Source organism: Bufo bufo, chromosome 1 (genome assembly GCF_905171765.1).
Source record: "Bufo bufo chromosome 1, aBufBuf1.1, whole genome shotgun sequence".
Taxonomy (NCBI): Eukaryota; Metazoa; Chordata; class Amphibia; order Anura; family Bufonidae; genus Bufo; species Bufo bufo.
The window spans coordinates 85,272,579-85,416,757 of record NC_053389.1 but is presented as its reverse complement, the minus strand read 5'-3'; positions in this window follow the sequence as shown (position 1 = coordinate 85,416,757).

The following is a 144,179-nucleotide window of genomic DNA, read 5'->3' as shown; positions in this document are numbered from 1 at the left end:
CCCCCCATATAAAATACCCCTTCTTTGTGGCCTCAGTAGATGCCCCCCACAGTACCACCCAATAGTGTGCCAGTAAGTGTCCCCATAGATGCCCCCCTAATCATGTGCCAGTATCAAGTGCGGAGTGCCTCTCTCCTCCCCCCCCATGTGCCGGTATCATAGTGCCATCTCCCCCCCAATGTGCCCGTATCATAGTGCCATCTCCCACCATAATGTGCCCGTATCATAGTGCCTCCCCCCAATGTGCCAGTAGTATCATAGTGCCTCCCCCCAATGTGCCAGTAGTATCATAGTGCCTCTCACCTCTCCCCCTGGCATTCACAGACCCCCTCACCCCATAACAGTGCCATCCACAGACCCCCCCACCCCATAACAGTGCCATCCACAGACCCCCCCACCCCATAACAGTGCCATCCACAGACCCCACCACCCCATAACAGTGCCATCCACAGACCCCCCCACCCCATAACAGTGCCATCCACAGACCCCCCCACCCCATAACAGTGCCATCCACAGACCCCCCCACCCCATAACAGTGCCATCCACAGACCCCCCCACCCCATAACAGTGCCATCCACAGACCCCCCCCACCCCATAACAGTGCCATCCACACCCCATAACAGTGCCATCCACACCCCATAACAGTGCCATCCACAGACCCCCCCACCCCATAACAGTGCCATCCACAGACCCCCCCCACCTCATAACAGTGCCATCCACAGACCCCCCCCACCCCATAACAGTGCCATCCACAGACCCCCCCCACCCCATAACAGTGCCATCCACAGACCCCCCCACCCCATAACAGTGCCATCCACAGACCCCCCCCCATCCTATAACAGTGCCATCCAAAGACTCCCCATCCTATAACAGTGCCATCCACAGACCCCCCACCCTATAACAGTGCCATCCACAGACCCACCCCCCATCCTATAACAGTGCCATCCACAGACCCCCCCATTGCCGCTCCAGTTGTTATATAATGTGTAATTGTGATTAATAATCATGCTGCCCCCTCTGTGTGTAGTATTACATTCAATAAATCTTACTTACAGCCGGCTACTGCTATTGTAACAGGCCGGCCGGGCAGACGAGCGGCAGCGTCACTGACTGACGTCACCTGCCTGAGCCGCCTGCTTTATGAATGAAGCGGCGCAAGCAGGTGACGTCAGTCAGTGACGCTGCCGCTCGTCTGCCCAGCCGTCCTGTTACGATAGCAGTAGCCGGCTGTAAGTAAGATTTATTGAATGTAATACTACACACAGAGGGGGCAGCATGATTATTAATCACAATTATACATTATATAACTACTGGAGCGGAGGGGCCGGAGCACAGTGAACGCACCGGCCCCCTGCTCCGCCTCCCAGTCCCTCCCACCGGATTTGTCGGATTCGTTTCAGGCAAATTACGTCTGGATTCGAGTCCACGAATCCCACGAATCCAGCAAGATTCGAGGGATTCGTGGATTCGACGATTCCCCCGTCCCATCTCTACGCAAAACACATACGGACATCTGAATGGAGCCTTACAGGGGGGTGATCAATGACAGGGGGGTGATCACCCCATATAGACTCCCTGATCACCCCCCTGTCATTGATCACCCCCCTGTAAGGCTCCATTCAGACGTCCGTATGTTTTTTACGGATCCACGGATACATGGATCGGATCCGCAAAACACATACGGACATCTGAATAGAGACTTACAGGGGGGTGATCAATGACAAGGGGGTGATAACCCCATATACACTCCCTGTTCACCCCCCTGTCATTGATCACCCCCCTGTAAGGCTCCATTCAGACATTTTTTTGGCCCAAGTTAGCGGAAATTATTATTATTTTTTTTTTCTTACAAAGTCTCATATTCCACTAACTTGTGTCAAAAAATAAAATCTCACATGTACTCACCATACCCCTCACGGAATCCAAATGCGTAAATTTTTTTTGACATTTATATTCCAGACTTCTTCTCACGCTTTAGGGCCCCTAAAATGCCAGGGCAGTATAAATACCCCACATGTGACCCTATTTCGGAAAGTAGACACCCCAAGGTATTCGCTGAGGGGCATATTGAGTCCATGAAAGATTTAAATTTTTGTCCCAAGTTAGCGGAAAGGGAGACTTTGTGAGAAAAAAATAAATAAAATTTCCGCTAACTTGTGGCAAAAAAAATTAATTTCTATGAAATCGCCATGCCCCTCATTGAATACCTTGTGGTGTCTTCCTTTCAAAATGGGGTCAAATGTGGGGTATTTATACTGCCCTGACATTTTAGGGGCCCTAAAGCGTGAGAAGAAGTCTGGGATCCAAATGTCTAAAAATGCCCTCCTAAAAGGAATGTGGGCCCCTTTGCGCATCTAGGCTGCAAAAAAGTGTCACACATCTGGTATCGCCGTACTCAGGAGAAGTTGCGGAATGTGTTTTGGGGTGTCATTTTACATATACCCATGCTGGGTGAGAGAAATATCTTGGCAAACGACAACTTTTCCCATTTTTTTTATACAAAGTTGGCAATTGACCAAGATATTTATCTCACCCAAAATGGGTATATGTAAAATGACACCCCAAAACAGATTGCTCAACTTCTCCTGAGTACGGCAATACCACATGTGTGACACTTTTTTGCAGCCTAGGTGGGCAAAGGGGCCCACATTCCAAAGAGCACCTTTAGGATTTCACAGGTCATTTTTTACACATTTTGATTTCAAACTACTTACCACACATTAGGGCCCCTAGAATGCCAGGGCAGTATAACTACCCCACAAGTGACCCCATTTTGGAAAGAAGAGACCCCAAGGTATTCCGTGAGGGGCATGGAGAGTTCCTAGAACTTTTTGTTTTTTGTCACAAGTTAGCGGAAAATGATGATTTTTTCATTTTTTTTTTTTCTTACAAAGTGTCATATTCCACTAACTTGTGACAAAAAAAAAAACTTCCATGAACTCACTATGCCCATCACGAAATACCTTGGGGTGTCTTCTTTCCAAAATGGTGTCACTTGTGGGGTAGTTATACTGACATGGCATTTTAGGGGCCCAAATGCGTGCGAAGTAGTTTGAAATCAAAATCTGTAAAAAATGGCCTGTGAAATCCGAATGGTGCTCTTTGGAATGTGGGCCCCTTTGCCCACCTAGGCTGCAAAAAAGTGTCACACATCTGGTATTGCCGTACTCAGGAGAAGTTGGGGAATGTGTTTTGGGGTGTCATTTTACATATACCCATGCTGGGTGAGAGAAATATCTTGGCAAAAGACTACTTTTCCCATTTTTTTATACAAAGATGGCAATTGACCAAGATATTTATCTCACCCAGCATGGGTATATGTAAAATGACACCCCAAAACACATTGCCTAACTTCTCCTGAGTATGGCAATACCACATGTGTGACACTTTTTTGCAGCCTAGATGGGCAAAGGGGCCCACATTCCAAAGAGCACCTTTCGGATTTCACCGGCCATTTTTTTTACAGATTTTGATTTCAAACTACTTCGCACGCATTTGGGCCCCTAAAATGCCAGGGCAGTATAACTACCCCACAAGTGACCCCATTTTGGAAAGAAGACACCCCAAGGTATTTCGTGATGGGCATAGTGAGTTCATGGAAGTTTTTATTTTTTGTCACAAGTTAGTGGAATATGAGACTTTGTAAGAAAAAATAAAAATAAAAATGAATCATCATTTTCCGCTAACTTGTGACAAAAAATAAAAAGTTCTATGAACTCACTATGCCCATCAGTGAATACCTTAGGGTGTCTACTTTCCGAAATGGGGCCATTTGTGGGGTGTTTGTACTGTCTGGGCATTGTAGAACCTCAGGAAACATGACAGGTGCTCAGAAAGTCAGAGCTGCTTCAAAAAGCGGAAATTCACATTTTTGTACCATAGTTTGTAAACGCTATAACTTTTACCCAAACCATTTTTTTTTTACCCAAACATTTTTTTTTATCAAAGACATGTAGAACAATAAATTCTGAGAAAAATTTATATATGGATGTCGTTTTTTTTGCAAAATTTTACAACTGAAAGTGAAAAATGTCATTTTTTTGCTAAAAAATCGTTAAATTTCGATTAATAACAAAAAATGTAAAAATGTCAGCAGCAATGAAATACCACCAAATGAAAGCTCTATTAGTGAGAAGAAAAGGAGGTAAAATTCATTTGGGTGGTAAGTTGCTTGACCGAGCAATAAACGGTGAAAGTAGTGTAGGTCAGAAGTGTAAAAAGTGGTCTGGTTATTAAGGGTGTTTAAGGTAGGGGGGCTGAAGTGGTTAAATGCCCCTGTGGGGTTGGCTATGTAGGTCAAACTATCCAAAAAATTAAGGAACGTATTTGCCAGCACAAGTCCAATATTTGTACCAAAAAGACTGACGCTCCACTAGTCGAACATTTCATTGGGCACAAACATGCCATCAGCCAATTACGATTTCAGGTAATTGACTGGATTCCTCCTCTGAGAAGAGGAGGTGATCACCAGGCGGTGCTGCGGGAGAGAGAGATGTCATGGATTCGCCAGCTGTGTACCTTACAACCTATTGGACTTAACCACTTCAGCCCCCCTAGCTTAAACACCCTTAATGACCAGACTACTTTTTACAGTTCTGCACTACACTACTTTCACGGTTTATTGCTCGGTCATGCAACTTACCACCCAAATGAATTTAACTCCTTTTCTTCTCACTAATAGAGCTTTCATTTGGTGGTATTTCATTGCTGCTGACATTTTTACTCTTTTTGTTATTAATCGAAATCTCCAAAAAATGACGACATTTTTCACTTTCAGTTGTAATTTTTTCTTAAAAAAACTACATTTCTAGATAAATTTTTCTCTAAATTTATGGTTCTACATGTCTTTGATAAAAAAAATGTTTGGGTAAAAAAAAAATGGTTTGGGTAAAAGTTATAGCGTTTACAAACCATGGTACAAAAATGTGACTTTCCGCATTTCGAAGCAACTCTGACTTTCTGAGCACCTGTCATTTTTCCTGAGGTTATACAATGGCCAGACAGTACAAACACCCCACAAATGACCCCATTTCGGAAAGTAGACACCCTAAGGTATTCTCTGATGGGCATAGTAAGTTCATAGAACTTTTTATTTTTTGTCACAAGTTAGTTAGTTTTGTCACAAGTTATTTTTTATTTTTTCCCTTACAAAGTCTCATATTCCAAAATAAAAACTTCCATGAACTCACTATTCCCATCACGAAATACCTTGGGGTGTCTTCTTTCCAAAATAGGGTCACTTGTGGGGTAGTTATACTGCCCTGGCATTTTAGGGGCCCTAATGCGTGAGAAGAAGTCTGGAATCCAAATGTGTAAAAAATGCCCTGTAAAATCCTAAAAGTACTCATTGGAATTTGGGCCCCTTTGCCCACCTAGGCTGCAAAAAAGTGTCACACATGTGGTATCGCCGTACTCAGGAGAAGTAGGGCAATGTGTTTTGGGGTGTATTTTTACACATACCCATGCTGGGTGAGAGAAATATCTCTCTAAAATTCAACTTTTCCCATTTTTTTATACAAAGTTGTCATTATAGAGAGATATTTCTCTCACCCAGCATGGGTATATGTAAAAAGACACCCCAAAACACATTGCCCAACTTCTCCTGAGTACAGCGATACCACAAGTGTGACACTTTTTTGCAGCCTAGGTGCGCAAAGGGGCCCAAATTCCAATGAGTATCTTTTAGGAGGGCATTTGGATTCCAGACTTCTTCTCACGCTTTAGGGCCCCTAAAATGCCAGGGCAGTATAAATACCCCACAAGTGACCCCATTTTGGAAAGAAGACACCCCAAGGTATTCTGTGAGGGGCATGGCGAGTTCATAGAAGTTTTTTTTTTTTGCCACAGGTTTAGCGGAAATAGATTTTTTTAGTTTTTTCTCACAAAGTCTCCCTTTCCGCTAACTTGTGACAAAAAATAAAATGTTATATGAACTCGCCATGCCCCTCACAAAATACCTTGAGGTGTCTTCTTTCCAAAATGGGGTCACATGTGGGGTATTTATCCACTTTCCGTCCGCCCATAGGATATAAACGTCCTATGGGTGGACCTCTATTTCTGAAAACACGTTTTAAAACGTCCGTTCAGAAACAGCAGCTGCACGCTAATTGTGCAGCTGCTGATCGGGTTGCCCGCTGTCAGTGACAGCAGGGCAACCCAGAGAGAAGGCAGGGACAGTGCCCAGGTGTCCCTGCCTTGTAGATCGCTGTATACACAGCGCTCACCGAGGGCTGTGTATGCAGAGCAGGAAGCGCTATGCGCTTCCTGTTCCGGCCCGGCAGTCATGTAACCGGAGAGTGCAGGGGCTGTGTGTGGTCTTTCAGAGACCTCGATCAGCCTTGCTCTGAGGCTGTACAGCGCAGAATTATGCTGTACAGCCTCTCTGGGGGGTGCATTTCTTCTGTAACTAGGGCTACTATGTCAGCCCCAGTTACAGGAGAAATCAACAGTGAAATAAAAAAGAAAAAGTAAAGCAAATGTCCCCCAGAGATCTTGTATGACCTTATGGGGGACGAAAAGTGTAAAATAAAATAAAAATAAATAAAGGGTTGAAAAAATAAAATAAAAAAAAGTTTCACATGTAAAAAAAAAAAGTCCCCAAGTAAGGAATAAAAAAAAAAAATTAAAAATAGAAAAAATAAAATTAAATAGACATATTTGGTATTGCCGCGTCCGTAAAAACCAGCTCTATAAAAATATCACATGACCTAACCCCTCGGCAATTTTTGTCACCTTGCATCACAAAAGGTGCAACACCAAGTGATCAAAAATGCATATGTCCCATAAAATGGTACCAATAAAACCGTCACCTCATCCCGCAAAAAATGAGCCCCTACATAAGAAAATCTCTCAAAAAATAAAAAAACTATAGCCCTTAGAATATGGAGACACTAAAACATAATTTCTTTGGTTTCAAAAATGCTAATATTGTGTTAAAGTGAAACAAATAAAAAAAAGTATACAATTATGTTTTGCCGCGTCCGTAAAAAGTCCCCAAGTAAGGAATAAAAAAAAAAAATTAAAAATAGAAAAAATAAAATTAAATAGACATATTTGGTATTGCCGCGTCCGTAAAAACCAGCTCTATAAAAATATCACATGACCTAACCCCTCGGCAATTTTTGTCACCTTGCATCACAAAAGGTGCAACACCAAGTGATCAAAAATGCATATGTCCCATAAAATGGTACCAATAAAACCGTCACCTCATCCCGCAAAAAATGAGCCCCTACATAAGAAAATCTCTCAAAAAATAAAAAAACTATAGCCCTTAGAATATGGAGACACTAAAACATAATTTCTTTGGTTTCAAAAATGCTAATATTGTGTTAAAGTGAAACAAATAAAAAAAAGTATACAATTATGTTTTGCCGCGTCCGTAAAAACCAGCTCTATAAAAATAGACATGAGCTAACCCCTCAGATGAACACCGTAAAAATAATTAAAAAAACTGTGTCAAAACAAGCAATTTTTGTCACCTTGCATCACAAAAGGTGCAACACCAAGTGATCAAAAATGCGTATGTCCCACAAAATGGTACCAATAAAACCGTCACCTCATCCCGCAAAAAATGAGCCCCTACATAAGAAAATCTCTCAAAAAATTAAAAAAACTATAGCTCTCAGAACATGGACACATTAAAACATAATTTTTTTGTTTCAAAAATGCTATTATTGTGTAAAACTTTAATAAATGAGAAAAAGTATACATATTAGGTATTGCCACGTCCGTAACAATCTGCTCTATAAAAATGTCACTTGACTGAACCCCTCAGGTGAACGCTGTAAAAAAATAAAAAATTTGCTAAAACAACACATTTTTTGGTCACCTTGCCCCATAAAATGTTATAATGAATGATCAAAAAATCATATGTACCCAAAAATAGTACTAATAAAACTGGCACCTTATCCCCTAGTTTCCAAAATGGGGTCACTTCTTGGGAATTTCTACTGTAAGGGTGCATCAGGGGGCTTCAAATGGGACATGGCATCTAAAAACCATGTGGAGTTCCTTTTCTTCTGCGCCCTGCCGTGTGCCCATACAGCAGTTTATGACCACATGTGGGGTGTTTCTGTAAACCGCAGAATCTGGGTAATAAATATTGAGTTTTGTTTGGCTGTTAACCATCAATGTGTGTTAAAGAAAAAATTGGATTAAAATGGAAAATCTGCCAAAAAAGTGAAATTTAAAAATTTGATCTCCATTTTCCTTTAATTCTTGTGGAACGCATAAAGGGTTAACAAAGTTTGTAAAACGGTTTTGAATGCCTTGAGGGGTGTAGTTTCTACAATGGGTCATTTATGGGGGTATCCACTATGTAGGCCCCACAAAGTGACTTCAGACCTGAACTGGTCCTTAAAAAGTGGGTTTTGGCAATTTTCTTAAAAATTTGAAGAATTGCTTCTAAACTTCTAAGCCTTCTAACGTCCTAAAAAAATAAAATGACATTTCCAAAATGATGCCAACATAAAGTAGACATATGGGGAATGTTAAGTAATAAATATTTTATGAGGTATCACTTTCTGTTTTAAAAGCAGAGAAATTGAAATTTAGAAAATTGCGAATTTTTCAAATTTGTGGGTAAATTTGGGATTTTTTCATAAATAAAGGTGAAATATTTTGACTCAAATTTATGACTATCATGAAGTACAATGTGTCACGAGAAAACAATCTCTGAATGACTTGGATAAATAAAGGCGTTCCAAAGTTATTACCACATAAAGTGAGATATGTCAGTTTTGCAAAATTAGGCCTGGTCAGGAAGGGGGCAAATGGCCCAGATGGCAAGTGGTTAAACTGCTCTGGCATTTTAGGGGCCCTAAAGCGTGAGAAGAAGTCTGGAATATAAATGTCAAAAATTTTTTACGCATTTGGATTCTGTGAGGGGTATGGTGAGTTCATGTGAGATTTTATTTTTTGTCACAAGTTAGTGGAATGTGAGACTTTGTAAGAAAAAACTAAAAAATTAATAAATAAAAAAATATCAATTTCCGCTAACTTGTGCCAAAAAAATGTCTGAATGGAGACTTACAGGGGGGTGATCAATGACAGGGGGGTGATCAGGGAGTCTATATGGGGTGATCACCACCCTGTCATTGATCACCCCCCTGTCATTGATCACCCCCCTGTAAGGCTCCATTCAGAGGTCCGTATGTGTTTTGCGGATCCACGGATCCATGGATCGGATCCCCAAAACACATACGGACGTCTGAATGGAGCCTTACAGGGGGTGATTAATGACAGGGGGGGGATCAGGGAGTCTATATGGGGTGATCACCCTCCTGTAAGGCTGCATTCAGAGGTCCGTATGTGTTTTGCGGATCCACGGATCCATGGATCGGATCTGCAAAACATATACGGACGTCTGAATGGAGCCTTACAGGGGGGTGATCAATGACAGGGGGGTGATCAATGACAGGGGGGTGATCAGGGAGTCTATATGGGGTGATCACCCCCCTGTCATTGATCACCCCCCTGTAAGGCTCCATTCAGACGTCCGTATGTGTTTTGCGGATCCGATCCATGGATCCGTGGATCCGCAAAACACATACGGACCTCTGAATGGAGCCAGCCTTACAAGGGGGTGATCCGATCCTTGGATCGGATCCGCAAAACACATACGGACGTCTGAATGGAGCCTTACAGGGGGATGATCAATGACAGGGGGTGATCAATGACAGGGGGGTGATCAGGTAGTCTAAAATGGGGTGATCAGGGGTTAATAAGGTGTTAATAAGTGTCAGGGGAGGGTGTAGTGTAGTGGTGTTTGGTGCTACTTATTACAGAGCTGCCTGTGTCCTCTGGTGGTCGATCCAAGCAAAAGGGACCACCAGAGGTCCAGGTAGCAGGTATATTAGACGCTGTTATCAAAAAAGCGTCTAATATACCTTTTATGGGTTAAAAAAATCGCATCTACAGCCTGCCAGCGAACGATCGCCGCTGGCAGGCTGCAGATCCACTCGCTTCCCTTCGGTTCCTGTGAACGCGCGCGCCTGTGTGCGCGCGTTCACAGGAAATCTCGGCACTGGCGCGTCCACCCAGAATAACAGGGCCGCCTCCAGGACGCAATCCTGCGTACGGCGGTCCTGAGCTGGTTAATAAGGATTATCTTTTGGATGATTAGTGTTAAGCATTGCTTTTCAATGTGTCCTGTGTGTTATTAACATTGGCCTTTCTCCTTTTTATTTTCCTTGCAGGACCAGAACTGTCCAGTAGCGGGTGGTGACATCCGCCAAGCACATTCTACGGTCCCAGCATCCTCCACGACTTTCCATTACTTTAAGTATCTCATGCGTCAATTTAAATTGACCTATTGCTTCTGAAAACAGTTTTTCACACAACGGTAGTGCGATGGTTTTGGCCCTATTTTTGTATGCAACAATGGCTCTCCGTTTCTCAACTGTGGTTGGCCCTGGAGTTATACATAATGAATTATGCTCCTATATTCTTAGAATTCCACGGCCACACTTATTTGAATGTTCCAATGGTTTCCTCCATTAAGGTTGGCCCTGGAGTTATATATTGCTATATATGGTTTCATAAGTATATAGTTCCACGGTCACATTTCCTTGTACATACTCTAATCACATGTTTTTGTACCTATTTATTGTGCTATATCTAGCAATATGATGAGTCTCCCCTGATGCCTGTATCTTGCCATCTTTTAAGATGGCTGCCAATGAACGCTTAGGGTTTAGCATATGCACCATGAAGGTGTGGCCCTCCTCTTCCTTGTTACCCCGTTTTTTCAATTTGAATTGATGGCGTTAGAATACTTATGTCGAGTGACATGTCCACTGATACACATTACATTGTTTTATTTAGTGGGATAATGCGACTCCGTGACAGACACGTCACTTATTCTATTTGTATCCTCATCCCCACTCACTAGTGGTTCCCCCCATCTGATTTGAATAGGCCGGACAGCGCGGTCACGTGACGGGTTAGTCACGTGACGCGCACGTCATTTCCGTCCTGCTCTGATCCCGTGATGTACGGGTCACATGACGCGCATTTCATATCGCCTCTGCGCCAGCCACCTTGCGTCCCTAGCCTCGTTTGGGTATGGTACCGCCCACCGAGGTTGTCTTATGCCGCTGAACCACCAATGAACATCCCCTAGTTGCTATTTAACATGGCGCTCCGCATTCTACGGTAGCGCCGGCCATATACTTCCAATAGTGGTGAGTTTCTGAGCCTGCAGCTCCTATATCTTGGCATCATTGGGGACTTATCTATGTTCTATTTAAATAGAGTATTGCTTCCACTGTTCTCCTGTCTTCTTGTTTTCTTCTCGGTTTTCTCCTATGCTTTTTAGCATTGCTCTATAAGCATGAGCTCTCACTCACAGGAGTTTTGTTCTCTGTTATCTATATTTACATAGATTTTCAGCCTGCCTTCAGTGATGTGGCTTGGTGCTTAGAGCAGGTCTGCGGTAGTTTTTGCCGCACGCCTGGTCTGACCTCCCTGCCACCTATTTTAATCAATTTATTATATTGATCATCCCATTGCCTGATCCTACGGCCTGTTCATATACTTTATGGCATTTTATTATGTTCAGGGCTCATGTACCCTCCCATTTCTTTGGACCCTGTCTCATCAATCATGTCCTAAATTTTGAACAGACGTCGTATAATAATGTCTTAAAGAATATACTGTACTATCAACTACCATTCTATTATCTGTTTATATACTCTATGGCATATCATTATTTTTGGGGCTCAACCTCCCCTTTTTTGAACCTTGACTCATCAATTATGCCCTATTTTTGAACAGATTTTTTGCAACACTGTATAATCATGTCTCATACATTTATTATAAATTACCATTCTATGAACTATTTTCTGTATATTATGTCTCATCGAGCCTGATGAAGGGCGTATGTTAGCCCGAAACGTTGCACGCAACTGATATACCACTGTCTCCGGCTGAAATATTATGAAATAAATCACTTTTTATCATCATCACGGAGTACTGTCTAAATATTTGTGTGACAAAGGGAGAGCTGGTGGATCTTTAAATTGAATACTTTGCCTCAATGAGCAGCTAAATTTCAGCTTCTTCATTTGATTTGCCCTTGTATATCCTTATGGCCTATATGGCAAATGATTTAATATATACATGTACATGCAGCATCTTACTATGTCCAGCTTAAATTTTTTGAACCTCAGATTTCTTGAGAAATATTTTGATTGGTCAGTTTGTCTGACCTTTTTACTTGCTGAGGCCTCCCAGCCAGATAGCCAGCTATGTCCATTTTTTGCCCTGAGCGCTTGTAGAGTAACCATACAACGCTCTATATTTAGGCCATATAAACTGATAGGGCTTTAATGTATTAGGGCAGTACTTTGCCCCAAACTGAAGTACCGCCCCCTTTTCTCTCCACCTATTATGCATAGGAGAGGCAGAGAAACATCTGTGTACCAGGGTGTTCTTGGCCATGCCCCCTCCCAGCTTCCCCAGAACGGTGCACGAATGACCGAGCTTACGTGGGAACGTACTCACGTTGGTGGACGCGGCGAGTGGCGGTGCGAACGCGGAAATTCCGGGGAGAATTTAAATCAATCGATCACCACGGCCACAGGTATGTGCCGTACATAGGGTATACCAGGCTGGGGCACTTAAACCATGTAGCGCTCCCATGTCGGGGAAAGGTTAGCGCTGTTACATAGACGCTGCCACCCTTAGTACACAGCAGGGATTCTGACCACATCCCTTCTGTAAGTCTTTTTTGAGGTTCTCGGTCACTTATACTCGGTCACTTATACTTTTTCTCTAAAAAAAAAAAGCTGATGAAACGTGTTGGTACACTTTATACTCCCTTGGGACATTGTATATTCCCTTGTGAGTTGATTTTACATATTTTTTTTTATTTTCTGGTGTGTATTTTTTTTTTTACACATTCTTTCTTTTTGCTTTATTACACTTTTTGGCACTATTTTCAATAAAAAGTTTTTGTATAGTGGTAGGGTTGTCTAGGGTCTCCAGAGAGGGAAAGGTTCTGGACAAGGCTGCTCTTTTCAGGGCGATAACTCCATATTAGGAGGTCATTAGGGTCAATAATAGCCTTGAAAGGGCGCATTAGGATCAGCATAGGATCTGCCTTCTTTATCTATATTTACCAGATGTGATGTCAGATGTTAACCGAAAATTAAGAATAGCAGTGAAAAGGATATGAGATCTATAACCTGTTCCTGAGCCAAGTCCGCATCTCAGAAATGGATGGACCAAAGCAATACTAGATGAACAAGAAGATTGAGGCATCAAAGGAACAGAGCTACTATACACCTATTCTGATCCAAGGCCTGTGGAATCATTGGACTGGTAAGAACTATTAATCTTTTTACCAATCTACCCTTTACACCCTAATTAGGGTCATTTGTTATATTTGGTGTATTGGAGGTCCGGTGGGACCTTTGGCTTAATAAGTGGGGGTTGGAGTTTTTAAATGGATCATGTATCTAGGTCCTAGCTTGATTTATCCTTTATTTATTAAAAGTTAAGTCTTATAAGTTACTACTGCCCCCTTTTTTATACTTCTTGATTTTCAAGTGCAGTAGATTGTGGGAGGCATAAATGTCATAAAAAAAAGTGCCCCCTCTAAACGGGCATACTTTATAATTGTTACCAAGTTCAATTTGCTAAATTGTCAGTCTCAGAATCACAAATGTCTTTTTTCTTCTGATCCCTATCATTTGAACATTAGAAGCCCCATTGGCATCACTGAGAAAATCTGAAAAGTCCTTTAAGACATTTGTTGGTTAAATGAATTTTTTTTGTGAGAGCTGTAAATTACAGTTTTGTACAGTATGAGTTGTTTGTCATTATTTCTAACAGCAGTAATCTTCATGATTCCTAAACACAGAAAAGCAAATTAATTTTCTTGGCCAATGTAAGTAGATAGTAACAAGTGATTGAAACACATTCAAGTGCATAAAGAACACTTTACAAATGATTGGCAGTACTTACTAAGCACCAATTTAAACAAACTGGAAAATTATTTTACTGCCAAGGACTTTTTAGAGCTATTAAATATCCTTTAAATTAACAATTCGTTAAACATTTGCCTAAAATTAGGTAATTTCCTCTGAAAATGACATTAAATGAAAGACAATCAAGTTGGAGTAGCTTGTAAAATTCTTATAGTACAATTTATTATGCCACATATCTACTTCTAGAAAGGGTTTTGGTTGTAAAGGCATTAATCAGCATATATATAATATATATATATACAGTGGATATAAAAAGTCTACACACCCCTGTTAAAATGTCAGGTTTCTGTAATGTAAAAAATTGAGTCAAAGATAAATAATTTCAGAACTTTTTCCACCTTTAGGGTCCATTTACACGTCCGCAATTAATTTCTATGGGGCCGCACAATGTGGTCCGCAATTCTGATCCCGAAAAAAATAGAACATGTCGTTTTCTTGTCCGCAACTGTGGACAAGAATAGGCATTTTCTATTAAGTGGCGGCGATGTGCGGTCCGCAAAATGCGTAACGCTCATTGCCGGTGTCCGTGTTTTGCAAAACCGCGGATCCCGCTAACACTTATGGACGTGTGAATGGACCCTTAATGTGACCTATAAACTGTACAACTCAATTGAAAAACAAACTGAAATCTTTTAGGTAGAGGGAAGAAAATATATAAAAATAAAATAATATGGTTGCATAAGTGTGCTCACCCTTAAACTAATACTTTGTTGAAGCACCTTTTGATTTTATTACAGCACTCAGTCTTTTTGGGTATGAGTCTATCAGCATGGCACATTTTGACTTGGCAAGATTTGCCCACTCTTCTTTGCAAAAACACTCCAAATCTGTCAGATTGCGAGGGCATCTCCTGTAAACAGCCCTCTTCAGATCATCCCACAGATTTTTAATCGGATTCAGGTCTGGGCTCTGGCTGGGCCATTCCAAAACTTTAATCTTCTTCTGGTGAAGCCATTCCTTTGTTGATTTGGATTTATACTTTGGGTTGTTGTCATGCCCGAAAGATGAAGTTCCTCTTCATGTTCAGCTTTCTAGCAGAAGCCTGAAGGTTTTGTGCCAATATTGACTGGTATTTGGAACTGTTCATAATTCCCTCTAGCTTAACTAAGGCCCCAGTTCCAGCTGAAGAAAAACAGCCCCAAAGCATGATGCTGCCACCACCATGCTTCACTGTGGGTATGGTGTTCTTTTGGTGATGTGCAGTGTTGTTTTTGCGCCAAACATATCTTTTGGAATCATGGCCAAAAAGTTCAACGTTGGTTTCATCAGACCATAACACCTTTTCCCACATGCTTTTGGGAGACTTCAGATGTGATTTTGCAAAATGTAGCCTGGCTTGGATGTTTTTCTTCGTAAGAAAAGGCTTTCGTCTTGCCACTCTACCACATAGCCCAGACATATGAAGAATACGGGAGATTGTTGTCACATGTACCACACAGTTATAAGAAAAGCTTCAAGCGGCTCACCCACCAGAGTAGCGATGAAATAGGTGCACACCCCTCTGGCTCACCCACAGCCTGTATATATATCAAAAATTAAAATAATGTGTGAGGGGGGCACTCAGTTATCAGGGCCACATGGACCATCAATCATAGATTACGTAGATAATGCTTGATAATTTTTTTTTATTATGGTAAATACTAAAGACTAAAAGATCAGCAGCAATAGTTATTTATATGTATATGAACCATAAAATCAAGAAATCTAGGTCAACAGCAAATATCAAGCAACAATAGAAAGAGTGCTATATATATTGGCAGCAATATATCAACAGCACCCAAACAATGTTATATACAAAGTACATAAGCAGCAATAAATCAGCAGCAATGGAAAAGTGCTATGTGCAGTAGCAGCAATATACATCAGCAGCAATATCAATGAATCAGCGGCAATCTCATGTGCATCAAGATAGGACACGGGTGTCAAACACAAGGCCCGCTGGCCGAATCCGGCCCGCCAGACCTCGTCATGTGGCCCGCGCAGCCAGGGCCGGCCTTTGGGGTGTGCGGGCTGTGCGCCGCACAGGGTGCCATAGCAACAGGGGCGCCGGGCGGCCGACAGCTCGCAGTGTAATATGCGGTAGGCGAGCGAGCTGGCAGCGGCGGCTGGGCACAGGGAGATGAGCGCTTCCATTGTGGAAGCGCTCATCTCCAGTCATCTCTATCGCCGTCCTCAGGACATCGATACAGATGCCTGCCTGTGCTGCTGTAGGGGAGGGAGAGGCGTGTCCCTTTCCCTTCCTCTGATAGGCTGCCAGTCTAGTGCCTGCAGCCTATCAGAGGCCCGCGCAGGCGGCGCGATGACGTCATCGCGCTGCCTGAGCCATACAGCGTGGGACACAGGCCAGAAGAGGCCTGCATCGCATCACTGACATGGAGGTAAGTATGTGTTTTTTTTTATTATTTTTATTATGTACAATACTTTTACTGGCGGGGGCTGTTATTACTGGCAAAGGGGGGGGGCTGTTTGTTATTACTGGCAAAGGGGGGGCTGTTATTACTGGCGGGGGCTGTTATTACTGGCGGGGGCTGTTATTACTGGCAAAGGGGGGGCTGTTATTACTGGCACAGAGGGGCTGTTATTACGGACACTGAGGGGCTGTTATTACTGGCACAGAGGGGCTGTTATTACTGGGGGCTGTTATTACTGGCACAGAGGGGCTCTTATTACTGGGGGCTGTTATTACTGGCACAGAGGGGCTCTTATTACTGGGGGCTGTTATTACTGACACAGAGGGGCTCTTATTACTGGGGGCTGTTATTACTGGCACAGAGGGGCTCTTATTACTGGGGGCTGTTATTACTGGCACAGAGGGGCTCTTATTACTGGGGGCTGTTATTACTGGGGGCTGCTATTACTGGCACAGGGGGGCTGCTATTACTGGCATAGGGGGCTATTATTACTGGCACAGGGGGGGGTTGTTAATACTGGCACATGATTGGGGGCACTATAGGGGCATCTACTGAGGCCACAAAGAAGGGGTATTTTATATGGGCTCTCTGTACAGTACAATTTTATACTGGGACACATGGTGGGTACTATGGGGAAGGGGGGAGAGGAGTACTATGGGGTCATCTACGGGGGACACTAAGAAGGGGTATTTTATACTTGCAAATTATGGGGGACACTGAGGGCATCTACTGGAGCATTTTATACTGGTACATTATGGGGGGCACTAGGAGGAAGGAGGGTGTGGAGCACTATGGGGTCATTTACTAGGGGCACTATATAGGGGTATTTTATACTGGCACATTATGGGGGCACTATGAGGACATTAGCTCAAATGGGGGAATTACAAGGGGGTATTTTTTGCACTGTCACATTATAAGGAGAATCATTACTACTGGGGGGGGCATTATGGTGGGTTTTATTACTCCCCCATGGTATGACCCCCTAGTAGCAGCACCAGCCTCTCCCTGCTCTGCTATCCCTCTGCCCCTTCTCCAAATACTTATTATGAAATCTTTCTCATTAGGATAAAACACCTCATCAGCTCCACCGAGCCCCCCGCCAAAGTGTGGAAGTGGCGTCCGAGATCCCCAAGGGCCAAGCCAAGTAACTGTAAGTTTTCATGTGAAATATGTTTGTTATACACATATAGCCTACACTGTGCCACACAATATATATATATATTTTTTTATTATTACAAAAAACAGTAATAATTGAATGCAGTGACAATAATTTATGATAATAAAGAGTGGACACATAGTCCTACAGATACAACCGGCCCTTTGAGGGTGACCAAACTGCTGATGCGGCCCCCGATGAATTTGAGTTTGACACCCCTGAGATAGGAGAACCAGCAGCACTAAAGTCCCAATATGAAAAATCGTAGAAAAAATCGTAATATATAAAGAATCATGATATAGACAAAATCGTAGAAAACTGTCCAGCAATGGCTAAGGTGCAATGTCCGTCTGTATTATAACCATGTAGTGAATCAATATATAAATAGCATTCTCAATTCTATATTCTCATCCAGAGTTATATTGCACAATTTGTATGTACTTTACCACTCCACGGCATAGGTAGTTTCTCCGATATCTTTCTAACTTTTCAGCCTGCTAGGACCTCCGCGGCGTCCCACGTGATCCAGCAGTCTTCTCGTGTCGCCACCCACGTGACGGCAGCAGGACGTGTTTTGAAGATCTTGAAAGCTTCTCCGCTCCACTATATCGGATCGATTGTTAAGCTTGGAATGATTGTTAATCGCTCCTGTATCTGAGCTGTATATCGTGGAGTGTAACTTCGATTGCTGTCCTTCTTTACCAAACGCGCTTCGGGGTCAACAGAATGCCCCTTCCTCAGTGGTGGACAGCAAATGCGATAATGTTCTTTTTATAGGGTCAGCAATATTTTCCTCACAGGTGATTTCGAGAATGGATGATCCACAAAATATGGATTTGCGATCCAACTGCTGGCATTATGTTCACAATATCACCCTCATTTCTTTATGTCTTTCACTAATATATCTTTCATATTGTTGCTTATTCATACAATATAATGATTATTTTGAAAATAGTGATTAAAATAAACAGTGGTTATATTAAAAAATTGTTATATTAAAAAACGCACCTGCGTTTTTGATGCGTTAGGAATTTTGTGTGACACTCTCTTTTCATCTTTCTAGTCTCAATCTCATTCTTATCATATCTAATTTCCTGTTCATATCGCTTACTCTCCATGTTCACATAGCTCTTAGATTCCCATATACTCGTATCAATTTTGTTGCTCTTTTAATATAGATTTCAATTAAAAATTTGATTAAAAAATTCGATATAGTATTTATCCAATCTCTAAAATTTGATATAGATAAAACTCCTTAAAACTGTTTAATTCTTTATTCCATTAAACCTCTAAAATCGCACATGCACTTTAGTATTTAAAAAAAAACTATAAAAAAAGCTATACAAACTATATTCTGTCTATTTTCTTTGTGTCTATGAATCTTTTGATGAGATGTAAATGTGGGGGGCAGTCCACCGGGAAGGAGAGATTGGGTGCTGATAAACAGCCAGGCACCCGATGTCTCGTCACCAGTGGACTGCCACCCCACCTACAGGAAACCAAATATCTCCATTTCTGCATTTAAACCTCTTGGTATCATACTGTCAAATTCAAAAATTCTCTTGGACTTGACTCTTGACATGTGTGCTATATGGTTTCCACCCCTTCAGGTTTTTTTTACCCTTTCTAAAGCCATGTATATAAGGCTGGAGGGGTCGCAGCTATGCTTCTCCTTATAGTGTTTTGAAAGGGAGTGTAATTCATAGCCTTTCTTTATATTCCTCATATGCTCGGCTATTCTTTTCTGCATTGGTCTTTTTGTCCTCCCTATATATTGTTTAGCACAAGGACATTGAATCAGGTATATCACATCAGTGTAGTCACATGTTAATACTTCCTTGATTTCTAAACTGAATGCATTTTGTGTGGATTGTGCTTTCATGGTTATCTTTGTAAAGGAACTACGTTTACAGCAATAACAGCATCCACATCTATGGAATCCCTTCGATATTAACCAGTTCTGTTTTGTTGTTGGTTTCTTATTTCTTATTGATGGGGCTACTTTCAATCCCAGATTTGGCACCCTAGTATATTTAATATGTGGTATATTAGTCAGTCGGGGTCCTATCACTATATCATTCAGCCGGTGGCACCAATGTTTTTTAATAATTTGTTCTACCTTTCTATATTGTGGATGATACGGCAAAATCATTCTGATTAAATCTTCTTGTTCTTTCCTATGTTTAGGAATAAAGAAATCTATTCTATCCATATTTTTGACTTAGTTCAGTGCATTTTCTAATATATACTGAGGATAGCCTTTCTCTATGAATTGTTGATTTAAATGTGCAGCTTCTTTTACAACTGTTCATTTTCAGTACAGTTTCTTTTGAGTCTCCTATATTGACTTGTTGGAATATTTGTAAGCCACCTTGGTAGGTGGCAACCTGAGTACCGAATGAAGCTATTCTTTAGCACTGGTTTCACTTAAGTGTTACATATAAGTCTTTGTCCCTCTACTTTTATATTTAGATCCAAAAATTGTATGTCCGATTCATGGCTGAAGTAAAGTATTGTGCTGAATTCACACATGTCGTTTTTGGTGCCGTTTTTAACAATGTTTTTGTGCGTAATTGCTTTTGTATTTACTCCTGGTTTTGTCTCAGAAATCAGCAAAAAAAATAAATAAAACCTTATCCAAATTTGGACATTAAAAGAATTGTTCTATGTGGGAGATACTGTATATGGCATATCGCTGAGCCAAGCATGTGGGTGGATGGGAATTTGGGCACTCTGCTTAACCCTCTGACCTCCTTTTACCTGCTCTACCACTGTAAAGCACCATGGATGCCATGACCTGGAGCCTTTAGCACAGCTTTGACATCAATATCCCTTTACTGGTTTGCTTGCATGTTTGCTGTTTGATTGGAGCAGGAGATGCTTGATCTGCTTGATTTATTGTGGAAATTTGGCTTGGTTATTTCTATGAAGTGTTGCAGACCTGATAAAGGAGTAAACAACTGCTGCGCCTCATTTATCTTTATAGAGTTGCTGTTCCCCTTCTCTCTGTCTAACTACTGTACCTGCATTTTGCCCGCAATATGTTTACTACCATACATTTTTAAAAGTAGTAGTTTTGGAATTTAAGGTTTATCTTTAAATCTGATTTTGAAATGAAACTTATTCAAAAAAAAAGGAATTAGATAGCACAAAATAGTATTGTTTTTTTCCCCTACTTAACTTTTTTTGCTGGTTTTCTGCTAACTGTATGTGAACTGTTGCTCTCCTGTGAAGTTAAGGCAGGTTTACATGGCCGAATTAACGTACAGATTATTGGGAACAAACGTTACAACAAACGCTGAATGCCAGTAATAGGCCTGTGTAAATGTGCTGTCGATCACCAGTAGTGTTGGGCGCGAATATTCGACTTGCGAATTTTAATCGCGACTATCGCCACTTCGAGAATTCGTGAAGATTTAGAATATAGTGCTATATATTCGTATTCGTGAATATTCTGAACAGATGATCCTTCCCTGCTTCTTGCTTGTGGGCCAATGAGAAGGCTGCAATGTCTTTGTCTGAGCTTAGCAACATCCCTAGCAACCAATAGGAAAGTTGCCTACCCCTTACTATATAAGAACCTCCCCAGCGGCCCTTTTCTGTAGTTTTATGGAGTTCTGAGAGAGAGACAGCAGTGTCATTGGTGTGCTCTGTGCTTTACTGTGTCATTACATTAGATAGTTAGTTAGTAATAGTTATTTAGCTCATATATATAATACAGACAGTTAGTGGGAGATCAGTGTAGGTTAGATAGTGATATAGTGTAGCTGACAGGTTCCAGTGCAGGGTGTTAGGTAGTGTGATAGGTTCTGGTGTCCATACATACATACATGCTGCACACATAGTGCTGTGATGTCACAACAACACTTAGTGCACCAATCAGTAATATGTAGTCAGACCTGCTAAAATGTGAAGTTGCACGTATCGTGCCAAAATATTGGCATCATTAATTGCCGATTTGCGCAATCGCAAATATATTGGAGCACTCTATCTGCATATAAAGCTATTGTAATGTTCTGCCATGCCAACCATTTTCTCCAATCTCAGGAAACTTATAGCAGCTTGAAAAATGTAGCAAAAGTGACATTGCCGATTTTCACAATCAAGAAAATAATTGTGAATTCTCGAATTTGTGATGAATATTTGCCCAAATATTCGTGAAATATCGCAAATTCGAATATTGCCCCTGCCGCTCATCACTAATCACCAGATGTATGAACAAAATGCTGTTCCCCTCCACTGCTTCGCTGCCCCCCCCTTCCCCACAGCTCTTTATATCCACTAACAGGCAGCACCCAAACAATGTTATATACAAAGTACATAAGCAGCAATAAATCAGCAGCAATGGAAAAGTGCTATGTGCAGTAGCAGCAATATACATCAGCAGCAATATCAATGAATCAGCGGCAATCTCATGTGCATCAAGATAGGACACGGGTGTCAAACACAAGGCCCGCTGGCCGAATCCGGCCCGCCAGACCTCGTCATGTGGCCCGCGCAGCCAGGGCCGGCCTTTGGGGTGTGCGGGCTGTGCGCCGCACAGGGTGCCATAGCAACAGGGGCGCCGGGCGGCCGACAGCTCGCAGTGTAATATGCGGTAGGCGAGCGAGCTGGCAGCGGCGGCTGGGCACAGGGAGATGAGCGCTTCCATTGTGGAAGCGCTCATCTCCAGTCATCTCTATCGCCGTCCTCAGGACATCGATACAGATGCCTGCCTGTGCTGCTGTAGGGGAGGGAGAGGCGTGTCCCTTTCCCTTCCTCTGATAGGCTGCCAGTCTAGTGCCTGCAGCCTATCAGAGGCCCGCGCAGGCGGCGCGATGACGTCATCGCGCTGCCTGAGCCATACAGCGTGGGACACAGGCCAGAAGAGGCCTGCATCGCATCACTGACATGGAGGTAAGTATGTGTTTTTTTTTATTATTTTTATTATGTACAATACTTTTACTGGCGGGGGCTGTTATTACTGGCAAAGGGGGGGGGCTGTTTGTTATTACTGGCAAAGGGGGGGCTGTTATTACTGGCGGGGGCTGTTATTACTGGTGGGGGCTGTTATTACTGGCAAAGGGGGGGCTGTTATTACTGGCACAGAGGGGCTGTTATTACGGACACTGAGGGGCTGTTATTACTGGCACAGAGGGGCTGTTATTACTGGGGGCTGTTATTACTGGCACAGAGGGGCTCTTATTACTGGGGGCTGTTATTACTGGCACAGAGGGGCTCTTATTACTGGGGGCTGTTATTACTGACACAGAGGGGCTCTTATTACTGGGGGCTGTTATTACTGGCACAGAGGGGCTCTTATTACTGGGGGCTGTTATTACTGGCACAGAGGGGCTCTTATTACTGGGGGCTGTTATTACTGGGGGCTGCTATTACTGGCACAGGGGGGCTGCTATTACTGGCATAGGGGGCTATTATTACTGGCACAGGGGGGGGTTGTTAATACTGGCACATGATTGGGGGCACTATAGGGGCATCTACTGAGGCCACAAAGAAGGGGTATTTTATATGGGCTCTCTGTACAGTACAATTTTATACTGGGACACATGGTGGGTACTATGGGGAAGGGGGGAGAGGAGTACTATGGGGTCATCTACGGGGGACACTAAGAAGGGGTATTTTATACTTGCAAATTATGGGGGACACTGAGGGCATCTACTGGAGCATTTTATACTGGTACATTATGGGGGGCACTAGGAGGAAGGAGGGTGTGGAGCACTATGGGGTCATTTACTAGGGGCACTATATAGGGGTATTTTATACTGGCACATTATGGGGGCACTATGAGGACATTAGCTCAAATGGGGGAATTACAAGGGGGTATTTTTTGCACTGTCACATTATAAGGAGAATCATTACTACTGGGGGGGGCATTATGGTGGGTTTTATTACTCCCCCATGGTATGACCCCCTAGTAGCAGCACCAGCCTCTCCCTGCTCTGCTATCCCTCTGCCCCTTCTCCAAATACTTATTATGAAATCTTTCTCATTAGGATAAAACACCTCATCAGCTCCACCGAGCCCCCCGCCAAAGTGTGGAAGTGGCGTCCGAGATCCCCAAGGGCCAAGCCAAGTAACTGTAAGTTTTCATGTGAAATATGTTTGTTATACACATATAGCCTACACTGTGCCACACAATATATATATATATTTTTTTATTATTACAAAAAACAGTAATAATTGAATGCAGTGACAATAATTTATGATAATAAAGAGTGGACACATAGTCCTACAGATACAACCGGCCCTTTGAGGGTGACCAAACTGCTGATGCGGCCCCCGATGAATTTGAGTTTGACACCCCTGAGATAGGAGAACCAGCAGCACTAAAGTCCCAATATGAAAAATCGTAGAAAAAATCGTAATATATAAAGAATCATGATATAGACAAAATCGTAGAAAACTGTCCAGCAATGGCTAAGGTGCAATGTCCGTCTGTATTATAACCATGTAGTGAATCAATATATAAATAGCATTCTCAATTCTATATTCTCATCCAGAGTTATATTGCACAATTTGTATGTACTTTACCACTCCACGGCATAGGTAGTTTCTCCGATATCTTTCTAACTTTTCAGCCTGCTAGGACCTCCGCGGCGTCCCACGTGATCCAGCAGTCTTCTCGTGTCGCCACCCACGTGACGGCAGCAGGACGTGTTTTGAAGATCTTGAAAGCTTCTCCGCTCCACTATATCGGATCGATTGTTAAGCTTGGAATGATTGTTAATCGCTCCTGTATCTGAGCTGTATATCGTGGAGTGTAACTTCGATTGCTGTCCTTCTTTACCAAACGCGCTTCGGGGTCAACAGAATGCCCCTTCCTCAGTGGTGGACAGCAAATGCGATAATGTTCTTTTTATAGGGTCAGCAATATTTTCCTCACAGGTGATTTCGAGAATGGATGATCCACAAAATATGGATTTGCGATCCAACTGCTGGCATTATGTTCACAATATCACCCTCATTTCTTTATGTCTTTCACTAATATATCTTTCATATTGTTGCTTATTCATACAATATAATGATTATTTTGAAAATAGTGATTAAAATAAACAGTGGTTATATTAAAAAATTGTTATATTAAAAAACGCACCTGCGTTTTTGATGCGTTAGGAATTTTGTGTGACACTCTCTTTTCATCTTTCTAGTCTCAATCTCATTCTTATCATATCTAATTTCCTGTTCATATCGCTTACTCTCCATGTTCACATAGCTCTTAGATTCCCATATACTCGTATCAATTTTGTTGCTCTTTTAATATAGATTTCAATTAAAAATTTGATTAAAAAATTCGATATAGTATTTATCCAATCTCTAAAATTTGATATAGATAAAACTCCTTAAAACTGTTTAATTCTTTATTCCATTAAACCTCTAAAATCGCACATGCACTTTAGTATTTAAAAAAAAACTATAAAAAAAGCTATACAAACTATATTCTGTCTATTTTCTTTGTGTCTATGAATCTTTTGATGAGATGTAAATGTGGGGGGCAGTCCACCGGGAAGGAGAGATTGGGTGCTGATAAACAGCCAGGCACCCGATGTCTCGTCACCAGTGGACTGCCACCCCACCTACAGGAAACCAAATATCTCCATTTCTGCATTTAAACCTCTTGGTATCATACTGTCAAATTCAAAAATTCTCTTGGACTTGACTCTTGACATGTGTGCTATATGGTTTCCACCCCTTCAGGTTTTTTTTACCCTTTCTAAAGCCATGTATATAAGGCTGGAGGGGTCGCAGCTATGCTTCTCCTTATAGTGTTTTGAAAGGGAGTGTAATTCATAGCCTTTCTTTATATTCCTCATATGCTCGGCTATTCTTTTCTGCATTGGTCTTTTTGTCCTCCCTATATATTGTTTAGCACAAGGACATTGAATCAGGTATATCACATCAGTGTAGTCACATGTTAATACTTCCTTGATTTCTAAACTGAATGCATTTTGTGTGGATTGTGCTTTCATGGTTATCTTTGTAAAGGAACTACGTTTACAGCAATAACAGCATCCACATCTATGGAATCCCTTCGATATTAACCAGTTCTGTTTTGTTGTTGGTTTCTTATTTCTTATTGATGGGGCTACTTTCAATCCCAGATTTGGCACCCTAGTATATTTAATATGTGGTATATTAGTCAGTCGGGGTCCTATCACTATATCATTCAGCCGGTGGCACCAATGTTTTTTAATAATTTGTTCTACCTTTCTATATTGTGGATGATACGGCAAAATCATTCTGATTAAATCTTCTTGTTCTTTCCTATGTTTAGGAATAAAGAAATCTATTCTATCCATATTTTTGACTTAGTTCAGTGCATTTTCTAATATATACTGAGGATAGCCTTTCTCTATGAATTGTTGATTTAAATGTGCAGCTTCTTTTACAACTGTTCATTTTCAGTACAGTTTCTTTTGAGTCTCCTATATTGACTTGTTGGAATATTTGTAAGCCACCTTGGTAGGTGGCAACCTGAGTACCGAATGAAGCTATTCTTTAGCACTGGTTTCACTTAAGTGTTACATATAAGTCTTTGTCCCTCTACTTTTATATTTAGATCCAAAAATTGTATGTCCGATTCATGGCTGAAGTAAAGTATTGTGCTGAATTCACACATGTCGTTTTTGGTGCCGTTTTTAACAATGTTTTTGTGCGTAATTGCTTTTGTATTTACTCCTGGTTTTGTCTCAGAAATCAGCAAAAAAAATAAATAAAACCTTATCCAAATTTGGACATTAAAAGAATTGTTCTATGTGGGAGATACTGTATATGGCATATCGCTGAGCCAAGCATGTGGGTGGATGGGAATTTGGGCACTCTGCTTAACCCTCTGACCTCCTTTTACCTGCTCTACCACTGTAAAGCACCATGGATGCCATGACCTGGAGCCTTTAGCACAGCTTTGACATCAATATCCCTTTACTGGTTTGCTTGCATGTTTGCTGTTTGATTGGAGCAGGAGATGCTTGATCTGCTTGATTTATTGTGGAAATTTGGCTTGGTTATTTCTATGAAGTGTTGCAGACCTGATAAAGGAGTAAACAACTGCTGCGCCTCATTTATCTTTATAGAGTTGCTGTTCCCCTTCTCTCTGTCTAACTACTGTACCTGCATTTTGCCCGCAATATGTTTACTACCATACATTTTTAAAAGTAGTAGTTTTGGAATTTAAGGTTTATCTTTAAATCTGATTTTGAAATGAAACTTATTCAAAAAAAAAGGAATTAGATAGCACAAAATAGTATTGTTTTTTTCCCCTACTTAACTTTTTTTGCTGGTTTTCTGCTAACTGTATGTGAACTGTTGCTCTCCTGTGAAGTTAAGGCAGGTTTACATGGCCGAATTAACGTACAGATTATTGGGAACAAACGTTACAACAAACGCTGAATGCCAGTAATAGGCCTGTGTAAATGTGCTGTCGATCACCAGTAGTGTTGGGCGCGAATATTCGACTTGCGAATTTTAATCGCGACTATCGCCACTTCGAGAATTCGTGAAGATTTAGAATATAGTGCTATATATTCGTATTCGTGAATATTCTGAACAGATGATCCTTCCCTGCTTCTTGCTTGTGGGCCAATGAGAAGGCTGCAATGTCTTTGTCTGAGCTTAGCAACATCCCTAGCAACCAATAGGAAAGTTGCCTACCCCTTACTATATAAGAACCTCCCCAGCGGCCCTTTTCTGTAGTTTTATGGAGTTCTGAGAGAGAGACAGCAGTGTCATTGGTGTGCTCTGTGCTTTACTGTGTCATTACATTAGATAGTTAGTTAGTAATAGTTATTTAGCTCATATATATAATACAGACAGTTAGTGGGAGATCAGTGTAGGTTAGATAGTGATATAGTGTAGCTGACAGGTTCCAGTGCAGGGTGTTAGGTAGTGTGATAGGTTCTGGTGTCCATACATACATACATGCTGCACACATAGTGCTGTGATGTCACAACAACACTTAGTGCACCAATCAGTAATATGTAGTCAGACCTGCTAAAATGTGAAGTTGCACGTATCGTGCCAAAATATTGGCATCATTAGTTGCCGATTTGCGCAATCGCAAATATATTGGAGCACTCTATCTGCATATAAAGCTATTGTAATGTTCTGCCATGCCAACCATTTTCTCCAATCTCAGGAAACTTATAGCAGCTTGAAAAATGTAGCAAAAGTGACATTGCCGATTTTCACAATCAAGAAAATAATTGTGAATTCTCGAATTTGTGATGAATATTTGCCCAAATATTCGTGAAATATCGCAAATTCGAATATTGCCCCTGCCGCTCATCACTAATCACCAGATGTATGAACAAAATGCTGTTCCCCTCCACTGCTTCGCTGCCCCCCCCCTTCCCCACAGCTCTTTATATCCACTAACAGGCAGGCAGTTATGCCTTCTTTCTCAATTATCGCTTGCCAGATTGAGCAGTGTAAATCCAGCATTAGTGGGAAGTGAAAGAGGATACTCCAAATTTTAATTTATCTAGAAAGTCTGACTGAGTGGACCAAGGGGAGAAAATTTTTCGGATTCAGAAGTATATGCAGTCTCCAGTAGCATGGGGAAGCAGGGGTTAAATCAGCAACAACATTATCACATAATAAACCATCTGATCTAAAAGGGTAAAGGGGAAAAACAAATAACTGAGCTAAATGATAAATCCACAGATGATCTAGCTCAAGAAGAGAGAAAGGCTCTTTGTTCTTCACAGAAGGATCTAATAGATCCTTCATCCCTTCTACCACCAATTCATCAGGATAGTACTGTGGCTAAGAGCTCAATATTAAGTTACATTTTGAGGACTATGAAACAAACAAATTAGGAATGAGTAAACTTCTTGAGATTTGCTTTATGTCCGATTCAGCAAATTTACAAAACGTCTGGTTCGGACCTGAATCAATTTGTCGCAGTATTATGGGAAGAAACAGTGGCTTGTTGGGACCAACAAGCCAGAAGAAAGAATATTCATTCTGCATCAGCATCCAAAAATGATGCCTTAACAAGAGTACAATGCCTTCCCATGTTTATACACGCACAGAAGAAATTGGAAGAAGAAAGAGTGGTTGTTCTTTACACACATCCAAAAATTATACCTTAATGGGGGCAGAATGCCTGCCTGTATTTATACAGACAAGTGTTAATTGTCAGAAGACAAATAATGGCTGTAGTAGCAGGACCAGACCAGACATTAGATATGTGCGGCTGTTTAGGGGTAATAGTAGTAGACGAGATGGTGTAGCGGCAATGGAAGTGGCAACAGGGGTAATGTAAGTGACAGTAGGGAATTAATAGCAGGGAATAGCAGATGCAGAGGTGGCAACAGCAGAAGTCATACATATTTGATAAGCGGCATATTCGAATTTGCGATATTTCACAAATATTTGGGCGAATATTCATCATATATTTGCAAATTCAAGATTCTTCTCATGATTACGGAAAATTAGCAATGTAATATTTGAGTAATGCGCGCGCAATACAGGCGTGGGTCGCAGTTGCTACATTTTCCAAGCTGCTAGAAGTTTCCTGAGATTGGAGAAAATGGTTGGCACGGCAGAACATAAAAAATGGCTTTATATGCAGATAGAGTTCTCCAATATATTTGTGATTGCGCTAATCGGCACTAATGATGGGAATATTTTGACATAATACATGAAACTTTTTAGCAGGTCTGCATTTATGTATGGACAGTAGAACCTATCACAGTACATAACACACTGCACTGCAACATCTACACTATATCAGGATATAACCTACACTGACTATCTCCCACTAACTATCTGTATTATATATATATATATATATATATATATATATAAGCTATCTAACTATCTATCTAATGTAGTGTGGAAAGCACAGAGCTCAGCAATGACACTGCTGTCTCTCTCAGAACTTTAAAAAAAACTGTAGAAAATGGCTGCTGGGGAGGTGCTTATATAGTAAGGGGTAGGCAACTTTCCTATTGGTTGCTAGGGATGTTGCTAAGCTCAGACAAAGACATTGCAGCCTTCTCATTGGCCCACAAGCAAGAAGGGAGGTTACTGGTGAAAGAAAATCTTGAATATTTGAAATTACAAATATACTGTATATCACTATATTCTAAATATTTGCGAATCCTCGAAGTGCCGATATTCGCGATTGATATTCGTGATTTGAATATTCGCGCCCAACACTAGTCATACGGTACATAACATGATAGTAGTAAGGCAAACAGCAGCAGTAGTATGATGGGGTAATGTCAGAAAGGCCAAATATATTCTGTGGAGAAAAATCGCCAAATGGAGATACCGTACACAGTGCTAATGGAAGCTGAGCTTGGCTTAGGCCTAGCTTGCTTTGTGCCTGTGTCCTCAGTATCAGCGGCATCACCAGTTCCCTAGCTGACCATAATAGAAGCAGATTTGTTCCTGGGAGTTTTTTGGGAGATTCGGACCGTACATTGTCTGTGCTGCGGCCATCACACTACTCCTCTGATGCTACCTACTCCTCAGAACACAGACCCGGCTCCCAGGTCCTGTCCAACACACAATTATCATCATACTTCTCAACCTCCCTGCCAGTTTTATCAGACTGTGATATGTCATCATCTTGCCTCCCTCCTAAATCCCTGCTCTGTATTTTCCCTGAGTGCCACCATCACTGCCCCTACTGCCATCGCTGTAGCTAAAGGTGCCACTATTACACCACCACCAACACAGCTATGCGTGGGGTCCCCTGAATCCCTCTGAACTACACTGTACCTCTTCATGGAAGTCCAAATGCTCACTGTTCTCACACAAGTCATCAACAGGGAGACTCTCTTCAGTATATTCCGTAGTGTGTGGTGCGATTTTGTTGCCTCTTCTTAGGAAAAAAGAAGGTGCCCTACTAGGAGGGGGCAGTGAAGACAAAGATGATGTATGTTAAAGGCTTTTCTGCGGTTGCAAGGAGGGGGAGCTGGCCTCCGCCTTATTTCAACCAGTGAAAGCACAAGAATTTACTATTAAGAAAAAGAAATGATGGGGTGGTGGTTGTGGGTAGGGGGATAAGGGTCGGGGTGGGTTGGTGGGGAGGGGAGGAGGGGAGGGGGGAGAAGGAATAAAGGGTTAAAGGTAAGATAAGCAATGTGATACTTATTGTAATGTATTGGATAGGTCAAGTATTCCCATGTAGAGGATATTTAAGTGGGAGGGGAATGGATGCCCTACCACCCCTATTTATGTACTTGTTTTAATTACTCTCAACCCTCTCTGGTTGATGCTTGATGTTTTTATTATGTAAGTGTAAAATGTATTGCTATTTTTTCTTTTTTGTAAATTACTAATTTAAAAAAATAATAATAAAAAAAAAAGAAAAGAAAAATAAATGATTTTTTGGAGCCGTGTGGCTCTAATAAATATTAGGCAAAATTTATGCAGAATTAAAAATAAAATCTCTGGTTAAATTCCCAGCAATAAAACATGTAAACTTTCGTCTTCACTATGATTCTGGGTCAATTATGGAGGTTTTTACAAGTTACTATGAAAAACTATATACATCTGGTGCCACTTCTAGTAGATAATTGCTCTTGTATTAATATTTTAACAAAATTGATCTTCCTACTCTTAATGAGTCAGAAATTGCTTATCTTGATGCCCCAATTATGGTGCAAGAACTTAAAGAAGCATTGATTCAATCACCAAGTGGAAAATCAACAGGGTTAGACAGCATCCCCATTAAACTATATAACAGGTATAAAGAAATTCTCCTGCAGTAATTAGTTGATGCTTTTTCTGACTCGTTAGAAAAAGGAAACCTCCTGTCATCCATGCAGGATGCAGAATAATTGTTATACTTAAATCAGGGAAAATCTTCACTAACAGACTCATATAGACCCATATTGCTCTTAGATTCAGATGTATTCATATTATCTAGGGTTCTGGCCAAATGATAGGCTATAGTAATTCCATCAATAGTAGCCTAGTATCAAAATAGGTTCATAGCAAATAAAACCACAGCCTATAATTTGTGTCTTCTGTTTGTTTTTATTTTTTTATATTCATATGGTCCCTAGAGTGGGAGGCCCCCACTCAACACTGTCAGTAGATGTAGTAAATGCAATTTGACAGTCTTGAGTGGGCATACCTTGGGGCTGTTATGAAGAAGAAGGGCTTTGCAGATGACTTCTTGGACTGGGTTAAACTTTTGTATAAGAACCCCAAAGCTTATATCTTGGTCAATGGTGTGTTATCTCATCCATTTGATTTAACTAGGACTGTAAGACAAGACTGCCTCCTGGAATAAATTACCATACCTCTGAATAGCAAGCAGAGGCTTATTGATTAAAAGACTGCTGCCACAAATATTGTACGTTAGTAATTCACCTATATGGCTAGGCGGAAACATTTTTAGACAAGCGGAAGGGGTTAAAGTTAGGATAAGCCAAAAAGCTATTCAATTAGGTTATAGGGATGAAGTCTTGGGAAGTGCAAATATTAAATGATACTATCTTGTCTCTCAATTAAAAAATTTGCCAGAAAGGCATAATATAATAAAACCGGTCAGGGGATTTCATGATACAGGAAGAGGTGGGACATGATCCAAATTTGAATTATTACAGGCAAAGAGTTTGGATACCAATTCCTCACCAATATCATTTATGCTTTGTAATGTAAGATCTTTGGATATTACTATGCTATGGGATAATTACAATATTCTGGAGATTATTTTTTGAGAGGTGTAGTTTTTGGATACAAAAAAGAATACACTACTTACCGTATTTTTCACCCTATAAGACGCACCGGCCCATAAGACGCACCTAGGTTTTTGGGGAGGAAAATAAGAAAAAAATTTTTTTTAACCAAAAGGTGTGCTTTTGGTGGGTTTGGAACTAATGGTGGTCTGTGGATGACGGACACCGTTATGGGGGGATCTGTGGATGACGGACACTGTTATGGGGGGATCTGTGGATGACAGACACTGTTATGGGGGGATCTGTGGATGACAGACACTGTTATGGGGGGATCTGTGGATGACAGACACTGTTATGGGGGGATCTGTGGATGACAGACACTGTTATGGGGGGATCTGTGGATGACGGACACTTATGGGGGGATCTGTGGATGATGGACACTTATAGGGGGGATCTGTGGATGACGGACACTTATGGGGGATCTGTGGATGACGGACACTTATGGGGGGATCTGTGGATGACGGACACTTATGGGGGGATTTGTGGATGACGGACACTGTTACAGGGGGGGGATCTGTGGCTGGCACTGTTATATATGTGCCATCCACAGACACCCCACCCCATAACAGTGCCATCCACAGAACCCCCCCAGCCCATAACAGTGCCATCCACAGACCCCCACCCCTTAACTGTGCCATCCACAGATTCTGTGTGTGTCCCCCCCCGCCCCCCCGGCCCCCCCCCCCCCCCCAGTATACAAATATAAAATGTATTATTGAATTAAAAGTTATTAAACATGCCCCCCTTACTCCTAATAGTACCGTATATCCTAATTGCTTCTGTATAATGCCGGCAGGCGGGCCGGGCGGCCGGCGCGTCACTCACTGACGTCACTTGCCTGCGCCGCCTGCTTCATTCATAAAGGAGGCGGCGTAGGCACGTGACATCAGGGAGTTACGCTGCCACCCGCCCGGCCTGCCGGCATTATACAGAAGCAATTAGGATATACAGTACTATTAGGAGTGAGGGGGGCATGTTTAATAACTTTTAATTCAATAATACATTTTATATTAGAAGCTATAGTACAGTGACCGCACCACCCCGCCGCTATTGCCGGCCCCCCAGCTCCTCCTCCCAGTCCCTCCCCCGGCCCCCGCTCCGTACATCGCATCCAGCGATGTTAAACTGTCAGCATTCGCCCCATAAGACGCAGGGGCATTTTCCTCCCATTTTTGGGGAGTAAAAAGTGCGTCTTATGGGGCAAAAAATACGGTACTCAAATGTTTAACCCCTTAAGGCCTAGACCCATTTTCATTTTTCCATTTCTTACTTTTCCTACCCACTTCCAAGAGCCATAACTTTTTAAATTTTCCATTCACATAGCCATATGACAGCTTATTTTTTGTGGAACAAGATGCCTTTTTAAATGGCACCATTTAATTTAACATGCCTTTTGTTGGAAAATGGGAAAAAATACATTGTGACTTTGTGTGAGTTAACATTTAAAAAAAAAAATCCACCACATTTTTTTGAGTTTTGATATATTACGACCTTCATCCTGGTCATTGTGGCCAGGGACCTGCAGTATTATACAGCCAGCACCTGCCATGTATGGAGTGGGATCAGGGCAGCAGGTCTGCTCCATACAAGCCCTGGTGCATAAAGCCATATATGTACAATCCCTGGTGCATAATGCCATACATGTATGGCATTATACATTAGGGGATAAAAAAAGGTAAATTAGATTTTATTAGAATTGGATTCCACAAGGGGATATATTCAGACATATTCAATTAAAATATGTTATAGCTAAAATAAAAATAATCAAAAGAAGTTCTGGGAGGATCAAGGGAATGGTGTAGCACTAATAGAAGGGGAGGTGACGGGCAGGGGTTCAACCTAAAAAATCTATGAGATTATTCAAACAGGGGAAAATAAATACTATAATCCAGTCACATATGCAGTGGGCTATAGATTTAGGAAAGGAATTACCGGTAGATGGGTTCATTATTGTTCATGGACTGATACATTTTGAATAATTTTGAGGATTAATGTAATTCACGTTTTATCATAGGTATAATGCCACTTTTTGTATAAAATAGGAGTGATGAGTACGCATGAATCACCTAATGTAACCACACTAGAGCAGTTTGGGTTTATTTGACGTGGAAATGTCCAAAGCTTTCGAGAATTCCATGCGGGTGCAATGCGTGGGGTGAACGCATTGCACCCGCACTGAATCCGGACCCATTCACTTCAATGGGGCTGTTCAGATGAGCGGTGATTTTCACGCATCACTTGTGCGTTGCGTGAAAATCGCAGCATGTTCTATATTCTACGTTTTTCATGCAACGCAGGCCCCATAGAAATGAATGGATCTGTGTGAAAATCGCAAACATCCACAAGTAAGTGCGGATGTGGTGCGATTTTCACGCATGGTTGCTATGAGATGATGTTAGTAAATTGATAAAAGTCAATTTACTGTATTATTTTCCCTTAATACAGAATGCTTACTAAAATGTGGCTTTAGGGGTTAAAAAAATAAATAAAATTAACTCACCATCCTGTTGTTCGCGCATCCGTCATCATCTTCTTTCTTCTTCTTTCAGGACCTGCCAAAGGACCTTTAATGACGTAAGATTTCTATCTTTATTCAGGAAGACCTGCGCTGACGTCACCGCGCTCACCACATGATCAAAGGTCCTTTGGCAGGTCCTGAAAGAAGAAGAAAGAAGAAGATGCCGGCTGCGCGAACAACAGGATGAGGTGAGTTTTTTTTTTGTTTTGTTTTTAACCCCTAAAGCCCTTTTTTTAGTAAGCATTCTGTATTAAGAATGCTATTATTTTCCCTTATAACCATGTTATAAGGGAAAATAATAAAATATACAGAACACCTAACCCAAACCCGAACTTCAGTGAAGAAGTCCAGGTTCGGATCTGGGTACCACAGTCAGTTTTTTACACGCGTGCAAAACGCATTGCACTCGCGTGATAAAAACTGAACATCGGAACGCAATCGCAGTCAAAACTGACTGAAATTGCGTACCTACTCGCACGATTTTCCCTGATCGCAGACGCAACGCATCCGGACCTATTCCGGACACACTTGTCTGCAAGGGGCCTTACTGCTACTGAGACAATGTTGTTTCTTTTGTCAACTATGTGTTTGGGGTAAATTGGAAAATATCAGTGCAGTTATATATTTTGGGTACACCTAGTGATACAAATACTTTCTGATGGAATTGTTTGTAGCAAAAAAACTTTTAGCAAAATTTTGCTTATCTCTAAGAAGGAAGGCTTGGGTATATTTTTTTCATTGAGGAAAATTATATTTCTGTTTCTTTGCTATGCTAACTTGTGACAAATTCATGAATGTAGCATATAAGTTTTTATAAATGTACACATTTGTAAATGTAATTTTATTTCAGTAAAAGTATGCCTGGGTGTTTTTCTTTTGCATCATTTTAAAAAGTCACACTTCATAAATGTGACTTAAAAGAGATCTACTGGAAAACCTGACCATCTTCTCATTCCACTTTTGAAAGAAGCGTGGGTAAGCACAGGTCATCGAACATACCAAAATATGCAAGATTTTGACACAGAATGCTGCACACAACATTGCTGGCAACATTTGTATGCCACAAAACTTCCATAATGTGTGAATCCAGCCATATCCAGAAGGGAGGGCTGTCCCATCTTGGTCATTTATGGCATATCACTAGTATATGCCATAAGTGTCATAGTGTCAGCACTGGGACCAGCGCCTACCTCCAGAATTCGGCACACACAGCACATACACTACTCATAAAAAGTTAGGCATATTTGACTTTTGGGTGAAATTTATGGAAAACGTAAAAAATCATGGTACAGTGATATTTTATCATGAAAGTAGGGCATTTAAGTAGAAGCATACAATGGAGATTTCCTTATCTCAAACAATTTATTGGAAAAAAGCCAACAACAGTGGTGGGTATACCCCCCAAAAAAAGTTCAGTTTCTCAATAACTTAATCAACATCAATTACAGCTTGACAATGACATTTCACACTGGTCACAAGTTGACTGATTGTCTTCTGAGGCATGCCATCTCACTCTTCTTGAAGAGCGTCCCTCAGGTCATTGAGGTTCTGGGGTACAGAGTTATGAGCCTCTACATGGCGACTCAGGTTTTCAATGGGATTCAGGTCTGGAGAAAGTGCAGGACACTTTATTTGAGGTACCTCAATCTCCAGCAGACATTCCCTAATGATGCGACCTCGATGAGCTGGCGCATTGTCGTCCATGAAGATCAAATTAGGCCTGTGATGTTCATGCATAAGCACAATGACTGGATTAATGATGTTATTCAAGTAATATTGGCTTGTCACTCTGCCATTTACAAAGTATAGGGCAGTTCTGTATTGACTAGACACACCTACCCACACTGTAACACCAACACCACCAAAGGCTTGTCTCATTACAACAGTGGCTGATGCATAGTGCTCTCCTTGATGTCTCCAACATTGTTGGTGGCCATAATTTCTGCTCAGCGTGAATCAACTTTCATCAGTGAACAGCACTGAGGACTGCTGGTCCCTCATCCAGTTTAGATGCTCCCTGGGCCATGCAAGACAATGACGCATATGGTCAGGTACCCTTGAAGGTCATTTAGCACGCAGACCACACTGATTTAAATGGTATAAAATGATCTGACATGATACTAGGGTGCCTCTCACCTCCCTTAAATGTGCCTGTGGTTGTGGGTTCATCATCTGGGTCCACATGGCATTTTTCACAATGAAGCGGTTATCAGTGTGGGATGTGGCCAAAGGACTCTTCCAGTCTCTCTGTATCTCTTTTGCAACCTGCTAATGACACTATGTGACACTCTAAGCTCAGTGGTCATTTCCGTCTGAGAGCATCCTACTTAAAGCCTTGCAATGGCGAGGTATTGTTGATCAATTGTTAGGTGTTGTCTTGGTCTCATGATGTCAAAATGTGAGCAGCATGATGAGGACCAGGAAATTTATTGGGCGATTTATGGATCATCTGTTGTGAATTTTTCTATTAAGCCCCTTGTTAGAGAACAGCAAGTTCTGCAAAAAGTACTGAAACACTGAACAGTTGGACATGTGCAGTCAAAAGTTTAGAGAAGGTCACATTAAGTTCCCCTATAAAGTTTAGAGTGCATTTTAGGTTTATCCTGACATTTCTCCCACAAGCCAAATATCCCTAACTTTTTGTAAGTAGTGTATATGACATCCTTTCTATTCACCACTATGACTTCGCAAAGTTATTATCATATTCTAGCAATACACCATTAATGACCCAAGTGGGAATACTGCTTTAAAGGGTTTTTTATTTATTTTTATTTATTTTTTTCAAGATAGATATTTATGACTAGAGTTGAGCAAACCTGAACTGCAAAGTTTGGGTTCATACCGAACTTTGCCAGTTCAGGTACCTGGACCCGAACCTGGACTTTTTCACTGACTTTTTTCAAGTTTTTATTATTTTCCGTTATAACATGTTTATAACGTAAAATAATAGCATTCTTAAAACAGAAGGCTAAATAAAATGTCTATTGAGGGGTTAAAAATAAAAAAAAACTCACCTCATTGAGATCTCGTAGCCGGTATCTTCTTTTCTTCAGGACCTGCAAAAGGACCTGCGGTGACGTCACCGCAGGTCCTGCTGAATGAAGATAGAAGAACCTTGTATCTTCATTTAGCAGGACCTGCGGTGACGTCACCGCAGGTCCTTTTGCAGGTCCTGAAGAAAAGAAGATAATAATAAAGTGAATTTCGGGTCCCCATTGACTTAAACTTTGACCTGAAGTTCAGCCGAACCGGGCGAACCCAAACTTCCACGGGTTCGCTCAACCCTATTTAAGACATCTATACTGGATTTACATGGAAGGTGGCAGAGGCTATACTCAGGATATACACAGGAGGTGAATGGCAAAGAACCTAATAGATATGTAATAATATCGGAGCCAGGGATGTATCATAACTAGCCAGATTCGTTAGTCACGTGAAATTGGTGGACTAACCCTTGAAGAGCTGCAATGGTTACCATATTGGTTGCCACTGAGATTTGGCACAGATAAATAGCTAAAAGATTTTAGTACATGTAATCTACCAAAAACTAAAATATTTTTTTCATACTTATTGATGATTTTCTCTATGTTTCCTTCCTAGTGCCTTAATGTAAGGAGGCACTTTCACTTAAGGTAAGTAGGGATGTAGCGAAGTTTACAAAACTTCGATACGTCTGCTTCGCCTAATTTCACAAAAGAAAGTCGCTTTGTGATGAATCATTCATCACAAAGCACATTTCTTTGTAGGTAGTAGGAGAATTGACGTGGATCTGAGATTTAAAAAAAATGAGAGCTTTCAAGGGGTAAATTGGTAAAAAAAAAAAAAAAAAAATATCCATTTGAACGCCGCAACCATCTTGAATGAAGATCCAGCCATAACACTGACCAGCGTGGTGACATCATAGGTCAACATGCACAAGATTTCACACGGGATCTTCAATCAAGATGACCACGGCAGCCTCTCTGCGTTCTAATGAATGAGGTGAGTGTTTTTTTTTTTTTTTTTACGGCCATTTTAGGCAAAATTGATTCATTACCACGAAGCACAAGGAAATTTGGCTTTGCAAAGAATTAAATTTTCCCTGTAATTCGGATCTAAGTCGGATATTGAGGATACTAAAGGTAAGCAAACTGTGTGGATCAGCTCATCCAGTTCTGCTTAAATTTGGAAAAAAAAAAATCTTTCTGGTACATGGACAAGCACAAATGAGTCCCAGCTACAAAGTCAGCTGTAAATGTGGAGACACAGAAAAATTAAAGGGGTTGTGCAGGATCCTTTTGTCTAAACATTGTCTAGTCTCTTACAGAGCATAATAGTGTTTCTATCAACTTTTCTTAAGTCTTCACTTCAATCTCTACCTGGATAACCCCTTTAAAATCCAAATAGCCTACTTGTTTTGAGTGTTAAACATGCTCTCAGTCATGGTAAAAAACATGTTAACTTAGTAGGGGCACTAAGTGAGCAATTTTACTTGGGGCATCATTACTTTATAAACCCTTCCCGAACGTTGCTGTATACAGTGAGGAACAGAATTATTTGAACACCCTGTGATTTTGCAAGTTCTCCCACTTAGGAATCATGGAGGGGTCTGAATTTCACATTGTAGGTGCATTCCCACTCTGAGAGAGAGAATTTAAAAAAAGAATTCAGGAAATCACATTGTATGATTTTTAAAGAATGTATTTGTCTTTGTCACGAGGGTGTCAAGAGCCACGCCTGACTCCGTTGTACCCGGGGTCAGGAGGTTGCAGCGGTTGGCTGCGCGCTCTATGTAAGATAGGGCTGTTTCCTTATTGTAGCTTTCTGGGTTTGCTTTGCAAACCCTTTTGGCTCACTCAGGGATCCGTAGCTCCTTCTCCTCAGCTGTTCCTTGTCCAGCACTTCCAAACCTCCTTATATTCCCCTCTCACACTTCTCTGGTTGCCAGATATAGAGCTTCCTGCCTGGACATCTATTCGGACCCTCTGGATCTGTGTTACTGCGTTCTCTGGTTGTTGATCCAGAACGCTACCCTCCGGATCCCTGTTGGACCTTTGTGGACTGCTGTGGTCGCCCACCTGGGTGTATGTGTTTGTCTGTGTTGTCTGTCCTCTCCCTGGTGTTTACCTCTTAGTTCAGTGGTGCGGACTAGCGATCCCACCGGCCCGTTCACTATCTAGGGCTCATTTCAGGGAAAGCCAGGGTTTAGGCACGTGATCGCTGCACGGGTGAGGAACCCGTCTAGGGACGTCAGGGCAGTCAGGTGCCAGCTGAAAGGTGAGTCAAGGGTCACCACCTTACCCTCTCCCTTGGGCAGGGCTTTCCCTTTTCACTCCCTGAGCGTGACGCCGGTCATTACATTAATGTCTGTCATTCTTTCCTCAGAAACAAAAGACCGTCGGAAAACTACTAACCCCAGGCTGTGTGGAGGATGTCAGCCGGGGGGTATACGTTTCCTCCATACGTACATTGCAATTTGTGTTGCCAGCGGTTATTGTTTTTGGTGATAAGACAGAGACTATTTCTTTCTTTCTAGACAGTGGAGCAGGGGTAAATTTGATAGATGCCCATTTTGCCCGCACTATGGGTTTGTTTCTCTGTACGCTACAGAGATCTATTCCCATATTTGCTATTGATTCTGCTCCTCTGTCTCAGAGAAACCTCACCCACATTGTTCATAAGTTACACCTTCGGGTAGGGGACCACCATAACGAGATGCTTTCATGTTATGTTCTGGAGGGGCTTCCCACTCCGGTAGTGCTGGGTCTTCCCTGGTTGGTAACGCACAATCCAGTGGTGGATTGGCAGGCCAGGGAGATATTGGAGTGGAGTGAGCAGTGCAGAGAAAATTGCTTCAATAGCAATTGCTTAGTCGCCTCCATAACTACCCTACCTACATTTATTTCGGATTTTGAGGACGTTTTTTCTGAAAAGGGTTGTCAGAAGTTACCACCTCATCGTCCTTATGATTGCTCGGTTAACCTTATTCCCGGCGCAAAATTACCCAAGCCTAGGTTATATAATCTTTCAGGTCCAGAGAGACAAGCTATGAAAGATTATATCTCCGAGAGTTTGGCTAAGGGACACATCAGACCCTCTTCTTCACCCGTGGCTGCAGGGTTTTTCTTCGTTAAAAAGAAAGATAGGGGCCTGCGTCCTTGCCTAGATTTTCGCGAATTAAAATCGGATAACCATCCGAGACCCATACCCTCTTCCTCTCATTCCTGACCTGTTTAACCAGATTGCGGGTGCTAGGTGGTTCTCCAAACTTGATCTTAGGGGGGCCTACAATCTGATTCGTATTAAGGAGGGGGATGAGTGGAAGACAGCTTTTAACACCCCTGAGGGGCATTATGAAAATCTAGTTATGCCTTTCGGTCTGACCAATGCTCCTGCCGTCTTTCAACATTTCGTTAATGACATTTTTAGTCATCTAATCGGCAGGTTTGTGGTAATATACCTAGATGATATTTTAATTTATTCGTCTGATTTGAGAACACATGAGGTGCATGTCAGACAAGTACTGCAGGTCCTACGGACGAATAAATTATATGCTAAAATTGAAAAATGTGTCTTCGCCGTTCAGGAGATACAATTCCTAGGTTATTTTTTATCTGCTTCAGGTTTCCGTATGGATCCTAGGAAGGTCCAGGCAATTTTGGATTGGGATCTTCCTGAGAACCTCAAAGCACTACAACGGTTCTTGGGCTTCGCAAATTTCTATAGGAAATTCATTAAAAATTATTCACTTATTGTAAAACCCCTTACTGACATGACTAGGAAGGGGACTGATTTTTCTAAATGGTCTGACGCCGCTAAAGTTGCTTTTTCCTCTCTAAAAGAGAGGTTTACCTCAGCACCTGTACTAATCCAACCTGATGTCTCCCAGCCTTTTATTGTTGAAGTCGATGCATCAGAGGTGGGAGTGGGGGCTGTACTGTCTCAGGGTCCGTCTCCTGGCAAATGGCGCCCTTGTGCTTTCTTTTCTAAAAAACTATCTGCAGCAGAAAAGAACTACGATATTGGCAATAGGGAACTGTTAGCTATTAAACTTGCGTTTGAGGAGTGGCGTCACTTTTTAGAGGGGGCAGTCCACCCAGTCACTGTGATTACAGACCACAAAAATCTTCTGTACCTCGAATCAGCTAAGCGTCTCACCCCTAGACAGGCTAGGTGGTCGCTATTTTTTACCAGGTTTAACTTTGTGATTACCTATCGTCCTGGGGCAAAGAATACCAAGGCTGATGCACTATCTCGTTGTTTCCCTGGAGGGGGTAATGTGAGTGATCCGGTGCCCATTCTTCAAAGAGGAGTGGTTGTTTCTGCGGTACACTCTGTTCTGGAGGGGAAGGTGTTAGAGGCCCAGGGGGACGCCCCTGTCTCTTGCCCCTCAGAGAAATTGTTTGTACCGTTGAACCTACGTTTCGAATTATTAAAGGAACATCATAATTCGGCACTTGCTGGGCACCCGGGTAGTAAAGCAACCTTGGAGCTATTGTCTCGTCGTTTTTGGTGGCCAAGGTTGCGTCAGGATGTATTGGATGTTGTGTCTTCTTGTTCTACCTGTGTGCGCGCAAAAGTTTCACATACACGTCCTGCAGGGTCTCTATTACCACTCGTCATTCCCAATAGACCATGGACACATCTGTCAATGAATTTTATCACTGACTTACCTTTGTCTGCGGGTAAAACAGTTATTTTGGTAGTAGTGGACAGGTTTAGCAAAATGGTACACTTCATTGCGTTACCCGCACTACCTAATGCTAAAACTCTTGCTCAGGTATTCGTCAGTGAAAACCAAGAGTTGTGGTCATCATATTTACCGTGAGCTGAGTTTGCCATAAATAATCGTCGTCAGGAATCCACTGGCAAGTCACCATTTCTTGGTGCATATGGTTTTCATCCCCAATTCTGTACTTTCAAAGAGGGGGGGTCTTCTGGGGTTCCCGAAGAGGAACGGTTTTCGTCATCTCTTTCATCGGTATGGCAGAAGGTGCAAGCTAACTTGAAAAATATGGGAGGTAAATACAAATGCATGGCTGATAAGAGACGGTCGCCAGGTCCGGACCTAGGAGTGAATGACTATGTGTGGTTGTCTACTAGGAATATCAAATTGAAGGTTCCCTCTTGGAAACTGGGTCCTAGGTTTATTAATCCTTACAAAATTGTAGCCATCATCAACCCTGTGGCTTTTCGCCTGGAGTTACCTCAGACTTTTAAAATCCATAATGTCTTTCATAAGTCGTTACTCAAAAAATATGTTCCACCTCTAGAACCGTCACCGCTGCCACCCCCTCCTGTTGTCGTGGATGGTAATCTAGAATTTTAGATATCCAAAATTATTAATTCTCGTCGGGTCCGCCGGTCTCTTCAATATCTGATGCATTGGAGAGGTTACGGTCCCGAGGAAAGAATGTGGGTTCCTGCGTCTGAGGTAAACGCCGACAGGCTAGTTCGGGTTTTTCATGCCTCTCATCCTGAGAGACCTGGTCCTGAGTGTCCGGAGGCCCCTCGTAGAGAGGGGGGTACTGTCACGAGGGTGTCAAGAGCCACGCCTGACTCCGTTGTACCCAGGGTCAGGAGGTCGCAGCGGTTGGCTGCGCGCTCTATGTAAGATAGGGCTGTTTCCTTATTGTAGCTTTCTGGGTTTGCTTTGCAAACCCTTTTGACTCACTCAGGGATCCGTAGCTCCTTCTCCTCAGCTGTTCCTTGTCCAGCACTCCCAAACCTCCTTATATTCCCCTCTCACACTTCTCTGGTTGCCAGATATAGAGCTTCCTGCCTGGACATCTATTCTGACCCTCTGGAGCTGTGTTAATGCGTTCTCTGGTTGTTGATCCAGAACGCTACCCTCCGGATCCCTGTTGGACCTTTGTGGACTGCTGTGGTCGCTCACCTGGGTGTATGTGTTTGTCTGTGTTGTCTGTCCTCTCCCTGGTGTTTCCCTCTTAGCTCAGTGGTGCAGACTAGCGATCCCACCGGCCCGTTCACTATCTAAGGCTCATTTCAGGGAAAGCCAGGGTTTAGGCACGTGATCGCCGCACGGGTGAGGAACCTGTCTAGGGACGTCAGGGCAGTCAGGTGCCAGCTGCAAGGTGAGTCAGGGGTCACCACCTTACCCTCTCCCTTGGGCAGAGCTTTCCCTTTTCCCTCCCTGTGCGTGACGCCGGTCATTACAGTCTTGCACTGCTGAACTGCTGAACATAAGTATTTGAACACCTGAAAAAAATCAGTGTTAATATTTGGTGCAGAAGCCTTTGTTTGCAATTACAAAGGTCAAACGTTTCCTGTAGTTCTTGACCAGGTTTGCACACACTGCAAAAGGGATTTTGGCCCACTCCTCCACAGAGATCTCCTCTAGATCTGCCAGGTTTCAGGGCTGTTGCTGAGCAACACAGAGTTTCAGCTCCCTCCAAAGATGTTCTATTGGATTTAGGTCTGGAGACTGGCTAGGCCACTCCAGAACCTTGATATGCTTCTTATGGAGCCACTCCTTGGTAATCCTGGCTGTGTGCTTTGGGTCGTTGTCATGTTGAAAGACCCAGCCACGACCCATCTTCAATACTCTGACTGAGGGAAGGAGGTTGTTGTTCAAAATCTCACAATAATTGGCCCCATTCACCCTCTCCTTAATACAGTGCAGTCGTCCTGTCCCCTTCGCAGAAAAGCACCCCTAAATCATGATGTTACCGCCCCTATGCTTCACAGTAGGGATGGTGTTCTTGGGATGCAACTCATCCTTCTTTTTCCTCCACGAGTAAAGTTTAGACCAAAAAGTTCTACTTTGGTCTCATCTGACCACATGACTTTCTCCATGCCTCCTCTGGATCATCCAGATGGTCATTGGCAAACATCAGACGGGCCTGGACATGTGATAACTTGAGCAGCGGAACTTTCCGTGCAATGCATGATTTGAAACCATGATGGCATAGTGTTCTACCGACAGTGATCTTTGAAACTGTGGTCTCAGCTCTCTTCATGTCATTGACCAGCTCCTCCCTTGTAGTTCTGGGCAGATTCCTCACCTTTCTTATCATCAGTGATACCCCACGAGGTGAGTTCTTGCATGGAGCCCCAGTCCGAGGGAGACTGACAGTCGTCTTTAGCCTCTTCCATTTTCTAACAATTGCTCCAACAGTTGATCTATTTTCACCAAGCTGCTTGGCAATTGCCCCGTTGCCCTTTCCAGCCTTGTGGAGGTCCACAATTTTGTCTCTGGTGTCTTTTGACAGCTCTTTGGTCTTGCCCGTGGTAGTAGTTGGCGTCTGACTGACTGTGGGGTGGACAGGGGTCTTTAAAGAGCTCAGACAGGTGCTACTATGTTAGATTAATGAGTGGAATAGAGGTGGACTTTTTAAAGGCACGGTAACAGGCTTTTGAGAGCCAGAATTCTTGCTGTTTCTCAGGTGTTCAAATACTTATGTTCAGCAGTGCAAGACAAAAAAATTCTTTAAAAATCATACAATGTGATTTCCTGATTTTTTATTATTTTTATTTTGTCTCTCAAAGTGGGAATGCACCTACAATGTGAATTTCAGACTCCTCCATGATTTCTAAGTGGGAGAACTTGCAAAATCGCAGGGTGTTCAAATACTTCTGTTCCTCACTGTAGGTACGGTGAAACATGGGTCTTTAAATTAGGTGTCCACTCACAAGCACAGTGGGCACCATAGCTGCAGGGTTTTTGCTGTTTTAAACAGCAAACGCCCGGAGTTAATGTCTCTGAACCCCTTAGATGCCACAGTCAGGTAAGGGGTAAGGAGAGCTAAAGAACACTATAATGAATCCAGAACTTTCAACTAATTTATTCCCCTCTGAACTTTCATTGCCCTAATTTTTTGTCCTTTACCATGAATTTGTGCCCTTCTTTTGGCATTTATATACATAGATATTTCATTTTGTTCATTTCATAATTTTTCACTTTAGCCATTTAAATCCAAGGCTTTTACAATCAAATGCAAATGAGGAAACTCAGAAAAGTGGTGTAAATCAAATAAAAATTAGTTAATCATCCCAATAACTTTGCAGCAAGGTTACCCATCAATCTGAGATTTCCTTTCCAAAACTTTCATGAAACAATTTTTTGCTTTGGTCACAATAATTAATAATTAAAATGAAACTCTGAACATTATAGGAACATAAATATGGATTGCTATTGAAGTTCTAGTATCCAAATATATTCCTTTTATTTATTTTTGGTGATGTTATTTTTAAATTTCCATGCCAATATCTACAGTGCCTTGCAAAAGAATTCACCCCCCTTGACTTTTTTTCGTGTTTTGGTGCCTCACAATCTGGAATTAACATGGATTGTTTGAGTATTTGCATCATTTAAATTACAGAACATGCCCACAACGTTGAAGATGTTTTTTTTATTTATTTTTTGTGAAGCAAACAACAAATAGGACAAAACAGGCCTTTTTTTCTGGCGGAACGCACCGGAACAGCGTTCCGTCACCTATTTTGCCAACTCGCCCCGCCCCCTCTTTAGTTCGGGCCGGGCAGCCGCCCGGGGCGCTGTCAGAAGGGGGGCGCCGGCAGAGCACAGCAGGAGATGAGCGCTGCGCTTCCATTGTGGAAGCGCTCACTCATCTCCAAAGTCATCGATCTCATCTGTATCGCCGTCCTCAGGACGGCAATACAAATGTCTGTATGCGGCAGGGCAGGGAGAGGTGTGTCCCCTCCCTGTTCCTCTGATAGGCTGCCGGCCTAGTGCTGGCAGCCCATCAGAGGCCGGTGCAGGTGGCGCGATGACGTCATCGCGCCGCCTGAGCCAGCGAGGGACACAGGCCGGAAGAGGCCTGCATCGCATCCTGGAGGAGGTAAGTATACGTTTTTTTTTTATATGTAAAAATCAAAAATGACAATCCTGGCACATAAGGGGGGCTGCTGGGCTGGCACAGACATAAGGGGGGCTGCTGGGCTGGCACAGACATAAGGGGGCTGCTGGCACATAAGGGGGGATACTGGCTACTGGCACATAAGGGGGGCTGCTGGCCCATAAGGGGGTCTGCTGGAACATAAGGGGGGCTTCAGTTCTGGCACAGACATAAGGGGGGCTGCTGGCACATAAAGGGGGCTACTGGCACATAAGGGGAACTGCTGGCACAGACATAAGGGGGGCTGCTGGCACATAAGGGGGGCTTCAGTTCTGGCACAGACATAAGGGGGGCTGCTGGCACATAAGGGGGGCTACTGGCTACTGTAACATAAGGGGGGCTGCTGGCACAGACATAAGGGGGGCTGCTGGCACATAATGGGGGATTCAGTTCTGGCACAGACATAAGGGGGCTGCTGGCACATAAGGGGGGCTACTGGCACATAAGGGGGGCTGCTGGCACATAAGGGGGGCTTCAGTTCTGGCACAGACATAAGGGGGCTGCTGGCACATAAGGGGGGCTAATGGCTACTGGCACATAAGGAGGGCTGCTGGCACATAAGGGGGGCTTCTGGCATAGACAGGGGGGCTGCTGGCACAGACATAAGGGGGGCTGCTGGCACATAAGGGGGGCTACTGGCACATAAGGGGGGCTACTGGCACATAAGGGATAAGGGGGGCTACTGGCACATAAGGGGGGCTACTGGCACATTAGGAGGCTACTGGAACTTAATAGGGGGGCTACTGGCACTTGATAGGGGGGCTACTGGCACATGATAGGGGGGCTACTGGCACATGATAGGGGGGCTACTGGCACATGATAGGGGGGCACTCAGGCTACTGGCACATGATGGTGGGGGGGGTCTTATTACTGGCACATGATTGGGGGGGCATCTATGGGGCACATCTTACTGGCACATGATACGGGGGCACATCTTACTGGTACATGATTGGGGGGCATCTATTGGGGCACTTATTACTGGCACATTATTGAGTGGCACTATAGGGACATCTACAGAGGCTAAAAAGAAGGGGTATTTTATATGGGGGCTCTGTATAGGGGCATTTTATACTGGGAGGGAAGGAAGGGGCCAGGCCAGGCTGCGCTGCCCATGTGTGGACTAGGGCGGAAGGTAAATTCTCCAAAATGTGCCCTGCTGGAGCCTAGAAATATTTTATTTTAGGCCATGGGAGTATAGGCCCCAAAAATTTGGCATTTACCTGACAGAAAAGTGAATTGTGATTATGTGGCTGGAGGTAGATTAAGCGGTTACTGGCTAAAATTTTTACTGTCGGCCAGTACAGGCCCCAAAAATTAGGCATTCACCTGACAAAAAAGAACTTGTAAAGATGTGGCTGGAGGTACTGTACATTAGGCGATCACTGGATTAAAATTTTACTGTAGGACACTGGAGTATAGGCCCCAAAAATTAGGCATTCACCTGACAGAAAAGAACTTGCGATTATGTGGCTGGAGGTACATTAGGCGGTCACTGGATAACAATTTTACTGTAGGTCACTGGAGTACAGGCCCCAAAAATTAGGCATTAACCTGACAGAAACGAACTTGTGATTATGTGGCTAGAGGTACGTTAGACAGTCACTGGATACTAATTTTACAGTAGGCCAGTACAGGCCCAACAAATTTGGCATTCACCTGACAGAAAAGAACTAGTGTCTGGAAGTACATTAGGCGGTCACTATATACAAATTTTACCGTCGGCCAGTAAAAGTTCAAAAACTGAGGCATTCACCCGACAGAAAATAACTTGTGATGATGTGGCTGTAGGTACATTAGGCGGTCACTGGATATCAATTTTACTGCATGACACTGGAGTACAGGCCCCAAAAATTAGGGTCCTGACACGGGATCGCCCCTATCGAAGTGGCTATTCCGTTTACAGGTAGGGATTAAATAGATTTAGGGTGAGAGGTAGGGAATATTTATTTTATTTTTTTCTCACTTTCTTTGATGTACCAAGCCATGTGATTTTATCAGAGACTATACCTCTATTAAAAGAGTGGAGAGGGTGTCAGCAGTAATTTTGTGTTGACGTCACTGAATAATTTGCCCTTCCTCTGATCCGTCAGAACAATAACCCACAAAAAACGGATCCTGTCTGTGGAGCATACGCCTTCACTCGGTCAGCATTTGCTCAATAATCCATCAGTATTGCTAATGCCAAAAAAACAGGAGTGGATCTAAAACAGAGATGACACGTGAATGGAATATTTGCATGTCTTCTGTGTTTTGTACCCACTCCTGCTTTTGGCTACCAAATCATAAGCCAATTCTGATGGGACCATACAGGCCTTACAGCTGCTACACAGAGAGGATCTGTTGTGCGTCTCATTTTTCCTTCCTTCTGACAGATCAGAACAAAGGTAAAAAAAAAGATGTCAGCCAGGCCGAAAGTCAAAATAGTGGACCAGTCATGAAGTGGGGAGGGTGGGAACAGCATGAGAAGTCCACAGAGTGGACCTATGACATAGTGGTGAGGTGGAAGCAGCATGAGGAAACCACAGAGTGGCAAAATGACAGAGTCTGGGGGTCGCAGCAGTATGAGGAAGCCACCCAGTGTCACAATGACAGAGTCTGGAGGTGACGGCAGCATGAGGAGACCACAGAGTGGCCCAATATGTGGAGGTGGAAGCAGCAGCATCAGGAGGAGGCCAAAGAGGGACACAATGACCGAGTCTGGAGGTTACGACCACAGCAACATCAGGAGGATATCACAGAGAGGCAAGGTGATATAGTATGGAGATGGCAGCAGCAGCAGCATCAGGATACCACAGAGAATCATGGTGACATAGTGTGGAGGTGGCAGCAGCAGCATCAGGATACCACAGAGTGGCAAGATGACAAAGTGTGGATATAGCAGCAGCATCAGGATACCACAGAGTGGCAAGATGACAAAGTGTGGATATAGCAGCAGCATCAGGATACCACAGATTGGCAAGGTGACATAGTGTGGAGATGGCAGCAGCAGCATCGGGATACCACAAAGTGGCAAGGTGACAAAATGTGGATATGGAAGCAGCAGCAGCATCAAGATACCACAGAGTGGCAAGGTGACATAATGTGGAGATGGCGGCAGCAGCAGCATCAGGATACCACAGAGTTGCATGGTGACATAGTGTGGATATGTCAGCAGCAGCATTAGGGTACCACAGAGTGGCAAGGTGACATAGTGTGGAAATGGCATCAGCAGCAGCATCAGGATACCACAGAGTGGCAAGGTGACATAGTGTGGAGATGGCAGTAGCAGCAGCATCAGGATACTAAAGAGTGGCAAGGTGACATAGTGTGGAGATGGCATCAGCAACAGCAGCATCAGGATACCACAGAGTGGAAAGGTGACATAGTGTGGAATTGGCATCAGCAACAGCGGCATCAGGATACTACAGAGTGGCAAGGTGACATAGTGTGGATATGGCAGCAGCAGCATCAGGATACCACAGAGTGCCAAGGTGACATAGTGTGGAGATGACAGCAGCATCAGGATACCACAGAGTGTGAATTTGACATAGTGTGGAGATGGCAGCATCAGGAGACCACAAAGTGACCCAGTGTCAGACTGGGGCGGTGGGTGGCAATACTTGTACACGCTGACAAAGGTGGGTGAAAGAAGGAGCACTTGGCATCAGATGTGTGACATCAGGCAGGTGGCAGCATCAGAGTAGTAGCTGAGGCAGGTAGCCAGAAGAAACCGGTCTCTTTTTTCAAGGTTTGGGTGAGGCGGCATGGATGTTATAATTAGATGCATCAGGCATTGGTGGGTGGAAATCCTGGCTGATCCACACCTGATTCATCTTGACAAAGGTCAGTCTCTCCACATTTCGGGTGGACAGGCCAGTTCTCCTTGGGGTAACTATGGCCCCCACCGCTGCTCTGATGCCACACTACTGGCCGGGCAGGACAGATTTTCCGGGGCAAACTCTGCTAGTTGCCGCCACAAATCCAGTTTGGCTGCCCAGTAGTCCAGCGGCTCTTCAATGTGGGTTGACAGGGTGCTGTCCAAGTATGCCACCACCTGCTGTTTCAGGTCCTGCTCCAGGTCTACCTGCTGCTGTTGGTGAGTAGTTTCTTCACTATGCGGGTGAAGAAAGCTACTCATCAGAGAATGTAGACTCAGGCTGCTGCTGATGGAGCTGGAACTGCTCCTGCCACCCAACCCCTCCCCAGCAGCCATGGCAGTGGAACGTGAGAGCAGAGGGCCCCCTCGATTAGCCCTGCGAGAGGATGGACAATGGCGCAGATAAGCAGCGGCCAACTGACTACATAGGATGTCTCTGTAGTAGTTCAGTTTGTCCTCCCTCTTGGTGGGTGTAAAAAAAAGCCCCCATTCTGGCCTGGTAGCGAAGGTCCAACAATGTGGAGAGCCAGAAGTCATCACTCTGCCAAATGGTGACAATTCGACTGTAACTACGCAAGCAAGTGAGCATGCATTTGGCCATTTGTGCAAGTGACTCAGAGGAACTCCTTGCCTCCATCTCCTTTGCATACTGACACGGTGTGTCCAGGTCCTCTGTCTCATCTTCCTCATTGCCCTGTAGCTCCTCTGGCTGCTCCTGCTCCCCCTATCCTGTCAGCTGAGTAGAAAAAACACCCATTTCTCTACACATTTCCTGTGCTCCAAGGTTCTCCTCCCCCTCCTCCTCCTCTTCCAGTTCAGCCCCAACAGGGCTCATGTAGCCATGAGATCTAGGCACCAGGTCTCCTGTCCCCTGACCAGCCATTGTCACCAGCATCTGTTACAGGACATTAAGCAGTGTAATGACGTTGTTCATCCCGTAGTACTGGTGACTGACAAATAAAGTGGCGTCCTCAAAGGGCCTGAGCAAATGGCAGGTGTCACGCATAAGCTGCCACTGGCTGACATCGAAGTTACACAGTGGAGTACTCCTATCCGCTTGCATCATCAAGAATTCGTTGATGGCATTTCTCTGTTCGTATAGTCGGTCCAACATATGGAGGGTGGAATTCCAACGGGTGGAAACGTTGCATATCAGCCTATGTAAGGGGAAGCTGTTCTGCCACTGCAGCTCAAGAAGGGTTTGCTTTGCGATGTACGAGTGGCTGAAGTGCATGCAAAGTCTCCTGGCCATTTTAAGGATGTCTTGCAGATGGGTGGAAGACTTCAGAAACTGCTTAACAACCAGATTGAACACGTATGCCATGCAGGGCGCATGGCTCAGCATTCCTTGATGCAGCGCTGACACCATGTTCTTCCTGTTGTCAGTCACCATGGTTCCAATTTTCAGTTGTCGCGAAGAAAGCCAGGATTCGATTTCTTGATGCATCACATGGAGCAGTTCCTCTCCTGTGTGACTCCATTCGCCAAGGCAAACCAGGTGCAGAACAGCGTGACACCGCCGTGCCCTGCATATGTGGTATGCTGGAGGGGCACTGTGACTTGTCCCTGCAGTGGAGGCTGAGGACATGGTGGAGGATGAGGAGGCAGAGGCGGACATTGTCTCAGGAACAACGGCATGTCAACGTGGAGGCAGAAGCGGCGTCACCTGGCCAAGTTGCTGATGTGGCTGTGCAGGAACCACATTCACCCAGTGGGCCGTAAAGTAAAGGACATGTATTGTCCCTGACCGTAGTTACAGCTCCACATGACGGCGCTGCCGTGTACTTTGGCAGACAACGACCGGCTCAAGGACTGGCCCACTTTCTGTTCTACATATTTGTGCAGGGCTGGTACTGTCTTTTTCGCAAAGACATGATGGCTTGGGACTCTCCACCTCGGATCGGCACAAGCCTCTGGACCAGCAGAAGATGGGAATGACAGACAACTCCCTTTGGCTGAGTTGGTCGAGCCTTTATTGGCTGAAACTGGTTGCGAGCCACTGGGCGATGTAGCGGTTGCTGCGGCAGGCTTGACCACCACATCGGAGCCAGGGTTCTCCCAGTCCACTTTATGGTGATGCTGCCAACATTGACATCCTGGCCACGCTTCACCTTCTGGCTACATATTCTACATATGGCCATGTTAACCTACTCCGGCGGCTTAACAAAAAACTACCACACCGTCGAGTAGGTGATTTTTCCCCCAACAGTCCACAATTACTGACTGCTGCTGCCGCTGCCTCTGTAAACCCCTGTACCACTATTTCCCGGGCAGATAGGCTGCTTAGAAGAAGGTGGTCTGCCCAGGGCACGTTTGGCTCCCTACCTCCCACTGCTGCCACCCTGCTGACTCCCAGCCATGCTGCCTCACGGGCAAGCTGCCAAACTCTTCTGCTGATAATGATGAAGCCTGTTCTGCACCCGGCTCCCAAGTGCGATCTGCTTCATCATCATCGAGTAGTGTCTGCATGTCACTGATGTCCTCCTCAACAGTCTCTGGGTCAGGAGCCTGACCGCTTGCAAAACCACCTCCCACGCCACTCTCCTCATCACTACTGAATCCAAGATGGCCACCGTATTTATAAGGCTGTGACATCACAGGGCTGGCTGATGATTAGCTACATGCATGTCAGTGCATTACCAGACATCCTTTCTCCATGTCCTCACATGTGCAGCAGCCATTTTAGTAAAAATGTGATTCTTTACCCCGAAGCGCAAGGAAATTCGCATTCATCGCAAATAAAAATTTTCTTTAAATTCGGATCGAATTCCACTTCGTCGCTCATCTTTAGTAATGAACTTATTCTTTGCAGCAGAGGTAACTCTTAGTGTTTCTTTTATGGGGTGTTCCTCAGGAGAGCCAGTTTCATCACAGCATTGATGCATGAGGATATCTTCAAAGTTAAATTTTCTGTATTGACTGACCTTCAAGTCCTAAAGTAATGATGGACTTTGCTTTCTTATTTGAGTAGTTCTTGCAACTACGTGAATTAAAACGGTAGTAAAACAGGGATAAACACTGTATGGAACTGTATACCAATCCTACCTCTGTACAACACAGCTGATGGTCTCAAACACATTATGAAGGTAAGAAATTCCACAAATTAACTCCTGACAAGGCATACTTCTTAATTGAAAAATCATTCTAGGTGAAAAACATATGAAGCAGATTGAGAAAATTCAAGAGTTTGCAAAGCCATCATCAAAGCAAAAGGGGGCTACTTTTAAGAATCTAAAATATAAACACATATTCCGGATTGTTTAACACTTTTTGTTTACTGCATTAATCCATATGTGTTCCTTAATCTTCAGTATGAATCTACAATTTAGAGGGAAAAAAAAGAAAAAGCATGGAATCAAAAGATATGTTGAAACTTTTGACTTACATTATATACATTCATAAAATGCTGTGGAAAATCAATATGTTTATTCCTACAATAAGATCAATAGACATGTAAAAATCTGAACTAGAACCTTAAATATGTGTGCCTATACTTCTCGTGATGACCTTGATGACTTCAGATAGATCAATAGGTACTCTTCTACATAAGGAGTTGCACTGTTTATTCTCTGTATGCAATTGTAATGTATTATTCTCCTTGTAGTATCTATGTATAGACTGTGATATAGCTTGATGAATTATCTTTTTGCTTTACCACCATGTTCATCAACCCTGTGCTGTGTCGTCGCAGAATTTATTATCTCTGTGCATTCTTTTCATTATTTCTGTATTGTGACATCACTGTGTGCCTTGCCATGATATTATGATGCTATCTATTGTCCCTCTACTGTAACCTCACGATGGTCTGAAGTACTTAAGACAACACTTTATTATACCCATTATACCCATTATCCATGTTCTATGCCATTCTATGACATTATCCATGTTCTATGACATCACAGTGTGCACTGTCACAAACTTACCTGTCTGGGCTCCAGGAGTGAGACCTCTAGCTTCGGCTCAACTGTGCCATAGGGGGCATGCTGCTAAGCCACACCCCCTGGTGATGCAGTAGTGTCATTAGCAATGGGATGCAATGCTCTTTCTCCCCACAGCTGGCGTGAACTGGAGGAGACTAGCAGTGGGCTGATTGTTTAGCTGATCTATCCTGTGTGCTGTGTTCTGATTAATGGAGTGGCGAGTCATGGACCTATCAGGTTCTGATCCAGGGACTTGACGCTCTATTTAAACCCCTGCTGGCAATACTCCCTTTCCAGTTATAGGTTTTCCTTGCTGTGCTCCAGTTTCCATTTTGTGGTTTGGATTGTTACTATTGGATTTGACTTCGGTTTGACTTGGACCTCTCTCTCTACTCTGTGATTTTGTACTGTATTGATCTCCCGGCTTTGACCTTTTCCTTCACAACCTTTCTCTGTATGTTTGTCTGTTCTGTGTTCCAGTTGTGTGAATAGATCCCTGCAGTTTTTAATGTGGGTACTTGGTTTGACTCCCTGCACTTACCAACATAGGGATGATCGACCAGTTGTGGACTTCCCGCTTAGGGCTTGCTCTGCAAATAGGCAAGGACAGTGGGTTGGGTGCAAGTTAGGGCTCAGCGTGTAAATAGGTTTTCCCTGCCTACTGTGCTGACACTATCCTTGTATTATTTATATTTCCATTAAAGGATTATTCGCTTTTTGGAGATTGATCGCACATCACTAGGATATGCCATCAACATCTGATGGATACGGGTCTCACGTCTGGGACTCGCTGTTATTTCCAAAACAGGACCCCCAAAATTATTATTATTATTTATTATTAAAGCGCCATTCATTCCACAGTGCTGTACATATGAGAAGAGGTATACATACATAATACAGACAATTGCACTAATCAAAACAAGACGAGTTACAAACTGGTACAGAAGGAGAGAGGGCCCTGCCCGTGAGGGCTTACAATCTACATGGTATGGGACAAGGACACAGTAGGTGCGGGTGAAGTTGGTCATGGCGGTATAGAGACAGCAGGGTCACTGGTTGTAGGCTTGTCTGAAGAGGTGGGTTTTCAGGTTTCTTTTGAAGGATTCCACTGTAGGTGAGAGTCTGATATGTTGGGGTAGCGAGTTCCAGAGTATGGGGGATGCACGGGAGAAATCTTGGAGTCTATTGTGGGAAGAGGAGAGAAGGAAGTCTTGTGAGGATCAGAGAGTGCGTGTGGGGATGAATCGGGAAAGTAGCTCAGAGATGTAGGGAGGGGACAGGTTATGGATGGCCTTGTATGTATTTGTTAGTACTTTGAAGTGAATTCGCTGGGCAATGAGGAGCAAGTGAAGAGATTGGCAGAGGGGACAGGTAAAGGAGTAATAGGGTGAGAGGTGAATTAGTCGGGCAGCAGAGTTGAGGATGGATTGGAGGGGTGCGAGAGTGCTAGATGGAAGGCCACAGAGGAGAGTGTTGCAGTAGTCTAGGCAGGAGATAATGAGGGCGTGTACAAGCATTTTCGCAGATTCAAAGTTAAGGAAAGCGTGGATGCGGGAGATGTTTTTGAGTTGGAGGCGGCAGGTGGTGGAAAGGGCTTGGATGTGCGGTCGGAAGGAAAGGGCAGAATTCAAGGTCACTCCAAGGCAGCGGACTTGGTTGACCGGGGAGAGTGTGCAGCCATTGATCGTGATAGATAGGTCTGTTGGGGGTTTTGAGCAAGATGGTAGAAAGATGATGAATTCTGTTTTATCCATGTCAAGTTTTATAAAACGAAAGGTGAAGAAGGATGATATAGAAGTTAGCATAAGAGTGATACTGGAAGCCATGGGACTCTATGAGCTGTCCCAGGCCAAAAGTGTAGATTGAGAAGAGCAGGGGTCCTAGGACACCAACAGAGAGGGAATGAGACGAGGAGCTGGTGTGGGAGTGGGAGACGCTAAACGTCCGGTCTGTGAGGTATGATGTGATCCAGGAGAGGGTCAGGTCAGTGATGCCAAGAGATGAGAGAGTTTACAACAGAAGGGAGTGGTCAACAGAGTCGAAAGCAGAGGACAGGTCAAGGAGAAGGAGGACAGAGTATTGTTTCTTGGTTTTGGCTGTTAGTAGGTCATTGGTGACTTTGGTAAGGGTAGTCTCAGTCGAGTGGTGGGGGGCGGAAGCCAGATTGTAGGCGGTCAAAGAGGGAGCAGGAGGAGAGGTGAGAGGACAGTTCAGAATGGACATGTTGTTCAAGTAGCTTTGAGGCATACGGAAGAAGTGATATGGGGCGATAACTGGACAAAGAAGATGGGTCAAGTGAAAGCTTTTTGAGGATGGGTGTAATGGTAGCATGTTTAAAAGCAGAGGAGAAGACACCAGAGGTTAGTGATAGGTTGAAGAGATGAGTTAGGGCTGGGATAAACACTGTGGTGAGGTTAGGGATGAGGTGGGATGGGATTGGGTCAAGTGCACAGGTGGTCAGATGAGATCTGGAGAGTAGAGTGGAGAGTTTTTCTTCTGTAATGGTGGAGAAGCGGGTTTTGGGAGAAGAGGACCGAGCAGTTGTGTAGAGGGTCTGTGGGGACTGTGTAGTGACGCTTTCTCTGATGTTGACTATCTTTTGTTTGAAGTATTTGGCAAAGTCCTTGGCTGAGAAGAGAGGAGAGGGTGGAGGCGCTGGGGGACGAAGAAGGGAGTTAAAAACTTGTTTAGGGCTGTGGGACAGGGAAGATATGAGATGAGAAGTAGGCCTGTTTTGCATCAGCGAGTGAGGATTTGAATATGAGGAGGGATTGCTTGTATGCGGTGAAATTATCTTTAGAATGGGATTTCTTCCATCGCCGCTCAGCAGCCCTGAAAGCTTGTCTGAGTTTTTTGGTCAGGTTAGTGTGCCAGGGTTGTCTGTTAATTTTTTGGGTTTTGTTGTGTGTTAGGGGGGCAACAGTGTCCAGAGCTGTACTTATTGTGGTGTTATATAGGGTGGTGGCAACATCTGGGTCTTGGAGGGAACAGATGGTAGAGAGTGGGAGAAGAGAGTCAGAAAGCAAGATAGTCAAGGTGTTTAAGGTTCCTGCGGAGATGTGCTAGTGTGTGGATCGGGGGAGCAGCAGAAGAGACCAATATAGAGAAGGTGAGTAGGTTGTGGTCGGATAGGGGGAGAGGCGAATTAGAAAGGTTAGATAGGGAGCAGAGGCGGGTAAAGATAAAATCCAGAGTGTGACCATCTCTGTGGGTGGGATCTGAAGACCATTGTGATAGGCCGAAGTAGGAAGAGAGTGATAGGAGTTTAGAGGTGGCCGAGTGGCAGGTGTCAATAGGGATGTTGAAGTCACCCATGATGATAGTGGGGATGTCGGCAGAAAGAAAGTGTAGTAGCCAGGTGTTAAAGTGGTCAGGAAAGATGGTGGCTGGGCCTGGGGGGCGGTAAATGACAGCTACTTGAAGGTTGGAGGGAGAGTAGATGCGAACAGAGTGTACTTTAAATGAGGTGAGCATAATGGAGGTGGCAGTGGAGTTGGGCTGTAGGAGCAGGAGTCTGATAGGAGAAGACCAACTTCTCCACCATGTTTGCAGCCAGGGCGGGGGGTGTGAGTGAATTTAAATCCACTATATGAGAGTGCAGCAGGGGAGGAGGTGTCAGAGGGTGTCAGCCATGTTTCTGTGAGACTCAGAAAGAAAGGTTTTTGAGAGATGAAAAGTTCATGAATGTAGGACAGTTTGTTACAGACAGAGCGTGCATTCCATAATGCTCTTGCAAGAGGAACCAAAGGAGCAGGGGTCAGAGGAATGGTTATTAGGTTTAAGGGGTTGCAGAAATTTGTAGTGGGACATGGAGGTGATAGTGGGAATTTGCTGAGGGGGGCCTGGATTTGGAGAGATATCACCAGCAATAAGGAGAAGCAGATAAAGTGTTAATAGGTGAGAATAAGAGAGGGCAGGAGGTATCTGTGTGTTTGGGAAGGAAGTGTTTTATGTTGGCAAACAGGTTTGTGCAAGCTGTCAGCTAAGAAGGTAAGTTGGAGGGAGAGATGAATAGTTCCTTGCTGGGTGAATGGATGTTGGGATATTTCAGGAGGTTGTGGAAAAGTGGGAAGAGTAAGATGAAAATTTGAAACATTGTTTGCATTAACTATGTCTGTAATTACCTGTGGTCCCCTTCTGGTATATTTGAGTATGTGCACTTAAGAGTTGCACTTCAGAGATGTTGCATTTGGAAAGACCAAGGTCTGGAAGACCTAGGAACTTATATTTACACCACTCAGTATTCAATCAGGTGTGACCAAGAGGGGAGGGGGCTACATTTGGCCTAATCAAGGGAGGACCAGATACAGGGGTGAAATAGTCAATGTAAACAAATACTCAATAAATCCAGCAGGGAAAGAGGACATTAAAGTTCAGTCAAGACATACCAGGATTTAGAAAGAAAGATGAGAGGGGTGGACAATATCAGACTGTGGAAAAGCTGGGTGCAGCAGTAAGCTTCAGTCAAGACATACCAGGATTTATGAACAGAACAGAGAAGAGCAATGGCTTGGCTGGCTCTGCTATTTTCAGTAGACCCATAGTGATGAATGAATTGGTGTTTGTGCTTATGTGGTGCACTCTTCTTCTACAACTATGGGAAAATAGTGGAGCACGCTGGTTCTGCTATTTTTGTTGATGAACGTAGAGCACATCAAACATGCACAGTGTGCTCTTTTTCACTTTGAGACCCCTGTTCTCTTAATAAGATCATGTCCCAGGTGTGCAACCCGCATCTAACACTGATGGCATTCCTAATGATATGCCATTCATGTCCAAGATAAGTCAACTTCCTTAAATGAAACAATACTTTGTTTATTATCTCTGTTTCATAAATAAAAGCAAAATAGGTGATTGTCCTTTTTCTGTTGCTTTAGGCTGAGTTCACATCAGGGTTCAGCCTTTCCGTTCTCCTGCTCCGTTATAGGAGCAGGAAAACGGAAAGGACGGATTTGGCACATAACTGAGCCGAACGGAGCCTACAGACCCCATAGACTATAATGGGGTCCGTTAGGTTTCCGCTTAGAAGATGATTTTCGAGCGGAGTCAAAAGTTGTGCATGCAGGACTTTTGTCTCCGCTCCAAAATCATCTTCTGAGCGGAAACCTAACGGACCCCATTATAGTCTATGAGGTCCATAGGCTCCGTTCGGCTCAGTTATGTGCAGAATCCGTCCTTTCCGTTCTCCTGCTCCTATAACGGAGCAGGAGAACGGAAAGGCTGAACGCTGATGTGAACTAAGACCTCCTAAAAAAATGTAACAAAGAGTGATAGAAAAAGTTATACACACTCCAAAATTGTATCATTTTGCTCCTGTCTGCTGTAGGTAGTGGCAGTTAAAGGATGGAACTGAGCATGTGCTTCCATCTTGGTGAGCAGAGACAGAAAAATTAAAAAAGAGCAAAACAGCAAGTGGCGCTATACATATAGATTTCATTGAATGAATTATAATAAAATGACACAAGTATTCAGATCCAGGTGCTGGTTTGAAAACTGAAGAATATTATTCTTGGACAACTCCTTTAAAATTTCTGTTTGGAAAGAAAAAACTACTAAGGGTACTTCCACACTAGTGTTGTTTGAATCCGGCGGCCATTTCCGTCGCCGGAACTGCCCGCCGGATCCGGAAAAACGTGTTAAAAAAGGAACACATTTGAATCCTGATCAGGATTCTGATCACAATGAAAAAATGGATCCGCTATTTAAGGACTTTTTGCAAATTTTTCGTGTTTAACATGTAAAAGCCGGATCCGGTTTGACGGCACACACGGCGCCGGATCCGGCATTAATGCAAGTCAATGGGAAAAATGCCGAAGTTCAGTCAAAGTGTTCTGGATTTTTGGCCGGAGGTAAAAATACAACATGCTATGGTTTTCTGAAAAGACTGATCAGTAAAAAAGACTGAACTGGATGCATCCTGAACGGATTGCTCTCCATTCAGAATGCATGGTGATAAAACTGATCAGTTCTTTTCCGGATTTGAGCCCCTAGGACGGAACTCAGCGCCGGAAAAGAAAAACGCTAGTGTGAAAGTACCCTAAGGCAATACCTCTTGATTAGAGTTGAGCGGACACCTGGATGTTCGGGTTCGACGGGTTCGGCCGAACTTCACAAAAAAGTTTGAGTTTGGGACCCGAACTTGACCCCGAACCCGAACCCTATTGAAGTCAAGGGGGACCCGAACTTTTGAGCACTAAAATGGCTCTAAAAAGGTCATGGAAAGGGCTAGAGGGCTGCAAATGGCATCAAAATGTGAATAAGAGCATGGCAAGTGCTCTGCAAACAAATGTGGATAGGGAAATGACTTTAAATAACATAAAATACGTAAAAATAAAAAATAATCATCTTGATCTAGGAGGACGAGGTCCATATGGAGTAGGAGTTTGAGGAGGCGGTGGATGTGGCGGTGTAGGTGGAAGCGGCAGCCTACACTGCTTTTTGGTTTTAAATGTATTTTTAATTTTTTTAAATTAGGGTACACCCCAAAACATTGGGAAATATAACCTGTGATAACCCCCTTCAGTCGTGCTAAACACACGCTCAGACAATACACTGGCTGCAGGGCAGGCCAGCACCTCCAAGGCGTAAAGGGCAAGCTCAGGCCATGTGCCCAATTTGGAGACCCAGAAGTTGAAGGGGGCAGACCCATCATTCAGTACGTGTAGGCGTGTGCACACATACTGCTCCACCATGTCACAAGTCCCCGTGATGTCCACGATCCAATTGGATATCTTCTCTATCAACTTTCAATGTTCTTTTATGCGCCTACCATGGTGATCACGGGTGGCCGGGAATCAGGGTTTTAGGCCGGAGAGGGAGCCTGAGAAAGGGATACCACATCCAAGGGAGGTCAATGGATGAAATTAAATGTAATCGAGTGGAAATGTGGGACAAAGTATTGAAGCATAAGCTTCCAAGTTAAGGAGGGGGCACGTGGCAATTACCCACTCCCGACTCGGGGAGGTAGTGACGATAAATAACAATACAGGACTCTTAAGATGCCCTGTTATTGGAATGAGCAATAAAAAATTATACGGAATGTCACTGGGGTATTTTGGATTTGGAAACGTTAGCCAGGAGAGGCCCTGCTGCCGATTTGTTGACTCTAGATAACTTCTGCCTGTCCCTGTGACGTCCACGATCCATTTGGATATCTTCTCTATCAACTTTTGATGTTCTTTTCTGAGCCTACCATGTTGATCACGGTTATCGGCGAATCAGGGTTCCACGCCTCAGGGTTCCACGCCGGAGAGGGAGCGTGAGAAAGGGAGACCTCATCCAAGGGAGGTCAATGGCTGCAATGGGATGAAGCGGAAATGTGGGACAAGTTATCAAAGCAGAAGCATCGAATGAAAGGGCCAATTAAAGACGAATTTTAGAAATTTAAGTCCCTGTCACCTATGCAGAGCAGGGGTTTTTCATCGCCAGAAATGGGTTAATATCACCCACCAATGGAACAGATTATTTTTAAAAATTTCGGTCCCTGTCACCTATGCAGAGAAGGGGTTTATTCACAGCAAAAATTGTAAAATGTCAACCCAAGAATGTAACAGAAAAATTAGTGAAATTTATTATAGTGAAATTTAGGGGTATATCACAGCCAAAAATTGGTGAATTTCACCCGAAAATGTGACAGACAAATTAGTGAAATGACATAAAATAAAATACATACAAATAAAAAACAACAACTTGATTTATGAGGTGTAGGTCCATATCGAGTAGGAGTTTGAGGAGGCGGTTGACCTAGTGGTGTAGGTGGAAGCAGCGTTGGAGGAGGATGAGGTAGCCAACACTGGTCTTTGGTTTTAATTTTTTTACATATTTTTTTAAATTAGTATACACTCCAAAAGAGTGTGAAATATCCAAACTACAAGAATGAGATATTGCGCTGTAGTATAACAATGGCTGGTTAAGGCCGGTATACATGTCTATTCTGCAAAAGGTATTGAAAAGTCCTGTGGGATCCATGCCTGGTTCATTTTAATGAACGTGAGCTTATCCACATTGGCTGTGGACAGGCGGCTGTGCTTGTCTGTGACGACGCTCCCTGCCAAGCTAAACACACGTTTAGATAATACACTGGCTGCCGGGCAGGCCAGCACCTCCATGGCGTAAAGGGGAAGCTCAGGCCATGTGCCCAATTTGGAGACCCAAAAGTTGAAGGGGGCAGACCCGTCATTCAGTACGTGTAGGCGTGTGCACACATACTGCTCCACCATGTTGGTGAAATGCTGCCTCCTGCTAAGACGTTCCATATCAGCTGGGGGTGTTGGTTGTTGTGGCGTGCTGACAAAGCTTTTCCACATTTCGGCCATGCTAACCCTGTCTTCTGAGGTGCTGGCAGTGCCCCAGCTGCGTTGGCGACCTCTTCCTCGTCCTCTGCCTTCGCCTTGTGCTTCCACTGTGCCCCCGCTGTCAGGTGGGAATGCCACCAGCAGCGCGTCTACCAGCGTGCGATTGTACTCGCGCATCTTACGATCACGCTACATTGAGGTAATTAAGGATGGTACGTTATCCTTGTAACGGGGATCCAGCAGCGTGGCCACCCAGTAATCAGCACAAGTTAGAATGTGGGCAACTCGGCGGTCGTGGCAGAGACACTGCAGCATGTAATCGCTCATATGTGCCAGGCTGCCCAGAGGCAACAAAAAGCTGTCCTCTGTGGGAGGTGTATCGTCTGTGTCCTCTGTATCCTCCCAGCCACGCACCAGTGATGGCCATGAGCTGGTCTGGGTGCCTCCCTGCTATGAACATGGTTCCTCCTCCTCCTCCATCTCCTCCTCCTCATCCTTCACCTCATCATCCTCCAGAACTGTGCCCTGGCTGGACAATTGTGTACCTGGCGTTTGTGGGTGCAGGAACCCACCCTTGGAGCCACTTGTAAATGACTGGCCGGAAACCCTATGAAATGATCCCTCTTCCTCCTCCTCCTGTGCCACATCCTCTTCCATCATCGCCAGCAGTGTTTTTTCAAGGAGGCATAGAAGTGGGATAGTATAGTAATGCTGAGAACGGCGTTATCGGCACTGGCCATGTTGGTGGAGTACTCGAAACAGCGCAACAAGGAACACAGGTCTTGCATGGAGGCCCAGTCATTGGTGGTGTAGTGGTGCTGTTCCGCCGAGGCGACTCACCCGTGCGTGCTGCAGCTGAAACTCCACTATCGCCTGCGGCTGCTCGTACAGTCTCTCCAGCATGTGCAAGGTGGAGTTCCACCTTGTGGGCATGTTGCATATGAGGTGGTGAGCGGGAAGGCTGAAGTTACACTGCAGCGCTGACAGGCGAGCAGCAGCAGGGTGAGAACGTCGAAAGCACGCATAGACGGCCCGCACTTTATGCAGGAGCTCTGACATATCTGGGTCATTTTTAAGGAATCTCTGCACCACCAATTTAAGCACATTCTCTCCCTCACAGCAGCAGCATCCTATCCCTACACTAAGAACAGCAGAGTGACGTGCAGCAATACGTGACTCCAGCTTATGTAGAGGCTGGGTCACATGCTGCACTGGCCAATCACAGCCATGCCATTAATAGGCATGGCTGTGATGGCTTCTAAGGGCACACAGTAAAACGCTTGTTGATTGACTGCTCTGCAGCCTTTCAAAAATCGCCAAGAAATCGCCGAATACCGAACCCGAACTTTTACAGAAATGTTCGGGTTCGGGGTCCAAAAATCCTAAAGTTCGGTACGAACCCGAACTTTACAGTTTGGGTTCGCTCAATGCTACTCTTGATGTCAGTGGCGTCCCTCCAATGGAGGTAGACCACACAGCTGCTATAGGGCCCATGAATGAAGGGGCTCTGCCAGTGGATGAAAGGCCTGCCCCCTAATTACACTTGAACCAGTGCAGAGGAGAAGACAGGATGGAAAGAAGGATCTTTAAAGCATGTGAACATTGCATGAAGCTAGAGCACAGCAGTACAGATGAGAGGTCAGAAGGACCTGTGATGTCATCATCATGTGACCAGTGCAGAGAAGTGGTGAAATTCCTGTGAGATGTCCATGTGAGAGGGCAGAGATCCTGTGCTGTGTGTATTATGAGGTTCTGCAGCAGCTGAGGTATGTATTATGAGGTACTGCAGCAACTGAGGTGTGTATAAGGACTCATGCACACGACCATTGTTGTGTTCCGTGTCCGTTGTTCCGTTTTCCGTGATTTTCTGCGGACCCGTTGACTTTCAATGGGTCCGTTGAAAACTCGGAAAATGCACCGTTTGTCATCCGCGTCCGTGATCCGTGTTTCCAGTCCGTCAAAGAAATATCACCTGTCCTATTTTTTTCACGGACAATGGTTCGAGGACCCATTCAAGTCAATGGGTCCGTGTATAAACACGGAGGCACACAAGATTGTCATCCGCGTCCGTGATCCGTGTCCGTTTTTTTCCTATCATTTGCAAGGCAAGCTTGACTTAGATTTTTTTTTCACTTTTCATGTCTGGTGATCCTCCAAAAATCAAGGAAGACACGCGGAAACAAAAACGGAAAAGGAACACGGAACAACGGAACCCCGTTTTGTGGACCGTGAAAAAATACTGTCGTGTGCATGAGGCCTTAGGAGTTTCTTCAGCAGCAGAGGTGTGCAGTATGAGGTTCTGCAGCAGCTGAGGTGTGTATGAGGTTCTTCAGCAGCTCAGGTGTGTATTACTGGTTCTGCAGAAGCTGAGATGTGTATTATGATGTTCTGTAGCACCTGGGGTGTGTATCTTGTTCTGTATCAGCTAGTCTGTATTATGATGTTCTGCAGCAGCAGAAGTGCGTATTATGAGGTTCTGCAGCAGCTCTGGTATGCATCTTAATGTTCTGCAGCAGCTGAAGTCTGTATTATGATGTCTGTGAAGGTTCTCATTTATCCAGGTCATGGTATATCTGTAAAGAATAAATCAAGACAACTGGACTTACTGTAGATTTCTTGAAAACGTTTCACTCGTTCTTCCAAGGAGCTTTCTCAATTCTGAGTGTATTATGATGTTCTCCAGCAGCTGAGTCTGTATTATGTTTCTCGGTGCCTAATCCTCCTCCTACTCTGCTTCTTCCTTTACTGTCTCCTCATCAAGTCAGCAGAACACCTGCACCACCGCCTTCAGCACAGCCAGGGGGAAACGATAACAGGCTGTTCTGAAACTCATCTGTTTGTGGGAAAAATCCCACACCACGCAGTCATCAAAGTAGAAGTGACAATTAACAGACTGATTTAGTTTATCCTAATACAGTTATGCTTTATTCACACGTCAGTGTTTGGTCAGTGATTTCCATCAGTGATTTTGAGCCAAAACCAGGTCTGGCTCTAAACACAGAACAGTTGCAGATCTTTCCCTCATACCTTATGTCTGTGGATGCTACACTCCTGGTTTTGGCACACAATCACTGATGAAAAACACTGACGTGTGAATGAGGCTTTAGACAAATGAAAATGCGGTGTTATAAAAAATTAAAAAAATCCTTTGTGTCATCAACACAATTAACAGACTGATTAAATCTCCTAGTACAATTTGACGGATGAAAGTGCGGGGTTATTAAGAAAAAAATTGCTTTCTGTCAGCGACACAATTAACAGATTACTTAAACCTCCTATAACAGTTACACGGATGAAATGCGGTGTGATGAATCCCCAAAAATTGCTTTGTGTTGCCAACACAATTAACAGTAGACTGATTAACTGTCTTATAACACACGGATGAAAATGAGTTTTGAACCCCAATAATGACTTTAGGTCAACGACAGAATTCACAGCCCAATTAAGTATTGTATTTCTGTATCACTTGTGACAGTCCGTTATTTAGCTCACCTTTCCAGAGGTGAAAAGGTAGGGGGATTAGTCAGATTATTTCACAGAAGGAGACCTCAGGAGACAGAAGTGCATTTCAACTGGCGTCCTGCCAGCTTTTATTTCACAGTTTGCATTAAAACACCAAAACATAAACAAAACACCTAGCCTTGTCCAGGCTCTAACTAAACAATAGGTCCCTCTCTAGGACATGGATGAGCTATCCTCAGTCCACCCAAAATAAGCACGCTGTCTGAACAGCAACCTGTGATACTTGCAGTTTGCAGGCTCTGGACCTTCAGGGTCCCTCAGTGAGATGTGGCTTCTCTCACTCCCAGGAAGTTCTGAGCAAGTGTGTTGTCAGCCCAGTTATCTAGCAACTCCCCAGGTGCAGCTCATCAGGACCCAGTCTTAGCTTTTTTAACCCTTTCCTAAATAACTTTCTTCAGCATATGCTAAGAACCTGGGAGACACATATATACCCTCAATTACTTCACCCTGTGAGACACCACACACTGCTGCAAAAGATGTGTATTGCACCAACCGAAAATGACTACAGGTCACCTACAGACTGAAAAGCATGATTAAGTATTATATTTCTGTATCACTGGTGCAAAGGTGTTGTATTGAACCCACATAAATGACTACAGATCACCCACAGAGTTATTAAAAAATAAAAACAAAAGCCTAACACTGTCCCTCACTGCAGCAGCGTCCTGTCACTACACTAGTCCAAGCAGAATGGCGGCGCACCACGTGATCGGGTAATTATGCATGCTGGGTCAATGCTAGGCATGACTGTGATGGCTTCCAAATGACCATAGCTTAAACGCTTGTTGATTGGCTGTGCTGCAACCTTTCAACAAGCTTTATTTTAACTCCGAACAATGAACACAGACTTTTGTGCCAATGTCCGTGTTCAGGTTTGGGTACTTGTAATGTTCAACAGTGTGGTCCGGGTTCACTCATCCATAATCCTGACCTGATCCAGCAGTGTCACCAGTTTAGACTGCAGTGCAGTGCTGTGAAGATTTTCCCCACGCCCTGACTCCGCTCTTCCACAGTAACAGCCGGCTACAGCAACACAAACAGCAAGTCAACATTTGGAAGGGGGGAAGTGAAACAGCAGCAGGCACAGTTCATGGGGAGCGGATATGGCATATTGTATAATAATCAGCAGCTGGCACAGTCAATGGGAGGAAAATTGCACACTATATAAAATACTGCAGGCGCGGTTCATGGGGTAGCATGGTACACTATATAATAAGCAGCAGCAGGCACAGAGTATGGGGTAAGGGTTGCACACTATATAAAAGGTAGCAGGCATGGTCTATTGGGTAAGGCTAGGTACACACTTGCCATCAGATTTCACTATTCTGTTCCAGCATAGCCACGGCAGGTAGTGGAATGGGCTAGAGGTGGGTAAAGGGAGGGGTAGGGAATAGGGGCCCAATTTAGATTCTTTGGGCCAAATGATTGCTATGTATGCCCCTGCTCGCTATGTGACTACCAGTGATAGGCCAGTACTGTACTGCTTCTCAGCAGTCCCATAGAAATGAATTTAGTGGCCATTTGAATGCTTGCTTGCTGCAATATTCATATGTGGTAACACAGAACCCCTTCCTCTTGTGGCAGGAGGTCCCTTCTGCCAGTGCCCATGAATCACACTCTTATTTCTAATTCTGTGGATATGGGATACACTTAAAATGGCACCATTCTTTTATGTATTAGGTAACATACTTGGCATGATGTAACATGATACCAAACACGTGTAGTAGGGTCTGACTCACAGCACAATTTAACTGTTGGAAAGAATTGGAAAGCCATGATGAACGATACAGGCTGGAAGTGAGTTGGCTGTGAGTCAGACCTTGCGCTCCTGTAATTTCGCCCACTGGCCCCTGGTATTGCCCATACGGCACAGGTAAGTGAGTGTTAGGACCCGAGCTACTTGAGAAGCTTTGGCACGGTGCTCGGGCTCAGACATGTCCTCCACAGTAGGATATGTTGGCTAATCTCTACATTTTAACATCAGTTTAAGGGTTTAGGAAGACCACAGACTGTCTTTGCTAATATTATTAATTTTTTTATATAAATTTTATCACATCCACATAATTGCTATCTTGTGTAGGATGCTTATTGTGGTACTTATGGTCCACTGTGGGCATCCTCCACTGTATGCATTTTTGCTGGGGATCGCCATTAGCAACGGGCCACAAGTGCAGGATTTGCTCCCCTGTATATACATGCACAACTGCATATGGGTTTGAGCACTTCCTGCCTGTGTAACGCCACAGCATTTTTTTTATTTGTTTGTATATAGAGATGCCTGGAGGTGTATAAACTCCAATTTAAATGTGCCTGTTTTCCATCTCCAGGCTACATTTAGGTGCACCTGCGTGGCCTGGACCATATCAGCCAGTCTTGAGTGGGACTCACAGACTCCTCCCTCCTCCCATTGCAAGCATGGTTACATGCTGGAGGTAACAGGTGAATTATCTTTGAGTCGGACCTTACGCTCTTGTAATTCGCCCACTGACTCCTGGTATTGCCCATATGGCACAGGTAAGCGAGTGTTAGGACCCGAGCTACTTGAGAAACCTTGGCGCGGTGCTCGGGCTCAGACATGTCCTCCATAGTAGGATATGTTAGCTAATCTCTCAATTTTAACATCAGTTTGAGGGTTTAGGAAGACCGCAGAGTGCACCTGTCTTTGCATATATTATTATATTGCTAAATCTATTATCACATCAACATAATTGCTATCTTGTGTAGGATGTTTATTGTGGTACTTGAGGTCCGCTGCGGGCATTCTCCACTGTATGCATTTTTGCTGGGGATCGCCATTAGCAACGGGCCATACGTGCAGGATTTGCTCCCCTGTATATACATGCACAACTGAATATGGGTTTGAGCACTTCCTGCCTGTGTAACACCACACCATTTTTTTTTTTTTTTGGAAGTGATACATGTCTATAGTTTAGAATAGTAATATAAACTCATTGCCAGAATTTAAAGTCAGCTGTAAAATGCTGACCATTAAAATTATACTAAACTACAGTACAAGGTCCTTCACCTTCAATTCAAATTTAAATTCAGAGATGCAGATCAGTAAATTATTCAAAGGTTTCTAAAGTGTTGCATTAATACAGCTTCAAACTGTGTTTCTGCTAATGGTAACACACAAGAGATTTAGCAAGCCTTAGGGTAATTACTTTTTATAGAGGATCCCTTGACTGTCCTCCGGTTATGCTATGCCCAGTCTTATGCACTGCTATCTCTATTCTCACCAATTACCTGTTTTCTTCCCTGGTTTCCCTCTTTACAGTACATAGCTCTAAATATAGCCATGTTTAGACAGCAGATATTCTTTTTCTATAGGCTTGATAACTGACTCTCAAATCTATTAAGTAAACATAACATAACATCAATAACTTACCTTTTCAGAGTATAATTTTCTCTGAATTTGAATAAACTTTATTTTAATCAATAGTACAGTGTGTAGACGAGGAATAACAGTAATTCTGACCATTATATGACTTGTATCTGGCATTTTTTTCCCTGTGCTGAATGTCTAGTTTGCCGTTCTTTCAGATATGGTGGGTACAGACTACCATCCACTGCACAAAGAAAGTAGAGGAGAGAAACTTCCTAATCTTATCTTACTCACTCAGAAAAGAGCCTCTGGATCATAGAAGACATCAGAGAAGCACTAATGTGTATGGTTGTAAATAAAACACGGGCTGAGATATAAACTTCCTATTTAGCTACAGTAGCCTCTTTCTTTGTGTGTTTCTCATTCTGTTCCTGTTGACTGTTCTTTTATTATGGACAAGGATAGTCATTTCTGGTAATGGGAGTGAGAAAACAGTCTGTGTTTTGTGTATCCATGGTTTACAGACCATAATATGTACATGGTCATGTGCATGAGGGTTAACTTGCCTATAAGTGAGAGTGCCAGTCAGAACTAGTATCTTTTTCTCTGGTTTCGGGCAATCAGTAGAATAGAGCACCCACAAATATCCATTTATCAAGATATGGTGAGCCACCTGATGGTTTATTAAAAAACTGGCAATCCCTGGACTTTTCTGCAGTCCCTCCGTGCTCAGTCTAATATCTTTATCAGTGAAATTGCAGAAGGCCTCGATGGTAAGGTGTGTCTTTTTGCTGATGACACAAAGATTTGTAACAGGGTTGATGTTCCTGGAGGGATACACCAAATGGAAAAGGATTTAGGAAAACTAGAGGAATGGTCAAAAATCTGGCAACTAAAATTTAATGTTGATAAGTACAAGATAATGCACCTGGGGCGTAAAAACCCAAGAGCAGAATATAAAATCAGTGATACAGTCCTAACCTCAGTAACTGACGAAAGGGATTTAGGGGTCATTATTCCAGAAGACTTAAAGGTAGGCAGACAATGTCATAGAGCAGCAGCAAATGCTAGCAGAATGCTTGGGTGTATAGGGAGAGGAATTGCCAGTAGAAAGAGGGAGGTGCTCATGCCGCTCTACAGAGCACTAGTGAGACCTCATTTGGAGTATTGTGCTCAATACTGGAGACCATATCTCCAGAAGGATATTGATATCTAAGGGTACTTTCACACTAGCGTTTTTCTTTTCCGGTATTGAGTTCCGTACTAGGGGCTTAATACCAGAAAACAAAAATGATCAGTTTTATCCTAATGCATTCTGAATGGAGAGCATTCCGTTCAGTATGCATCAGGATGCATCAGTTCAGTCCCTCTTACGTTTTTTGGCCGCAGAAAATACTGCAGCATGCTGCATTTTTCTCTCCAGCCAAAAATCCTGAACACTTGCCAGAATGCCGGATCAGGCATTAATTTCCATTGAAATGTATTAATACCGGATCCGGTACTAAGTGTTCTGCAAAACCGGATCCGGTTTCCCGATCTGCGCATGCGCAGACCTTTACAAATGAAATACTGGATCCGTTTTTCCGGATGAGAACCAGAAAGACGGATCCGGTATTGCAATGCATTTGTCAGACGGATCCGCATTTTACATTCTGTTTTTTGCCAGTGTAGGGAGAGGTTGCTGTGTAGAGCAGGGACAGGCTGTTAGGGACAGAAATCGCTAGCTAATAGGTCCACAAAAAACCTTTTAAGGACTGGTATAGGTGTGCTATCGATAGGTGTGACTTACTGAGGGGTGTAATATACTTATAATACACTTTCTAACATAAAAAGTATATTATAGTGCAATTGTATTGTGCAGCAGTTGTGTGCGGTTCTGCTGTGATACTGCAGCTACACAGAGTGCCAATTGGAGTAAATCATTTCTACTGGTGTGATATACCAGTTGCCCCCCCAAAAAACTGATTGAAGCAGGGGTGTTATATACCAATAATATACTCTCTATAAAGTGCATTTAGGTAGTGCAGCATTTGTTTGCGGTTTTTCTGCGTTACTGCAGCTACAAAGAAACATAGAATGTGTCGGCAGATAAGAACCATTTGGCCCATCTAGTCTGCCCAATATACTGAATACTATGGATAGCCCCTGGCCCTATCTTATATGAAGAATGGCCTTATGCCTATACCATGCATGCTTAAACTCCTTCACTGTATTTGCAGCTACCACTTCTGCAGGAAGGCTATTCCATGCATCCACTACTCTCTCAGTAAAGTAATACTTCCTGATATTACTTTTAAACCTTTGCCCCTCTAATTTAAAACTATGTCCTCTTGTAGCAGTTTTTCTTCTTTTAAATATTCTCTCCTCTTTTACCGTATTGATTCCCTTTATGAGCAGACAGTGACAAACGACATTGGAACAAATAACTTCTACTGGTGTAATATCTACCCAGATATAGACTGGGAAACTGAAACTTGTATATCTCATAAGGGAAACAGGTTCGTGGCAATAACCAAAGACAATTACCTCTCCCAACTGGTTCAGGACCCGACTAGAGGGACGGCCATACTGGACTTAGTATTAACCAATAGACCTGACAGAACAACAGACGTGCAGGTTGGGGGACACCTGGGAAATAGTGACCATAAAGTAATAACCTTCCAATTATCATTCAAAAGAGCGTTTCTACAGGGAGGAACAAAAATACCAAACTTCAAAAAAGCTAAATTTAGCCAACTAAGAGAGGCCATAGGCCAAACTAACTGGGACAAAGTCCTCACAAATACAGACACAAAATGGGATATCTTTAAAAACATCCTAAAAACTCATTGTGAGAGGTACATACCGTATGGTAATAAAAGGTTAAGGAACAAAAAGAAACCAATGTGGATAAATAGAACTGTAAAGAAAGCAATAAATTACAAAAAGAAAGCATATAAAACACTAAAACAGGAGGGTAGCACGGAAGCACTGAAAAACTATAAGGAAAAAAATAGAACATGTAAAAAACAAATAAAAGCGGCCAAACTAGAGACCGAGAGATTAATTGCCAAAGAGAGTAAAACTAACCCTAAAATGTTCTTCAATTATATAAATGTTAAAAAGTATAAATCTGAAGGTGTTGGCCCTTTAAAGAGTAATGAGGGGGGAGTCGCAGAGAGCGACGAGGAGAAAGCAAAGCTGTTAAATATTTTTTTCTCTAATGTATTCACTGAGGAAAATAAACTGTCAGATGACATGCAGAATGTAAAAATAAATTCCCCATTAAAAGTGTCCTGTCTGACCCAGGAAGAAGTACATCAGCGACTTAAAAAGATTAAAATAGACAAATCGCCAGGACCGGATGACATACACCCCCGTATCCTAAAGGAATTAAGTAATGTCATAGCCAGACCCTTATTTCTGATATTTGCAGACTCTATACTGACAGGGAATGTCCCACAGGATTGGCGCATGGCAAATGTGGTGCCAATATTCAAAAAGGGGCCAAAAACAGAGCCTGGAAACTATAGGCCGGTAAGTTTAACATCTGTTGTGGGTAAACTGTTTGAAGGTTTTCTGAGAGATGCTATATTAGAGCATCTCAACAGAAATAAGCAAATAACGCCATATCAGCATGGCTTCGTGAGGGATCGGTCATGTCAGACTAATTTAATCAGTTTCTATGAGGAGGTAAGTTCTAGACTTGACAGCGGCGAATCAATGGATGTCGTATATCTGGACTTCTCCAAAGCATTTGACACTGTACCACATAAAAGGTTAGTATATAAAATCAGAATGATCGGACTGGGAGAAAACATCTGTATGTGGGTAAGTAACTGGCTGAGTGATAGAAAACAGAGGGTGGTTATTAACGGTACACACTCAGATTGGGTCACTGTCACTAGTGGAGTACCTCAGGGGTCAGTCTTGGGCCCTATTCTCTTCAATATATTTATTAATGATCTTGTAGAAGGCTTGCATAGTAAAGTATAAATTTTCGCAGATGACACTAAACTGTGTAAAGTAATTTACACTGATGAGGACAGTATACTACTACAGAGGGATCTGGATAGATTGGAGGCTTGGGCAGATAAGTGGCAGATGAGGTTTAACACTGACAAATGTAAAGTTATGCACATGGGAAGGAAAAATGCAAGTCACCCGTACATACTAAATGGTAAAACACTCATTAACACTGACATGGAAAAGGATCTAGGAATTTTAATAAACAGCAAACTAAGCAGCAAAAACCAGTGTCAGGCAGCTGCTGCCAAGGCCAACAAGATAATGGGTTGCATCAGAAGGGGCATAGATTCCCGTGATAGGAACATAGTCCTACCACTTTACAAATCGCTAGTCAGACCACACATGGAGTACTGTGTACAGTTCTGGGCTCCTGTAAACAAGGCAGACATAGCAGAGCTGGAGAGGGTTCAGAGGAGGGCAACTAAAGTAATAACTGGAATGGGGCAACTACAGTACCCTGAAAGATTATCAAAATTAGGGTTATTCACTTTAGAAAAAAGACGACTGAGGGGAGATCTAATTAATATGTATAAATATATCAGGGGTCAGTACAGAGATCTATCCCATCAGCTATTTATCCCAGGACTGTGACTGTGACGAGGGGACATCCTCTGCGTCTGGAGGAAAGAAGGTTTGTACACAAACATAGAAGAGGATTCTTTACGGTAAGAGCAGTGAGACTATGGAACTCTCTGCCTGAGGAGGTGGTGATGGTGAGTACAATAAAGGAATTCAAGAGGGGCCTGGACGTATTTCTGGAGCTTAATAATATTACAGGCTATAGCTACTAGAGAGGGGTCGTTGATCCAGGGAGTTATTCTGATTGCCTGAATGGAGTCGGGAAGGAATTTTTTATTCCCCTAAAGTGGAGAAAATTGGCTTCTACCTCACAGGGTTTTTGGCCTTCCTCTGGATCAACTTGCAGGATAACAGGCCGAACTGGATGGACAAATGTCTTTTTTCGGCCTTATGTACTATGTTACTATGTTACTATGATATACCAGTTGCCCCCTAAAAAACTGATTGAAGCAGGGGTGTGATATACCAATAATATCTGTTCTATATAGTGCATTGTGGTAGTGCAGGATTGGTTTGCGGTTTTGCTGCGTTACCTCAGCTAAAATGTCTCCTGATTAGGATACATATTTTTTGTTGGAATTTTTGTCATTGATCCCCCTCTAGTATGTCACTGTCCATGTCGTGGGACTATTTGTGCACTTCTACTAAGTATTTGTTGGCTGCAAATATGACTTGAAGGTTTTTAGGTTCGCCATTAAAGTGAATGGAGCCCACCACGAAATTGCGTTTCACGAACCGTCCCTGCCGATGTTCGTCCATCACTATTGGTTGGTTTACTTTGCTTCAATATAATAATATTTGCAAAGACAGGTGCAGTCTGCAGTCTTACTAAGCCCTCAAACTGATGTTAAAATTGAGAGTTTAGCCAACATATCCTACTATGGAGGACATGTCTGAGCCCGAGCACTGCGCCAAGGTTTCTCAAGTAGCTTGGTTCCTAACACTCACCTACCTGTGCTGTATGGGCAATACCAGGGGCCAGTGGGCGAATTACAGGAGCGTAAGGTCCGACTCACAGACAACTCACCAGTTACCTCCAGCATGTAACCATGCTAGCAGTGGGAGGAGGGAGGAGTCTGCGAGTCCCACTCAAGACTGGCTGATATGGCCCAGGCCTCACAGGTGCACCTAAATGTAGCCTGTGGATGGAAAGCGGGCACATTTAAATTGGAGTTTATACACCTCCAGGCATCTCTATAAACAAACAAACTGAAAAAATGGCATGGTGTTAAACAGGCAGGAAGTGCTCAAACCCATATGCATTTTTGCATATATATACAGGGGAGCAAATCCTGCACTTTACTTTGCTTCAAAAATTTGTGCCCAAACACACTTTTGGCACATCTCAAGTTTCGACCCATTTCACATGAAACCATTCCCTTTTTGGTTGGCCACATAATACAAAAATTGTCTAAAACACATAATATGTGTGGTTAATGGTAAGTTTTAAATCAATCTTCCTGAAGAAAGCAACCATGTTCACATCTGCAGCACAAGTTCTGGCAGGAGCCTCCATCAAAGATTCCAGAAAGAACAAGAACAAAATACCCCTACACACATCTGTATTTGGCCTGGCAGAATGCAGGTATCCATAACAGAAATCTGATGGACTCCATTATAGTCAATGGGATCCGTCGGGTACCGGCAATTTCCAGCATATGCCCAATCTTACATTTCTGGTATTTTGTTGCTATGCCAAAACAGAATACCAGAATTATTGTGCATACTATGCGCAAACTTTGCCTTACTAATCTCACAGAGCTCCCTTAAATCCTTTGTATGCTCCATTTGTTCTCTTGGATAAGATTTAATGAATGTTCTCAGTATAGTTTTATGTTTTATGTACACAAACATTGGTTTCAGATTAGGTCTTAGGTTAGACTATGATCACAAATAATCATCAGCCAGTGTAATTTTGTATGTGGTAATCCACTTTTTATCTTCCTTCTTCAATTTTAAGGATCATTAGAGAGGTTTATTAACGTCTACTGTATTCTGCAATGGGCAAAGCTGTTAAAGAAATTCGATTAGCACACCTCTGCACTCTCAATAACACTCTTCGATCTCTAGGTTTCCCGGAAAAAGGAATCCTGGAGTAAATGAGCTTTCAAAGTGTGCTTTACAGTAAAAGGAGAAGCCACATTGATAACTTTAATGTAAATAGTGTGAATCAATGCTAATAATACATGCAATGTAACTGAAGGGGTTGCCCCATGTAAAATATTCTATTTTGTTCAAACCAGCACCTGGATCCTAATACTTTTGTAATTGCACGTAATTAAACGTTTTAGTACAGCCACTGATGCAGTTATTTTATAAAATGTATCTGCATAGTGCCACCTGCTATTGGTTGCTTTCCTCATCTCCCTGTCCACCTCACTGAGGTGGACACACATGTCAGTTCCATCCTTCAATTGCCACCAACCATATCTTCTGTTAGAAGCTGTGACTGTTACAGGAATGTTGCTGAGACACACCCCTTGCTTGAATTAAATCTAGCAGAGCAATTGGAGCAACGAATAGGGAGATCTCTTGATCTAAGTTAAAGTATAACTGTCATATATATTTTTTTTGGAGTATTGGATTGTGGTGATTAATATCTCCTTGGTGGCCCTATTTCAACTTTTCACCGTGTATTCAATTACCCCTTAATTCCAAATTTCTGCTCCCTGTACTGCCTACTTTTACCTGTGCTTAAAATAGGGTTGCTAGGCATGGTCGTCTATCTGTTGAAGGACGGAGGACGCAGAAGCAGGCTGAGTGCAAGGTCAGATTACTGACAGCCAGGGACTGTAAGTAAATGATTAAAGCCAGGTCCTCCCCAGCAGCTGATAACAGTGCCTGGGCTGTGTGCACTTCTCCCTGTCCCTGCGCTTGGCAGACGCTCCCTCACTCAGCAGAGCTGGAGAATGCAGAGTTGAAGCAGCGCAGACCAGGGAAGGGAGATCTGCCATCTGCTCAGTGTATAAATGAAAGCAACATGTGGTAAGAGGACCCCTTTGTGCTGCAGGAGATTAACCCTTTAGGGGGAGGGCTCTGGTTACTGACACTTTTGGGGGGCTATTGTTACTGGCTAGTGAGGGCAGGTGGGATTAGCCTCAGGGTGAGGGCAGTGGCGGCCATCTTAACTGAATAGTGAGATTGCAGTTTTATGCAGACTGGTTGCTAAGGGCTGAATCTTATTAAATATGGGGTAAGTCAGTCTAATTGTAACTGATCCTGGAATATCACGTTATTAGTAACTACATATATGAAAATGAAATTAGGGTCTAAATGTGACAGTTATCCATTAAGTACAGGTCTGGTTATAGCATTGTTAGAAAGAGATTGTTTATGATGTCTGATTTTCATTTTTTTTTTTTACATTACTCATGGGATAACCTCTATAAACAAATTTCTAAATGTTAATAAGCTGGCAAAAAAAACTCAACAGTCCGCTCCTGATAAAGTATATATATATATATATATATATATATATATATATATATATGTATGTTCCCTTCTTATATAAAATTGCTGAAACGGGATAAAAACAGCTAATGCTTCAGCTTTGTAAGGGTACGGCCACATGGTCAGGTTTGTGCATGCAGTTTTGGAAGACCAGCAATGAATTGTTGGCTGTGAATCCAGTGGTGGTCCTAATCACGGATCGCCAGCCTTCACTTTATGATGGTGCATACAGAGATAGTGGTCAATTACTGATTAGAACGTCAATGGATCTGAGCTGAAATACACCACACAACCCATGGTGTGGTGCAGTTTTTTAAGAAACCAGATGTTTTTTTCTAGTCCTAGACAACCCCTTTAAATGAACAATATATACCGTATTTATCGGCGTATAACACGCACTTTTTCCCCCTGAAAATAGGGGGCAAATCATGTATGCGTGTTATACGCCGATATTCACTGCGCTGTATGAGCCGGGAGAGAGGAGGGGCTGGAGTCCGGAACTAGGGGCGGGGCCCGGTGCAGTCACTGTACTCTTACACCGGGCCCCGCCGCTCACCGAAGTATTTATAAACGTGAATCCTTATCCTGTTATTAAGCTGCGCTCTCCCATGTTCCCATGTTCCCCTGTATCCCCACAGCACTTACTTAAGCTTCAATAGCAGGCAGAGCGGACGGCAGCAGTAACGTCACTCACTGACGTCGAGCGCCTGCTCCGCCCCCTTTATGAATGAAGCAGGCGGAGCAGACGCGCGACGTCAGTGAGTGACGTTACTGGTGCCGTCCGCCCTGCCTGCTATGGTAGCGTGTGAATCGTAAGTGCTGTGGGGATACAGGGGGGACATGGGAACATGGGAGAGGGCAGCCTAATAACAGGATAAGGATTCACGTTTATAAATACTTCGGTGAGCGGCGGGGCCCGGTGTATTGGGGGACACTGTTATGAGGGGGATCTGTGGATGACATATAGCAGTGTCATCCACAGATCCCCCCCATAACAGTTCCATCCACAGATCCCCCCACCCCATAGCAGTACAATTTGAAATGGACACTGTTATGAGGGGGATCTGTGGATGACATATAGCAGTGTCATCCACAGATCCCCCCCATAACAGTTCCATCCACAGATCCCCCCACCCCATAGCAGTACAATTTGAAATTTATTTTTTTTCCCTGAAATTTCCCTTAAAATGAAGGGTGCGTGTTATACGCCAGTGCGTGTTATACGCCGATAAATACGGTAGGTTATACTGAATATTTTCACACAAAACTGTATATCTGCTCTGCTCCTTCTACTCTTTAGTATGCTGGCAGACACTCAGATAACATGTCCAATGTGACAGGTTCCTTTTACTATAAAAATAATTTCTACTGTTTTTGTCAGCAATTATACCAATATATAGGATTTAATCTTTTATCCATAAAGTATTTACCATAGCATGCATACATTTGAATGTGGCAATGCCTTGTATTGGCCAAATGACTAGGATAGAGCTACAATATCAGGTACAGCTACAACCAAATGTATGGCGACAACTTTATTAAAAGGAATGTGTCATCAGAAAATGACCTATTGTTTAAATCAAGTTTTTGTGTTAAATATGTTTTTAATAAATTTTTGGTCATGTTAGTTTTTTTATTGTTAATATCCATGTAAAAAAAAGGCAAAAACATAAAATCATGATATATTTGCAGTGGCCACTAAGCCTAATAACAGGCACCACTTCTTAGTCTGTACAGATTTCCTTACTGAAGTTATCTGCTTATCATCACAGACAGGATTAGAATAACAGATATTATCTAGATATACCGATAAGTGAGGATCCACCATTCACAACAGGTGATATCACAGTTTATCAGCACCCTTCAGACCTCTACACAGGTTTTAGAACATGCCCAGAAAACTATTCTATAGAAGTCAATGAGGCCCCCTTCTTTCCATTGTGTCTTTGGCCCATGGTGACTGCTAGGGATGAGCTCAAAACTTTGTTTTACTGCTCTACAGAGATCCGTCTCTGTACAACATTAACATGTATGGACTCCAGCAAGGTGAAATAAGTTATCGCTGAATTCTTGCAAGACTTTGGTGAAAAACTTTGGCATTTGATTATAAAGCATCAAAACCATTTTAAAACAGGTATCCAAAGTCTGCTTCAGTACTGACTGGTACCTTGGTAATGGTTTTCAAGTTGAAACATCATATCCCGAAGTTATTCACCGTAGTCCTGCAAGACTTTGGTGATAACACATTTGACTCTCTGGAGCCCATACATTTTAATGCTGTACAGAGAAGAATCTCCATACATTATTAAAGCAAAGTTTTGACCAAAGCGACTTCAGATCTAGGATCCGAAGCTTGCTTCGCTCATTCCTAGTGGCTTCTCTAAGGCATGTCTTTAAAGGGTTTCTGTCACCCCATTAAACCGTTTTTTTTTTTTTCTTTACTAATATTCCCTATAGTGCGATCTCATGATACATAAGCAAATTAATCATTTTGGTTCAGTAGAATTTGCTAAAAATCGATTTTTAAAATATGCTAATTACCTTGCTACCAGCAAGTAGGGCGGCTACTTGCTGGTAGCAGCCGCATCCTCCGATGGTAATGACGCCCCCTCGGCATGCTGATTGACAGGGCCAGGGAAGGGAATTGTTCTCTGCTGGCGCTGTTAGAATTTTAAATCTCGCGCCTGCGCCGTACCTGTCTTCAATCGGCGCAGGCGCACTGAGAGGCGGCCGCTCGCTCGACCGCTCCATCCTCAATGCGCCTGCGTCGATGACGTCATCAAGTACACCCGGAAGAGATTTATTATTAATAATCGTTGGTGGTATAGTGTTAATAACTGTCATTTTTATAAAATTATTTATTCCCATTTCGTTGGTGGTTTTTGTGGCAGCATGCTTATTATGTACATACTTACCTGATTCGAGCATCCAGCGACGTCACCAGACTCTCCGCCTCCTTCCAGCGATGCCGGCGTCTTCTCTTCCGGGTGTACTTGATGACGTCATCGACGCAGGCGCATTGAGGATGGAGCGATCGAGCGAGCGGCCGCCTCTCAGTGCGCCTGCGCCGATTGAAGACAGGTACGGCGCAGGCGCGAGATTTCAAATTCTAACAGCGCCAGCAGAGAACGATTCCCTTCCCTGGCCCTGTCAATCAGCATGCCGAGGGGGCGTCATTACCATCGGAGGATGCGGCTGCTACCAGCAAGTAGCCGCCCTACTTGCTGGTAGCACGGTAATTAGCATATTTTAAAAATCGATTTTTAGCAAATTCTACTGAACGAAAATCATTAATTTGCTTATGTATCATGAGATCGCACTATAGGGATTATTAGTAAAGAAAAAAAAAAAAAAACGGTTTAATGGGGTGACAGAAACCCTTTAAATGTTGTTAATAACCGCTCAGGCAAGATGGCAACCCCTAAAATTATTTTCAGGGAATAGAATAAAAAAAATATTGTAATCACAAATTATAAACATATCATGAAAAAAATGAGTTGGTATCTGGTTTGAACTAGCAGAAAAAAATTTAAGTTGATCAGCTGGGGTACTGTGAATCGGACCGCACTGATCATATATTGATGGTCTATCATAAAGATAAATAATCAATAGAGTTGAGCGGACACCTGGATGTTCAAGTTCGACGGGTTCGTCCAAACTTCACCAAAAAGTTTGAGTTTGGGACCCGATCTTCACCCGAACTTGACCCCGAACCCGAACCCCATTGAAGTCAAAGGGGACCCGAACTTTTGAGCACTAAAATGACTCTAAAAATGTCATAGAAAGAGCTAGAGGGCTGCAAATGCCAGCAAAATGTGGTTAAGAGCATGGCAAGTGCTCTGCAAACCAATGTGGATTGGGAAATGACTTTAAATAACATAAAATACGTAAAAATTAAAAATAATAATCTTGATCTAGGAGGACGAGGTACATATGGAGTAGGAGGTTGAGGAGGCAGTGGATGTGGCGGAGTAGGTGGATGTGGCGATGTAGGTGGAAGCGGCTATGGATGAGGAGGAGGTAGCCTACACTGGTTTTTGGTTTAAATTTTTTTTTTATTATTTTTTATTAGGGTACACCCCAAAACATTGGGAAATATAACCTGTAATAACACCCTCCAGCCGTGCTAAACAAACGTTAAGACAATACACTGGCTGCAGGGCAGGCCAGCACCTCCAAGGCGTAAAGGGCAAGCTCAGGCCATGTGCCCAATTTGGAGACCCAGAAGTTGAAGGGGCAGACCCGTCATTCAGGACGTGTAGGCGTGTGCACACATACTGCTCCACTATGTTGGTGAAATGCTGCCTCCTGTTAAGACGTTCCAGATCAGCTGGTGGTGCTGGTTGTTGTGGCATGCTGACTAAGTTTTTCCACATTTAGGCCATGCTAACCCTGCCTTCTGAGGTGCTGGTGGTGCCCCAGCTGCATTGGCGGTCTTTTCCTCCTCCTCTGCCTTCGCCTTGTGCTTCCACTTTGCCCCCGCTGTCAGGTTGGAATGCCACCAGCAGCGCGTCTACCAGCGTGCGCTTGTACTCGCACATCTTACGGAATTAAGGATGGTACGTTGTCCATGTAACGGGGATCCAGCAGCGTGGCCACCCAGTAATCAGCACAAGTTAGAATGTGGGCAACTCAGCGGTCGTTGCGGAGACACTGCAGCATGTAATAGCTCATGTGTGCCAGGCTGCCCAGAGGCAACGAAAAGCTGTCCTCTGTGGGAGGTGTATCGTCTGTGTCCTCTGTATCCCCCCAGCCACGCACCATTGATGGCCATGAGCTGGTTTGGGTGCCACCCTGCTGTGAACTTGGTTCCTCCTCCTCCATCTCCTCCTCCTCATCCTCCACCTCATCATCCTCCAGAACTGTGCTCAGGCTGGAAAATTGTGGACCTGGCGTTTGTGGGTGCAGGAACCCACCCGCGGAGCCACTTGTGAATGACTGTCCGGAAACCCTATGAAATGATCCCTCTTCGTCCTCCTCCTCCTGTGCCACATCCTCTTAAATCATCGCCAGAAGCGTTTTTTCAAGGAGGCATAGAAGTGGAATAGTAATGCTGAGAACGGCGTTATCGGCACTAGCCATGTTGGTGGAGTACTCGAAACAGTGCAACAAGGAACACAGGTCTCGCATGGAGGCCCATTCATTGGTGATGAAGTGGTGCTGTTCCGCAGAATGACTCACCGGTGCGTGCTGCAGCTGAAACTCCACTATCGCCTGCTGCTCGCACAGTGTGGCCAGCATGTGCAAGGTGGAGTTCTACCTTTTGGGCACGTCGCATATGAGGCAGTAAGCGGGAAGGCCGAAGTTACGCTGCAGCGCTGGCAGGCGAGCAGCAGCAGGGTGAGAACGCCAAAAGCGCGCAAAGACGGCCCGCACTTTATGCAGCAGCTCTGACATATCGGGGTCATTTTTAAGGAATCTCTGCACCACCAAATTCAGCACATGCGCCATCCAAGGGATGTGCGTCAAACCGGCTAGTCCCAGAGCTGCTACGAGATTTCGCCCATTATCGCACACCACCAGGCCGGGCTTGAGGCTGACTGGCACCAACCACTCATTGGTCTGTTGTTCAAGGCCCATCTACAGCTCCTGCGCTGTGTGGGGTTTGTCCCCCAAACAAATAAGTTTTAAAACTGCCTGCTGTCGTTTACCCCTGGCTGTGCTGAAGTTGGTGGGGAAAGTGTTATGCTGACCGGATGAGGAGCCGGTAGAGGATGAGGAAGTGGAGTAGGAGGAGGAAGCAACAGGAGGCAAACTGAAGCGCCCTGCAATCCTCGGTGGTGGAAGGACATGCGCCAAACTGCTATCCGCCTCAGGCCCAGCTGCCACTGCATTTACCCAGTGTGCTGTTAGGGAGATACAACGTCCCTGACTGTGCTTACTGGTCCACGTATCCATAGTTAGGTGGACCTTGTCACAAATGGCGTTGCGCAGTGCACACCTGATTTTGTCCCTCACTTGATTGTGCAGGGAAGGGATGGCACGCCTGCAAAAGTAGTGGTGGCTGGGCACGATGTACTGTGGGACAGCCACCACCATAAGGCTTTTAAAACTCTCCGTCTCCACCAGGCGGAAAGACAGCATTTTAAAGGCCAGTAATTTTGAAATGCTGGCATTTAGGGCCAGGGATCGCGGGTCTGTAGTTGGGTACTTCCTCTTCCGCTCCAGTGTTTGAGAGATGGAGAGCTGAAGGCTTCCATGGGACATTGTGGAGATTCTTGGTGACCCAGGTGGTGGTTTTGCTGGCAGATCCTCTTTTTTCGGGGTGGCACTGTCACTCCAGAGGTGGATGAAGAGGCCTTGACTGCAGCAGAAGAGGAAGCAGGAGAAGCCAGAGACCTTTCTTGGTTTTTGAGGGGTCTACTCCACATGCAGGTTGTGCTCAGGTTGAGAACGTTTATGCCTCGCTTCAGGCTCTGATTGCACAGCGTGTAAACCACTCATGTCTTGTCGTCAGCACATTATCTGAAGAACTGCCATGCCAGGGAACTTCTTGGAGTTGGCTTTGGAGTTCTCGGTCCCTTGCTGCGGTGGGCAGTAGCAGGAGTACTGTTTAGGGGATGGCCACTCCGCTTTTGCACCCTGCACGCTCTTCTGCTGTGCTGGTGGCTCTGTGCGACCACCGCCTCTTCCTCCGAACTACACAGGTCACTCGCATGACCTTGATTCCATGTGGGGTCGAGGACCTCATCTTCCTCCACATCATCTTCTCCCCCCTTCTTTACCCCTGCCGTCCTTGTCGGTCTGCATACATTCGAAAGCCACAGCATTTGGCACCTGTGTTTCGTTATCATCCGAGACATGCTGCGGTGGTCCTCCCATGTACTCATCTTGAAATATAAGTGGTTGGGCATCGGTGCACTTAATCTCTTTCACTCCTTATTTGACGCTCTCTTCATATTTCTCAAATTTAGGATTTTTGTAACAAAATATAACAGCCGTATCTAACGCATGTATCTCACACTGACAGATGCAGCAAAGGCTGCAAATTAAGTTTTTTGAACAAAATGGTTTTTTTTTAATAACAGAATGGAACAGCAGTATCTAATGCTTGTTTCTCACACTGACAGATGAAGCATAGGCTGCAATATTGAGTACTTTGCCCAAATGGGTGTTTTTTTGATAACAGAATAGAACAGCAGTTTCCAACGCATGTATCTCACACTGACAGATGCAGCAAATGCCGCAAATTTAGTTTTTTGCCCAAAATGGGTGTTTTTTTAATAACAGAATAGAACACCAGTATCTAATGCGTGTATCTCACACTGACAGATGCAGCAAAGGCTGCAAAATTAAGTATTTTGCCCAAAATGGGTGTTTTGTTTTAATAACAGAATAGAACACCAGTATCTATTGCGTGTATTTCACACTGACAGATACAGCAAAGGCCGCAGATTTATTATTTTGCTCAAAATTGTTTTTTTTTTTTATAACAGAATAGAACACCAGTATCTAATGCTTGTATCTCACACTTACAGATGCAGCAAAGGCCGCAGATTAATTATTTTGCCCAAAATAGTTATTTTTTTAATAACAGAATAGAACACCAGTATCTAATGCGTGTATCTCACACTGACAGATGAATCATAGGCCCCTCATGTATTGCAGTATTTCAAGCTTGTATCTCACACTTACAGATGCAGCAAAGGCTGCAAATTTATTTTTTTGCCCAAAAATGGGTGTTTTTTTTATAACAGAATAGAACACCAGTATCTAATGCATGTATTTCACACTGACAGATGCAGCAAAGGCTGCAATAATAAGTACTTTGCCCAAAATGGCAGTTTTTTTTATAACAGAATAGAACAGCAGTATTTAATGCGTGTATCTCACACTGACAGATGCAGCATAGGCCACAAATGTAGTCTTTTGCCCAAAATGGGTGTTTTTTTAATAACAGAATAGAACACCAGTATCTAACACTGACAGATGAAGCATAGGCCCCTCATGTAGGGTATTGCCAAAATTGGGTGTTTTTTTAAACCGTGAATATTATTGCAGTATTTCAAGCTTGTATCTTACACTGACAGATGCCGCAAAGGCTGCAAATTTTGTCTTTTGTCCAAAATTTTTGTTTTTTTAATAACAGAATAATTCACCAGTATCAAACTTGTGTATCTCACACTGACTGATGCAGCAAAGGCTGCAAATTTAGTTTTTTGCCCAAAATGGGTATTTTTTTAATAACAGAATAGAACACCAGTAACTAATGCGTGTATCTCACACTGACAGTAAAGTCTGCAAAAGTATTTCAAGCTTGTCTTATACACTGACAAATGCTGCAAAGGCACCAGATGTAGGATATTGCCCAAAAATTTTGTTTTTTTAAACCCAGATTATTATTGCATTATTTCTGGCTTGTATGTCACACTATCATAGGCTGCAAAATTAAGTATTTTGCCCAAAATGGGTGTTTTTTAAATAACAGAAAAGAACACCAGTATCTAATGCGTGTATTTCACACAGACAGATGAAGCTTAAGCCCCTGATAGGGTATTGCCAAAAATAGGTGTTTTATTAAACCCAGTATATTATTGCAGTATTTTAAGCTTGTATGTCACACTAACAAATGCAGCATAGGCCCCAGATGTAGGAGATTGCCAAAATTTTTTATTTTTTTTAAACCCACAATATTATTGCAGTATTTCTAGCTTGTATCTCACACAGACGCAGCATAAGCTGTAAAATTAAGTATTTTGCCCAAAATGGGTGTTTTTTTATAACAGAATAGAACACCAGTATCTAACGCGTGTATCTCACACTGACAGATGCAGCAAAGGCTGTAATTTTTTTTCCCAAAATGGGTGTTTTTTTTTTAAACCCAGATTATTATTGCAGTATTTCTAGCTTGTATTTCACACAAAAAATGCAGCATAGGCATGGGTGTTTTTTAAACCCAGAAAATTATTGTAGTATTTCAAGATCAGATTTCACACTGACAAATGCTGCAAAGGCACCAGATGTAGGATATTTCCAAAAATGGGTGTTTTTTTAAACCCAGATTATTATTGCAGTATTTCAAGCTTGGATTTGAATGTCACAAAAGCACATATGCTGTTCTGGTGCACTGAGCTTGCATAAAATGGCCGCCGACGCCCACCTAACTAACAGACGGATAAAAGTTATTTTTCTGTGTCACTGGGCTCAGGGCAGGGTAAAAAGATTGTGCACTGCACCCACAAAACTAAATCTAAGTAAATCGCTGAGTTAACAAGCACTTCTGATTAATCCCACACAGCAGCATCCTCTCCCTACACTAGTAAAAGCAGAGCGACATGCAACGCTACGTGACTCCAGCTTATATAGAAGCTGGGTCACATACTGCACTGGCCAATCACAGCCATGCCATTAGTAGGCATGGCTGTGATGGCTTATAAGTGCACACAAGTTAAACGCTTGTTGATTGGCCTTTCAAAAAGCGCCATAAAATACTCAAACACCGAACCCGAACTTTTACTGAAAAGTTCGGGTTCGGGTCCAGGGTCTAAAAATACTAAAGTTCACTCAACCCTAATCATCAACATTAAGTGGGTTATACCATTGTTTATGTAAATAATTAAGATCAGACATCATATAGCACATGACAATCTCTTTCTAACAAAGCTAGAACCAGCCCTGTACCTCACATGGATCCAGAGATCTCTACATTCATAGCTGGGTGTGTCCTGTGACTTCCACAGGCAGCTTCTATCAGAAGATATAGCTGGGGGCATTTGAAGGATGAAACTGAGCATGTGTGCCCCCCTCAGTGATGTGGACAGAGAGATGAAGAAAAGAACAAACAGCAGGTGGTGCTATACAGATACATTTTATTGAGTAACTCAGGGGCTATACTAAATTACTAATCACATCCAATTACAAAAGTATAAAGATCTGAGTGCTGGTTTGAAAAATGTAGAATATATTTTGTGGGATAACTATTTTAAAGTCCTGGTGCACTCTTTGAAAATTTTTTTTTTTACTGTATCATACAATGTAAACAATTCATCATTGTTTTCAATAGTTTGTCAATTAAATTAAACTAAATGTCTTTATATTGTGGTAATGGAAGCTGAGTTGCATAATGTTGGTTGTAATAGGCGGCATCAACATATGTTGTTATTTTTTCTGGGTGAAACGACAATCTTTTCTACTTATCCAGTTTTTTTTTCTGACAGAAAAGTAAATTCCAAATGCTAGTAGCCAAACCCTTTTGCCTAGTCAAAATACAGCCAGCAGAATAATAGAAAAAAAACAGTAAAGAAAAGGAATTCCAAAGTTAGTAAATATCTCTTCATTATTTATCACTTTCATTTGTTATTATGATATGAATTTATCATTTTTAAATATTTTTATAACAAAAATGTTGTTAGAAAGTACAATTGCACCATAAAAATTTATCTATTGTACATTTATTATTTACTATACACTTAGCAAAGATGCTGAGGAGAATTTAACCCCTTCTTCCCCTGGGCCAGTGTCATTTTATGTGGTAATAACTTTGGAAAACTTTTACTAATCCAAGTCATTCTGAGATTGTTTTCTCGTGACACATTGTACGACATGACAATAGTAAATTTAAGTCGATATATTTCACCTTTATTTATAAAAAACTCCAAAATTTACCAAAGAAAATGGAAAAATTTACAATTTTCAAAATTTTTATTTCTCTACTTTTCAGACAGATAGTAATAACTCATAAAATAGTTATCAATCAACATTCCTCATATATCTACTTTTTGTTGGCATCATTTTGTAAATGTCATTTTATTTTTTTCGGACGTTAGAAGACTTAGAATTTAAAAAGCAATTTTTCAAATTTAAGAAAATTTCCAAAACCATTTTTTAAGCACTGATTCAGTTATAAAGTGATTTTGAGGGGCTTACTTAACCACCTCCGGACCGCCTAACGCACGGATGCGTCCGGAAGGTGGTTGATTCATTCCTCCTGGACACATCCGTGCCTCATCTCGCGAGACGCGAGATTTCGGTCTGTCAGTGTGAAATACATTATTGTAGTATTTCAAGATCAGATTTCACACTGACAAATGCTGCAAAGGCACCAGATGTAGGATATTTCCAAAAATGGGTGTTTTTTTAAACCCAGATTATTATTGCAGTATTTCAAGCTTGGATTTGAATGTCACAAAAGCACATATGCTGTTCTGGTGCACTGAGCTTGCATAAAATGGCCGCCGACGCCCACCTAACTAACAGACGGATAAAAGTTATTTTTCTGTGTCACTGGGCTCAGGGCAGGGTAAAAAGATTGTGCACTGCACCCACAAAACTAAATCTAAGTAAATCGCTGAGTTAACAAGCACTTCTGATTAATCCCACACAGCAGCATCCTCTCCCTACACTAGTAAAAGCAGAGCGACATGCAACGCTACGTGACTCCAGCTTATATAGAAGCTGGGTCACATACTGCACTGGCCAATCACAGCCATGCCATTAGTAGGCATGGCTGTGATGGCTTATAAGTGCACACAAGTTAAACGCTTGTTGATTGGCCTTTCAAAAAGCGCCATAAAATACTCAAACACCGAACCCGAACTTTTACTGAAAAGTTCGGGTTCGGGTTCGGGTCCAGGGTCTAAAAATACTAAAGTTCACTCAACCCTAATCATCAACATTAAGTGGGTTATACCATTGTTTATGTAAATAATTAAGATCAGACATCATATAGCACATGACAATCTCTTTCTAACAAAGCTAGAACCAGCCCTGTACCTCACATGGATCCAGAGATCTCTACATTCATAGCTGGGTGTGTCCTGTGACTTCCACAGGCAGCTTCTATCAGAAGATATAGCTGGGGGCATTTGAAGGATGAAACTGAGCATGTGTGCCCCCCTCAGTGATGTGGACAGAGAGATGAAGAAAAGAACAAACAGCAGGTGGTGCTATACAGATACATTTTATTGAGTAACTCAGGGGCTATACTAAATTACTAATCACATCCAATTACAAAAGTATAAAGATCTGAGTGCTGGTTTGAAAAATGTAGAATATATTTTGTGGGATAACTATTTTAAAGTCCTGGTGCACTCTTTGAAAAAATTTTTTTTTACTGTATCATACAATGTAAACAATTCATCATTGTTTTCAATAGTTTGTCAATTAAATTAAACTAAATGTCTTTATATTGTGGTAATGGAAGCTGAGTTGCATAATGTTGGTTGTAATAGGCGGCATCAACATATGTTGTTATTTTTTCTGGGTGAAACGACAATCTTTTCTACTTATCCAGTTTTTTTTTCTGACAGAAAAGTAAATTCCAAATGCTAGTAGCCAAACCCTTTTGCCTAGTCAAAATACAGCCAGCAGAATAATAGAAAAAAAACAGTAAAGAAAAGGAATTCCAAAGTTAGTAAATATCTCTTCATTATTTATCACTTTCATTTGTTATTATGATATGAATTTATCATTTTTAAATATTTTTATAACAAAAATGTTGTTAGAAAGTACAATTGCACCATAAAAATTTATCTATTGTACATTTATTATTTACTATACACTTAGCAAAGATGCTGAGGAGAATTTAACCCCTTCTTCCCCTGGGCCAGTGTCATTTTATGTGGTAATAACTTTGGAAAACTTTTACTAATCCAAGTCATTCTGAGATTGTTTTCTCGTGACACATTGTACGACATGACAATAGTAAATTTAAGTCGATATATTTCACCTTTATTTATAAAAAACTCCAAAATTTACCAAAAAAAATGGAAAAATTTACAATTTTCAAAATTTTTATTTCTCTACTTTTCAGACAGATAGTAATAACTCATAAAATAGTTATCAATCAACATTCCTCATATATCTACTTTTTGTTGGCATCATTTTGTAAATGTCATTTTATTTTTTTCGGACGTTAGAAGACTTAGAATTTAAAAAGCAATTTTTCAAATTTAAGAAAATTTCCAAAACCATTTTTTAAGCACTGATTCAGTTATAAAGTGATTTTGAGGGGCTTACTTAACCACCTCCGGACCGCCTAACGCACGGATGCGTCCGGAAGGTGGTTGATTCATTCCTCCTGGACACATCCGTGCCTCATCTCGCGAGACGCGAGATTTCGGTCAGAGCCGGCCCGCGCATGCGCATCGCGGGCCGGCAAAAGTTAAAGGAGTATTTCGTCAGCAACTTGCCAGCCAATGATCGTGGCTGGCAGGTTGCTGATTTTTAAAAAATCGAATCACAAGCCATATAACAGATCATATTAGTAAATATGATCTGTTATATGGCTTGTCTGCTCCTCTGCTGGTCCTTTTCGTCAGTTGTATCCAGCAGAGGAGCAGACATCACAGTGAGTAGCACCAACAGTACACTTTAGCCCCAGATCACCCCCTGCACCCCAATTAACCTTTTGATCACCCCTTTGATCGCCCCTGGCAATCACTAGTGAAAGGAAAAAAGTGATCAGTGTAAACTGTCACTTTTTTTTTTCACTGGTATTGACTGTTAGGTTTTAGGGATAGTTTAGGCCCCTTGGTTAGGTAGTTTAGGGATCAGTTAGCGCCCAGCACACCGCACTGCAGTCCCTTATTCGCTGTTTAGCGTATCGCTAATCAGCATTTGTACTTTTATAGTATCTGTAAGTGATCAAAACTGATCACGGTCAGATCTATAATAGTATTAGTGTCACTTTAGTTCGCCCTCCACCCAAAATGCAGTGTTTGCCCGATCAGGCCTGATCGGTCGCCCACACGTGCGTTCACCCACGCCCGCCCCACCGCAGTGACAAAATTATTATTTTTTTGATCACTGCACATTCACTTTACACGCGCTGCGGCGATAAAAAAAAAAATCAGTTTTGATATTTTTTAGCAACCGCAGCGGCCTCCGGTACTTCGCTAGCCTCCCATTTGTAAGACAGGCTTGCTTTTTTTCTTGGGTAGTCTCAGGGAATACCCCTAAATTTAGTTGCCCAAATGTCAAACAGGGGGTATTCTTCTGAAGAGGCCTACAGGATTCTGACCCAGTCGGATGAGGAATGGGAACCCTCATCTGATGAATCTAGAGGGTCAGAATATGAACCTGTAGAAAGCAGTGGCTCTCTGACCCAAAGTTCGGACGAGGAGGCTGAGGTCCCTGATAGCACCAGGCGTACCCGGCCCTGTGTCGCTAGACCACAGGTTGCGCAGGATCCGCTTCAAGAGCAGCAGAGTGGGGCTGGCGCTGTCGGATCACGTGGTGAGGCATATACCAGCAGCGCAGCCCTTCCTGGACTTAGTACCAGCACTGCCGTACAACATGGTGAAGTAGCGAGCACCAGAAGGGCAGTTGAAGCTGGTACGGTGGCACGTGCAGTAGTTACCCCGTCGCAGCCACCGCACAGACAGGCCCGTAGAGCCCCTAGAATCCCTGAGGTGCTGGCAAACCCTGATTGGCAGTCACCAACTTCAGCCTCACCATTAGTTCCCCCTTTTACCGCCCAGTCTGGAGTTCGGATTGAGACGGCTCAGATCGGTTCGGCCCTGGGATTTTTTGAGCTGTTCTTGACTACGGAGCTCTTAGACTTAGTTGTGGCAGAAACAAATCGGTATGCCACACAATTTATAACCGCCAACCCGGGAAGCTTTTATGCCCAGCCTTTCCGGTGGAAACCAGTCCAAGTTTCCGAAATTAAAATTTTTCTGGGCCTTTTCCTCAACATGGGTCTAACTAAAAAGCATGAATTGCGGTCATATTGGTCCACGAACCCAATTCATCACATGCCCATGTTCTCTGCTGCTATGTTCAGGACACGATTTGAGACCATCCTGCGTTTCCTGCATTTTAGCGACAACATCCCCTCCCGTCTCAGAGGCCACCCAGCTTTTGACCGGCTCCACAAAATTCGGCCCCTCATAGACCATTTCAACCAGAAATTTGCAGATTTGTATACCCCTGAGCAAAACATCTGCATACACGAGTCCCTAATACATTTTACCGGGCCCCTTGGCTTCAAACAATACATCCCAAGCAAGCGTGCCCGGTATGGGGTCAAATTGTATAAGCTCTGTGAAAGGGCCACAGGCTATACCCACAAATTTCGTGTCTATGAGGGAAAAGATCAGACCCTGGAGCCGGTCGGTTGCCCTGACTACCTGGGGAGCAGTGGGAAGACAGTCTGGGACTTGGTGTCACCCTTATTCGGCAAGGGGTACCATCTTTATGTGGACAATTTCTACACAAGTGTGGCCCTCTTTAGGCATTTGTTTCTAGAACAGATTTGCGCCTGTGGCACCGTGCGACCTAGTCGCCGGGGCTTCCCCCAACGGCTCGTTACCACCCGTCTTGCAAGGGGGAGAGGGCTGCCTTGTGTAACGAAGAACTGCTCGCGGTGAAATGGAGAGACAAGCGTGACGTTTACATGCTCTCCTCCATTCACGCAGACACGACAATACAAATTGAGCGAGCAACCCGTGTCATTGAAAAGCCCCTCTCAGTCCACGACTATAATGCGCTCATGGGAGGGGTGGACTTCAATGACCAGATGTTGTCTCCGTATTTAGTTTCCCGACGCACCAGACGCTGGTATAAGAAGGTGTCTGTATATTTGATTCAATTGGCTCTGTATAATAGTTTTGTTCTCTACAGTAAGGCTGGGAGAACACGATCCTTCCTCAAATTTCAGGAAGAGATCATCGAGAACCTCCTGTATCCAGAAGGCTCCGTGGCCCCATCCACCAGTGTAGTTAGCCGTCTACACAAGCGACATTTCCCCAATGTCGTTGCCGGTACCTCAACCCAACCGTCAACCCGAAAAAGATGTCGTGTCTGTAGCAGGAGTGGAATAAGGCGTGACACCCGCTATTTCTGTCCTGACTGTCCTGACCACCCTGCCCTATGCTTAGGGGAGTGTTTCCGGAAGTACCACACACAGGTACACCTAGCATAGGGATCACATCTCACCAGGACAGGCACACAGGGCTATTAGGGCCCATTCACTCACAGCTGCTGCAAACGTCTCCTTTCACCTGGGACAAAGTGCATAACGCACTTCGCCACATCTTTGGGCGATTTGCGCTTTGCACATTGACCCATGGGGAAGGAGAGGTTTGTTCTATAAAGGTAAAAAAAAAACACCAGTAAGCAAAAAGGTTAATGTTCAGTTCAAAAAGTTAAAGTTTATATGTTCTGTTCCAAAGTTAATAAAAATTATTGCGTTGCGGCCTGGTTTTTTCATTTTTTTTTTTACCTTCCAGGTGGACCAACCGATCGACTAGCTGCAGCACTGATGTGCATTCTGACAGAAGCATTGCGCTGCTGTCAGATTACACGCAAGTCGGTGTATGCGGCGCTGCAAGACGAGATTTCTCCTCTGCAGTAAAAGATACGTTTGCCGAGGCATATGAGCTGAGGAGGTGGCGGTGTTCCTATGCTTTGGCAAACACTTTGTATATAAAAAAATAAAATAAAATCCCGGCAATGATTTATTCATCCACATCGATTGATGTGAATGGAGAAATATGGTTTGCCAGGGCATACGAGCTAAGTGGGTATGGATGTTGGGCGGAGCTCCTATGTCCTGGCAGACGCCTTTCCCCTCCTTTTTTTTTTTTGGCAGAGATTTTTTCATCCACATTGATCGATGCGAATGAAGAAATCTGTGCCGTTCATTTTTTTCTTTCAGCCCAGAGGCTGAACGAAAAAAAAAAAAAATCTCATTACCTGTATGCTCAATATAAGGAGAATAGCAGAAACTCCTAATGCTGGCCATACATGTAATGATTGCGGAGACCCTCAAATGCCAGGGCAGTACAAACACCCCACAACTGACCGCATTTTGGAAAGAAGACACCCCAAGGTATTCGCTGAGGGGCATATTGAGTCCATGAAAGATTTAAATTTTTGTCCCAAGTTAGCGGAAAGTGAGACTTTGTGAGTAAAAACAAAAAAAAAATCAATTTTCGCTAACTTATGCCAAAAAAAAATATTTCGATGAACTCGCCAGGCCCCTCATTGAATACCTTGGGGTGTCTTCTTTCCAAAATGGGGTCACATGTGGGGTATTTATACTGCCCTGGCTTTTTAGGGGCCCTAAAGCGTGAGAAGTCTGGGATCCAAATGTCTAAAAATGCCCTCCTAAAAGGAATTTGGGCACCTTTGCGCATCTAGGCTGCAAAAAAGTGTCACACATGTGGTATCGCCGTACTCAGGAGAAGTTGGGGAATGTGTTTTGGGGTGTCATTTTACATATACCCATGCTGGGTGAGAGAAATATCTTGGTCAAATGCCAACTTTGTATAAAAAAATGGGAAAAGTTGTCTTTTGCCGAGATATTTCTCTCACCCAGCATGGGTATATGTAAAATGACACCCCAAAACACATTGCCCAACTTCTCCTGAGTACGGCGATACCACATGTGTGACACTTTTTTGCAGCCTAGGTGGGCAAAGGGGCCCACATTCCAAAGAGCACCTTTTGGATTTCACCGGTCATTTTTTACAGATTTTGATTTCAAACTTCTTACCACACATTTGGGCCCCTAGAATGCCAGGGCAGTATAACTACCCCACAAGTGACCCCATTTTGGAAAGAAGACACCCGAAGGTATTCGCTGATGGGCATAGTGAGTTCATGGAAGTTTTTATTTTTTGTCACAAGTTAGTGGAATATGAGACTTTGTAAGAAAAAAAAAAAATCATCATTTTCCGCTAACTTGTGACAAAAAATAAAAGATTCTAGGAACTCGCCATGCCCATCAGCGAATACCTTGGGGTGTCTTCTTTCCAAAATGGGGTCACTTGTGGGGTAGTTATACTGCCCTGGCATTCTAAGGGCCAAAATGTGTGGTAAGAAGTTTGAAATCAAAATGTGTAAAAAATGACCGGTGAAATCCGAAAGGTGCTCTTTGGAATGTGGGCCCCTTTGCCCACCTAGGCTGCAAAAAAGTGTCACACATCTGGTATCTCCGTACTCTGGAGAAGTTGGGCAATGTGTTTTGGGGTGTAATTTTACATATACCCATTCTGGGTGAGATAAATATCTTGGTCAAATGCAAACTGTATAAAAAAATGGGAAAAGTTGTCTTTTGCCAAGATATTTCTCTCACCCAGCATGGGTATATGTAAAATGACACCCCAAAACACATTGCCCAACTTCTCCTGAGTACAGAGATACCAGATGTGTGACACTTTTTTGCAGCCTAGGTGGGCAAAGGGGCCCACATTCCAAAGAGCACCTTTCGGTTTTCACCAGTCATTTTTTACAGATTTTGATTTCAAACTTCTTACCACACATTTGGGCCCCTAGAATGCCAGGGCAGTATAACTACCCCACAAGTGACCCCATTTTGGAAAGAAGACACCTCAAGGTATTCGCTGATGGGCATAGTGAGTTCATGGAAGTTTTTATTTTTTGTCACAAGTTAGTGGAATATGAGACTTTGTAAGAAAAAAAAAATCATCATTTTCCGCTAACTTGTGACAAAAAATAAAAAATTCTAGGAACTCGCCATGCCCCTCACGGAATACCTTGGGGTGTCTTCTTTCCAAAATGGGGTCACTCTTGGGGTAGTTATACTGCCCTGGCATTCTAGGGGCCCAAATGTGTGGTAAGAAGTTTGAAATCAAAATCTGTTAAAAATGACCGGTGAAATCCGAAAGGTGCTCTTTGGAATGTGGGCCCCTTTGCCCACCTAGGCTGCAAAAAAGTGTCACACATCTGGTATCTCCGTACTCAGGAGAAGTTGGGCAATGTGTTTTAGGGTGTAATTTTACATATACCCATGCTGGGTGAGATAAATATCTTGGTCAAATGCCAACTGTATAAAAAAATGGGAAAAGTTGTCTTTTGCCAAGATATTTCTCTCACCCAGCATGGGTATATGTAAAATGACACCCCAAAACACATTCCCCAACTTCTCCTGAGTACGGCGATACCACATGTGTGGCACTTTTTTGCAGCCTAGGTGGGCAAAGGGGCCCACATTCCAAAGAACACCTTTCGGATTTCACCGGCCATTTTTTACAGATTTTGATTTCAAACTACTTACCACACATTTGGGCCCCTAGAATTCCAGGGCAGTATAAGTACCCCACAAGTGACCCCATTTTGTAAAGAAGACACCCCAAGGTATTCGCTGATGGGCATAGTGAGTTCATAGAAGTTTTTATTTTTTGTCACAAGTTAGTGGAATATGAGACTTTGTAAGAAAAAAATCAAAATAAAAAAAATCATAATTTTCCACTAATTTGTGACAAAAAATAAAAAGTTCTATGAACTCACTATGCCCATCAGCGAATACCTTAGGGTGTCTACTTTCTGAAATTGGGTCATTTGTGGGGTGTTTGTACTGTCTGGGCATTGTAGAACCCCAGGAAACATGACAGGTGCTCAGAAAGTCAGAGCTGCTTCAAAAAGCGGAAAGTCACATTTTTGTACCATAGTTTGTAAACGCTATAACTTTTACCCAAACCATTTTTTTTTTTACCCAAACATTTTTTTTTATCAAAGACATGTAGAACAATAAATTTAGAGAAAAATTTATATATGGATGTCGTTTTTTTTGCAAAATTTTACAACTGAAAGTGAAAAATTTCATTTTTTTGCAAAAAAATCGTAAAATTTCATTTTTTTGCAAAAAAATCATAAAATTTCGATTAATAACAAAAAAAGTAAAATTGTCAGCAGCAATGAAATACCACCAAATGAAAGCTCTATTAGTGAGAAGAAAAGGAGGTAAAATTCATTTGGGTGGTAAGTTGCATGACCGAGCAATAAACTGTGAAAATAGTGTAGGTCAGAAGTGTAAAAAGTGGCCTGGTCATTAAGGGTGTTTAAGCTATAGGGGCTGAGGTGGTTAATGGAAACCACCCATAAATGACACCATTTTAGAAATCTGTAATACATAAATAAATTATAGAGTCTCACCCGTCTGTTAATATGAATACGGTGCACTTAACCTAATTGATTCACCCAATCAATAAATGGAATAAATGTAAAGTTAAATTAATACCGGCAGGCACTCATTATCTACAACCACCCGAGGACAACAGGTCGCAAAAGAATCACATTTATTAACACATCAACCAATAAAAACAAGTATAAACAATCAAGGTATAAAAGTACAAAAGTACAATAAAATGATGCATATATTTACTTCCTATTGTGGTTCAAGTAAAGTATCTGTATGCACTCCCAGCTGTGGTCCAGATATACAGTCCTGATCAAAAATTTAAGACCACTTGAAAAATGTAAAAAAATCGTATTTTACATTGTTGGAATTTAACAAGGTTCCAAGTAGAGCTTCAACATGCAACAAGAAGAAATGAGAGTGAGACAAAACATTTTTGGAGCATTCAATTAATTGAAAATAACGATTAAACTGAAACAGGCTGTTTTTCAGCTGATCCAAATTTTAGGACCACATGCCTTTAAAAGGCCAAATCTGTGCAAAGATGTGGATTCATTGTCATTTTCTGTCAGGTAGTTACACGTTGTGATGGCAAAGGCAAAAAAACTCTCCCTTTTTGAATGTGGTCGGGTTGTTGAACTGCATAAGCAGGGTCTCTCACAGTGCGCCATCGCTGCTGAGGTAGGACTGAGGATTTCTTAAATGATCCTGAGGGTTATGGAACAAAAAAGTCAAGTGGAAGACCCCAAAAAATTTCATCAGCACTGAGCCGGAGGATCCAATTGGCTGTCCATCAAGACACTGGATGATCCTCGACCCAAATTAAGGCCCTTGCTGGTGCTGACTGCAGCCCCATAACCATCAGACGGCATCTGAGACTGAAGGGCTTCAAAAACAAAAAACGTCTGCAAAGACCTCATCTCCTTGAACGCCACAGAACTGCTGGTTTGGACTTTGCAAGAGAGCACCAAACATGGGACATTCAAAGGTGGAAGAAAGTTTTATTCTCTGATGAGAAAAAATGTAACCTTGATGGTTTCCAACGTTACTGGCATGACAAGCAGATCCCACCTGAGATGTTTTCTACGCGCCACAGTGGAGGGGGCGCCATAATGGTCTGGGGTGCTTTTTTCTTCAGTGGAACAATGGAGCTTTAGGAAGTGCAGGGGCATCAAACTGCCACTGGCTATGTCCAGATGTTGCAAAGAGCATTCCTCATAACTGAGGGCCCTCTTCTGTGTGGTAACCACTGGGTTTTTCAACAGGACAACGCTACAGTACACAATGCCCTCAGGACAAGGGACTTCTTCCAGGAGAATAACATCACTCTTTTGGCCCATCCTGCGTGTTCCCCTGATCTAAATCCAATTGAGAACTTTTAGGGATGGATGGCAATGGAAGTTTACAAAAATGGACAACAGTTGCATACAGTAGATGGCCTTCGTGCGGCCGTCTTCACCACTTGGAGAAATGTTCCCACTCACCTCAAGCATGCTGAAACGAATTTTGGAAGTGATAAACAATAACGGCGGAGCTACTCATTACTGAGTTCATGTTTGGAAGTTGGATTTCTGTTTTGGGGGAGTTTAGTTTTTTTTTGGAGGTGTGGTCCTAAACTTTTGATCAGCTGAAAAACAGCCTGTTTCAGTTTATTCGTTGTTTTCATTAAATTGAATGCTCAAAAAATGTTTTGTCTCTCCCATTTCTTCTTGTTGCATGTTGAAGCTCTACTTGCTAAATGCTAAATATGATTTTTTGCCATTTTTCAAGTGGTCTTAAACTTTTGATCAGGACTGTATATCAGATTGATCACATAGAAATCTACCAAAAAATCTACCAAAAAGGAAAAAATGTTGACACAGAATCGATACCAAAAACAAATCAATAGTTCATCAATATAGAAGGTGAGTAGTTCATCAATGATAAATAGATAAATCGCAGATAATGATGGTTTATAGATGTATAGATAAGTCCGCGCTGAGAAGAGTCATATAAATGGTTAAAATATTAAAATGACCGTTAGAATGTCCACAAAGGGTTAATCATCTCACAGAAGGACTTCCACTTTAGTTCAATGGATTTAAGTCCATCCACAAATAATATCCCTTCATATTCATATAATAAATGTCTATGGTAGATAAGACTTTAAATGGTAAATGTCACTTACATTACTCCCGATGTTAGTAGGGGTCGGTAAGATTATTACCCACCGCGATTTTGTGGCTTCCCACGTGCCTGGCTGGATACATATACATTTTTTACCTCTCTCCTGAAGAGTTAAGGATAGGTAGAATCTTATCCTCCAACTGCGCCGCTCCTCACTACTCGCATTGCGCGTCCCACGTGGTTCGATAGTTCAAAGTTCAGACTGTCACGTGTGCCGGCACTGAGCTTGCAATCCTGCCGTCAATAGGACATCAGAAGGAAAATTGAAGATTTTCAAAGTGGCACTTGTATATACAGTCATGGCCAAAAGTTTTGAGAATTACATAAATATTGGAAATTGGAAAAGTTGCTGCTTAAGTTTTTATAATAGCAATTTGCATATACTCCAGAATGTTAAGCCTATTGCACACGACCGTATGGCTTTTTCAGTGTTTTGCGATCCGTTTTTCACGGATCCGTTGTTCCGTTTTTTGTTTCCGTTGTGTTTCCATTTCTGTTCCGTTTTTCCGTTCCGTTTTTCCGTATGGCATATACAGTATACAGTAATTACATAGATAAAATTGGGCTGGGCATAACATTTTCAATAGATGGTTCAGCAAAAAACGGAACGGAAACGGAAGACATACGGATGCATTTCCGTATGTGTTCCGTTTTTTTGCGGACCCATTGACTTGAATGGAGCCACGGACTGTGATTTGCGGGCAATAATAGGACATGTTCTATGTTAAAACGGAACGGAAAAACGGAAATACGGAAACGGAATGCATACGGAGTACATTCCGTTTTTTTTGCGGACCCATTGAAATGAATGGTTCCGTATACGGAACGCAAAAAACGTCCAGTAAACGGGAAAAAAAAACGTCCGTGTGCAATAGGCCTTATGAAGAGTGATCAGATGAATTGCATAGTCCTTTTTTGCCATGAAAATTAACTTAATCCCAATAAAAACTTTAAAAGGAGGGTGATGCTTGAAATCATTGTTCTTCCATTGTTAACCATGATGACCTGCAAAGAAACGCGTGCAGCCATCATTGCGTTGCATAAAAATGGCTTCACAGGCAAGGATATTGTGGCTACTAAGATTGCACCTCAATCAACAATTTATAGGATCATCAAGAAAAGAGGTACAATTCTTGTTAAGAAGGCTTCAGGGCGTCCAAGAAAGTCCAGCAAGTTCCAGGATCGTCTCCTAAAGAGGATTCAGCTGCTGGATCGGAGTGCCAACAGTGCAGAGCTTGCTCAGGAATGGCAGCAGGCAAGTGTGAGCGCATATGCACGCACAGTGAGGCGAAGACTTTTGGAAGATGGCCTGGTGTCAAGAAGGGCAGCAAAGAAGCCACTTCGCTCCAAAAAAACCATCAGGGACAGATTGATCTTCTGCAGAAAGTTTGGTGAATGGACTGCTGAGGACTGGGGCAAAGTCATATTCTCCGATGAAGCCTCTTTCCGATTGTTTGGGGCATCTGGAAAAAGGCTTGTCCGGAGAAGAAACGGTGAGCGCTACCATCAGTCCTGTGTCATGCCAACAGTAAAGCATCCTGAGACCATTCATGTGTGGGGTTGCTTCTCTTCCAAGGGAGTGGGCTCACTCACAATTTTGCCCAAAAACACAGCCATGAATAAAGAATGGTACCAAAACACCCTCCGACAGCAACTTCTTCCAACAATCCAACAACAGTTTGGTGAAGAACAATGCATTTTCCAGCACGATGGAGCACCGTGCCATAAGGCAAAAGTGATAACTAAGTGGCTCGGGGACCAAAACGTTGACATTTTGGGTCCATTGCCTGGAAACTCCCCAGATCTTAATCCCATTGAGAACTTGTGGTGAATCCTTAAGAGGCGGGTGGACAAACAAAAACCCACTAATTCTGACAAACTCCAAGAAGTGATTATGAAAGAATGGGTTGCTATCAGTCAGGAATTGGCCAAGAAGTTGACTGAGAGCATGCCCAGTCGAATTGCAGAGGTCCTGAAAAAGAAGGGCCAACACTGCAAATACTGACTCTTTGCATAAATGTCATGTAATTGTCGATAAAAGCCTTTGAAACGAATGAAGTGCCTGTAATTATATTTCACTACATCACAGAAACAACTGAAACAAAGATCTAAAAGCAGTTTAGCAGCAAACTTTGTGAAAACGAATATTTGTGTCATTCTCAAAACTTTTGGCCATGACTGTACATTTACCAAAGAAAGGAGTAAGGTTACACTCTGAAACGCGTTTGGTGCCCATATACCTGTAAATGTGGATTACTCCCACTTAATAGCGATGGATATTTAATAGAGACAAAACTTTGGTAAACTTTGGTGAGCCATATGGCTTTTTCAGCTCAGATTTTGATGGATTGGTTTACCGGCGCCATTGTTTTTAAATTTCTGAGCGATTGCCTTATTTAGGATTTTTTTTTTTTTTGCAGGATGAGGTGACATTTTTATTGGAAATGACTGCTCTGACACAGTTTTTACTTATTTATTTTTATAGTGTTCACCTGATCAGGTGATATTTTTATAGAACTGGTTGTTTTTGATGCAGGTTTACCAAATATTTCTTTTTTTATTATTGTTCAGTTTTACACGGTAAAAGTATTTTTGAATAGCATAAAATCTTGTTTTTGTGTTGCCATGTTTAGAGCCTTTTTTTAAAAACAAAATTGGTTATTATCTTAGGTAGGGGCTAATTTTTTTGTGGGATGAGATGATAGTTTGATGGTACCATTCTTGGGGTACATACGACTTTTTGGTCGCTTGGTATTACGCTTTTTGTGAAGCAAGGTGACTGAAAATTGCTGTTTTAAAGCAGTATTTATTTTTTTATTTTTTACGGGGTTCACCTGATGGGGTAGTTCATGTGATATTTTTTATAGAGCCGGTCGATACAATGTTATATATCTTAATTATGGGAAAAGGATGTTTTTTTTTTTATATGGAACTTTTATTTTTTATTATGTAAAACTCTTATTTTTTTATTTTTTTTTATTAATTTTTTGTCCCACTATCAGACTTCAACTTTTGGGGGTCTCATTTCCTCTGCAATGCATTACTATACACATGTAATGCACTGATAGCCTGCTTGCCTATGAGACCCAGGAGGTGCTGCCTTCCCGGCCATCAGGTCCCCATCACCACAGCACGGGAACCCAATGGGGACCGGGAGGAAGCCCCCTCTCTCCACTAAGCCTGTACATAGCAAAGGTTAAAGCATCTGCAGTTTCCACCAAAGACGGCATATACATCAGGGGCACAGCTGCGCGTGGTACATGTATGGCGTTGAAAAAACATAGAGATATGACAGCACCACTTACTGACATATATAAGGCAGCGGTGCTTGCGGTGTCAGGCCCCGGCCTGAGGGAGCCCTCAATAGCAAAAAACGAAAAAAGGAAACCGCAGCACTCCAATCTTTAATCCAATAGTGTGTTTATTGACACCGAAGAAAAGCATTTTGTTCTGTGTCAATAAACACACTATTGGATTGAAGATTGGAGTGCTGCGGGTTTCCTTTATTCGTTTTTTTACCTGTATGGCGTTGGCGCTTAAATCACGTCCCTGAGAAAGGGTTAAGCATAATGAAAAACATAAGCATCCAAGAAAAAGAATCTCACACATCCAGTCATCAATGGAGCAGAAGAGCCTCTGCTCGTGCAATTGAGACAGCTGCACCAGCAGTGTGGCAGACAGGTAAGTATTAACAAAACAATTTTTCTCCAACAAACCCAAGGAATGCTTGTATTTTTCATGATGTTTGGATAACTCCTTTAAAATGTCTATACACCTTCAATAGATGTTGACTGAATAGTTGTTGCCCAAAAGCTATTGTATCTATTCTGACAACGAAGAATATATCAGTATATACAGGGTGGTCATTTATATGGATACACCTTAATAAAATGGGAATGGTTAGTGATATTAACTTCCTGTTTGTGGCACATTAGTATATGTGAGGGGGGAAACTTTTCAAGATGGGTGGTTACCATGGCGGCCATTTTGAAGTCGGCCATTTTGAATCCAACTTTAATTTTTTCAATAAGAAGCGGGTCATGTGACACATCAAACTTATTGGGAATTTCACAAGAAAAACAATGGTGTGCTTGGTTTTAATGTAACTTTATTCTTTCATGAGTTATTTACAAGTTTATGACCACTTATCAAATGTGTTTAATGTGCTGCCCATTGTGTTGGATTGTCAATGCAACCCTCTTCTCCCACTCTTCACACACTAATAGCAACACCGCAGGAGAAATGCTAGCACAGGCTTCCAGTATCCGTAGTTTCAGGTGCTGCACATCTCGTATCTTCACAGCATAGACAATTGCCTTCAGATGACCCCAAAGATAAAAGTCTAAGGGGGTCAGATCGGGAGACCTTATGGGCCATTCAACTGGCCCACGACGACCAATCCACTTTCCAGGAAACTGTTCATCTAGGAATGTTCGGGCCTGACACCCATAATGTGGTGGTGCTCCATCTTGCTGGAAAAACTCAGGGAACGTGCCAGCTTCAGTGCATAAAGAGGGAAACACATCATCATGTAGCAATTTTGCATATCCAGTGGCCTTGAGGTTTCCATTGATAAAGAATGGCCCCACTATCTTTGTACCCCATGTACCACACCATACCATAATTTTTTTTGTTCCAACAGTCTTGGAGGGATCTATCCAATGTGGGTTAGTGTCAGACCAATAGCGGTGGTTTTGTTTGTTAACTTCACCATTCACATAAAATTTTGCCTCATCACTGAACAAAATCTTCTGCGTAAACTGAGCGTCCTGTTCCAATTTTTGTTTTGCCCATTCTGCAAATTCAGTGCGCCGATCTGGGTCATCCTCGTTGAGATGCTGCAGTAGCTGGAGTTTGTAAGGGTGCCATTTGTGAGTAGCTAATATCCGCCAAAGGGATGTTCGACTAATGCCACTCTCCAGTGACATGCGGCGAGTGCTACGCTGTGGGCCCTTGCTGAATGAAGCTAGGACAGCCACTGATGTTTCTTCATTAGAGACAGATTCCATGCGTCCACATTTTGGCAAATCCAACACTGAACCAGTTTCACGAAACTTAGCAAGCAGTTTGCTAACTGTAGCATGGGAGATGGGTGGTCTCGTAGGGTGTCTTGCATTGAAATCTGCTGCAATGACCCGGTTACTGCGTTCACCAGACATCAACACAATTTCTATCCGCTCCTCACGTGTTAACCTCGGCGACATGTTAATGGCTGTAAACAAAGAGAAACTTGTAAATAACTCATGAAAGAATAAAGTTACGTTAAAACCAAGCAAACCATTGTTTTTCTTGTGATATTCCCAATAAGTTTGATGTGTCACATGACCCTCTTCCTATTGAAAAAACAAAAGTTGGATTCAAAATGGCCGACTTCAAAATGGCCACCATGGTCACCACCCATCTTGAAAAGTTTCCCCTCTCACATATACTAATGTGCCACAAGCAGGAAGTTAATATCACCAACCATTCCCATTTTATTAAGGTGTATCCATATAAATGGCCCACCCTGTATTTTCCCCAAAAGACACACAGGTAGAGTTGAGCGAACACCTGGATGTTCGGGTTCGAGAAGTTCGGCCGAACTTCCCGGAAATGTTCGGGTTCGGGATCCGAACCCGAACCGAACTTCGTCCCGAACCCGAACCCCATTGAAGTCAATGGGGACCCGAACTTTTCGGCACTAAAAAGGCTGTAAAACAGCCCAGGAAAGAGCTAGAGGGCTGCAAAAGGCAGCAACATGTAGGTAAATCCCCTGCAAACAAATGTGGATAGGGAAATGAATTAAAACAAACATTAAAAAAATAAAAATGAACCAATATCAATTGGACAGAGGTCCCATAGCAGAGAATCTGGCTTCACGTCAGCAGAGAATCAGTCTCTTCATGCCATAGCAAAGAATCTGGCTTCATGTCAGCACAGAATCAGTCTCTTCATGCCATAGCAGAGAATCTGGCTTCATGTCAGCACAGAATCAGTCTTCATGTCATAGCAGAGAATCAGGCTTCACGTCACCCACCACTGGAACAGGCCACTGTCACATATTTAGGCCCCGGCACCCAGACAGAGGAGAGCGGTCCCGTAACAGAGAATCTGGCCTTATGTCAGCGCAGAATCTGTCTTCATGTCATAGCAGAGAATCAGGCTTCACGTCACCCACCACTGGAACAGGCCACTGTCACATATTTAGGCCCAGGCACACAGGCAGAGGAGAGAGGTCGCGTAACAGAGAATCTGGCCTTATGTCAGCACAGAATCTGTCTTCATGTCATAGCAGAGAATCAGGCTTCACGTCACCCACCACTGGAACAGGCCACTGTCATACATTTAGACCCTGGCACCCAGACAGAGGAGAGCGGTCCCGTAACAGAGAATCTGGCCTTATGTCAGCGCAGAATCTGTCTTCATGTCATAGCAGAGAATCAGGCTTCACGTCACCCACCACTGGAACAGGCCACTGTCACACTTTTAGGCCCCGGCACCCAGACAGAGGAGAGCGGTCCCGTAACAGAGAATCTAGCGTTATGTCAGCGCAGAGTCTGTCTTCATGTCATAGCAGAGAATCAGGCTTCACGTCACCCACCACTGGAACAGGTCACTGTCACACATTTAGGCCCCGGCACCCAGACAGATGAGAGCGGTCCCGTAACAGAGAATCTGGCCTTATGTCAGCACAGAATCTGTCTTCATGTCATAGCAGAGAATCAGGCTTCACGTCACCCACCACTGGAACAGGCCACTGTCACACATTTAGACCCCGGCACCCAGACAGAGGAGAGCGGTCCCGTAACAGAGAATCTGGCCTTATGTCAGCGCAGAATCTGTCTTCATGTCATAGCAGAGAATCAGGCTTCACGTCACCCACCACTGGAACAGGCCACTGTCACACATTTAGGCCCAGGCACCCAGGCAGAGGAGAGAGGTCGCGTAACAGAGAATCTGGCCTTATGTCAGCACAGAATCTGTCTTCATGTCATAGCAGAGAATCAGGCTTCACGTCACCCACCACTGGAACAGGCCACTGTCACACATTTAGGCCCCGGCACCCAGACAGAGAAGAGGTTTATTCAACTTTGGGTTGCCCCGCAATATAATGGTAAAATGAAATTAAAAATAGTATTGAATGAGGAAGTGCCCTGGAGTAGAATAATATATTGTTAAGGGGAGGTAGTTAATATCTAATCTGCACAAGGGATGGACAGGTCCTGTGGGATCCATGCCTGGTTCATTTTTATGAACGTCAGCTTGTCCACATTGGCTGTAGACAGGCGGCTGCGTTTGTCTGTAATGACTCCCCCTGCCATGCTGAATACACGTTCAGACAAAACGCTGGCTGCCGGGCAGGCCAGCACCTCCAAGGCATAAAAGGCTAGCTCTGGCCACGTGGACAATTTGGAGACCCAGTAGTTGAATGGGGCCGAACCATCAGTCAGTACGTGGAGGGGTGTGCACAGGTACTGTTCCACCATGTTAGTGAAATGTTGCCTCCTGCTAACACGTTCCGTATCAGGTGGTGGTGCACTTAGCTGTGGCGTGGTGACAAAACTTTTCCACATCTCTGCCATGCTAACCCTGCCCTCAGAGGAGCTGGCCGTGACACAGCTGCGTTGGCGACCTCTTGCTCCTCCTCTGCCTTCGCCTTGGGCTTCCACTGGTTCCCCTGTGACATTTGGGAATGCTCTCAGTAGCGCGTCTACCAACGTGCGCTTGTACTCGCGCATCTTCCTATCACGCTCCAGTGTAGGAAGTAAGGTGGGCACATTGTCTTTGTACCGGGGATCCAGCAGGGTGGCAACCCAGTAGTCCGCACACGTTAAAATGTGGGCAACTCTGCTGTCGTTGAACAGGCACTGCAGCATGTAGTCGCTCATGTGTGCCAGGCTGCCCAGAGATAAGGACAAGCTGTCCTCTGTGGGAGGCGTATCGTCATCGTCCTGTGTTTCCCCCCCAGCCACGCACCAGTGATGGGCCCGAGCTGCTTTGGGTGCCACCCCGCTGTGAACATGCTTCATCCTCATCCTCCTCCACCTCCTCCTCATCCTCGTCCTCCTCGTCCTCCAGTAGTGGGCCCTGTCTGGCCACATTTGTACCTGGCCTCTGGTGTTGCAAAAAACCTCCCTGTGAGTCACTTCGAAGAGACTGGCCTGAAAGTGCTAAAAATGACCCCTCTTCCTCCTCTTCCTCCTGGGCCACCTCCTCTTCCATCAGTGCCCTAAGTGTTTTCTCAAGGAGACATAGAAGTGGTATTGTAACGCTGATAACGGCGTCATCGCCACTGGCCATGTTGGTGGAGTACTCAAAACAGTGCAACAGGGCACACAGGTCTCGCATGGAGGCCCAGTCATTGGTGGTGAAGTGGGGCTGATCCGCAGTGCGACTGACCCGTGCGTGCTGCAGCTGAAACTCCACTATGGCCTGCTGCTGCTCGCACAGTCTGTCCAGCATATGCAAGGTGGAGTTCCACCTGGTGGGTACGTCGCATATGAGGCGGTGAGCGGGAAGGCCGAAGTTACGCTGCAGCGCAGACAGGCGAGCAGCGACAGGGTGTGAACGCCGGAAGCGCGAACAGACGGCCCTCACTTTATGCAGCAGCTCTGACATGTCGGGGTAGTTGCGAATGAACTTCTGCACCACCAAATTCAGCACATGCGCCAGGCAAGGGATGTGCGTCAAACCGACTAGTCCCAGAGCTGCAACGAGATTTCGCCCATTATCGCACACCACCAGGCCGGGCTTGAGGCTCACCGGCAGCAACCACTCGTCGGTCTGTTGTTCTGTGCGGTGTGGGGCCTGTCCCCCAAACATATGAGTTTCAGAATGGCCTGCTGACGTTTACCCCGGGCTGTGCTGAAGTTGGTGGTGAAGGTGTGTGGATGACTGGATGAGCAGGTGGAAGAAGAGGAGGAGGAAGCTGAGTAGGAGGAGGAGGAGACAGGAGGCAAAGAATGTTGCCCTGCGATCCTTGGCGGCGGAAGGACGTGTGCCAAACAGCTCTCCGCCTGGGGCCCAGCCGCCACTACATTTACCCAGTGTGCCATTAGGGAGATATAGCGTCCCTGGCCGTGCTTACTGGTCCACGTATCTGTGGTTAGGTGGACCTTGCCACAGATGGCGTTGCGCAGTGCACACTTGATTTTATCGGACACTTGTTTGTGCAGGAAAGGCACGGCTCTCTTGGAGAAGTAGTGGCGGCTGGGAACAACATACTGTGGGACAGCAAGCGACATGAGCTGTTTGAAGCTGTGTGTGTCCACCAGCCTAAATGACAGAATTTCATAGGCCAGTAGTTTAGAAATGCTGGCATTCAGGGCCAGGGATCGAGGGTGGCTAGGTGGGAATTTACGCTTTCTCTCAAATGTTTGTGAGATGGAGAGCTGAACGCTGCCGTGTGACATGGTTGAGATGCTTGGTGACGCAGGTGGTGGTGTTGGTGGTACATCCCATGTTTGCTGGGCGGCAGGTGCCAACGTTCCTCCAGAGGCAGAGGAAGAGGCGGCGGCAGCAGCAGCAGAAGACGTCGAGGCGGCGGCAGCAGCAGAAGAGGACGAGGCGGCAGCAGCAGAAGAGGCAGCAGGGGGAGCCTTAATGACTTCCTTGTTTTTAAGGTGTTTACTCCACTGCTGTTCATGCTTTGCATGCAGGTGCCTGGTCATGCAGGTTGTGCTAAGGTTCAGAACGTTAATGCCTCGCTTCAGGCTCTGATGGCACAGCGTGCAAACCACTCGGGTCTTGTCGTCAGCACATTGTTTGAAGAAGTGCCATGCCAGGGAACTCCTTGAAGCTGCCTTTGGGGTGCTCGGTCCCAGATGGCGGCGGTCAGTAGCAGGCGGAGTCTCTTGGCGGCGGGTGTTCTGATTTTGCCCACTGCTCCCTCTTTTGCTACGCTGTTGGCTCGGTCTCACCACTGCCTCTTCCTCCGAACTGTGAAAGTCAGTGGCACGACCTTCATTCCATGTGGGGTCTAGGACCTCATCGTCCCCTGCATCGTCTTCCACCCAGTCTTGATCCCTGACCTCCTGTTCAGTCTGCACACTGCAGAAAGACGCAGCAGTTGGCACCTGTGTTTCGTCATCATCAGAGACGTGCTGAGGTGGTATTCCCATGTCCTCATCATCAGGAAACATAAGTGGTTGTGCATTAGTGCATTCTATCTCTTCCACCCCTGGTGAAGAGCTAGGTGGATGCCCTTGGGAAACCCTGGCAGCAGAGTCTTCAAACACTATAAGAGACTGCTGCATAACTTGAGGCTCAGACAGTTTCCCTGATATGCATGGGGGTGATGTGACAGACTGATGGGCTTGGTTTTCATGCGCCATCTGTGCGCTTTCTGCAGAAGACTAGGTGGGAGATAATGTGAACGTGCTGGATGCACTGTCGGCCACCCAATTGACTAATGCCTGTACCTGCTCAGGCCTTACCATCCTTAGAACGGCATTGGGCCCCACCAAATATCCCTGTAAATACTGGCGGCTACTGGGACCTGAGGTAGTTGGTACACTAGGACGTGTGGCTGTGGCAGAACGGCCACGTCCTCTCCCAGCACCAGAGGGTCCACTAACACCACCACGACCATGTCCACATCCGCGTCCGCGTCCCTTATTAGATGTTTTCCTCATTGTTCCCGTTCACCACAATTTTGAGAATGGCAAATTTGGGAATTGTTTTTCAACCCAGAAAAAAAAAAGTGCTTTTACGGTCACTACAAATAACTTGACCAGCTAAAACAGTACAGATTTGCTTGAATAGAAATGTGAGACCTGTTTTTTTTTTTGCACTGTGTGACAGGTTAAGGTTTAATCACAGAATCAGACTTCTATCTGCACGGTAGCGTGTGTCTTAGGTTTTTCTGAATGACACTATCAGTACCTTCAATGTAAGATATCCTTTTTGGGATAGATTTCAAGTAGGCCTTAAATACCAGAAACTAGTTATTTTGAGAATGGCAAATTTGGGAATAGTTTTTCAACCCAGAAAAAAAAATGTGCTTTTACGGTCGCTACAACTAACTTGACCAGCTAAAACAGTACAGATTTGCTTGAATAGAAATGTGAGACCTGTTTTTTTTTTGCACTGTGTGACAGGTTAAGGTTTAATCACAAAATCAGACTTCTATCTGCACGGTAGCGTGTGTCTTAGGTTTTTCTGAATGACACTATCAGTACCTTCAATGTAAGATATCCTTTTTGGGATAGATTTCAAGTAGGCCTCAAATACCAGAAGCTAGTTATTTTGAGAATGGCAAATTTGGGAATAGTTTTTCAACCCAGAAAAAAAAATGTGCTTTTACGGTCACTACAAATAACTTGACCAGCTAAAACAGTACAGATTTGCTTGAATAGAAATGTGAGACCTGTTTTTTTTTGCACTGTGTGACAGGTTAAGGTTTAATCTCAGAATCAGACTTCTATCTGCACGGTAGCGTGTGTCTTAGGTTTTTCTGAATGACACTATCAGTACCTTCAATGTAAGATATCCTTTTTGGGATAGATTTCAAGTAGGCCTCAAATACCAGAAACTAGTTATTTTGAGAATGGCAAATTTGGGAATAGTTTTTCAACCCAGAACAAAAAGTGTGCTTTTACGGTCACTACAAATAGCTTGACCAGCTAAAACAGTACAGATTTGATTGAATAGAAATGTGAGACCTGTTTTTTTTTTTGCACTGTGTGACAGGTTAAGGTTTAATCACAGAATCAGACTTCTATCTGCACGGTAGCGTGTGTCTTAGGTTTTTCTAAATGACACTATCAGTACCTTTAATGTAAGATATCCTTTTTGGGATAGATTTCAAGTAGGCCTCAAATACCAGAAACTAGTTATTTTGAGAATGGCAAATTTGGGAATAGTTTTTCAACCCAGAAAAAAAAAATTGCTTTTACGGTCGCTACAAATAACTTGACCAGCTAAAACAGTACAGATTTGCTTGAATAGAAATGTGAGACCTGTTTTTTTTTTGCACTGTGTGACAGGTTAAGGTTTAATCACAGAATCAGACTTCTATCTGCACGGTAGCGTGTGTCTTAGGTTTTTCTGAATGACACTATCAGTACCTTCAATGTAAGATATCCTTTTTGGGATAGATTTCAAGTAGGCCTCAAATACCAGAAACTAGTTATTTTGAGAATGGCAAATTTGGGAATAGTTTTTCAACCCAGAAAAAAAAATGTGCTTTTACGGTCACTACAAATAACTTGACCAGCTAAAACAGTACAGATTTGCTTGAATAGAAATGTGAGACCTGTTTTTTTTTGCACTGTGTGACAGGTTAAGGTTTAATCTCAGAATCAGACTTCTATCTGCACGGTAGCGTGTGTCTTAGGTTTTTCTGAATGACACTATCAGTACCTTCAATGTAAGATATCCTTTTTGGGATAGATTTCAAGTAGGCCTCAAATACCAGAAACTAGTTATTTTGAGAATGGCAAATTTGGGAATAGTTTTTCAACCCAGAAAAAAAAATGTGCTTTTACGGTCACTACAAATAACTTGACCAGCTAAAACAGTACAGATTTGCTTGAATAGAAATGTGAGACCTGTTTTTTTTTGCACTGTGTGACAGGTTAAGGTTTAATCTCAGAATCAGACTTCTATCTGCACGGTAGCGTGTGTCTTAGGTTTTTCTGAATGACACTATCAGTACCTTCAATGTAAGATATCCTTTTTGGGATAGATTTCAAGTAGGCCTCAAATACCAGAAACTAGTTATTTTGAGAATGGCAAATTTGGGAATAGTTTTTCAACCCAGAAAAAAAAAAGTGCTTTTACGGTCGCTACAAATAACTTGACCAGCTAAAACAGTACAGATTTGCTTGAATATAAATGTGAGACTTGTTTTTTTTTGCACTGTGTGACAGGTTAAGGTTTAATCTCAGAATCAGACTTCTATCTGCACAGTAGCGTGTGTCTTAGGTTTTTCTGAATGACACTATCAGTATCTTCAATGTAAGATATCCTTTTTGGGATAGATTTCAAGTAGGCCTCAAATACCAGAAACTAGTTATTTTGAGAATGGCAAATTTGGGTATAGTTTTTCAACCCAGAAAAAAAAAAGGGCTTTTACGGTCGCTACAAATAACTTGACCAGCTAAAACAGTACAGATTTGCTTGAATAGAAATGTGAGACCTGTTTTTTTTTGCACTGTGTGACAGGTTAAGGTTTAATAACAGAATCAGACTTCTATTTGCACGGTAGCGTGTGTCTTAGGTTTTTCTGAATGACACTATCAGTACCTTCAATGTAAGATATCCTTTTTTGGATAGATTTCAAGTAGGCCTCAAATACCAGAAACTAGTTATTTTGAGAATGGCAAATTTGGGAATAGTTTTTCAACCCAGAAAAAAAAATGTGCTTTTACGGTCACTACAAATAACTTGACCAGCTAAAACAGTACAGATTTGCTTGAATAGAAATGTGAGACCTGTTTTTTTTTGCACTGTGTGACAGGTTAAGGTTTAATCTCAGAATCAGACTTCTATCTGCACAGTAGCGTGTGTCTTAGGTTTTTCTGAATGACACTATCAGTATCTTCAATGTAAGATATCCTTTTTGGGATAGATTTCAAGTAGGCCTCAAATACCAGAAACTAGTTATTTTGAGAATGGCAAATTTGGGTATAGTTTTTCAACCCAGAAAAAAAAAAGGGCTTTTACGGTCGCTACAAATAACTTGACCAGCTAAAACAGTACAGATTTGCTTGAATAGAAATGTGAGACCTGTTTTTTTTTGCACTGTGTGACAGGTTAAGGTTTAATAACAGAATCAGACTTCTATCTGCACGGTAGCGTGTGTCTTAGGTTTTTCTGAATGACACTATCAGTACCTTCAATGTAAGATATCCTTTTTGGGATAGATTTCAAGTAGGCCTCATATACCAGAAACTAGTTATTTTGAGAATGGCAAATTTGGGAATAGTTTTTCAACCCAGAACAAAAAGTGTGCTTTTACGGTCACTACAAATAACTTGACCAGCTAAAACAGTACAGATTTGGTTGAATAGAAATGTCAGGTCTATTTTTTAGGCGCTGGGTGACAGGCTCAACTTGCCCCTGATGTAGTATATGGCCAAAATTTAACCACACTGTTGATGGTTAAATGCACTTGGGTGACACAGGCTCAGCCTGCACCAGATGTAGTATATGGCCAAAAAATAATCAGACTGTTGATGGTTAAATGCACTTCGGTGACACAGGCTCAGCCTGCAGCTGATGTAGTATATGGACAAAAAATAACCAGACTGTTGATGGTTAAATGCACTTCGGTGACACAGGCTCAGCCTGCAGCTGATGTAGGATATAGCACAAAATAACTACACTATTGATGGTTAAATACACTTGGTGATAGCTTGTGCTGGCGCACCACAAGTCACAAAATGGCCGCCGATCACCCCAGAAAAAAAGTGATCTAAAAACGCTCTGGGCAGCCTCAAAAAAGTGAGCAAGTCAATATTAGCACTTCAATGATCCACAGCTGCAGATCGATCACAGAATGAAGTCTTTTGGAGGAGTTAATCTGCCTAATCTCGCCCTAACGTCGCAGCTGCAACCTCTCCCTATGCTTCAATCAGCAGAGTGACGTGCAGCGCAACGTGACCCAAGCTTATATAGAGGCTGGGTCACATGCTGCACTGGCCAATCACAGCCATGCCAATAGTAGGCAAGGCTGTGATGGCCTCTTGGGGCAAGTAGTATGACGCTTGTTGATTGGCTGCTTTGCAGCCTTTCAAAAAGCGCCAAGAAAGCGCCGAACACCGAACCCGAACACAGACTTTTACGAAAATGTTCGGGTTCGGGTCCGTGTCACGGACACCCCAAAATTCGGTACGAACCCGAACTATACAGTTCGGGTTCGTTCATCCCTACACACAGGACACCTGCACTTTGACACTGCTGGAACGCCGCACCTGCAACAGACACAGGGTGATTGGAGTGTCACCTGTGCCCCCCTGAAGTAGCAGGGCAGTGATGGGTCCAGGCCACCAAAGTAAATATAGTGAATGGTTATATCATTTTCCAATTTACTTTCTGTATAAATCATGCACAATGTTTCAGATCTCTGCTTGTAGATGTCTGTAGATCTTGTAGATCTCTGCTTGCATAAAAACCTGTCCTGGCCATGTGTTGTACACACAGGTGCATGTCGCTTTAGAAGACACAGCTCTGATAATTGAACTGTAACGAACCATACATCTGCATATCCATTACAAACTGCAAAAGAAAAAGGGGGTCAGTCAGCACATACCAATGCAGGGGCATGTTTCTATGGCTGAAAACAACACTGTAAAATAAAACATGCAATGCAACAGCTCTCTGCAAACCAAATAAAGTACAATAATGCATAGTGCATAATGCTAATGCTATACTTATAAATTAGAGATGCTTGGCAAATACATTTTGTACAAAATTATTTGAGCCGTCTGCCGCACGTCAAGGCGATCTCTGTAAGACGGGTCCTAACACTAAATACTACCCATTATGTGCCATGACGGCGACCATACAATTCAGGGAGTGTACAGTAGGTCCCACATGCATGCTGGGCCTGCTTTAATTTCTGTCATCTATGGTGCCAAAATGGCCTCCCTTATATCCAAGGAATGCAGGTACCAACATGCATGCCGAGCCCACTCACCCCCTTTCCTGGTGCCAAATGGCCAGCAAAGAATGCAATGAGAGTCCACACTACACCTCTCCTGGTGCCAGATGGCTTCCAGTGAATGAGGGAGAGCAGGCTAAGCTATATACTCACACTAATTAAAATCAGCCTATGGGGCAGACGATCTGGTCAGGACTGGAGTCCACGACTGAGGTGTCAGCCATCACATACATATCTATCACATGGCCAGGATAGCCGTAAAGGGGTATTCCCATCTTGTAAATTTGGAAATATCAGAGCCAGCCCTCAGCTATTTTAGGAAGTCTCATAGAAATAAATGGAAGGCAGCTGTGTGTGTGTGGAGTGCCCTGCACAACTGATGAAGTAAATATATTACAAAATTGTAAGCCTATTTTTTTTTTTTTCTTTATACCCTCTTTATATGTAGGCATAAAGGGTCTCCAATTTTAGTGGCCTATGATGTCATATGGTGACATACAAAGAGGGTTTTGAGTAGAGATGAGCGAATTTCTCAAAAACTTGATTCGGCCATGTAGCCGAATTTAAAAATAAAATATGGTTTGATCCGAATTTATTTGTGGTGAATCACGTTAATAATTGCTATTTCCTGGCTGCAGAAAGCCTTTATAGTGGTGTAGAACACTGTGCCTTGCAGTAACACTCATAAGGAGTCTGCTGTGGTAGTGAACTAATACTGTGAGTCAGTATGACACGCAGATGACAGGCGTCGCTCTTAGAATCACTGCACACTTCACTTATTAGGGCAGTTACAGGGCCAAAACTGTCTAAATAACTCAAGTGTGAACTCAGCCTTACAGGTCAATTTTAGCTCCAAGAAGAAGCACACTCCTTTTACACCGTCAGCAGCTGATTCCACATAGATGTCTACAGAACCTGTTCTATTAAACGGTTATACAAGTAGAGCCCCCCGACAGAGTGGAGAGGGTGTCAGCAGCAGGCCCATCGCTAACAGACAGGCAAAACAAGCAATTGCTTGGGGCCCCGAGCTGGCCCGGGGCCAAGCAGAGCCGGTGCTTGTTTTGCTTCCTTTAAGGCTGCAGCCGCCTGAGCGCTCTATAGAGAGCCTCAGGCGGCTGCAGCACTCCTGGTTACCTCCCTAGTTCCTCCTCTGCTGACTGCTGCTCTGTAGCGTGGCCGAGCTCTCCTCCTCTACCTCCTGGCTGTCACTCAGTCCGGCCGGGTACCTCGCGGTACAGGAACAGGGGATTCAGTTTCCTGTTCCCGGCCGGACTGACAGGAAGTGTACACTGAGTGCTCACTTCCTTTTAGTCCGGCCGCGGCCGGGAACAGGAAACTGAATCTCCTGACCTGTACCACGCGGTTCCCGGCCGCACTGAGTGACAGCCACGACTGGAGGTAGAGAGCTCGGAGCTCGGCCACGCTACAGGGTCCAGGGAAGGAGCCGGAAGACTGAATTAACTTAGGAACTTATCTAAGGTAGGGTAGGGAGTAAAAAACAGGGAGGGGGAGAGTAAGTAGGACATTTGTTGAAAATGTTCAAATTTCATGTACATTAAATGCAACAGCAGTATTTGCACTGTAAACCTCCTTTTTTATTTATATAAAGTGTGGGTGAACTTAAACTGTATGGCTATACTGTGGTTCCTGTAGGCTTTGCGTGCGTAAGGTGGGGAGGGCGTGGAGGAGGGGGGGCCTCCATGTCTATTTTGCTTGGGGCCCCCAAATTCCTTCAAACGGCCCTGGTCCGCAGTAAGTTTGTGTTGAAGTCACTGATTATTTTTCCCTTCCTCTGATTCATCAGAACAATAACCCCCAAAAACGGATCTTGTCTGTGGGGCATCTGTGTCACAGCTGTGTCTCGATCTCTGTGTTGTTTGCAGTGACATGTTTGCTGTGCATGCTGGTTGCCTGGGGCAACGTGTAGTTTATGCAGCATGTGTGTACACTTCCCCTTTAAGGCTTGTTTATCTTCCCTGTATGGTGCTTTTTAGGTTAACTACCTGGCTGGGTGTGGTCACTAGGTGCTTATATTGCCTGTAGCTGGTAGCCTGGATTTGAGTTGCCCTCCAGCCTCTGTTGCTGCTGGAGCTATGCTCCTGTCCTGGGTATTCCATCTGCCCAGTCCTTGAGGGCCACCTTGTGGGACATCAATGTCTCCTCTATGTCTTCTACCCTACCTTCCCTATTCTATGTGTGGTGTGGGTAAAATTTGCCACTGAGTTCTTACCTGCCGATCCAGTTTTGCTTATCACTGTCTTCTCTTTATTTGTGCATGTTATAGGGATTCCTTTTGTTGTAAAATGTTGTAGGGGTTAGGTAAACCCGCTCTGGAACATGACAGTTTGTTTTGTCTTCCCCTTTCATTGCACCTAGGCTGGTGGGAGACTCCTGTTCATCCGTGTCTTGGAAGAACAGGTTGTCTCAGTCCTGTCACTATTCCAGGTATTTTTTGAGTTAGTAGGGCCCGAGGATCCTGTGTATGAGCCCTCCGACCATCTGGGTCCACTCATACGGATAGGAGTCAGGGCGAGGATTAGGGATTCTTTAGGAGGTCACTTGCTTCCTTTTTCGGGTCTCCTGGCCTAGTTTCTATTCCCATTTACCTTTGGTGTTCGGTGGGGAGTTTCCCCCCACTCCCCACCATGACAATCTGCCTTCACTCGGTCAACATTTGGTCAGTAATCCATCAGTATTGCTAAAACAAAAAAAAAAAGAGTGGATCCTAAACAGAGATGAGAACAGCTGTTACATAGACATGATCCGTTGTGCATCTCAATTTTCCTTCCTTCTGACAGATCAGAAGAAGGGTCAAATAAATAATAATGTCAGCCAGGCTGAAAGGCAAAATATTAGCCAGTCATGAAGTGGGGAGGGTGGGAACAGCATGAGAAGTCCACAGAGTGGCCCTATGACATAGTGGTGAGGTGGAAGCAATATGAGGAGTCCAAAGAGTGGCCAAATGACAGAGTCTGGAGGTGGTAGCAGCATTAGGAGGAGGCCACAGAGTGGCACAATGACAGTGTGGAGGTGAAGGCAGCAACAGAAAGCCACAGAGTGGCACAATGACAGAGTGTGGAGGTGGATGCAGCAGCAGCTTCAGGAGGAGGCCACAGGGTGGCACAATGACAGTGTGGAGGTGGCATCAGCATCACAAGGTGGCCACAGGGTGGCACAATTAAAAAGTGTGGAGGTGGCAGCAGCATGAACAGGAGGCCACAGAATTGCACAATGTCAGAGTGTGGAGGTGTCAGTAGCAGCATCAGGAGGAGGCCACAGAGTGGTACAATGACAGTGTGGAGGTGGCGGCAGCATCAGAAAGCCACAGAGTGGCACAATGACAGAGTGTGGCGGCAGCAGCAGCATCATCAGGAGGAGGCCACAGGGTGGCCCGATGACAGTATGTAGGTGGCATCAGCATCATGAGGCCACAGAGTGGCACAATGACAGAGTGTGGTGGTGGCGGTAGCAGCATCAGGAGGAGGCCACAGGGTGGCACAATGACAATGTGCAGATGGAAACAACAGCATTAGGAGGCCACAGAGTGGCACAATGACAAAGTGTTGAAGTGGCAGCAGCATCAGGAGGAGGATACAGGATTACTCAATGCCAGAGCGTGGAGGTGGCAGCGGTGGCAGCAGCAGCAGGAGAAGGCCACAGGGTGGCACAATGACAGTGTGTAGGTGGCATCAGCATCTGGAGGCCACAGAGTGGCACAATGACAGAATGTCGAGCTGGCGGCAGCAGCAGAATCAGGAGGCCACAGGGTGGCACAATGAAAAAGTGTGGAGGTGGCAGCAGCATGATCAGGAGGCCACAGAGTGGCACAATGCCAGAGTGTGGAGGTTGCAGCAGCATCAGGAGGAGGTCACAGGATGGCACAATAACAGTGTGTAGGTGGCATCAGCATTTGGAGGCCACAGTGTGGCACAATTACAGAATGTCAAGCTGGTGGCAGCAGCAGAATAAGGAGGAGGCCACAAGGTGGCACAATGAAAAAGTGTGGAGGTGGCAGCAGCATGATCAGGAGGCCACAGAGTGGCACAATGGCCCAATGACAGAGTGTGGTGGTGGCGGTAGCAGCATCAGGAGTAGGCCTCAGGGTGGCACAATTAAAGTGTGGAGGTGGCAGCAGCAGCATCAGGAGGACACAGAGTGGCACAATGACAGAGTGTGGTGGTGGCGGTAGCTGCATCAGGAGTAGGCCACAGGGTGGCACAATGAAAGTGTGGAGGTGGCAGCTGCAGCATCAGGAGGACACAGAGTGGCACAATGATAGAATGTGGAGGTGGCAGGAGCAGCATCAGGAGGCCACAGAGTGGCACAATGACAGAGTGTGGAAGTGGCGGCAGCATCAGGAGGAGGCCACTGGGTGGAACAATGACAGTGTGTAGGTGGCAGCAACATCACCAGGAGGCAACAATGACAGAGTGTGGAAGTGGCAGCAGCATCATCAGGAGGCCACAGAGTGGCACAATGACAGAGTGTGGAGGTGGCGGCAGCAGCATCAGGAGAAGGCTACAAGGTGGCACAATGATAGTGTGGAGGTTGCAGCAGCATCAGGAGGCCACAGGGTGGCAAGGTGACATAGTGTTGCGGTAGCAGCAGCATTAGGAGACCACAGAGTGGCAAGGTGACATAGTGTGGAGGTGGCAGCAGCATCAGGAGACCACAGAGTGGCAAGGTGACATAGTGTGGAGGTGGCAGCAGCATCAGGAGACCACAGAGTGACCCGGTAACAGAGTGGGGAGGTGGGTAGCAATACCAGTACCAGCTGAAGATAGTGGGTGAAAGAAGGAGCACTTATCATCAGATTAGTGGCATCAGGAAGTTGCTGCATCAGAATACTAGCTAAGGCAGGTAGCCAGAAGAAACCGTTCTCTTTTGTCAAAGTGTTGGTGTGGCACTATTGATGATCTAGTCTGATGCATCAGGCATTGGTGGGTGTAAATCCTGGATGATCCAAGCCTGATTCATCTTAACAAAGGCCAGTCTCTCCACATTTTGAGTTCTTGTTGGGGTAACTATGGCACCCGCCTCACTAAACACCTGCTCTGATGCCATACTACTGGCTGGGCAGGACAGCTTTTCCAGGGCAAACTCTGCCAGTTGTGGCCATAAATCCAGTTTGGCTGCCCAGTAGTTCAGCGGTTCTTCAATGTCGGGTGGCAGGGTCCTGTCCAAGAATGACACCACCTGCTGGTTCAGGCCCTGATCCAGGTCTAGCTGCTGCTGGTAAGTAGTTTCTTCACTAGGCGGCTAAATAAAGCTGCTCATCAGCGACTCTGGGCTCAATTTGCTGCTGATGGAGCTGAAACTTCTCCTACCTCGCCACAGCAGCCATGGCAGAGAAAGGTGAGCGCAGAGGGCCCTTCCGGTCAGACCTGTGAGAGGATAGACGATGGCACAGAAAGGCAACGGCCAACTGACTACATAGGATGTCTCTATAGTAGTTCAGTTTGTCCTCCCTCTCAGCGGGTGTCAAAAAAGGCCCCAATTTTGGACCGGTAGCGAGGGTCCAACAAGGTGGAGAGCCAGAAGTCATCCCTCTGCCGAATGGTGACAATTTGGCTGTCACTGCGCAAGCAAGTGAACATTCATCGGGCCATTTGTGCAAGTGACTCGGAGGGACTCCCTGCCTCCATCTACACTGCATACTTCCACGGTATGTCTGGGTCCTCTGCCTCATCGTCCTGTAGCTCCTCTGGCTACTCCTGGTCCTCCTCTCCTGTCAACTGTGTAGAAAAACCACCCATTTCGCTACACATTGCTTGTGCTCCAATGTCCTCCTCCAGTTCAGGCCCCACAGGGCTCATGTGGCCGTGAGATCTAGGCGCCATGTATCCAGTCCCCTGACCAGCCAGATTTACCAGCATCTGTTCCAGGACATGAATGACATTGTTCATCCCGTAGTCCTGGCGACTGACAAAAATTGTGGCCTCCTCAAAGGGCCTGAGCAAATGGGAGGTGTCACGCATGAGCTGCCACTGGCTGACATCGAAGTTACACAGGGCTGCTTGGATCATAAATAAATCATTTATGGTCTTTCTCTATTCGTATAGTTGGTACAACATATGGAGGGTGGAATTCCAACCGGTGGAAACATCTCATATCAGCCTATGTTATGTTACGGGATGCCGTTCTGCCGCTGCAGCTCAAGAAGGGTGTGCTTTGAGGTGTACGGCCAGTTTCCTGGCCATTTTTAGGATGTCTTGCAGATGGCTGGAAGACTTCAGGAACCGCATGACAACCAGATTAAACAAGTGTGCCATGCAGGGAGCATGGCTCAGCCCTCCTTGACGTAGCGCTGACACCATGTTCTTCCCGTTGTCGGTTACAATGGTTCCGATTTTCAGTTGTCGCTGAGAAAGCCAGGATTCGATTTCTTGATGAAGGACACAGAGCAGTACCTCCCCTGTGTGACTCCGTTCGCCCAAGCAAACGAGGTGCAGAACAACATGACACCACCGTGCCCTGCACATGTAGTATGCTGGAGGGGAACTGTAAATTGTCCTTGCAGTGGAGGCTGAGGACACGGTGGAGGATGAGGAGTCAGAGGCCGACATTGTCGCAGGACCAACGGCGTGAGAACGTGGAGGCGGAAGCGGCGTCACCTGGCAAAGTTGCTGGTGTGGCTGTGCAGGGACCACATTGACCCAGTGGGCCGTAAAGGACATGTATTGTCCCTGACTGTAGTTATATCTCCACACGTCAGAGCTGCCGTGCACTTTGGCAGACACTGACAGGCTCAAGGACTGGCCCACTTTCTGTTTTACATACGTGTGCAGGGCTGGCACTGCCTTTTTGGCAAAGAAATGATGGCTTGAGATTCTCCACCTAGGCTCAGCACAAGCCATCAGTTCTCTGAAAGGTGCAGAGTCCACCACTTGGAAAGGGAGGGACTGCATCAACTTGGCCAGGAACATATTTAGCTTCTGTGGATGAGTGCACACATACTGTTGTCTCTTGGCAATCGCTTCGGTGATTGATTGCTGATGGAATGACTGAAAGGAGGAGGAGAAGTAGCATCAGGACCAGCAGATGATGGGAAGGACAGACAGCTGTCATGGCCTCTGTTGTGTGCGCCGTGACACGGTTGCCATGCATGATGTTGCCTGCGGTAACGTCTTTTTGCAGCATGTAGGTGGCTTCTCCTTTCCCCTGGGTCCTTCCCTGTCTGGTGCCTGAGGGGTTAATTATCTGGCTGGCGTGGATATAGGTGTGTCTTGGGTTTGGCCCCTTGGCTCTTCCGGAGGTTAAGCGACTCACAGGGAAAAATGTCTAGCAAACATGCTGGAAGACAGACACCACATGCCAGACATGTAACAACATGTAACATTAGCTGAAAGTACTAGCTTCAAGTACTACATTAAGTACTAGTAAAGAGATATTACAGGAGATAGTCAGGAGGTAGGCTGGAAGGTGGAAACAATACAAAAAAAAAAAGGTAAGATTTGTTTGATTTAAAGTTACAAATTTATTTTTTTATTTTTTTCTCCTCTTTAAAATGGCAGACTTGGTTCAGTGCAGGAATTGTTGTGCATTTATTTCATGTTCCACTCTTTGGAGATTCGGATGCTGTCAGATCTGTAGACAGTTCTCCTTACTGCAGCAGGAAATTGCATTTTTGAAAGCTGAAATATTTAAATTATCTGTTAAACAAACTCCAGCTAGGACTGCTGCAATGCCACTGCCACAGAGGACCCCCAGAAATGGCAGATGGGTTAATGTAGGTTCTGGAAGTCTTAGAGTGGTGGATAGAAGACATGTCCCACAGTCGGTGGTTCTCCATAATTCATTTGCAGCACTCTCAGAATGTAAGGACAACATGGATATAGACTCAAGCACAGAGGGTGAGAAACCATCGACTCCTATGTCTAATGTATGCAACAAAAAAGATAAAGTGAAGTCTCAAAGGATGCAGCTGTTGCTGGGTGATTCAATCATAAGAAGTGTGGAGCTTAAAGAAAATGGTTTTGTGAGATGTCTCCCTGGGGCTACTGCTAGAAGAGATAGAAGACGTATTATTAATATTGTTAAGCAAGCAAAGCAGGAAGGGGACGTGGATGTTCTTGTCCATCTAGGGACAAATGACTTGGCTTGCAATGAAGTGTCAGAGGTGAAAAAATCTTTTATCACACTTGGTAATGACGTACAGGATTTTGCATCCACCATTTCATTTTCTGAAGTTCTGCCTGTGCATAATGTTCAGAATGATAGGCAGAGGCGCATAAAGGAGTTCAACATATGGCTTGGTAAATGGTGTCAAGAGCAAGGATTTGGCTTTGTTTCTCATGATAGCTCTACTTGGAATAGAAAGGAACTGTACAAAAAAGATGGTTTGCATCTTTCTCTCAAAGGAACAAATGTACTTAGTGAACAACTCCAAGAATTTGCGAAAGAGTATTTAAACTAGGAAGGGGGGGCAAAAGAGTGAAAATAAAAGAGTCCAATTGCCCCCCGAAACAATGCCAGAACAGGCCAGAAGCACTGAGGTTAAGAAATGATAAGCTCAGAGTCCTGTCTACAAATGCTCGCAGTTTAGGTAAAAAAATCAATGAACTTGGGTCAATAATGGCATCTGAGAATGTAGATTTAGTGGCTGTTACGGAGACATGGTTTAATGAAAGAAATGACTGGGACATAACCATACCAGGGTTCTCTTTATACAGAAGAGACAGAGAAGGCAAGAAAGGAGGAGGAGTGGCCCTGTATGTGAAAGATAGCATTAAATCTAACCTAATACAAGTTGGTGAGGCCAACATAGAGTCAGTTTGGGTTACGTTGCAGTTTGCTAACCATGCAGTAACTCGTGTAGGTGTGATATATAGACCACCTGGTCAAGTTAAAGAACTAGATGATCTACTAGTTGAAGAAATAGCTAAAATGACAATGAAAGGAGAAGTTATCATTATGGGAGATTTCAATCTTCCAGATATAAACTGGAAAACCAAAATAGCAAGTTCTACCAGGAGTACAGATATTCTAAATTCCCTACTGGGGTTATCTCTACAACAAGTGGTTGAGGAGCCAACCCGGAGGGAGGCCATTTTGGATTTGGTATTCACAAACGGGGATTCGGTATATGATGTCATTGTAGGCGAAACCTTGGGATCTAGTGATCACCAGTCAGTGTGGTTTAATATAAGAACTGTGAAAGAGTCCCACCACACAAAAACAAAAGTTTTAGATTTTAGAAAAACAGACTTTTCAAAAATGAAATTAGTCATAAATGAGTCCTTATCAGACTGGAACGGATTACATGGAGTCCAGGAGAAATGGGACTACTTAAAAGGTGCATTATTGAAGGCAACAGAAAATTGCATTAGACTCGTCAGTAAAAGCAAAAAAAGGAGGAGACCAATGTGGTACTCAGCAGAAGTGGCCCAAATCATTAAAAATAAAAAGCTAGCATTTTGTAATTATAAAAAAACCCAGAGCAATGAAGATAAGGAAATCTACAAGATTAGGCAGAGAGAGGCCAAGCAAGTTATAAGAACTTCTAAAGCGCAGGCAGAAGAAAAACTAGCTCAGTCTATGAAAAAAGGGGATAAGACATTCTTCAGATATATAAATGAAAAAAGGAAATTAAAACAAGGAATAACTAAATTAAAAACAAAGGACGGAAGGTATGTAGAAGAGAATAAAGGGCTAGCCGACTGCCTTAATGAATACTTCTGTTCAGTTTTTACAAAAGAAAAAGGAGAAGGACCTCCACTAGAAAGAATGACTATTAAATCGTTTGATGTATGTATCTTTACAGAGGAAGATGTTCTAAGTTTGCTGTCTAAGGTGAAGACAGATAAGTCACAGGGGCCTGATGAGATACACCCAAAATTATTAAAAGAGCTTAGTGGTGAGCTGGCAAAACCGTTAACAGATTTATTTAACCAATCATTAGTAACAGGAGTCGTCCCGGAAGATTGGAAATTGGCAAATGTCGTGCCCATTCACAAGAAAGGTAGTAGGGAGGAATCGAGCAACTATAGACCAGTGAGTCTGACATCAATAGTAGGCAAATTAATGGAAACCCTATTAAAGGATAGGATTGTGGAACATCTAAAATCCCATGGATTGCAAGATGAAAAACAACATGGGTTTACTTCAGGGAGATCATGTCAAACAAATCTTATAGATTTTTTTGACTGGGTGAATAAAATAATAGACGGTGGAGGTGCAGTAGACATCGCATATCTAGATTTTAGTAAGGCTTTTGACACTGTCCCACATAGAAGACTTATCAATAAACTGCAGTCATTGAGCATGGACTCCCATATTGTTGAGTGGATTAGGCAGTGGCTGAGTGACAGACAACAGAGGGTTGTAGTCAATGGAGAACATTCAAAACAAGGTCATGTTACCAGTGGGGTTCCACAGGGATCTGTACTGGGACCGATTTTGTTTAATATCTTCATAAGTGATATTGCAAAAGGCCTCGCTGGTAAGGTTTGTCTTTTTGCTGATGACACAAAGATATGTAACAGGGTTGATGTTCCTGGAGGGAAACGCCAAATGGAAAAGGATTTAGGAAAACTAGAAGAATGGTCAGAACTCTGGAAACTGAAATTTAATGTGGATAAGTGCAAGATAATGCACCTGGGGCGTAAAAACCCAAGGGCAGAATATAGAATATTTGACACAGTCCTGACCTCAGTATCTGAGGAAAGGGATTTAGGAGTAATTATTTCAGAAGACTTAAGGTGGGAAGACAATGTAATAGAGCAGCACGAAATGCCAGCAGAATGCTTGGATGTATAGGTAGAGGTATAAGCAGTAGAAAGAGTGAAGTGCTTATGCCGCTGTACAGAACACTGGTGAGACCTCACTTGGAGTATTGTGCGCAGTACTGGAGGCCATATCTCCAGAAGGATATAGATACTCTAGAGAGAGTTCAGAGAAGAGCTACTAAACTAGTACATGGATTGCAGGATAAAACTTACCAGGAAAGGTTAAAGGACCTTAATATGTATAGCTTGGAAGAAAGAAGAGACAGAGGGGATATGATAGAAACTTTTAAATACATAAAGGGAATCAACTCGGTAAAGGAAGAGAGCATATTTAAAAGAAGAAAAACTACCACAAGAGGACACAGTTTTAAATTAGAGGGGCAAAGATTTAAAAGTAATATAAGGAAGTATTACTTTACTGAGAGAGTAGTGGATGCATGGAATAGCCTTCCTGCAGAAGTGGTAGCTGCAAATACAGTGAAGGGGTTTAAGCATGCATGGGATAGGCATAAGGCCATCCTTCATATAAGATAGGGCCGGGGGCTATCCATAGTATTCAGTATATTGGGCAGACTAGATGGGCCAAATGGTTCTTATCTGCCGACACATTCTATGTTTCTATGTTTCTATAACAACTAGACATACAACAGACCCCGCACATAACCCACACCAAACATAGATACAAGGGAAGGACAAAACATAGGGAACATAGGGGAGACATCAAGGAGACATTGATGTCTAGCTATGAGGCCCTCCCACTTGACAGATGGTATATCCAGGATAAGAGCAGCGCTCCAGCTTACGAAGAGGCTGGAAGGCCACTGACCTCAATCTCACAACACAACATATAAAGAGCCAAGAGGCCACACTCAAGATACACCTAAATGCACACCAGCCAGATAATTATCCCCTAAGGCAACAGACATGGAAGGAACCAGAGGAAAGGAGGAGTCACCTACATACTGCAACAACACATTGCCGCAGGCAACAGCATGCACGGCAACCATGTCACGGCGCAGACAACAGAGGCCGTGACAACAGCTTCCTTCGGCTTAGGTGGTGGAGCCTGGACTGCCTGAAATCTGGTGGGTGCTTCTGTTTGATGCAGCGGTTGCTACGGCAGGCTGGACCACCACATCAGAGCCACAGTTCTCCCAGGCTACTTTATGGTGACGCTCAGGGCTTTTTTTCTCAGAGAAAAGGTGGTGGAACTCACCCCCCCTCCCCTGGCCACGCCCCTACCCACCCCTAGGACCGCCCCCTAAAACCGCCCCTTTAGAGAACAGGGATGCAAGTAAAATTTGGGGGGGCTATAAAAGTCCAGCCCAGCAAAGAAACCCCCCAGATGGGGATGGCACTGTTAATGGGGGATCTGGAGATGGCACTGTTAATGGGGGATCTAGGGATGGCACTGTTATGGGGTGGAGGATCTGTGGATGGAACCCGAACCCCATTGAAGTCAATGGGGATCTGAACTTTTGAGCACTAAAATGGCTGTAAAAATGTCATGGAAAGGGCTAGAGGGCTGCAAATGTCGTCAAAATGTGGTTAAGAGCATGGCAAGTGCTCTGCATACTAAGGTGGATAGGGAAATGACTTTAAATAACATAAAATATGTTAAAAAAATTATAATAATCTTGATCTAGGAGGACCAGGTCCATATGGAGTAGGAGGTTGAGGAGGCGGTGGATGTGGCGGTGTAGGTGGAAGTGGCGGTGGAGGAGGTAGCCTACACTGCTTTTTGGTTTAAATTTTTTTATTTTTTTTTTAAATTAGGGTACACCCTAAAACATTGGGAAATATAACCCTCCAGTCGTGCTAAACACACGTTCAGACAATACACTGGCTGCAGGGCAGGCCAGCACCTCCAAGGCGTAAAGGGCAAGCTCAGGCCATGTGCCCAATTTGGAGACCCAGAAGACGCAGGGGCTGACCCCTGTCAGTTAGTTCATGTAGGCGTGTGCATACTTAATGCCCCACCATGTCGCACGTCCCTGTGATGTTCACGATCCAATATGATATCTGCTCTATCAACTTTCGATGTTCTTTTATGCGCCTACCATGGTGATCACGAGTGGCGGGGAATAAGGGCTCCAGGCCGGAGAGGGAGCGTAAGAAATAGAGACCAAATTTAAGGGAGATAAATTTATTTAAAAAAATTGGGATCGAGCAGAAATGTGGGAAAAGCTATTGAGGCGCAAATGTGGGACAAAAGAGTATAGCGGAAATGTGTGACAAAGTATTGAAGTGCAAATGTGGTACAACTTGTTTAAGTTTAAGCATTGAATCAAAGGAGGTGGCGATCATCAATTAAAGAAGCATTTCAGAAATTGTATTCCCTGTCACCTATGCAGAGCAGGGGTTTATTCACGTCTAAAATTGTATAATGTCAACCCAAGAATGTAACAGAAAAATGACAGAAATTAATTTAACCTGTCTACTTGGTAGAGCAGGGGTCTATGACAGAAAACAATTGTTTATTGTCACCCGAAAATTTTAAATAAAAATTATTGAACTGTATTAAGCTGTCAACTAGGTATAGCAGTGGTACATTATACCCAAACATTTGTGAATTTCACCCGAAAATGTAACTGCCAATTTTTATTTTTATTTTTTTTACCGGTCTACTAGGTATAGCAGTGGTACTTCACACTCAAAAATTGCTGAATTTCACCCAAAAATGTAACTAACAATTTATTTATTTTTGTTAACTGGCCTACTAGATATAAGCAGTGGTACTATACACCCACAAATTGGTGAATTTCACCCAAAAATTTAACTGACAATTTTATATTTTTTTTTAACCGGCCTACTAGGTATAGCAGTGGTACATCACACCCAAAAATTGGTTAATTTCACCAGAAAATGTAACGATAATTGTTTTAATTTATTTTACTGGTCTACTAGGTATAGCAGTGGTATTATACACCCAAAAATTGGTGAATTTCACTTGAAAATGTTAATGCCAATTTTTTTTTTAACCAGCCTACTAGGTATAGCAGTGGTACTATACACCCAAAAAAAATTTAATTTCCCCAGAAAATGTAACATAATTTTTTTTATTTATTCTACCGGCCTACTAGGTATAGCAGTGGTACATCACACCCAAAAATTGGTTAATTTCACCAGAAAATGTAACAGATAATTGTTTTAATTTATTTTACCGGTCTACTAGGTATAGCAGTGGTATTATACACCCAAAAATTTGTGAATTTCACCCGAAAATGTTAATGACAATTTATTTTATTTTTTAACCGGCCTACTAGGTATAGCAGTGGTACAATACACCCAAAAATTAGTTAAATTCACCGGAAAATGTTACAGATATTTTTTTTTCATTTTATTTACCGGTCTACTAGGTATAGCAGTGGTACTATACACCCAAAAATTTGGGAATTTCACCCGAAAATGTTAATGACAATAAAAAATTTTAACCGGCCTACTAGGTATAGAAAATGTAAATGACAAAGTAGTGAAATTATAAAAGATAAAACACTTACAAAAAAATAAAAAAAATTATTTATGAGGTGGAGTTCCATATGGAGTAGGAGTTTGAGGAGGCGGTGGACGTAGCGGAGTAGGTGGAAGCGGCGGTGGAGGAGGACGAAATAGCCAACACAGGTTTTTGGTTTTAATTTAATTTTTTTAAATTAAGGTACACTCCAAAAGAGTGTGAAATATCCAAAATACAAACATGAGCAATTGCGCTGCAGTATAACAATGGCTGGTTAGTGCCGGTATACATGTCTATTCTGGACAAGGTACGGACAAGTCCTGAGGGATCCATGCCTGGTTCATTTTAATGAACATGAGCTTGTCCACATTGGCTGTGGACAGGCGGCTGCGCTTGTCTGTGATGACGCCCCCTGCCATGCTAAACACACGTTCAGATAATACACTGGCTGCCGGGCAGGCCAGCACCTTCAAAGCGTAAAGGGCAAGCTCAGGCCATGTGCCCAATTTGTAGACCCAGAAGTTGAATGGGGCAGACCCGTCATTCAGTACGTGTAGGCGTGTGCACACATACTGCTCCACCATGTTGGTGAAATGCTGCCTCCTGCTAAGACGTTCCATATCAGCTGGTGGTGCTGGCTGTTGTGGCCTGCTGACAAAGCTTTTCCACATTTTGGCCATGCTAACCCTGCCTTCTGAGGTGCTGGCGGTGCTCCAGCTGCGTTGGCGATCTCTTCCTTATCCTCTGCCTTCGCCTTGTGCTTCCACTGTGCCCCCGCTGTCAGGTGGGATTGCCACCAGCAGTGCGTCTACCAGCGTGCGCTTGTACTTGCGCATTTTACGATCACGCTCCAGTGACGGAATAAAGGGCGGTACGTTGTCCTTGTAACAGGGATCCAGCAGCATGGCCACCCAGTAATCAGCACAAGTTAGAATGTGGGCAACTCGGCGGTCCTTGCGGAGACACTGCAGCATGAAATCGCTCATGTGTGCCAGGCTGCCCAGAGGCAACGAAAAGCTGTCCTCTGTTGGAGGTGTATCGTCTGTGTCCTCTGTATCCCCCCATCCATGCACCAGTGATGGCCATGAGCTGGTCTGGGTGCCACTTTGCTGTGAACTTGGTTCCTCCTCCTCCATCTCCTCCTCCTAATCCTCCACCTCGTCATCCTCCAGAACTGTGGCCTGGCTGGACAATTGTGTACCTTGGGTTTGTGGGTGCAGAAACCCACCCTTGGAGCCACTTGAAAATGACTGGCCGGAAACCCTACGAAATGATCCCTCTTCCTCCTCCTGCTCCTCCTATGCCATATCCTCTTCCATTATCGCCAGAAGCGTTTTTTCAAGGAGGCATAGAAGTGGGATAGTAATGCTGAGAATGGCGTTATCGGCACTGGCCATGTTGGTGGAGTACTCGAAACAGCGCAACAAGGAACACAGGTCTCGCAAGGAGGCCCAGTCATTGGTGATGAAGTGGTGCTGTTCCGCAGAATGACTCACCGGTGCGTGCTGCAGCTGAAACTCCACTATCGCCTGCTGCTGCTCGCACAGTCTGGCCAGCATGTGCAAGGTGGAGCTCCACCTTGTGGGCAAGTCGCATATAAGGTGGTGAGCGGGAAGGCCGAAGTTACGCTGCAGCGCTGACAGGCGAGCAGCAGCAGGGTGAGAACGATGAAAGTGCGCACAGACGGCCCGCACTTTATGCAGCAGCTCTGACATATCGGGGTAATTTTTAAGGAATCTCTGCACCACCAAATTCAGCACATGCGCCAGGCAAGGGATGTGCGTCAAACCGGCTAGTCCCAGAGCTGCTACGAGATTTCGCCCATTATTGCACACAAACAGGCCGGGCTTGAGGCTGACTGGCACCAACCACTCATCGGTCTGTTGTTCAAAGCCCATCTACAGCTCCTGCGTGGTGTGGGGTTTGTCCCACAAACAGATACGTTTTAAAACTGTCTGCTGTCGTTTACACCTGGCTGTGCTGAAGTTGGTGGTGTTACGCTAACCGGATGAGGAGCTGGTAGAGGATGAGGAAGCAGATTAGGAGGAGGAAGCAACAGGAGGCAAACTGAAGCGCCCTGCAATCCTCGGTGGTGGAAGGACAAACTGCTATCCGCCTCAGGCCCAGCCGCCACTGCATTTACCCAGTGTGCTGTTATGGAGATATAACGGTCCTGACCGTGCTTACTGGTCCACGTATCCGTAGTTAGGTGCACCTTGCCACAGATGGTGTTGCGCAGTGCATACCTGATTTTATCCCCTACTTGTTTGTGCAGGGAAGAAATGGCCGCCTTGAAAAGTAGTGGCGGCTGGGCACGACGTACTCTGGGACAGCCACCGCCATAAGGCCTTTAAAACTATCCGTCTCCACCAGACAGAATGACTGGGCTAGGGATCGCGGGTGGGTAGGGGGGTACTTTATCTTCCTCTCCAGCGTTTGGGAGATGAAGAGCTGAACGCTTCCTTGGGACATTGTGGAGATGCTTGGTGACCCAGGTGTTGGTGTTGCTGGCAGATCCTCTGTTTGCGGGGTGGCAGGTGGCACTGTCACTCCAGAGGTGGATGAATAGACTGCAGCAGAAGAGGAAGCAGGAGAAGTCAGAGACCTTTCTTGGTTTTTGAGGTGTCTACTCCACTGCAGCTCGTGCTTTGCACTTAAATGCCTGGTCATGCAGGATGTTCTCAGGTTGAGAATGTTTATGCCTCGCTTCAGGCTCTGATTGCACAGCGTGCAAACCACTCGTGTTTTGTCATCAGCACATTGTCTGAAGAACTGCCACGCCAGGGAACTCCTTGGAGATGGCTTTGGTGTGCTCGGTCCCTTGCTGCGGTGGGCAGTAGCAGACGTACTGTCTAGAGGACGGCCGCTCCGCTTTTGCACCCTGCTCCCTCTTCTGCTGTGCTGGTGGCTCTGTGCGACCACCGCCTCTTCCTCTGAACTACATAGGTCACTCGCCTGACATTGATTCCATGTGGGGTCGAGGACCTCATCTTCCTCCACATAATCTTCCACCCAGTCTTCACCCCTGCCTTCCTTGTCGGTCTGCACACTTTCGAAAGCCCCAGCAGTTGGGGCATCGGTGCACTTAATCTCTTTCACTTATCGGGCAGGGCTAGGTGGATTGCCCTGGGAAACCTTGCTAACAGAGTCATCAAAAAGCAGAAGAGACTGCTGCATGACTTGGGGCTCAGACTGCTTGGCTGATTTGCAAGGGAGTGAGGCGATAGACTGATGGACATCGGCTGCAGGTGCCAACTGTGGTCTTACAGCAGGAGACTGGGTGGGAGACAATGTGAAGGAACTGGATCCACTGTCAGCAACCCAATCTACTATCGCCTGTACTTGTTCAGGCCTCACCATTCGTAGAGCAGCATTAGGCCTGAGCAAATACCGCTGCAGGTTTTGTTGCCTACTTGCACCTAAGGATGGGGTTTCACTTGTGTGTGTAGCTGGCACAGATCGACCACGTCCTCTCCCTGCAACAGGAGCTCCACCAGCAGCACCACTACCTGGGCCACGTCCCTTATTTGACGCTTTCCTCATATTTTTTGAATTTAGGATCTTGCCCTAAATGGGTGTTTAATTAATAGTAGAATAGAATGACAGTATGTAAAGGGTGTATCTCACACGGCCTAAACTAGACTAGGTCTCAATTAAAGATTGTTTTGCCCAAAATGGCTGTATTTCTAATGCCTGAATCAAACCCCTGTATGTAAACGGTGTATCTCACACGGCCTGAACCAGTGTAGGCCTGAATTAAAGATTTCTTTGCACAAAATGGCTGTATTTCAAATGCCTGAATCAAACCCCTGTATGTAGAGGGTGCATCTCACACAGCCTGAACCAGTGTAGGCCTAAATTAAAGATTTCTTTGCCCAAAATGGCTGTATTTCAAATGGCTGTATTTCAAATACCTGAATCAAACCCCTGTATGTAGAGGGTGTATCTTACACGGTCTGAACCAGTGTAGGCCTGAATTCAATATTGGTGCACCAAATGGTGGTATTTAAAATCTCTGAATCTAACCCAAATGTATTAAGGGTTTATCTCACAATGACATCTGCATCAAAGGCTGCCAACAATTTTTTTTTGGCCCAAACGAGTGTTTGTTTAACAACTCAATATGACAGCAGTATATAAGCCTGTAATTTCACACGTGCTGATGCTGCAAGGCCTGAAAATAGTGGTTTTACAAAAAAATGATGGGTGTATGTCTACCTTAAATTGCACACTGACTAATCCAGATGTTGTAGATTGCCAAAAAAGTGTTTTTTTGGTAACAGAATATGAAAGCTTTATATATATATTAAACTTGAATTTAACACTTGCAGATCAGGAAAATACTGTTTTTGACAAAAAAGTGTTTTTTTAAAACCCCAGAAAATGATGGGTGTATTTCTAGCTTAAATTGCACACTGACTAATCCAGATATTTTAGATTGCCAAAAAAGTGTTTTTTTTGGTAACAGAATATGAAAGCTGTATATATTAAACTTGAATTTAACACTTGCAGATCAGGAAAATACAGTTTTTTGCCAAAAAAAGTATGTTTTTAAAACCCCAGAAATGATGGGTTCTATCTTAAATTGCACACTGACTAATCCAGATGTTGTAGATTGCCCAAAAAATGGTGATTTGCAATGTCCCAAATGTTCAGATGCAGTGCTGGTGCACTGAGCTTGCAGAAAATGGCCGCCGCCGCCGCCCACCTAACTAGCAGAATTATAAAAGTTTTTTTTTTTGGGGTCAATGGGCTTAGGGTAGAGTAAAACGATTGTGCCCTGCACCCACACAACTATTTCTATGTAGATCGCTGAGTTAGATTCTCTCCTATTCCCTCCCTGAAATCACAAGTCCAGCAGCATCCTCTCCCTACACTTGTAACAGCAGAGTGACGTGCAGCGCTACGTGAATCAAGCTTATATAAAGCCTGGGTCACATGCTGCTCTAGCCAATCACAGACATGCCATTAGTAGGCATGTCTATGATGGCTTCTAAGGTCAGACAGTCAACCGCTTGTTGATTGGCTGCTCTGCAGCCTTTCAAAAAGCACCAAGAAAGCGCCGAACCCGAACTTTTACAGAAATGTTCGGGTTCGGGGTCCAAAAATCTTAAAGTTCGGTACGAACCCGAACTTTACAGTTCGGGTTCGCTCAACCCTAATTATAAACTTAATTCCTCATTTTCCAAATTCATAAATAAAGTACATACTTATTATATTCTCTCATACAAACCGAAAGTTATACAAACAAATGCAAATCCAATTATTGAAGACAAAACATAAAGAAGGGCATATAACAGTATAACAAAATTAATACAATGCCATATGGACTTAATCATTGTATAAAGAATATCCTATATCTGTGATGGCTAACCTCCGGCACTCCAGCTGTGGTAAAACTGCAACTGCCAAAATGCACACTTGCTAGGCTGTTCTCAGAACTCCACAGAAAGGAATGGGGCATGCTGGTAGTCATAGTTTTACCACAGCTGGAGTGCCGGAGATTAGCCATCACTGTGACTAGAGATGAGAGAATTTCTCAAAAATTAGATTCAGCCGATTCACCAAATTTTTGGGGAAAAAATTTGGTTCGCTCCGACTTTATTTGTGGCGAATTGAGTTAAAAAAACGTCTATTTCCTGGCTGCAGAGAGCCTTTATAGTCTTGCAGTAACACGCATAGGGAGTCTGCTGTTGTAGTGAAACAATACTGTGAGTAATTATGACATGCAGATGACAGGCGTCGCTCTTAGAATCACTGCACACTTCACTTATTTGGACAGTTACGGGGCCAAAACTGACCAAATAACTCAAGTGTGAACTTAGCCTTACAGGTCAATGTTAGCGTCAAGAAGAAGCACACTTCTTTTACACTGTCGGCAGCTGATTCCACATAGATGTCTACAGAACCTGTTCTATTAAACGCTTATACAAGTAGAGCCCCCCGACAGAGTGGAGAGGATGTCAGCAGTAGTTTTGTGTTGACATCACTGATTATTTTGCCCTTTCTCTGATCCGTCAGAACAATAACCCCCCAAAAAAAGGATCCTGTCTGTGGAGCATCCGCCTTCACTCGGTTATCATTTGGTCAGTTATCCATCAGTATTGTTAAAGCAAAAAAAAAACAGGAGTGGATCCAAAACAGAGATGACACGTGAATAGAATATTTGCATGTCTTCTGTGTTTCGTACCCACTCATGCTTTTGGCTACCAAATCATAAGCCAATTCTGATGCAAAATAGGGACCATGTCATGCAGGCCTTACAGCTGTTACATAGACAGGATCATTTTTCCTTGCTTCTGACAGATCAGAAGAATGGTCAAATAAATGATGATTTTAGCTGGGCCAAAGGGCAAAATAGTGGCCCAGTCATGAGGTGGGGAGGATGGGAACAGCATGAGAAGTCCACAGAGTGTCCCTATGACATAGTGGTGAGGTTGAAGCAACTTGAGGAGACCACAGAGTGACCCAATGATAGAGCCTGGAGGTGGCAGCAGCATCAGAAGGAGGCCAAAGAGTGGCACAATGACATTGTGGAGGTCGCAGCAGCAGCATCGGGAAGCCACCAAGTGGCACAACAACAGAGGGTGAAGGTGGCGGCAGCAGCAGCAGCATCAGGAGGAGGCCACAGAGTGGCACAATGACAGTGTGGTGGTGGTGGCAGCATCAGGAGGACTAGGAGTGGCACAATGACAGAGTGTGGAGGTGGAGGCAGCAGCGGTATCAGAAGGAGGCCACAGAGTGGCACAATGACAGTGTGGTGGTGGTGGCAGCAACAGCAGCATGAGGCGACCACAGAGTGGCACAATGACAGAGTGTGGAGAGTGTGGAGTGTGGAGACTCAAGTTGCTGCTGATGGAGCAGGAAGTGCTCCTTCTCCCACCCTGCCACAGCAGCCATGGCAGAGGAACGTGAGCGCAGATGGCCCCCCGGTCAGACCTGCAAGAGGATGGACGATGGCGCAGATAGGCAGCGGCCAAATGACTACATAGGATGTCTCTATAGTAGTTCAGTTTGTCCTCCCTCTCAGCGGGTGTAAAAAAAGCCCCCATTTTGTACCGGTAGCGAGGGTCCAACAAGGTGGAGAGCCAGAAGTCATCCCTCTGCTGAATGGTGACAATTCGTCTTTCACTACGCAAGTGAGCATGCATCTGGCCATTTGTGCAAGTGAATCAGAGGGACTCCCTGCCTCCATCTTCACTGTATACTGCCACAGTGTGTCTGGGTCCTCGTTACGACTAAGGACCAAGTGTCCGAAAAGCATCAACAAGTCTTGTATACCAGGTGGATGTGTCTGCTGTAAGCATTATATATGTGAATAAAGAATACGTTTTTAGAGGACCTCTATTTGAATCTGGAGCCGTTCTTTTCTATTTTCGTGCTGACCGCAAAGGGGACACACCCCAAGGCTTCAGGAGTCGGGACTACATATTGACCAGGGAGGTGATCTGGATAAAGTGTGTGTGTCTGGGTCCTCTGCCTCGTCTTCCTCATTGCCCTGTAGCTCCCCTGGCTGCTCCTCCTATCCTGTCACCTAAAAAAACACCCATTTTGCTACATATTGCTTGTGCTCCAATGTCCTCTTCCTCCAGTTCAGCCCCCACAGGGCTTATGTGGCCATGAGATCTAAGCACCACATCTCAAGTCCCCTGACCAGCCAGATTTGCCACCATCTTTTCCAGGACATGAAGCAGTGGAATGACGTTGTTCATTCCGTAGTCCTGGCGACTGACAAATAACATGGCCACCTGAAAGGGCCTGAATAAACGGCAGGTGTCACGCATTAGCTGCCACTGGCTGACATCGAAGTTACACAGGGGAGTACTCCTGTCCGCTTGGATGATCAAAAAATCGTTTATGGCCTTTCTCTGTTCGTATAGTCGGTCCAACATATGGAGGGTGGAATTCCAATAGGTGGAAACGTCGCATAACAACCAATGTTGGGGGATGCCGTTCTGCCTCTGCATCTTAAGAAGGGTGTGCTTTGTGGTGTACGAGTGGCTGAAGTGCATGCAAAGTTACCTGGCCATTTTTAGGATGTCTTGCAGATGGGTGGAAGACTTCAGGATACACTTGACAACCAGATTGAACACGTGTGTCATGCAGGGCACACGGGTCAGCCTTCCTTGACGTAGCGCCGACACCATGTTTTCCTGTTGTCGGTCACCATGGTTCCGATTTTGAGTTGTCACGGAGAAAGCCAGGATTCGATTTCTTCATGAAGGACACGGAGCAGTTCCTCCCCTGTATGACTCCGTTCGTCCAGGCAAATGAGGTGCAGAACAGCGTGACACAGCCGTGCCCTGCACATGTGGTATGATGGAGGGGCACTGTGAATTGTCCCTGCAGTAGAGGCTGAGGACACGGTGGAGGATGAGGAGGCAGAGGCGGACATTGTCGAAGGACCAACGGCATGAGAACGAGGAGGCGGAAGCGGTGTCACCTGGCCAGGTTGCTGGTGTGGCTGTGCAGGACCCACATTCACCCAGTGGGCTGTAAAGGACATGTATTGTCCCTGACCATAGTTACAGTTCCACACGTCGGCGCTGCCGTGCACTTTGGCAGACACCGACAAGATCAAGGACTGGCCCATCTTCTGTTCTACATAAGTGTGCAGTCTTTGGCAAAGAAATGATGGCTTGAGAGTCTCCACCTTGGCTCGGCACAAGTCATCAGTTCGCTGAAAGGTGCGAAGTCCACCACATGGAAAGGGAGGGACTGCAGCACCAGCAACTTGGCCAGGAGCACAATCAGCTTCTGCGCCGTTGGATGAATGGTGGAGCCTTGACTGCCTGAAATCGGGTACGTCCCACTGGGTGATGCAGCGGTTGTTGCAGCAGGCTGAACTATTACATCGGAGCCACAGTTCTCCCAGGCCAATTTATGGTGACGCTGCACATGTTGACACAGGGCTGTGGTGCCAACATTGACACCCTGGCCATGCTTCACCTTCTGTCCACAAATTCTAAAAATGTCTATGTTCACCTCCTCCGGCGGCTTAACTAAAAACCGCCACACCGACAAGTAGGTGAGTTTAACACTCCGCACTGACTAACTGCTACCGATTCTGCTTATGTGATCCACTGCACCACTACTTTCCAGGCATTTAGGCTCCTGCAAAGCAGGTGGCACATTTAACTCCCAATCTCCCACTGCTGACACCCTGCTGACTCCCGGCCACGCTGGTGACTTGCTGGCTCCGACTCTGCCTCACGGGCAAGCTGCCACCATCTTCTCCCGATGATGATGAAGCCCCTAATTCATCTGGCTCCCAAGTGCGATCAGCTACATCATCATCATCAAGAACGTCACTGATGTCCTCCTCAACGGTCTCTGGGTCAGGAGCCTGACCACTCGCAACACGAGCTCCCATGCCACTCTCCTTATCACTACTTGCCCGCCTACTGGAGGAAGCGGTGGATGTTTCTTCCACATCTTGGCTGGCCAGTAGCTGCTGACTGTCCTCTAGAAGCTTGTCCTCGCTGTATAGTGGAGCTGAGCCCACAGCATATAATACTTCTCTGGCTGAGGGAACAGAAAGTAACAGAGGCAGGTTGAGGACACAGGACCTGCTCCTGGGCCATGCCAACTAAGGGTTATGTCTGACAAACCCACCGACTCTTGGCTGGGGGTGTCTGATGTCACTTGGGGCGAAGTGGATGACCGAGTCAACCATTCAAGAACCGCTGGGTTGCTGGTCAAGACACGACCGCTAGATGACACCGGGAGCTCAGGCCGCTCGCTGCGACTCCTGCTGCCATGCCCCCTTACTCTGCTGCGAACTCTGCCTGCGCCAGAAACATGTAGGCCTCTGCCAGTTCCCTGTGCAGGGCCTTGCACTTCTCTGTCTAACATTCTGTTAGATCAAATAAATAAATAAAAATTTATTTAAAACATTGCAATTTTCTCACTTCACCACACAACAGTTAATAAACCCATTTTTTTCACTAATACATGCCAAAAAGGGCTTTAGAACATATAACTGTACTGTACCGCTGAACAGCAAATAGGCCCTTATTTTTTTCCACTTATATTCGCCACAAAAAGGGCTTTAGAACATATAACTGCACCGCTGAACGGCAAATAATATATATTTTTTTGTCACTAATGCACAGCAAAAAGGGCTTTAGAACATATAACTTAGGGCAAATAATATATATTTTTTTTGCCACTAATATACTCCAAAAAGGGCTATAGAACATATAACGGCACCTCTGAACGGCAAATAATACATATTTTTTTGCCAATTATACAGACCAAAAAGGGCTTGAAAACATAAAATTGCACTGCTGAACGGCAAATATATGTTTTTTGCCACTAATAAATGCCAAAAAGGGCTGTAATTTTCTCATTTCACCACACAACGGCAAATACTTTTTTTTGTACCACTAATACATGCCAAAAAGGGCTTTTGATCATATAACATCACCGCTGAATGGGAAATATAATTTTTTTTGCTACTAATACACGCCAAAAAGGGTTGCAATTTTCTTACTTCACCACACAATGTCTAATAAGCCCCCCTTTTTTTTTTTTTTACCACTAATACAAGTCAAAAAATGCTTTAGAGCATATAACTGCACTGCACAAGGGCAAATAAGACGTAGAAATATTTCCTTGTAATATACCCTGTTAATGGCTGTATCACACAGCACTTGCACCCCAATAACAAGAACGGTTTGCTGGGATTAAAGAGCTGTATAATGGCAATTTGGATCCGCAGACAGTGCAGCAAGGTGTAATAGGATTGTTCCTGTTACCCAGGCTGTAAACTTCCCTACTGAACCCTGTTCTGCTTCAATATTGTGAAATGATTCCTCCCTATCCTTTCCCTGAACTTCTATTGAGCAAAATATAAGTTTTCAAGTCTTTCCTAGCACTGTCCCCTAGCGCCTGCTAACGTCTCTCCCTGCACTAAGTACACTGGAAAATGTCTGAATCCAAGATGGCTGAGGCTATTTATAGGGCTGTGACATCACAGGGCTGGCTTCTGATTGGCTGTATTCATGGCATTGTGGGTGAGCCCTCGTTCCCAGAGTTCCTTGCTCCATTTCCTAACACGTGCAGCAGCCACTAAGCGTGAGGAAATTCAGATTCGGTGCAAATCAAATTTTTCCTGAAATTCAGATCAAATTCCACTTTATCAACTTCGGTTTGCTCATCTCTCGTTTTGAGGTATGCGTATTGTTACATACCTCCCTCTTTGTCAGTGGCGTAGGGATCGCCATAGCAGCCATAGCAATGGCTATGGGGCCCTACACCACTGGGGGCCCGCCGCGACTGAGGATAAAAATAAATAAAATAAAAATGTGGCGAGTGGGCCAGGCGTGGCGCTGTGATAGGGGCAGGGCTCCAGATGGTCTCTCCCTCCCCCCTGTGCTGCTGCCGCCGCGGCCAATAAGAGGAGGGACAGGGCCGGAGGAGGGGCTGTGGCCACTGCGCCGCCGCCACCAATGAAGATAACTGACCTGTTAATACAAATACAGGAGGCGGGTGCCGGAATCACATAGCCGGCACCCGACCTCTATGACAGAGAGCTGCGATCAGCGGCAGTTAACCCCTCAGGTGCCGCTCCCTGTCATAGAGGTCGGGTGCCGCTATTTGATTCCGGCACCCGCCTCCTGCATTTGTATTAACAGGTCAGTTATCTTCATTAACATTGAGTGCGGGCGCCCCCGGCAGTATAATAAACATTGAGTGCGCCCCCCCCCCAGTATAATAAACATTGAGTGCGGCCCCCCCAGTATAATAAACATTGAGTGCGGCGCCCCCCCCCAGTATAATAAACATTGAGTGCGGGCCCCCCCCCAGTATAATAAACATTGAGTGCGGCCCCCCCAGTATAATAAACATAAAAACATTGGTGGGCAGTGGGAAGTGCCAATGAGGGTTAAAAAATAAAAACAAAAAATTAACTCACCTCCTCCAATTGATCGCGTAGCTGCTGCCGGTCTCCTGTGCTTTCTTCAGGACCTGTGGTGACGTCACTGAGCTCCAGCCTCCATCACATGGTCCATTACCATGGTGATGGATCATGTGATGGATCATGTGATGAGCTCAGTGACATCACCACAGGTCCTTTGACAGGTCCTGAAGAAAGTACAGGAGACCGGCTGCTACGCGATCAATTGGAGGAGGTGAGTTAATTTTTTTTAACCCTCATTGGCACTGCCCACCAATGTTTATATGTTTATTATACTAGGGAGGGGGGGGGGGGGCACTGCGCCACCAATGTTTATTATACTGGGGGGGCGCACTGCACCACCAATGTTTATATGTTTATTATACTAGGGAGGGCAGGCGCACTGCGCCACCAATGTTTATTATGTTGGGGGGGGCGCACTGTGCCACCAATGTTTATTATACTGGGGTGTTGGGGGGGGCGCACTGCGCCACCAATGTTTATTATACTGGGGTGTTGGGGGGGCGCACTGCGCCACCAATGTTTATATGTTTATTATACTAGGGAGGGGGGCGCACTGCGCCACCAATGTTTATTATGTTGGGGGGGGGGCGCACTGTGCCACCAATGTTTATTATACTGGGGTGTTGGGGGAGGCGCACTGCACCACCAATGTTTATATGTTTATTATAGTAGGGAGGGGGGGCGCACTGCGCCACCAATGTTTATTATGTTGGGGGGGCGCACTGCGCCACCAATGTTTATTATGTTGGGGGGGCGCACACCACACTATTAAATAATGCAGCTGCGCCTGCCAGGCTTGAGCAGGTATATGTGTGAATAGGGAAGATGCTGAGATCCGGCTGTACCTCAAAGTGAGGTACAGCCAGATCTCAGCATCTTCCCTAATCCATATTCAGACATATACCTGCTCAAGCCTGGGAGGCGCAGCTGCATTATTTAAAGGGATTCTGTCAGATTTAACCCCTCTAACCTAAGCATATGCTCATGTCCAGACTAATAAGAAGAAACCTAAGCTGGCCTTATTAAACCTCACTGTGGCTCTATTTGCCAAAAAAACTGTTTTTTATAACCTGTCAATCACTTATTTAAGGTGCCCAAGGGGAGGTCCGTTAATACAGGGTGCCCGAAGACACCCCTTGCCGTCTGGGACGGGGAGGATTGCGGAGGCGGCGCTGAGCTGTAGAAGGCTGCACTGAAGACAGGGAAGGCGGCGCTGGGCAACGGACAGCAAGGGGTGCGGCCGGGCACCCTGTATTAACGGACCTCACCTTGGGCACCTTAAGTAAGTGATTGACAGGTTATAAAAACCTGTTTTTTGGGCAAATAGAGCCACAGTGAGGTTTAATAAGGCCAGCTTAGGATTCTTCTTATTAGTCTGGACATGAGCATATGTTTAGATTAGAGGGGTTAAATCTGATGACAGAATCCCTTTAATAGTGTGGTGTGGGGATGTTGGGGTGGGAGATCCGGGACTGGGGGGCCCATAAATTTTTTTTGCTATGGGGCCCAGTCATTTCTAGCTACGCCCCTGCTCTTTGTACAATAGTTCTGTTCCTTTTGGCCTCCACAATGGTTTTCCTGGATCTGAGCTGCTACTCAGCTGATCTGGATGAGCTGTCAGGCTTGCTGTACAGGCTGGGTTTACATTTCATAGATTGCTTATGGTACAAAAAAATGCAAAAAAAATAAAATTGGAATATCTGTCACTTCTTTTCCCTCTCAGTTGTTATGTGCTTCATGAGCAAAACCTCATGGGTGGATGTCACTGTTATGGAAGCACTATGGATGTCACAGTTTTTCCCCACTGTGGATGTCACTGCTGTAGGGGCACTCTGCATGTCACTGGTATGGGAGCTCTATGGATGTCACTATTAGGGTGACACACATATGGGTTCCCTGTCCATATCTTATGGGGACAATGTGGATGTCACTGCTATAGGAGAACTGTAGATGTTACTGTTATGGGGGTACTGTGAATGTCACGTTTATACGGCTACTGTGGATATTACTGTTATGGGAGCACTGTGGATGCCACTTTTTTGAGGCCACTGTGTATGTCACTGTTATGGGGTACTGTGGATGTCACAGATATGTGAGTACTGTTGATGTCACTGTTATGGGGCCACTGTTAATTTCACTGTCATGGGAGCACTGTGGTTGACACTGTTATGGGGACACTGTAGATGTCACTGTTATGGGAGCACTGTGGATGTCACTGTTATGTGAGCACTGTGGATGTCACTGTTATGGGGACACTGTAGATGTCACTGTTATGGGAGCACTGTGGTTGACACTGTTATGGGGACACTGTAGATGTCACTGTTATGGGAGCACTGTGGATGTCACTGTTATGGGGCCGCTGTAGATTTCACTGTTATGTGAGCACTGTGGATGTCACTGTTATGGGAGCACTGTGGATGTCACTGTTATGGGAGCACTGTGGATGTCACTACTGTTATGGAGGTCACTATGGATATCTTTGAACCACTCAAAGAAACAACAAACAAAGTTGATTAAATAAACCTGTGCAAAGCCTAATATATGTATATATCTATATTGCTGCTCAGAAGCAGAGTTTTCCTTCAGGCATCTTTGTGTTGTTGCATCATTGTTCATTTCTTCCCACCCCAACCCCCAGATTATCACATAATGGTGGGTCCAGGACTCCATTATATCCTGTGTAAGGAGCACAGTTTTGATCAAAAAGATTAAACAAGACATTTTGTAAAAAGTTGTGTTTTGTAAGTCCAGGCTGAATACATCCCTCGAGGTTGGCTTCTAAACTGTTGATTAAATCTAATCTCCTCCTTCAGGTTCTCCTTTCATCTTCTTCTGTAGCATACAATGCATAATGTTAAATTATAAATTAGCGGCTATTTATGGATTAAACATGCACAGCCTCATTTTC